This window comes from Pagrus major, chromosome 23 (assembly GCF_040436345.1).
Source record: "Pagrus major chromosome 23, Pma_NU_1.0".
Taxonomy (NCBI): domain Eukaryota; kingdom Metazoa; phylum Chordata; class Actinopteri; order Spariformes; family Sparidae; genus Pagrus; species Pagrus major.
Window position 1 is genome coordinate 3,429,918 of NC_133237.1, and position 118,002 is coordinate 3,547,919.

General features: G+C 41.0%; 1 protein-coding gene and 1 pseudogene across 2 annotated transcripts; one reads left to right on the plus strand and one right to left on the minus strand.

Annotated features, from left to right (window-relative positions):
• The window catches only part of LOC141019751 (pyruvate dehydrogenase (acetyl-transferring) kinase isozyme 2, mitochondrial-like), a 7,870-nt pseudogene extending 1,880 nt beyond the window's left edge, over nucleotides 1–5,990 (plus strand).
• A 29,126-nt stretch (nucleotides 5,991–35,116) lies between these two features.
• LOC141019714 (voltage-gated potassium channel KCNC1-like) lies at nucleotides 35,117–108,653 on the minus strand. 2 transcript variants are annotated; one of them, XM_073494703.1, is made up of 5 exons: nucleotides 108,111–108,653; nucleotides 65,790–65,921; nucleotides 63,472–64,333; nucleotides 59,097–59,309; nucleotides 35,117–35,268 (listed from the first exon to the last, which is right to left on the minus strand). In XM_073494703.1, the coding sequence occupies exons 1-5, from the start codon at nucleotides 108,651–108,653 to the stop codon at nucleotides 35,117–35,119; spliced, it is 1,902 nt and encodes a 633-aa protein (XP_073350804.1). The 2 variants fall into 2 exon arrangements, with proteins under 2 accessions (XP_073350804.1, XP_073350805.1); XM_073494704.1 differs by lacking the exon at nucleotides 35,117–35,268 and adding an exon at nucleotides 56,307–56,425.
• Between the last annotated feature and the right edge of the window lie 9,349 nt (nucleotides 108,654–118,002).

The following is a 118,002-nucleotide window of genomic DNA, read 5'->3' on the forward strand; positions in this document are numbered from 1 at the left end:
CTGTTTGAGAACGGACTGTAATCTTCAGACTTGTGAAAAACTTTCAAAACTCTCTCACAGCCTTCATTTGTTCATACAGTTGTTCCACATTTTTAAGAGTTGCAATGTTATTAATCCAACTGCTATAAATAGCAGGCCAACACTGCACTGTTGGTGCCCATATAATCACAGATTACATTACAGAGCATGAGGGCGGTTGAGGGGAGGGGGGGTGGCTGAACTTTGTCCCAGTTCCTCCTCCAGCCTCCCCGCCTTTCTTCCTCTTTTCCTTCGCCCTGCCTGCTTGTTGTTGCAGCTGAAGGGAACAGCACGTTCAGAACTCAGAGCCTCACTGCTGATTCATAATCAATGTCACACTTATGAACGGAAGCGATCGTGCAATAATAAATGTGCTGTATGTAAGAATTTTAGTTTAAAACCTTCATAAATTCACTAAAATCCTGAACAGAATGTGAAGACATAACAGTGGAGACAGTGCTTTGGGTAAATGTAATACATGGGAGGTGCAAAGTGAGGCTTTACAGACTGTATTTTGTTCATAGTGGTCCTGAAGAATAAGCTTGTTGACATCTTGATTTTAAGCTGTAAGGAGCTATAGCTGACTAGCTATCTTTTTAGCTAAGTAAATAGTTGAAATATGGCTAATTAACTATCTCACCTCCAAACTATGTGACTGTAGCGGTGCACTTTTTTTGTATGCTGATGCAAGTGGCAACAGCTGTTAACATGAAGCCAAAGAGTAGTTGTTCCTCTATGGTTCTGACCTTGTTTTTATTTAATAGAATCAGTATGTTATAGAACATGAGGTGTACAGAGCAGATCCATGTGCCGTTGTATTGTAAAGAAAAAAGCAACTGAATGAACATTAGTCTGTGTTAAAAAGCAGCTGCTGCTCGTGATTTGCTGGGAGATGGGTCGTCACAGGACAGATGATGGGTGGTGCTGTTTACATCCTCCTCTCCTCTCCGCCCGCTCCTCCCCTCCTCTCTCTGTTTTTCAGCCTCTGTTGCTCGCCGCCCTGTGGAATGTACTGTAGCAGCATTGATGTGTGTCCCTGTGTGTCTATCTGCCAAGCTGTAGCTATAACTATCTCCTGCGTTTGTGTTCTCTCAGGTACATCCAGAGCCTAATGGAGATCCTGGACTTCTTGGACAAGAACCCAGATGACCAGAGTGTCCTCGAGACGTGAGTGTAACACATAAAGAAAAAACGAATGTAGAACTGGACAGGATGATGTTGATTTCACTTTCTTCTTTTGCTCTAACCTAACCGTGTGCATCTGTCCGTCCTGTCCTCCCTTGTTCTTACTGTTGCCCTCCTCCGCCCACCGACCCCAGGTTTGTGGAGGTCTTAGAGTCCATCAGGAACCGACACAATGAGGTGGTCCCCACCATGGCTCAGGGAGTGATTGAGTACAAAGATTCCTATGGCCAGTATGACGGCGTTACTGACCACAACATCCAGTACTTCCTGGACCGCTTCTACACCAGCCGCATCTCCATCCGCATGCTCATCAACCAGCACAGTGAGCAACCGAACACACACTTTTAGAGCCGGATCAGTGAAGTTTAGATTGCATCAACCTGTTATACTCAGACATGACCAAAAATAACAATGTTTCTTCTTTCTTGCAGCCCTCGTCTTCAAAGGCAACATAAAACCCTGCTCACCCCTACACCATTGGCTGCATTGACTCCATATGTGATGTGACAGAAGTTGCAAGAGGTAAGAGGAAAGAGGGGGGAGAGAGGCTGTCACAGGTCGTTTTTTATCAGCTGACACCTGCTCTTTATTCTATTATGTTTTTATCACAATCATCGTCATCATTTTCATCCATTTACAATGTCAACATGGTATGCTAGTTAAATGTAGTACATTATTATACAGTTATCGACGGTGTATAACACAGGAGAACAACTGGAATACTCATAGAATGGAAAAGGAAATCTTTTATATGTGGTTTAGTTGGTAGTTCTGAGGGGACAGCTTGACACAAGGCTGGATTACCCACTAGACAAGGTGTGCAAATGTCTTAGAGCGTCCAGATTCACCCCGGCCCTGATTCCTGAAAGCCCCCGATTTAGTGCATGTTGTAATTACGATCCATTTTCCATACTGTTGCCTCAAACCAACTGTCGCAAAGTGTATTTTATTGAAAGTGTATTTGAATTCTGGTAATATTATTTAATTAAACCTTTAATTTGGTATTTGGAGGTTAACAGTCACATATAACATACACGGAATGGAAAACAATGGGACCAGGCTGCCTGTCAGATCAGTGCAGTGCTTTTAAAAACCACAAAAAGCAAGGACTTAATTTTCCCACTACAAGTCCATCTGTATTTTCACAGTAAATGAACTAGTTCAGGTATCATCAGGCTTCTCTGATAGAGTAACTAAACCTCTCACATCATCAAATGAATGAGGTCGATAACTGGGACAGGGCTGGCAGCCTGCTCATCCAGTTTGGGCCAGTTTCAGTGTTTGAAGAGAAAGAGTCAGAGCAGCTGGTTGTGATTCAACACACTTATCAGCCATAATGTTTATACTGATGATAACCTTGCATTTATCATATCTGTCTATCTTTATGTCAGTTTTTATTATTGTGCATATGGGGCAAAGAATACAGTTGATTTCTTCTCTCTCTAGATGCCTATGAGAGTGCTAAGATGCTGTGTGAGCAGTATTACCTGGGAGCACCAGAGCTGGAGCTGAGGGAAATGAACGGTGAGACAAACACATACACAGTAAACAGTACACACGCTCACACTTTGTGTGCATCAAGCGTTGACTGTTGTTCTGTTCCCTCCCCTAGCCAACAACATCAAAGAGCCCATCCAGATCTCATACATCCCATCTCACCTGTATCACATGCTCTTTGAACTATTCAAGGTAATAAATAACACTGCATCTAAAAACCAGAAATACATTAAAAATGCTGTCGGATGTATGTGTACTATAAACAATATTACAGAAGCCTCCTTGATATCTTAAAGGGCCAGTTCGGGGACTTCGAAGAAACAGATTATTAAAAATAAATCGTAATCTTATCATCAAGAAGTAAATGTTGACCGCCAAATGTAATGGCTATAGTGTAATCAGCGTTCAGATTGATTTCTTATTAACCTTGCTTTCACTATGCTATCTTCTGTCTGCCTACTGGGCAAAAAAATCCTCTGGGAAAATGGAGACTGACTGGTGATCCAGTCAAGCTGGCAACCTGGCACCATTTCTATCTGCTTTCATGTCAGCATTTTAGACTGAATGAATGAATAAACTCACATTAAGTCCTGTGTTGCTGGTAGCTGCTGCGCTGTGGAAAAAGGAAACAATCCATTAGTAGACGCTAAGGGAGCGGAAGTTGTGTTTCCTCTAGTAGTCGTGTTCACCCTGGTGTGACATCATTACGACAGAATTCAAGATTATTGATTACGCCACAGAAGACATTTTCATCTTCACAGGCTGAGTTGTCCTGACTGTCATGAGTCTGTAATGAATCTTATATGTAAAAATGCACCACCAGCAATACTTCACCCACCCAGGCAGATTCCCATTGTTGATTGTCACCGTAGGATCCAAATATTGCATCGTATTTGCTAAATTGATCCCAAATGAATTCATATTGACGTGAATTTATTTACATAATAGAATATGTTCTGACACCGCCCCACTGGCAGCCCAACAGCTGATAACGCTCCCTGTTTCCTCTTTGCAGAACGCCATGAGAGCAACCATTGAGACCCACGAGGCCAGCAGGACCCTCCCACCCATCAAAGTCATGATCGCCCTTGGTGGAGAGGACCTGTCAATCAAGGTGAGTGACTGCTTTGTCACAGGTTAGCAGCCCAGTCTCAGCCTCCGCGTTAAGTAAAGCTGTTTTTGAAGTGAGAGTTTGACTGATGGCCATTTTATAGACATGAGCACATGATTTGTGCTTATGGTGTGTTGCATTGACATGGCCTACTGCAGCAGAATCCACTTCAACAAACCAGAAAGGGAGGGAAGATGGAAGGGCAACATGTCGTCATGAAAGAGCTCTGTCTTATGGAAAGTCGAGGAAAAGAGGGGAGGGGAAAAGACCATATTCAAACCTCTGATATCACACTACTGTGTTCCAGGTTGCAGTCGTTTGAATGTAGAGAATCTGACAAGTTATCATTTCACCACTTCATCACAGTGACAATCCAGAGGGACATTAAATGCCATATTCCTGGGTAAAACAACACATTTGATAATTGATTAGCTGCCGTTAGACAGCAGCTAAGCTTTGCATTTAACCGCTTCCTCACACTACCGTTTGATAGTGTTACATCCTACAACAGGAGGCGTTGAAAGCAGTGGCTATAAAACCCCAGAATGCATTAGTGAACATCCACACAAAGTTAAATCATTTTTCTTGTCACAAGTTGAAGGAAAAACAAAGGTTGTCTTTAGCCAAGAATAGAAACAAGAGTTAGCTCAGCTAAAACTTCTTTAGTCCAAAAAAAGAAAAAAAAAACAGTAATCCTCTCACTACTAAAGCTTCACTGAAGTATGTTACACTTACATTATGTGTACAGTAAGGTGATTGTGTGATGATGGTGAGTAGAACAAATGCTTTCTTTTTCACCCCGTTCTGAAGTAATGTGTTTTCACTCATTGCCCTGCTGTTCTAATTACCCTGACTCACCTCCGTTCAGCTGCTTAATCAGTTTACATAAACCCCATAAACCCTCAGTATCATCAAAGAAACGTAACCCACCCAGATTTAGAGCCCGTTCACTGACATCACTGGCTCCTGGCACAGCATGCCCTCATATTTAAAGAGGATTATGCTGTTACAGAAATATTGTTTCACGCCTGTAACCTTTGACTGCCACGGACAACTGAATGTGGTCATTAAGGGTGGAGTTTCACACGTACACACGCTCGTAAACACACTTAAAACAGCTCATCCTGTCTCTGTTTTATGCTAGCATGATAACAAAGTTGAGGGTGCTCTCTTGATCTCACCCAGGGTTTGAGCTAAAATCTCTGAAATAACTAACCCTAACCCTGACCTACAATAGTGGTGGAGATAGATTAATAAGTAATAGCTGAACAGGTCAGGAGTCTGGTGACTTTCTCCATGGAAGACAAGAAGCAGCCTATATTATCATATACAGATCTCACCCTTTCATGTTGACTAAAGACAGTTTGTTTCGTGTTGGCTTGACTCCATCATGGCTGCTGAGCCTTCACTGCTGTGTTAACCTCTCCATAATGTCTGTGTCTCCCTAGATGAGCGACAGAGGAGGTGGCGTTCCCTTCAGGAAGACAGAGCGCCTGTTCAGCTACATGTACTCCACAGCACCCAGACCCTCCTTTGGAGACAAACACAGAGCCCCACTGGTGAGCAATTCACACACAAACACACACGTTCGAACATGATATCAATACATGGGAAGAGCTAACGTGTGTTTGGGTGTGTGTCTGTGCAGGCAGGGTTTGGCTATGGTCTGCCTATCTCTCGTCTCTACGCTCGCTATTTCCAGGGAGACTTACAGCTCTACTCTATGGAGGGTACTGGCACCGATGCTGTTATACACCTGAAGGTAATACACGTGTGCAGCAACATGTGTTGCTTGATATATGAAGGATAAGATCAGGCCCCCATTGTCTCAGTGTGACTTAACTAATACAAAACATGTTGGGCCTAGAGTCAGCACATATGCAAACAAAAAAACAAGCTGTAAATGGTCCCTGCATTAAAGTTCTCTGTCTGTCTCCAGGCGTTGTCTACAGACTCAGTGGAGAGGCTCCCAGTTTTTAACAAGACTGCTTTGCGACACTACAAGCTCAGTTTGGAGGCAGATGATTGGTGCGTTCCCTCCAAGGAGCCGCTGGATCTGGCTGTCTACCGCGTTGCCAAGTGATCCTGTCGTAACCTGACATCATTTCTGACACAAACACTTGACCATAAAATGACCTTTGAGGTCAGGGCATTGTGGGACCAGAACTATTCCCGTGGTGGATGATAGCCCAAGTGACCAAAAGTGGCCGAAGCGATCAAAGAGAGGACAGAGCGACATCCGATTGTCAGGGAACTTCCTTTACTGGAGCGAGCTTCTTCTCCCTGTATGGCCTCCTGCCGTCTGTACATGTGTGCTGTAAATATAGGAAGAGAGGTTGACATTCTGGCATTTTCTAACCGATATCGGGGATATGATTTAGAAACCAGCAATCAAAAGTGGGTTCATAGGAGCTGAACAGTTGTCTATTTATCTGAGAAACTGTTGGCAAGTGACATCTAACAGTGTTTTATTGATAAAGAACGGACAGTTCTTCTTGATTTGAGCCGGTCAAATGTAAATGCTATGTTAAAATCACAGGTCTCATGATAAGAAAATCGCTGTCTTTCAATTTGTGATTTTGACTTGACTGTAACAGGCAAACCTTTTGTAAATGTTCCTACCATTCGCCAACATTTGGTTGGAAGCTGTTTCTTTTGAAAGACAACTATCAAAGAAACTCGAGTTCAAGCTAACGAGTTAGCACACAAAGACGTTCAGATGACAGAAAGAGGTTGAGGAATTTTTGGAGGGTTTTGTTAAGTCTTTATTACTTTTATTCCAACCATAACCTCACACAGAAAAACACATTTGCTTTTTCAACATTTTCTCAGGGTACAGGTGACTTTTACTTCAGATTTCAACATACCAGCAAGAGGTGTTCCTCAGAAACAATAAGTGCTTGTGTGCATTGACTGACATGTTTGTTTATTATTTTTTCCACGAGAAACAGAACATTTCCTCTTCCTTTTTATGCCTGACCTGCTGTTTGAGTGTATCAATCAGTGGGAATGCAATGTCAACATGTTTTGTGTGACTTTTTGTGTATCTACTCTTTTAAATTCCTGTTTTGTGGCCTTGTGCTTATATAAGTTGCAGAACAAACAGATGTTAAGCTGCTCAGTTACTGATGGCCAACAAGGATTAATGATTATTGGGTTAGAGCATAGCAGGCACTGTGACACTGTCAAACAGTTATGTAACTTGTCTTCCACTGACAGTTTTGGTTATCCATTAAATAGCCTGGCTTAAACTGTGGAAGCTTTTTGTTGAACACCTGTAATGGCCCAAACTTTTGTGTGGATTGAGTGTGTGCTGCCTGTTATACAGTATATTGTGATTCACTATGTGTAGTCACACCATGTGACCCAGACACAGTGTTATTGTGTCATTTGAAGTACCCATATTCTCTTGTATATTTGAAGTGAACTGTTTGTATTGAATTAATTTTATTTTTTTATAAGGAATCTTTCGGAAATAAATCATCCTGAAATGAATGTGTTTTACGTCCTCATTATTATTATTATTATCATCATCATTATTATTATTATTGTGTGTGTGTGTGTGTGTGTGTGTGTGTGTGTGTGTGTTTGCTCTTCAGAGGTTGTTTCGATTCAGTTCTGCTGATTCAGGGTTTGTTGCAGCAGTTAAGTGGACATCCTACTGTCAGTCTGTTCTTGTCTCACAATCCATGAACTGTGCAGGGGAAAGTGACAGACCTGAATACCGACCAATCAGAGACTGAGTTATATAATGAGGATGTGTGTGTGTGTGTGTGTGTGTGTTCGGGTGTTTCTTTGTGTAGGGACCTTGAGTAGTTCACTACAGCACCAGGGTCAATATAAGGACTTCGACCGCCATGCAGGGTGTGTTTGTTGGGACTTCAACTATCACGCAGTGTGTGTGGGTGGGTCTGTCTGTCTGAACTTGAGAGATCAACCTGCTCTTGTTGAATTAAGAGTGAAAGTGTAAGGTCATCAGTGAAGCAATGGAGTAACACTTGGTTTGTAGCTATGGTGCGTTTTAACACAAGTGAAGGTGTAAATGTAACATCTACCGTAATAAACTCAAGCCTCCACCTCGGCTGTGTTAATGTAGAGTAAGTCTGGTCTTCTTCTATTGTTGAACAATTCCATGAAAAGACCAAAACTAACAATTTGTAAGTTATCCCTAACATTTAGGTTCCTTAGTAGGAATCAGTAGACATATTCCTACTGAAGAACCAGAAAGCACCTGTGCTTCACCTGCACCCCATCCCCTCATCAGTTTAATCTGTATTAAAGTTGAATTATTAGTTTAGTCTTTTTTGAGTTGTCTGTTCATTTTACCTGTTCCTGATGCTATTTTTTGAAAGAAGTTCTGCCATTGATCCTCCCGCTTGCTGTCTCCTGCATTTGGATCCACTTCTCTGCTCTCAGTGTGACATTCCCATCAGGCCACTGAATTGGAACAAGACGATCCATGTTGTTCACCTTACCTGTTGGTGGTTTTAATGTTGTGGCTGATCACTGCATACAATACTTGTGTATTAATATTTATTAATGATGTACTGAATGCAAGTGGAGTGCATGTATTTGATCACTGAGGTGCTCTATCAGGGTTCCAGACAAACTTTTTTCTCCACTTTCCTAAAACCAAAAAAACAATTTTAACTGTTCCAACAATGAATGTAAAAAGTCCCAAAATTAAAATGTTTTTTTATTTTGTTGTTATCATAATATCATTTAATAATAGCTATTAGCTATAATTAACTAAAACAGCTATTTGCTATTTGGTCCTTTAGCCAAACACCTGCCTTGCTGCCCTACTGCCAATTTCAACAGGATTTCTGGTTCACAATGTAGGCCGAGCATTATCAGGGAAAACATATGGTGCATCTCCCATGTACAGTCAGCAGCCAGCCCGTGAGCCCGGAATAGTAACTTTAGTTAGAGCATGAGAAAACGTGCTCTGTTGTAATTTGTGCTGGGTTTAGCTTATCATTTGCTAAGCAGTAGTTTCAATGTTAAGTACATGAAAGACATTCAAAAATCCCTTTTCATCCCAGAGTCATCCTGGGGATGATCTCTATGTGTCTCAAACTCATTTTTTTGTCCTCACGACGATAAGACTGCATTGTCTCAAGCCCTGTGCTCTACCCGGATAAAAATGTATTTAGCAAACTTCTTTTTTTGTAAATGTCAGTCCAAATGTCCTATGAGACAAAACTGGATGTCAACCATGAAAGAGATTCTAACCTGCACAAGCCAGATACAAGATACATGACACGTACACGACAGCAGGAAAGTGGTATTGACCTCAGTATGATATAACTTCTGTAGACAGACAGAGAGACAGACTGACACACAGACACAAATACAAATGTACCCAGAGGCAGGTTCATGGCAGTCCATTCCAGTTGTATAATGATGGAACAAGCCAAAACCAGCCCCAGTTACAGCAGAACATGGTTCATGCTTACCCTGCTCTCCATCTTTATTAATCATTGTTAAGTGTTTTGTTCAACCCTGACGTTGTGTCTCGGGGTCCTTCAGACCCGGGCCCTCTTTAACAACTCAGAACCTTACAGACACATTGTTTTGACTTGATACTTGGTGACTGATTACATTTCCTGATTTTAAACAACTGTTTATAAATACATTTTTCTAGTATGACACATTTTATAAGTGTGCTACAGAAAACGTTGCATCACACTGTAAAACCTGCTTTATCTAATGGATTTTCCAGTGATTGGTGTAAACAGGACTGTTTACACATTGCTCTACTTCCCAAATGCCAAAAAGGTCTGTTTGAATTTCTATTATTGGAGTTTTGCAATAGTTTGCTTGAAAGAGTTTTAACCTCTCTGGGGTCTGGCTGACCTTAAACACCCGTAACACAACTTTATCTGTTGGCTAACATTATTTACACATACAGCAGTGGGTCTGGAGGATCCCAATAAATGTCCTCAAATATCCTCGAATATGATGGAGATAAGATCATATTTAAGCTCAACAGTGTGTGAGTCTGCAGTAAACCGGCCTCACCATGCTGACCCAGCTGTCATGCATAGCTGAAGTGTCCTTGATAACCTGAAGGGTTGTCAGAGGCTGTCCCAGGTTATTAATTCATAAGTTGTTTTCCCCTGCAGTTTGTGTGATTACTGGCTGAGCAGTGACCCCTTGTGGTGAGGTTTACAAATTATAACAGCAATCGTATTTAGTAGATTTATCTTACATTCCTACTGTATCAGCTGAACAATGACATAATATTACATTCTTAGTGGCCAAACATCAAAAATCAAAAGACATATTAGTAATTAATATTGTAATCATATTGGATATTGTTTTTAGTTTTCTGTTTTACTCGCCTGTTGTTTCTGTCTTTTATTTTTATCAATTTTTCTCTACAAGCCTCTTGTATAAACTAGTGGAAGCTGGTAAGGGAGGCCGACTCTGTGGTGGGCTGAGAGCTGGATAGTCTGCAGACTGGACTTGCAGGGAGGAGGATGACACCTCTTATCTGCTCCATGATGACCTGCTGCAAATCAGCAGCTCATGATAACCTGGCTACTATTCTGATTTGAGATACATTTATAGCATTCATTTTTTTCTCCTAAAAGCTGTAGGTTGCTTAATTATTTCCAACATTTCTTATATCATTCCCATCATTCTTTGCTTTATTGGATTTATTTACACCTGCTTTTCCAACTGTCACATCAAAATGTGGTGTGAAAAAGACCTGGCCTTTGAAAGTTGGCGCATGAGTTACCATGAAGCTCTCTTCGTTCAGCTGACAGCACCGAGTTCCACCTTTCCAACATCTCATCACATACAGCACCCATCCATGCATTGCTTTTATATCTGGTGCTGCTGATTGCAATATATTGTTGGTTTCCTTTTTGTTCTTTTATCATTGCTGACTCACATTTGTCTACTTTTCCAAAACAGTTAATCAGAACTTTACTGTGCATACCCAGTTACACTCTGTGTAGAGAAATGTGTGTTTACAGTTGTTAAAAACTGATGAATATTTTCAGTTTCTTCAGCAAAAATTGTCAAATGAAAACCATTAATCTCAAACACTGTGTGCAATTCTCAAATCTACAGAGGATTTTTCTCAACAATATTGCATTTCTTGTCGCCATCACACAAACTTTAAATGTAGGGGAGACCAGGGGTGGCTGTGACACCTTTTGTCTCGGCACCAGTGACTTGCTGAAAATGTTGTGAAATGTTGTACCCTCATTTGTCGACTACAAACAGCAGTGTTTGCGACTGCTCCAGCTATATCATTACATTCATTAAGGGACAGTGTTAGGGACAGTTCCATTGTTACAACCTGCCCAACAACCTGGGGTAACAGTTGTAACAGCAAGAGTGACACATTAAAAATTGAGACCAAATCACAAAATATGGATCTGAAGAAGTTTATTTCCCTTCTTGTGAAGCCATGAACAGTTCAGTACCTACCATGCCGTTTCAATTTCATGAATGGGTATGTTTGATGTTGTATTCAGCTGTAGGTTCCTCATCTAAAAGAAGGTTAAAACAGTATCTATAAAAACTTACTCGAAGCACTTCCTCCTTAGGTCTCAGTTGCTAACCTTACCTGCCAGATGCCTAGTACTGTGTCCAACACACAGTCTGCTGCCTCAGCCAAGTAACCAGTCAGGACATATCCTCTTGCTGTGCACTGAGGACTGTCTGACTGCTGTGAAGCCCACACAGGCCAGCTGTCTCGATCCTCGTTCTCTGAGGTTTTGTAATTTCTTGCAGTATCTGCTCAATATCACATAACGGGTATTTTTTTGTATTCTTTGGCAACATGTCAGTGTGTATTCACACTCAACTTTCAGTCAACTTCTCTCACCCACTGACTTGGCGTGTTAAAGAAACAGGAGTACGATAGAGAAAATGTGTTTAGTTGTCATTACTTTTAGTTGGAACATTTAAAAATAAATAAATAAATAAAATGTCGGCCACTGTTGATCTAGCTGTAGCAGCATAGTGGTTTATAATTAGCATATATTGAGGTTTGATTTGGTCCACCAGATGTTTCGAGCAAAGACAAAAATGATGAAAAGACAATGAACCACTGTTTGTGCTGTTTTATTGTTTGTCAGGTAAAATACTCTTTAAAATAGACCTATGTAGGATCCCTCATTTATTTATTTATTGTTTATGATCTGAGCACAGTGGACAGAGTTACAAACTGTGCAGGAAGTCAGATGATTTAAGGGAACTTTGGATTCCTGAGAGGTAAGTAAAAAAAAGGAACTCAGGAAGATTATCCTATGCTTGACATTTTTTCACCTGTTTTTAGTAATAAAGACAGGAGCAAAAACTATATAGACCATATACTGTAGAAGCAACAGGTGTTTGTTTCTGGCCCACGGACCACCAGTAGTTTGGGTTCCCTTGGCATAGATGAAATGCCTCACATTTTCCCTGAGAGACTCCTCTCTCATCCAACACAAGTTACATCATTCTGACTTCAGCAGCATCTGTTCTAATCAGTACTAAAAGTTACTCTTAAGTTACCAGAAAATCAGTGTTTGCCCTTTTTTCCCACTGTTTTCATATTTCATACTGTTCCCAGTTTCCATCAGTGTGATGAACTGAGACATTTGTGTTTCACTTTCAATTATTATATTATCTGTCTGAAGTCAATGCTACAAGGTGTGAATGGGAAACTTACAGAAAGATAAACATTGATAATGAGAAACCTGTGAGCAGGCTGTTGAAACTGGTGTTTGTATGACCTGTGAAATGTCACACTATACTAACACACTTCCACTTGTCTTCTTTTAAACAATGACAAAGGGGAATGTCATGTTGGTGGCGCGTGTTGACGAATTTACTGAGCGAGTTTTGAGTGAATGACAGTCCGTTGTGTTTTCCTCCTCAGTATAAAATGATGTGGTGCTTGCTCTTGATATTTGGAGACCTGCAACAGTGTGTTAGAAAATGTGCTCAGAAACAGATAAAAACTGGAACAAAACGAGCAGCGACCAAAAAAACGACACAGGACACAAATGGGAAATTTTGCATTAGCTTTTAATGTTTTTATGAAGTTTTGAGTTTTCTCTTTAAACTGAATTTGTTTGCGTTTTCCCAGTAGTTCTGTGATTTTTTTTTCATTATTATTCATCTGTTTTTTTATTTTTTCATTTATCCTATCAGTAAAGGAGAAGAGTTGCTCAGGTAAATCAGCATTCACAGTCAAACCTTCATATGTTTTAACAACAGAACTGTTTTTTAGAAGTCTCTTTTGCACAAATGCTGTTGAACTATTACAGTTTCACCTTTTTTGTTCTTTACATGTTTAAAAAATAGAAAAGGTAAATAATAAACATTCCATTGAAATATATTTTATACAGCTCTTGATTCTTTTATTTTTTCTCTCTCAGTGTAGAGACCATAAAATTAGATCCAGCATCAGTCTTTATAGAATAAACCCCGTTCACTGGTGGAGGGAAGCCTCTCGTTTCTCTGTCTCTGTCATCCTTCTTTTTTTCTCTGCCTCTTTTCAGTGGACACATACCATCAACCAACCAGCTGATCAACTGACTACTCAATCATTCAGTCAACGGTGCTATGAAATCCAAAATCCAACAGAGTGAACAGCTGCATCTGGACTTATGGCATGATGTATTCTTCTGATTAGGAAAATCTGCAGCATAAGAAGATGAACAAGAGGAGGGACAGCGAAGATGAAAACAACAACAAAAACAATGGAAAGAGTCGACCTGGACAGACAGGTAGAGAGACAGGTGATGGTAGGCAGCTTGTCCGACAATGAAAGGTTTTCCATGACCTCAGCATCCATGATTCAGAACAAAAATTGTGAACGTGGTGTCAAAATTATAGCAAAAGATGCCCCAAAAATATTCTTGGGATATGTTCTCAAAGGGTGACACACAAGGAAAATAGAATTACTCCACTTGATTTCGCAAACAAGCACCAAACACTCGACAACGGTGCTGGGAACCTTCTTGAAAACCATGATTGGACTCATGAAACTGAGCCTGTTTTGCCTCCAGAGCGTGATCATATCAAGTGACGGTGAAAAATGCCCATGCCTTAGTATTAAAAGAAGCACACGAAAAAAACAGTTAATGAATGATTAGGGAAAAAACTTGAAGAGAATCAAAGAGAAATGGTAATAATCCAACACTACATCTTCTGACCTGACAGAGAAAGGAAGAGGAGAAGACGAGACCTTTGCTCTTTTTTTCCTTGGAGGAGAGGCTTCCCTTCACATGGCCATTCACAATTAGGTCATCATTTTAAAGTTTCCCACGCATGCATTTAGAATTTATCTCCAAAAAACAGGATAGAAAAACACAAGAACAAGGGATGCAAAAAGAAGCTTCTTCCTCAAAATAACTGAAGGAGGAGGAGGGGAAGGAGGAAGAGGGGGGGAAAGGACGGAAAGAGATGAGAGGGTGAGGAGCGTGGGATGGAGAGGGCGCTGCAAGAAGTGCAGACTGAAGTTTTTGGAGCCTGACATGCTAGCTATGAACTGACATCAGACATCATCTGGGTTGAGCTTTTCGCTTTTGACTGCACCCAAATTAAAGATGTGATATCAGATGTTTTTCCTCCACTGGGACGTAACAGATTTGGGTGTGGCTAGACATATTACACATGGAGCTGTGAAGCAACCGTTTCTGCTGCTTTGACCAATCAGATTTGTCTTGGCTTCTTGTCTGAAGACACTTACAACTCTCATCAGCATTAAAGAAAGCATGTCCTGATATGTATGGTCGCCGTTTAGGTTCAAGTAGAGCTGCACTATTGGTTAGCTCAGCTGTCAGTCTCCTCACAGGGGTGTGACTTAGCTCAGTCTGTGCAGCGAAGCTCAAATGCTAGGAAGATGTTATGCTGCTGTGTTCCAGGCATGTTGGATAAATGTTGGAAAACTGACAAATGATCGTTAAACTGCTTCAAACACGACCAGCAACTGAAAAGATGATAGATAGATAGTGAAACTCTGGAGGGACATCGGGCCACATTTCAGAGTGAAACAACCCATTAGCTGTCGTTAGCATTCCGCCACTTCATAGCTGACATTATCACTTGATCCATCCATTGCGTGTTACTGCCAGGCTTAAATAAATGTGTGTTCATATTGAATAATTAATTTATATATACATATATCGTATAACACTATCAAAAATAACATTAGCTAGGAAGTAGTCGAATGCTAACGGTAGCTAATACGTGATCAAACATGTTGTTTTACCTTGAAATATATTGCTCTCCAAATGTTCCCTCTCAATCACCTTTGCAGTCGCTGATCAGTCTGGAAGTGGTGAAATGATAGAGACTTGTCAGTTTTCCCATGTTTCTACGACTTGCACCCTGGAACACAGCGGCGTGACTTTTGAGCGTTCCACCCTGCGCGTGATGTTGGAAAATGGAAGAAATGCCATGAGAATATGGTCTATGCGTCCTCTCTTAAACACATCATTTATGCAGACAAACACACACATTTTTGCACACACTTGTAAGCACACAAAAACTTCCCTAAAAACTAGCTAGCTTGTACCGTTATTGCTCTGTCCCCGCTACACTGCAGTGGAAAAATCATGGTCTCTGTCTGTCTTCGACTGTGCAGCCATCATTACCTCTTTGTCTCCTACTGCTTTATAAGTCTCTGTTAGTCTAATTTAGGTTGGTCTCTGAGGCTACATGCCTTAGGAAATGTATGGAGGGAGAGGGGTGGGTGTGGGGAGTTGTGATGCGGTGGTGCGATACAGGGCTGTACCCATATCCCATGAACCCTTGAGGCATTTCTTTTTCTTACATTTGCACTGTAAGCACCAACAACTTTGTTTGCTCTGATAGCTAAGTGTGCTAAACTGAGCATGTTACAAAGGTCATTCCTGTGGGACACCAAAGGACTGAAGATGAAAAATGACGTCAATCTTCCAATGTCAATGATCTATTTTGTACTTGTGTGCTTTTTTTTTTTATTTGATGAGAACTTCAAAAATTTCACATAGGCTGCAAGTAAAAGACTTCAGGGTTTCTGGTCTTAACCAATCAACCAAATTTTGATCTTCATCACTGGACAACAAACCAAAATGTTTCGTCAGTGACTGCTGTCATTTGAACCTTCGTATCAAAATGCTGGCGTGGAGTGTGAAAGATGTTGGAGTCTACCGGACAGCGAGGGTCTGATGCTGCAACACATTGCAAGTCAGAAGTCAATATTTCCAAAGTTGGTATTCCTGACTTCCAGTCTAAATGCGTCCTAGTGCATTTGCTCATGAAATGCATTTATATGGCAAGCCTGTGAACTTCACAAGCAACTACAGCAGCTGATTTAACAGATTAGCACACTTAATAAAAGACAGGAGAAGAAGGCTTTAAATCAACTAAATGGACATGGAAAATACAAATTTGTTGTAACAGGACATTTCATGACACAACATAAAACAAAAAGAGACGAAAAGTTAAAAAGTAACTGTTCACTGTGTGTGGCACCACACTGCTGTTATGTCGTGTGTGTTTGTCAGTCTTGGTGGTTCTTGCCTGAGTTTACAACTTGGAATTCTGACTTGGATGACTGTTCCGAGTTCAATGAAATGCAGCATAATGACAGACACAGTCAAGTTGCATTATGGGATTTGTAGAATGCTTGACTCATGCTAGAGGCCTCATATGCTTCAATTTTGGCCTTGTTTTTGAAATCTGTCTCTCAGACTCCTGATCTTATGAACCATCAGAGCACGGGTTGCTACATTACATTTGTTTCTGTAAAACCCCTCGTTTGCACAGCCTTTAGGTACACAGCACGACTTTATCGGCAATTTTGATTTGCAATAGTGTCTATCAAAATTGTTGGCTCAATCACACACGGATTTATTGCTAGACTTAGGGTTTAGGGTTAGGGTTTACATCCACAGTGAGGGGTTAGGGCCATAGTAGATGTCCCAGTATAATCATTTTGCAGTGTGTGGCCAGGTTACAAGTCTGTAACAAAAAAACTCTTCTGCCTCTGATATCTACAATAGCCGCATCTGGCTTCCTGACTAAACCCCCTCCAAAGACGATCTGAGACTCATGACCAATTGTTCTCCAAGAGCACAATGACATAAAGCCTGTAACTGGTGCGTGCATAGGCTCTCTTTATGGTCACTGCATGCTTGAATACAAAAGCATTTATCAATGCATTGTTATCTTCATGATCACAATTCATCACAATTGCACATGTTAAAATATGCAAAATATATGATATGTAAACCTACAGTTTTAGCAAAAAAAGAAATGCAGAAAACAATATAAACGAACAGAACGAATGACACTGACAGAGTTGTGTTCACCTTGGTATAGCTACAGTACAGTACATGGAAGGCTATTATTCATTTTTGACATTTTCTGAAGCTCTACTTTAAACTTTTAGGAAGACAAGTGATATAAAATATCTGAACTGATCCCTAATATCATCACATACAGTACCACAGAAAAAGAACACCCTGGAAGCAATGAGGCTTAGTGCGGTGCGGAGGGACAGCGGGACACATTGTTTTTTACACCAAAATGACCAAAAGAAAAATCTACTTCCAGGCTTCAAGTAGCATTGTAGGGACACAGATTTACTCACTGGACTGATCATAATGTTCCTTTGAAACTATTATTTGAAACTTCACACTTTCCTGAAAAGACAAACTGCAGCATCATAACACGTCAACATTCCACCTCTCAGTTTTGATACAGTGTATTCCTGAGATAAGTCCTGTTTTTCTAATTGATTTTTGGCTCCCTGCTATTTAAGACTCCCCCAGAATGGTACAGAGAAAAGTGTCTCGAAGATTTAAATGAAAAACAAATGAAAGAGAAAAAAAAAACATTGTAAGACCCATTATTTCGGCTGTGGGGTGTGATGACATACAGTCATTTTAAACAGAGTATGGATGCCAAATTGTGATCTTTTTGGTTCCCCTAATACACACATTGTTGTCCAAATTAAAAACTTGACATGTAAGCAGCTAGGGGATCTGTTCTGTCAGCCATGGCCCTTGAAGTTATCAGATTCAGTCAGCACGGATGCATACACTGTAAATGACAGGACTTACACTGTTAATTAAGTCTGCTTTTCATACATTGCACGACCCTAGACACAATAAAATAATTAAAAGCAGCTTGACTCTGAAATATGAAAAAAAAAAAAAAAAAAAAGTGAGCTGAAACCACTTTGTCTTGTTCTGTAGGAAACAGAAGGGCTTTCCAGTGAGCTACCAGACCTTGGTTGAATCCAGATTTCGAGACTTCCCTCACTTACAGATACAACATACTCAAGAGTCTGCTCTCAAGAGTCTCTGAGATGTGACCGCGACTGTTCAAATCCTCAGTTCATCAAGTGTGCAAAGGGCCTTTTCTGTAGACTTCTCCAGATTATACAATAATAATATGAAAATAATCACAGTTAAAAGAAAGTGTACTGTGCATATCCAACAAAACCTGTCTTAACTAAACAGCAGACTGGGCACATCTTGCATAAATTGCCAATCTCAACATTAAGAACCATTTAGAAAAATAATGAGGGCTGGGGTACAGGGTCAAGAATTCCTATCAACACAGAAAATGTAGGTCTTAATGTCTTTCTTGTAGAACATGGGATAATGGTTGAAGCTTCACACTACAAATGATAAAACTTTAAGGGATCCAATCCACAAATCCTCAGGGTAGACACTTGGATTTAGACCCTCTGAGCGAGCACATCTGTCTGTTTATCAGCCAGGACATAGCAATGGTTTGCCAGAATAAAATATTTTAGCTCAATAGCCCTTATCAAAAAGCATGTGCAGCTCATGATCTTGCAGATTTGTCTGCAAATAGCTGGACAGTTTTCATCAAATGCTTGTTTTCTGTCATCTGCTCTTTCTGTGAGTGTGAGTTTGTTTTAACAGGGAAGAAGCTATGAAGATGAATATTTTGGTTTGATGTTTGTCATAGCCCTACTGTATGTCAGCCACAGAATGAAAAACCTACACACATGAATGGATTTTTTAGACAATGGGCCCCTGGGCTTAGACATGTAAAAAGCCTCCCACCCTTCCTACAAAGGAGCAAAAGACTGAAGCAGTTTTGCTTCTCTTTGTAGTCATTTGATTGGCCAGAAGGCTCCTAAAGCCTTGGGCCTGTGTCCAGTGGGCCCATTGGCACACTTTTGGACTTACCATCAATAATAAATGGTAAAGTTAGTTAATTAAACATTTGTTAATAGTTATTTCACTGTTAACAAACAATGGAATGCTTTTTAAAACTATTTTTTAAGCAATTGTAACGGTTAATAAACATCAATTGCAACAGTGCAGTTGCTTAATAAATGGTTTCTAAAGCATTTCATTGTTTGTTAACAGTAAAAAATAATCAGACTAACTAAAGTTTAATTAAATATAAAGTGGTGTGGTGTGGCCACATCATCTCACAAACCAAAATGCCAATAAACACAGAGTGATTCAAATAAATAAAACAGCATCAAGTGAACATTAGTGCTCACATGAGATGCATTATAAAGACATGAGAAGACAAATAATGAGAAGTACCAGCACAATCCAAATCCAGATAATATAGATTCTAACAATTTACATTTTTTTGTAACACATCTGTCCAGAACTGCTAGCTTTCTGTCCAATCAAAGTGCTTCTACCATCTTTAAAGGCATTTCCATCTTTCTGTGTAATTCACTCGTTTCATCTAACTCTATCCACAGATTCTGAGAAGACAGTGTTTTTCCTGCAGCCCAGCAGGGCGTCCTCACTTCTGCCTGTTCTTACTTGGCCAACCCTGTTTGAACACATAGAGCCAAGATGGCTGCCTCTCACCCTGGGGGAACCACCACCAGCACTCAGGAGCTGATGCTCATCCACTGATGCTGGTGCGACTAATGAGCTGTATACCATGCACCTGTCTTTTATGTCCTCTCAACAAGGGAATGATGCTCGGCTCCTTTCAGGTTTCAGTGTTAAAGCACCCTGTTGTAGCAGTTTGACCACAGTGTTTAAATGAGAAATGCGTATTACATCACGAAACAATTTCTAAAGTCTTTCAAATCGCATCACTTTAGTAATCTGGAAAGCCTCCACTCTACAGGCTAAACCTTTGGCTGTCTTTGCTCAGTTTTCACCCCCTTTATTCATTGGCTTATGGTATAGTTACTACATGTTTTAACTGGGCTTGTCAAATATTGTTTTCAGAACAAGCTAGACTAAAACTGTTATCATTTGGCATGTCAGCAGGACCATACATGTTCTGGGACAGTTTTACAGAATCTGAAATAGTTTGGCTTTGATGATTACTTTTACCCATAATGATCGTCATGTTTTAAGTGGTTATAACTTATTTCTCAACTTCATTCATTAAAAAAATACTTTGTAAAAGAAGCTACACTTTTAAGTAACACCAGGAACACCATGAAGCAAGTGATTATTTTCCTGAGCTATTTTGAATACAGAAGCATCAAAACTGAACAATACGGGAGCTTTAAGTGAGTAATATCGTGGCTACATTCAAGCTAACTCAAGTAAGGGTAGTAAATCACAAATCCCACTTAGCACGCAAGTCGCAAGACAACATTCAAGATGAAGTAGGAAATCTTACAAGGAGTGCTATTCAGTATGAGATTGTGTGATTTAAAGGGCATTTGGCAAAGCTACACCATGAAAAAGCTACTGGAGAAATTATTTGCAGATGACATCCTTTTGTTAGTTTGTGTCTTCTGCCTTTCAATCCACATACTGTACATACAAATTCTCTTTCCTTGTGTTTGTCAGGGACAAACTCAATGTGGAGTTTTCTACAGTTACACTTGCTGGGTTTTTAAAGGCTGATTCTTTGATTTTTCGTCTATCATTTTTTCGGCGAAAAACTAAATATGTTAAATGGAAATAAAGGAGATTTATTATCAAAAACCTGATACTAGATCATGATGAGGGGGCATTTGATTAAATATAATTTAAAAGTTAAACTAATTAATCAAATGTGGGAGTTGTCTCTCTTTTAGAATGCTTAGAAAGTCTCACAGAATTTATTGGTGGCCTCTGAGGGAAATTGGATTTCTGAAATGCTGGTTGTGGTCATGTATTAGTTCATAGTTCAAGTGTTGATACAGCATGAATTAATAATTAAAAACATGCATTAATTCTAACTCCTAACCCCATAAAGCAGAAATTATTTTTTTATCCCAACCCTAAATAACAACACTATAGGAAAAACAAATTTCTGCTCAGAAAAGAAACATTACATTCTCATCAGACATCAATCTAACATAGTGGAATAACAGCCCTGGATGATGAGGCAGCCATCTTATACCCTCTCACCTGAGGAAGTAAAGAGTCCTTCCTGGATCACCATGCAGGTAAGTAAACCCACCTAGATGACATTTCTAACCTCGAAGGTGTGATTTTGCCGTGGATAATCAAGGTCAAGAAAAGGTCCCGAGAAAAGGGACAATAGACATTTTCAATTCAAACACACAGGATCAATGACATCTCAGAGTGGACAGCACAGTTCAGTTCAACATCAGTTTGATAGTCCTGGGTCCAGATGGGGACACAGACACACACAGCTGCCATTGGAGAGAGTAACATATAAGGGTTCTGGTAAAAGGCTACAAGAGGAGGAAGAGGAGGAAGAAGAAGCAGAGTAGCAGCCAGGTGAGAAGTATTAGTAGTAGTAGACGAAGTTGTAGTAGCAGAATAAATACTTGCAGACGTTGGGAGGAGTCTTCTGGGATTTTAAAAGGGTCGGGGGATCTCCTAAGATTTCTTAAAGAAACAAAACAGGGTACTTGTTGCAACCCCTTTTTTCCTAAATGGTGTTTTGTCATTAAAAACAAAATTGAGAAAATCTTTTTTTTAAATGTAATCCTACTTTTTTTTTTAATTTGTTGCATATAAGATAATTTCTTTTAAATTTTAATCGTTAAATTCTCAATTTCTAGCCCTGTTATTCATGGGGGAGATCAGAATGGCTTGCAGAAGTCATGCAGAATATTCATGCTGGTAAACAATGTCATAAAAATGCATTTCTAATTTGCAATCATTGCCATTTTTTTTTGTCCCTAGAATAGTTTCTCAAAGATGTACTCCCACTCTTGCTGAATACCTGCTTTCTTTCAAAAAGCTTCTATCTTCTCGCCCCACATCCCCAGAGGTATAGAGTGTATGGTCTGCAGAATCTCCTCCCCCCCTTCCTCTGTCCCTCAGAGGGGGAGGGAGCTCCTCCTCATCCATCATGCCTTCTGAGAGAGCAGTCTGCTGCAGAAGATGCTGTTTTGCACATTTTAGCAGCCAGTTTTGAGGGTTGTAAAGGAGCTTGAACGACGATGATGATGATGATGATGACTTTGCATTGACATTGCTGGGTGAAAAAAAAAAAATCTCTGGTCTCTCTCCCCCTTTCTCATGGACTCCGTCCTTTCTTTCTCCCCATATTTTATTAAATCCATCCATTGTGTCTTTGACTGTCTTTCTCCGGGTTTTAATTGGTTTCATTCATGCCATGCAGTTTTGTTAAAGAGGAGGAGCAGCAGCGATGCTGAGATGCAGGGAAGGGGGTGGTCAAGATACGGTAAAGACTCGAGAGGGAAAGAGAGAGTGAGAGAAAGAGAGAAAGAAGCTCAATCGCATCTTTATTTTCAGTGACACCTCCTTTTTTCTTTGCAGATGCTGGGACACTTCCGCGTCCTTCACTCCAAATGATAGATATGTCCATCCACGTGTCTGTCTTTGGGTTAATTCCATCACAAGGTGGATTTAAACTGGCTCTTTGATCAGTTGAACTTGAAGTCCCAAGATGTCAACTGTCTCAGATGATATATCATGTCAAATATAAATGTGATATGGCTGATGTTTTCTGATATGTATGAGTAGATTTCAGCCAGAGGTCCTGTAGCTCAGCAGAGATTACCAGGGCGGCTCGGCCTGTGCAGCCCAGCAGCAACGCTGGATCAGACTCTGCCGGAGCTGTTAGACATCAAGATGGACCACCTCTCACCTTGCATAGTGCTTTGAGTGCCAAAATAACGGAACATCCACTGGAAATCAACAGTTGTGAATGCAGCTTCTTTGAAAATAAAACGAGTGATCAGTAAAGCAATAACACAGCAAAATGACAAAGACATAGAGGGCATCCTTGTCACATGGTTTCCAAATCCAAGTCTGTCAGAGGCCCTCTGGCTGCTACGCTGGGAGCATCCATGCTGTGGTCTGCTCTGAAAAATCAGTTCAAAAGACAAGGAAATGGGTGGTTTCCCATCTCGAAATGGCTTACATGTGATCATAAGCATTTTTCTTCACTGGGATCATCAGCGAGCTTGCATATGAATGTGTCATACAGATGATGAAACGTTCAGGTCAGTGTCAGTGACTGTGATGATTTCTACCTCTCATCTTCTTTTGTCTCTTTCTCTCTTTCTCCCTCCCGTTTTCTACAGTGAATCCTGTTGGAGGAGATGGAGGAGCAGCGGTTTAAAGTTTATGTTTTTCCTCTTCTTGTAGGGAAAGGGGGGAGGGGGGGTTTAGAAACTCAGCACTGAAAGGGAAGCAGAAAAGAGAGTTTAGTGAGGACTTGAAGTGAATAAATTATGACTGCTGACCCTCAGACACCAGACCATGGCATAGAGTTTGATCGCACCCCGATAAAGGCTGAATTTGTTGTACTACTCATTGATTGAAAGCACTTTATAATAGGTGATAAAGACTTTAGATATTCCAGATTTGGTAATCATTTGTTTTAACTCTATACCAATCAGTTCTTTTGTTTGAATTATAAGCAGATATAGGAACATCCAGGTCTGGTGCAGATCAAGGTCAAAGTCCATATTTACATACTGTTAGTCAGTGGAATGATGCTGGTGGGTAAATTAATGTCTTCTTCGATTTCATAAGAATGGCATCTGCTCTCATACATGGTCCTGCAATAATAATCTTTTCTCCAATAAGCGGTTGATAATTTCTTCAATACATTTCCAGGAAACTTCCAACTGGTTTCTGCTTAATTTCTGCTGATAATGCCAATTTTAATTTTCAACTGGTTTCTGTCTGACTTCCTTTCAGCAGGCCACTAAATTAAAGTGAGCTGTTGCAGCTGATTTCCATCTAGTTTCTGTCCAGCCTCTGCAGGTCAGTAAACTGAAGTATGTTTTTTAACCATTTACAATTCCACCAGTTTCACATCAGCAGATCAGTCCAACATTGGAACAATTTTCCTAAATGTCTACTTTAATAGTTAGCCACCGTAATGCTGGTTTAATTCCTTAACCTATTAACAATTAAAAAAATGGCAATTATTTTACCCACCATCACAGAAAAATCAAATTTCAGCATTCATTCAGTTGTTCTGATTTCCATTCCCTCTGCTGAGGTTAACATAGATTTCTGAGGTTCAGTGTGGAACCACATTAGGCATTGACCTGTTTCCCAAAAGCATCAAGACTGGGTAAAATCACTTGTTTGTATATATTGTTTTGGATGCAATAGACCAAAATCCATTAAGTTTCTTTTTCTGAAGCTTTCAACCACATGTCACAGCCTTCATCAGCAGGTGAAGTTGTCACAGAGTTGCAATCATCCTAAATGCAATACTAAGCATAGTTCTGAGGTATTGTACTTCACTTGAGTGTCATTTCACGCTACTGTATACAGTACATTTCTTACTCCATTAATAAAATTATTTTCCCTCAAAACTATTCAGATGGTTTATTTAAATAATCGTTCAAGGCTTTTTCAGAGTATTTTTACTTTGTGTTATTCGTACTTTAACTCAATAAAAAGGTTTGACTACTTCCACTGACACGTGATGGTGACTAAGCAAACTCCATCTGCTGTTGAAGACAGTGAGCTGCGGTTGAAAGCTCCCAAAAATAAGTTGAGTTTCGATTTTTTGAAGAATGTTCCGAGCTGAAACATTTATTTCTGTCTAATTTATAACACAAATAATATAATAGCATGATATTGTAAAATTGACCCTATACAAAAAGTCAAGTGCTCTGACTACGTTCTTTTGTCTTTTAACTTCCTGTCTACACAGGCCAACGGGGCTGTGTTGCACTGTGCAGATTAACATCTGCTGCTTGTGATCACTAATTGGATCAGCTGGTCATGCTTCTGTTATAATAGTCACAGTGACTGGTCAGTGTGTGTTTACAGCATATGATATTCTAACACTAGTTGTCTGATTGTGGCCATTTACACTTGTGGTCACACGATATTTCTATATCCAAAACAGAGTCACACAGGAGACTCATCTGGTTAGCTTTCCATGACATGGCTTATTATTGTATAACTAGCTCATTATTCAAAATTATAATCAATGCATATACTGTATATCATATTACACAGTTGTAAGCTGGTTAACAGCGGAAAATAACATGACATTATTTATCTGGGATTGCCTACACCTAACTAGACCATAAGCACAGTGTTGTCAGATTGAAAACCTACAGAAATGTAAAGTTTCAACATATCCATGGTTAGAAGAAATCTACATATTGCTAACATTTATTCTAATGATTGGACTGCTGTGGTGGATGTGGTGTTGTGAGGTCATGTGACCTCTCTAACTTTGACAAATGTGTAGTTGGTTCTGTGATCAGCACTGTGACTTTTAACTTGTATTTACTTTAGCCAGCAAAGGTAACCAGAAGTTTCAAGACAAAACAGGAAGTGGAACAAGTGAAAAATGGGCAGGTCTCAAAAGACCAATATTAATACACTAAATGTTGACAACTGGTTTGTCCAGTGCTATAATGTCAACACACTGAATCCCAGAGATGCTGTTGGCAAAGAGGCAGTGGGAGTTGATTAATGTTCTACATGAGATTGATAGTGTTAGCCATTGTAGAAACCCTTCTTTCTTTAATACTGGTGCACAACTTTCCAAACAGAAGAATGTAGAAAATATCAAAGACTTCTACAATGGCAGACTGAGTGTTCCTAGTCTACTGTGTAGTTTCCAGTGGTGCTCAGTGCGAAAAAGTTGTTGGTACTAATGGAAACTGCAGCACCATTATACTTTACACTAAGGCAAGGAAATGACAGGCCAAACACACCACTGAAGCAAAGAAAAGACACGTCACTATAAAGCTTGCCCGGCCCAGCTGACATGCAAGTACACCAAGAACACAGAGTTTGAATGTGACACACACTAGCATTTCTCTCTGTCTCTGAATCTCACACACACAGACAACCTGCAGAAGTCCTTGGGGGGCTGCTCAGTCCTCTGATATAACCAATCTTTGGACACTAATTAAAGTAGCTGATGAGACCAAGAGACATCGAGGTCATGGAATGAAATCGAAAGATGTCAGAGGTCAAAGTTCAAACCAGAGGACTGCAACCAACCAGGACTGGGCGAACGTCCAGACCAAGAGCTGAGAGTGGAACATCTCAGTTGGTGTGTCCTGCACATGTACAGACCAGACCTTGGCCAAATAACAACGCTTTAGCTTTTTGATTGATCCCACTTCCATCAGACGGGCACAGCTTGCTGCATCAGGTCATTTCATTTTCTTTTTTTTTTTTTTTTTTATACCCTCGTGCAGTTTGCGTTTGCCCGAATGACAAACTACACATTCTCCTGCACGCGTGTGGGATAAAACAAGCCGTAGTTAGCTTTTGTACAGGCTGTTTGACCCAGGTGTGGTGCACACAAAGGCTACACAAAAGAAAAAGGTAAGGAAACAGAGTGCGGCACACAACACGAAAAACACATAGAACGTAAAACAAAATGTCACACCAACACAGAACCACACACAGGTGAGGAAACACAACACAAGGAGCAAAACGGTGCACGGGAACAACAGTGAGATACACATTCTTACATGGAGAAGTGATTTTGCTTCTTTCTGTCTTTCCTCCTCCTCCTCATCATCATCACCACACTTTTCTGTCTTCCCCAAACTTTTTCCTCCTCCATCTCCTCCCTCTGATGCTGCTTGGCTGACAATCCACTCGGAACACATCGTTCCACTCAGAGCATTTTTCCCCTCCTCCCCATCTACATCATATAGTCTTTTTCATTCATTTAAATGTCCAGTTCCTGTCTTTCTCCTTGGTGAAATCCAGTGTTTAGCCAATCGTTTTATTTTCGTGTGCGAAGGTGCTCCAATTTCAGTCAATTCCTTTTTTGGTTTTTGCTGTCAGAGACTTCAGTATGAGGGCATGGATGGTGTTGGGGGGTTCAAAGTCTCACAGAAAGAGGGACACAGTTATTGGGAGAGCGTGGAGAGACGAGGGACGCCACAAGGAGAAGACAGGAAACAGTTGGACAAGAAAAGCAAAATAGCATTTTGAAGGAGGGGCGCAAGAGCCACAAAACAGAGCACAGAACAGAGGAAAAGCATGACTTTTTTTCTTATCTTTCCATTTTTCAGACATACAATACATATTTGAGGGAACATGGGTGAACAGGAATATTGGGGTGGGGGTGGGGTGCAAAAGAGAGATTGAGAAAGAGATACCTGAGTTGTGAAAGGATGGAAAGGAGAGCGATGCTGGCAACAAGGGGAAGAAGCTAAAGAACCAGCAGAAATTTCAATTAAAAACTTTGACTTTGGGGTCCCTCTGCAGTGTGGTTCCTTATTAAACGCAACCTCCTCAAAGACCTGTCCAGATCAACTGTAGAAAAATAATACATCAGATCATTTAAATCATTTAGCTGGTACGAGGCTCATTCATGAGGCAAAAGATTTAAGTCCTAATTTTTGGACGGTACCACACACTTTCTATAGAGACTAGTGCAGACTCTCCAAAATTTTGAACTTAAGTCATTATGGCCAAATTAGGGTGGTGCTCCTGTCATGAATTAGCTCAATCCCAGTCAAGCTGGATTAACAAACGGGCAAAGATGGCAACTACCCCAGACCCTCAGGGACCCGAAGGCACCAGATTCAACTGTGTTGTAATTATTTTGTGATGATTTGATTGATTGCAAATTTTTGGAGTAACAAACCCGACTGAAGCACAATCAAGCCTGTGACCAGAGAAGAACATGGTCATATTGGAGGATTCTGTGAAACCTTCAATGAAATAGACATGACATTTTTTTTTGTCTTTTCCATTCAATGCCAATGTTTTTAAAATGGTTGCTTTCTATAGTGTCTACACATGGCAAGTATGATATGGTTAAGGTCAGGCAAAGATCATGTTGATGGCAAATAACTGCCAAGGTTAAAGTATGGCAACCAAAACACGTTGGTACAGTAAAGATGGCTGACTGTTAATAACAATTGAACAATTATTGCACGTCTCTAGAGAGAAACAGACCACCCTGACCTCCACACTCTGACTCCCACCTTGGTACAACAAGGTCACACATCATTTCTAGAGATACTGGGCTGAAATGGCGAGGACCTTAAGTTCTCAGCATTGTCCCTGCGGAAACGCACGTGCCATGTCCTCTGTACATTAAACAAAGGTTCCTCAAGTCTATTCAGTGACTTCATCAGCAAAAATAATGTTTTGGAAGCCCAGTTATTAGGCTCCAGGGTCCAACTGTTTTGGACGCCCATTTTCATTGGTCACACCAGTGCACATGATTTTCAGCAGGTCAGATTTTGTAAAATTCTTGTGCGTGTACTTGGATTTAAATGAAGGAAAACATTTATCTGCACCTTAATTTCTGTTAACAATCATTACAAAATGTGTTAAGAAATGAAAACATTTTATTGGGTGCACCTAAATTGGTGCTGGTGCACCTGGATGAAAGGTTAGGCGCACCACTGCAACTAGTGTAAACTCACTGGAGAATAGTGACAAGTGGAAAGGGTTTGTGTCCTCTGATGTCATTACAGAAAAAAATGGACTTCCTGGTGTCACTGGATTTCATGATGCTGTGATTGATATACAAGCCACACAAACGTGGGATTTACATTTATCCTTGATTGAAGCATTACATGTTTACCATTGCAAAGGATGGGCATTCTCTTCTTCTTGGACGAATATGTGTTTCGTACCTTCAAAAATGGTGTCTGAAAATGGGGAGCTGACTTATAATCACGGTCATTTATATCAGACCAATACTGCATCGTGCTTAAATGGGTATTCTTAAATACATTTGCATTCAATCAAGGTTCGATCAAACACACATGGAGAACCAAAGGAGGGTGGGGTTGCTCAAAAGAGGTCTGCAGTTCAGTTTTGGCGGAGGCCCCCTGGCAGATTAATCTGGCCCTGATCCTTGTCCTTTGTGGGAGGTTGCATTGAATAATTGCATTCTCACACTGAAGAGGTATCCTTCTTCTGAACTCACTGCAGTTTAACTGCGAGTGAAGATAACAGGACTGGACAGAAGGGAATGGAACGAGACATGGACAGGGTGGAGTAAGAAACATAATGAAAAGCAGATGAACAAAACAATGGACAGGGAAATTTTGGTAAGGAGGTATCTTGGGAGGAGAATGGTCTCTTCTCTCTCTTGCAGAAGAGGAGTTGAGACAATGATGGAAGAAGCTGGATTTTTTTTCATGTCCTAGCATTAGTTCACAGTTACTGCTTCTTTTTGCATATATCTGATAAGCGCAGGGCTTTCAGAACAGTTCTCTGTGAAAAGAGAGGCAAAAGAAAGGAGAAGAAAATCATAAGCTACGATTGTTAAATGTTTATCTTATCATAAGTCTCTCAAGATCGATAAGAAAGCAGCTATACAAGACCTACTAGAAACATTACCCCTCCCCATCCTGCAAAAATAAACTTTCCCACCCCCACCCGGCCCCATTACAGTACCTAACTTGGTCTCTTTCGACCAATAGCATCATAGCATTTTGGCATGCATAATTTCAGCCCGTCCCACCTCTTGCATTCAAAGAGGTGAAGATTTTTTGTCCTGCATGCTTTGTTAGTGCATACGTTTGCGTCTAAACACACACATCCATACACACTCTTAGTAGTCTAAATATTATATACACATTCATTAAGCTTGAGACTAAAATCTTATCAAACCTCCTCACATCATAAGTCATATCAGTTTCCTTATTGCTTGCGATGGGAACCCATGCAGATTCATCTACGACACAAACTTTACATATGTACATCATCATGACAAAAGCGACCAATCCGCAGTGGCCTCGGGGAAAAGTGACAGACACACTCCAAACAAGTGGACGTTGGGGAGGGAGAGGAGGGTACGTGAAAATGAAATGGTGAGAAACAACAGACAGGTTCAGTAGAGAGAGTGGAGTGTGTGTTTACATCTATGTATGTGTGTGTGTGCGTGTGTGTGTCTAAAAAAAAATAAAATAGGAGTTTCATCCTGAATTCCTACTAGATTAAAACCTCGCAATCATTCATTCATACGTTCATTAGTATTAGGTTGGACTTCGACGACAAAGGAAACAGGAAACGGTTAACCCTATATGACCCCAAATCAGGGTCACTTAAGGTTAAAAGAAAAGCTTGATATTTTGGGAAAATTTCTAATTCAATTTCTTTCGGAGAGTGAGATATGGAATCAGTATAAATCTCATGCCTGTGTCGTACATATCCAGAGCCAGGAGGCATTTAAAGACTGGAAGCAGGGGAAGCAGCTAGCCTGGGCCTCAACAGTAAACTTACTAACACCTCTGAAACTAATTGACATATTGTACCTCTTTTGTTTAATCTGTACACACAAATAATTGTGAACATGACAGGTTGTGGTTTTAGGTTGTTTTTTTTTCAATATTGTGAGATTGTTCAAAAATATACTTTGGGTTGAAACTACGTAAAGTCTCGTTATGTGACGCTGTACGTGATGTCACTACGTCACTCTCGTAATGTAAGTGACACAAGTAACCCTCATTTATGTACGTTAGCTTACTTCAGTGACATACATTAAAAACAAATCACTCTTGCCTCTTGGTCACCGAGGTGATGCGAGCCCTGCCCTCCAGAGGGACCTGACCAACCCACTATTCTGACTTTTCTCGCTCTTTAAACGACTACACTGGAGGGGCTCTTGAAAGGTGATGCTAGCGGGGTTACTACAGCCTCAAACTTAGAAGTGTAGGTCCACTGACCAGGCTGCTGTATTTGATATATTGGGAGTGAGGACAGGCTGCACACAGACGTGAAATTGATAGAGATTATCTCATCTGACTCGCAGCAAGAAAGGGAGTGAGTGTTTTTTCCCAGAATGTTAAACTAATTCTTTAAATACACAATTATCAGCTCATCATACAAGTCATACAGTGATCTCACCTCCCAAAACTGAAACAGCTTTTTCCTCTTAAAAAAGGAATATCCTCAGCTCATTTTTTTTTTTTGGCAAGAACCAAGAGACAAACAGAGCTTAATAAACTTCCTCTGCACATTTAAGTGGCTCTTGTTCAAGAGTATTCCTGACTCAGCAGAGTCTACTGTATGTTCGCTGAGTAGTTAGTAAGTTTTTTTTTCTTTTGGGAATCCAAATCAAATCAAAAGGAATGATAAAGCTCTGTTTCTTTCTGATGGGAGGTGAGAGCGACAGATGAGGACAAGGGATTACAGCAGATATGAAACCTAACCAACAGACACATGAATACTGTCTACAACAATAAAAAAAATAGGACACTAGTTGAGAAAATCAAATAATCTCTCATCAGCTTAAAACAAAAAGTAAACAACATTTATATTTAAGAGCAAAGAAACTGTTGGAAACAAAAGTACACTCGCTGACACATTATCATGTGATCACACAGGTTGTTATTAATAAACATCCAAACTAAAATTAAGTGATCATTTCTCCCTGTCTTTCTTGCAGAGGCAAAGGATAATTTATATTTCCAAGTTGACATTTGTGCATCTTATTACAGAGGTAGATGCAGGTTTGGGCACACACACACACAAACACATGCACACACAAACAACCATGTGCACACTTGTCATGTGTGCTGCAGATATGACATATCTGAACAGAAACGCACAGATCCAACCACCACTGTCTCATATATCTACATTGCATATTTCTATGTCTGTATGCTGTCTCTTTTGTCGTGTTCCCTCTCTTCTTCCCATGCGGCGTTTTTGTCGTCCGCTCTTCCTCTACCACGGGCTGTCGCTCCAGTAGCCGTTCACGGTGCCTCCTACTGAGTGGCCGCAGCCAAAACAAAGAAGAGATGGACGGACAGAAGAGGAGGGAAGGGGGAAAGGAGCATTTGGGGGGTTCAAGAGGGGCAAAAACAGGGAAAGAAAGAGAAGCCAAAAAGGGAGAAAACTAAAAATATTGCCACTGGCTGCTGAGTCACACTGGAGTCAGTGCAAGTAGAAACGCTGTTGGCGGTGATGGTGGTGGTGGTGGTGGTGATGATGGTGGCGGGATGAACTCAGACTTGAGGGAAACCGCACTTCTCACACTGAGGCTGAGCTGCCATGTCCGAAACATTTTCCAGATAAAGAGAAAGCCAATCACCCCGCCACCTTAAAGGAATAGTTTGACATTTCTGGAAGTTTGCCAATTTGCCTTCGTTGTGAGAAGATTAATATCAGTCTCAGCTGGAGTCGGGAGGTGGTTAGCCTAGCTTAGCATAAGACTTGAATCAGGGGGAAAGAGCTAGCCCAGCTCTGTTTGTTTGCTCTGTAAAGGTATGATGGTAAGAAAACCTGGCAAGGCCCTGGAATGTGTTCACAGTTTCAGCGCTTTAACAGCATCAAGCCAGATTTCAAGCCAGATTAACTGTTTCCCCCAGCTTCTAGTCTTTATACTGAGCTAGGCTAACTAAGTTTGGAGTCTAGCAATATACTTAAAATGAGAGTACAGACGTAAGAGGGGTATCAATTGTCTCATCTCACCTTTGGAAAGAAAGCAAGTAAGCTTCTTTTGCACCGTTCCCTTAAACCTTGGCTAATGACTGAATGAAAGCACGACAAAGAAAACAGAAGTGATCATCCCTTTCTTCTGGCTGTGCAGCGCAGCCTTCTGCTGAGAGCCCAGGTGAGAACGCATGGAGAGCCGGTGAGGAGTGATGGTGTGGTAAAGATCAGACCCTTTTACTACAGTGTCTATGACTTTTTTTCATTTTCCTATAGCTGCTCTTGTCTATTCATTCTATAAAATATGTTTCATGCCCCAGCTTTGTACAGTGTTAATCAAGTTACAGCTCAGCCAATAGCAACTCTGCTTTTATCCCTCCATTACAGCATCCTCTATCCCCTTTGACAGTGATTCCCTTTTCAGCACGTAGAAAGGTTGGGGGGTGGTTCAGATACTGACTTAGTTTTCTAACATCCTGATCACTGGCCTGTCTTCTATAATAGCAATGAAATAAAGGCCTGCTCTTAATATTTCCATTATACCATATTTTACACATAGTTTTCCATTGTTTGAGCTTTGACTGGAGCTCTTTATAAGGGGGAATTCCAGTATTTTTACACCTGGGCCCTATATTCACATGTTTTGGTGCGTAAATGATCCATACTTACCAAATGTTTTTGAATCCGTTCAGTATTTCATCTGAGCTGACACCCGCAACACAGTTGCAGTGGCTGCAATGTAATCTGTTGGGGCAACTCCGACTGTCAAATGCCCACTGAAAGTGCTTGTTTTTGTAACTGACAGGCTAAGGTTGTTATTCTAAGTGTCTGACAAGATTGTGGAGACAAATCTCTTTGGAGACAGACCTTTTGTGAGTGAGTAAGATCCTTTTTGTGGCCAGAAACACAAGTCTTGCTCTGAACTCTTGCAGGAAATGAGCTGGTGCAGGAAGACGACAGTGGAAATGTAAGCCGGAGTTTGAGAGAGGAGTTGCTAGAGGGACTACTGGCAAGAGTTTATTGCCAAAGTCATGGCTGAATCTTTGACTAATTTTGAGACTCTAGATGGGGCAACAACTGACCTTGGGCGATTTCAGAGTGACACTTCTTGCGCAAGACTTGGACCGATCCTAAAACTTTTGGTACGTATCAATCATTTACACACAAAAATATGTAAACGTAGGGCCCAGGTTTAAAAGTAACATAATTCCCCTTCAATTACATCATCTCATTGTGCCAGACCAAGCACCTGACGTATAATAATTCACATTTTATTTTGCAGATATAAATTAAGCCCACCATCTGAGAATGTACAGTATGCCTCTGTAAGTAGAGTTAGTATGATTGCTTTAGTTGAAACATTAAGGGGCCTGGAAAGGCTAAATTATAGAATCATTTGTGAACAGAAGTCAAAGATACAAAATCACAATTTTTTTTTTTCTAAATACATGTTATCTAATTTCATATCATTTAAATCATCTCTCTGCTGCATTAGGTTTATCTGGCAGCTCCTGATTGGGAACCACTGTCCTATGACCTGCATCCCACCCTGACAGAGACATCCACGCTTCTTCACACCTGTTCCCCCGCTGTTCACGGTATAAAAAATAATTTGTCATCCAGTCCTCCCCGCAGTACATCCTGTGAGTGTTGTAGCAGAGCGTTTAGGGTCTGAGCAGAGTCTGAAGCCTGAGGAGGAAGCAGGAGAAAGGAGGAGGAGGAGGGGATGCCGCTGCTTTGAGAAGTTGCTCATGGAGGTAATGAACTCCCTCTCTCCTGTCTCCCTGTACTAAAGGTTTTCACTGAGAACAAACCATGTGTCCGTGTGTTGATACACGTGCATGTTTGCACATGTGTGTAAGAGGGGTTGTTTTACATTAATGTAACACGAAGAACTGAACATCTACAGCCGATATGGCTTTTTTCAAAGGTGCAGAGGTGCTACAGTTTGGGGTATTTCTTTTTTTAGAGATATAAAATGTCTTTGTTTTTTCAATCTACTGGTAAGTATAGTGTATGTTCTTATTCTGGAGATTCTTATGAGTAAAAACATGCATGCTGCAGTAATATTTCTGTGTGTGAATGTGTGCATTCAGAGGCTTATATTAGAAAAGTCTCTTATTCATAGCTACTCTTAAGTATCAGTTTTTAAAGCATTGAAGTGCAAGTGCAGTCAAGATACAGGCAAGAAGTAGCACAGGGAGGTAAACTAACTCAACTATCATATCAGTCTAAACTAACCTAGACTCTATCCCTGTTAGTAAGGCATGTGTGTTAGTGTGTGTTTGTGTATTTTAAAATACATTTGCTTAAGCATCTATCTCATCTTAATCAGTAAGATTTAGCTATTCTGTGGATTTAAAATAGGACCCTCTAGTGCCTAGAAGAACTCTAAATTATCGTTGTTTCTATCAAGACAAAGACATGTGAGTAATGGTGATGAAAGAGCAGCAAGGATGAATCAAATGTCCATGAAACACTCCTTTCATGTTTGTTTCTTTCACATGTTCCCCAGAAAAAAATAAAATAACAAATAAAAAAATTGAACATTTTTTTGTTGTTGCTGTTGTTGTTGACATTTTGTTGTGTCTCCCTGTCGGCTATGCTACAAGATGGAGGGAATGGGGGAGTGACATCGCCTGAGGCCAGGCGGCTCGAAGGGCTCAAAGGTGGAGTTGGTGATGGGGGTGAGGCGCAGCGGGGCGCCCGTCATCCCGGAGATATTATTGAGGCTGCGTGACTTCTCATAACCCGTGGCTACATGAAGATGACAAGCAGAGGTGAGAGGTCAGAGGTTAGAGTGGGGGTTATGAAGGGTCAGCATTAATGTTTTCATGATATGGTCAAGAGACAAGAGGTGAGGAATGTGTGTTATTGGATTGGAAATGCACATTTTTTATGACAGTAGGTAATGTCATGATATATTCATTTATGTTATGACAGCATTGCACATCAGAAATAGCAAATATAAACCATTTGTTACAGTTACAAGCATTTGTAAATGAAACAAAGTTGGAAAAAAAAGGTAAAGAACTCAAGACAAAAACCAGCCCAAATCAAGTAAAATATTTTAGACCAAAGGAGGAAGTTAGAAAAAGACAGACAGACGGACAGACAGATGGACGGAGGGACAAACAGATGGACAGACAGACAGGGACAGGACAAAACAGGAATATTGGTTACGAAAATCAGCTATCAGTTGCCACAATATCCCTTAGACACCTAGGGGTGGCACTCTGCAGCACCAACATCAACTGTTAAGGGGAGGGAGGATGCACTAGTCCAATGGACATACAGAGACACTTTTCATCTGCATCTCATTATATTTCTGTTCTTGTATGTCCACTGGACTACCTGCTCTGAGATTCCCAAGAGCACAACAGTGCTTCGTTCAGAAACAAGAAACACAGCCAGCCTCTGTGATTTAATGATTTTGGGAAACTCAGAGCAACTCAAGTGGGTAAATCATCTGGAGCTGAGCACAGTTAGAAATATACACAATCCTGCATGTTAACACTCAATCTGTAAAAAAAAAAGAAAAAGAAAAGTTCCCTTCATCAGGGAATATTTTGATCTCAGAATCCAGGTGTTTTAGCCAGTAGGAACAGGCTGCCGTTAACAGGGAACAGTCAGTTAGACAGAAAGACAGACAGACAGACTGACCGAAGAGAAAACCCTCTCTAAGGTGAGTGTCAGGTAGGCTGTGTGCTTCTCCTTATTGAGAGGCTAAAGTCCACATCCATGCTGAGCAGCTCTGTAAGGCTGCATTTGGCCAAAGGAGTGTGTGGAGCTAAATGCTAACATGATATTGAGCAGGTGTAACGTTTACCATTTTCACCAGCTTAGTTTAGTGTGTTAGCATTCTAACATGTGGAAATTAGCACTGAGGACAAACACAGCTGAGGCTGGATTTTGGTTGAAATAGCAAGAAGTGCAAGAGTAAGGAGACCTTCAACATGTAGGGTCGATTATATTTGTGTAAAAAAGGTGGTTTATACTTTACATATGTCATTTACACCTGGCTGACAACTGGTCGCAACATTTGTTTCCCAACATATGAAGAAAAAAACCCCTGTGTATAAACTGGAATACTTTGACATGACTACTAAATCTGACTATGTAGCTGGATGTTTTAGGCCAAGAAGACATTTGTGATGTGTGAGTTTGCAGGATATCAGCTGACAGTTTTTTTTTTACATGAACGATTCATGAACAAACATTTTTTTAAATGTTTTATTTAACAGGGTACTCCAGGTCTCTAGTGGAAGAACGATTTCATGAAAACATGGTTTTGAAATTACCATATACACATCTTCATGGTACGCCAATTTGTTGATATATCTACAAGAAGCTAATATAAGGGGAGAGACACAGAGAGCTGCAGGGATGATGTGTTTTGTAGACTAATGTAAGAGTTAGCATTGCCCTGGTTCCCTGAACAAAAAGCCTAGTGCATTTTTCTTTTGGATTTTGGATTATTGTAGAAAATAACTGAATACAAGCTTATAATACTCACACATTTTGCTCAGTGAGATAATCTTCACCAATGAACACCACTATTATTAAATTATCTTATTAAATTAAATCGCCAGAAGTAATAAAAAATAACATTAGGCTACATCATGGTCATATGACCTCAAGGTCACCACCACTGAGCTTCTTACTTACTATACTACACTATACTATACTATACTATTCACACTTTACTATAAAACTGATCAATGTACAAGTTGTAAAGTCAGAGTTAGAATAGTTTGTAACTAAAGTCAGCCTGTAAAGACGGACTAGTGAGTAGACGAGTCTCCGTGTTCGCTGTGATGACGTTTAATGTCCCCGACAACCTCTGCAGTCTCATTTAGATACTTGTTAGCAACCGCCATTTTTAACACACGGAAGAACTTAGTGGGGTATTTACTGATGTATTTTAATATCGTAATCGTAATCTCTCAAGCTTGCCCACAGACCCTATTTCAGGCATTTAACCTAAAACCCATTAAAAAAAACCATTGATGTAGAGATGAACCTGAAGTGCTAAAATGTTAACTTGTATAGTTTTTTTACTCATTCCTGTGGCACTCTATTGGTCCGACTGATTTATTATTGCAGCTTGAGAATTAGGCCTATATATGTTTTTTTTTCTCATGAGACAAAAACATAAACGTACAAAACAAAAAATCCCAACATAAATGTGCTGTAGGGGGCGCTGTACTGTGATAGGTTAAAAAGCCTAAAAAACATTTCTATTCAGAAGGATCTGTTTTATTTAATGGGGAACATTTAGCGAATATATAATAATCTCCCTCGAAACTTTTTTGTGTGAAATATTAGAGAACCAACTTACATACAATAAAAAGAAAAAAATAGATAAATAAACAAACATTTGCCATTATTAGTCATACATATGAGATCTGGAAGTCTCAGTTATGAGAGACTGGCACCATTTATTTTACTTTATTCTTTCATTCAACTGGTTTTCTAAAGTAAACTCGAACTGTTGCCCCTGTGTCTCCACCTGCCTCTGGGTTTACTTCCACTGATTTTATTTCTGTCTCGCCAGTGCAACTGACTGAAGTTAGGAAGTCAGACAGAGCTGTATTTCCTAAAACAACTTCAGCATTGAGATGTTTTTGATTTTCTGGTTTACAGTGGGGTCGATATGTAGAACAACTTTGGCGAGTTTTATTTCACGGTATAATGTTCTCCCAGTTTCAATGGAAGCTGCCTGATGCTGAGTGTGCAGTGCCTGAGGTGCTTCCAGGCAAGCCAGCAACACAAAAACAATCCAGACACAATGAAATCAATTAATCGGTGTCTTAAAAATAGGGGCTGCTATTAAAGAGCCCTAATGTGTTTAGTTTACAAAGGTATAGATTAACTTCACTGTAGTCCTACTTTGAGAGAGTTATTGAACAGTAAGAGGAGAGGTAACACTAAAGGCTGGGTCATTGTACAACATACACTATACAAACATCTCCAACATGACATACAGTTAGAGGTAAGGCTATGTTCAGACAGACATCAACACAACCTTCTTATTCTTGTCAATGAGAGCACAGTTGTGCCACAGTGGGGTTGTCTTAGCAAAGGCTTATAAGACACAACAGGGTAATCCAGTTAAGAAGTTGAACATGGGCCTCATTTTTGCAGCACTGCAATGCACTGCACTGGCCAATCATATATGCACTACTACAGCACATTTCACTTATAATATGAATGGGGTAGTTGACTGTTCAATAACAGCGGCAGCCCCCCAACCAGCAAATGTCCAATCAAAGCTCAGCAACTGTGATAAGGCCCGGCAGGCCAGTCGAAGTTAAGATTTCTCCACCTGCCATAACACTGTGCACGGGGCTATGGTAAGAGCAATATTCATTATCATATAGTGGTGTCTTATAGCCATTACAAAACTACAGCAAGTTGGCTAACTAGCTTATTTTACATCTGTAACATGTAAGGGCCAGTAGAGATGGTGTTTGCAACAGGGTCACATTGAAGTATTAGGATTAGCTAATGAAATCTGCTATTGCACCAGTCATCTTTTCAGAAAGCAAAATTTCAAGTTACTGGCTAGAAAGGAGAAGCTGTTTTTGTCTATCTGTGCATGATCCAGGACTTACTGTTTTTATTGTCACATAGCAAATATGATAACGGTGGCAGATTAACAATAAAAAAAATCATTGTGAATTGTTTATTTATCTGCCAGCGTTATCATATTTGCTTTGTGACGATGGAAATCTTGATCTGAGTATGAACAGTAATAAAGTGGGCAGGGCTTTAAAAAAGGTCATTTTGCACCTCTTACAGTTGTACAAAGCGGCAGTCACTTTTCAAAAAACATTTTGTTTGAATGACTGAGAACTGACACAATATGTTTGAATAAATTTGGTCATAACCCGCTTACCCAACTGACATTGTTTTGTTCTCCTCCGTTGCCTCCCTTGTGTGACAAGTGCGGTGACATCATATTTTTTGTCACCAACAGGCAGCTCTATTTTAGTCCAATTTAGTTAAGTTAGCAAACAGCCTCACCTTAATCAATAATTATTCTGTCATATCTAAAATACTCCAGCATTTTATGTCTCAGATGTGTTGTGATTAACACCTGAATACACACTAGAAAACACTGGTTTGCTCAAAACTTCAGTTATCAGGCATACATTTCCTTTGGAACTGCATCATGGTCTATTGAGGCCATAGTCTGCCTGTACCTTAACAGATTTCCCTATCTGTGGTTGGACATCGCCACAAAATGCTGTTTTATCAGTTGTGTCATTCCAACAAACACCTGACATTTAAGAAGTGACAAGTGTGGTGATGTCGGAGCTGACGTGTTGTGATTGGTGCTTTTAGCAATCTATGCATCAAACTCATGTCGTCCTTGGACAAGTCGAGGGAAGCGCTGACAGTAAAGTACTAAAGGGCATCTCTTCCTTGCACCCTCATCACAAAAGCTACAACAATAAACAACTACAAATCAATACCCACATAACCCACCAGCACATGATACACAAGAGTTTTTAATTACTCATCAACACCTCTCAGGAAGGGTTTGCCCTTGTGAGGTTAGTCTGCGATCAGTTTCAACTCTTTGGAAACATAAGATGGATGTGGAAGTGAGGCACTGATCTGAGACCAGCATGCAAGGTCAAACTCAGAAATAGAACTTTGTAAAATTGCTTTATAAGAGAGATGTTATTGTTTTACTGGCTTCCTTGAACAGGATTGGTTAATTTAGAGAGTTTGCCATTTTGCTTTTACTGTTGACCTTGGGAAGCCTTTAAGCCATGCTTCTCCAAAATCTCTTAAAGTAAAAAACAGACAATCTTTCCTCCCCTAGTGTTTTAAGTGGTATTATTGTTGGTGAAGCCATTGTGGAGACAATCGGATCGAACAATTCCTCACAGCAAAGGAAAACATGTGAGTTTATTCATTCGTTTAGTCTCTAAGGAGATGTGAAAGCAGATAGATGTGATGCAAGGCTTCCAGCCTGACTGTATTACCAGTGATCCTTCACTTTCCCGGGAGATTTTGTGCCCAGAGGCAGACGAAAAAGCACAGTCAAAGCAAATTGAAATCTATCATTATTCATTGCATTATTACATTGTGCAATCAACATTTAAGTCATAATGATATGTTCAAGTAAAAAGCTTGTCTATTGCCAGTTTAAGTATCAAATCTCACGTCCTATAGGCCTGAAATATCTTCGTAACAGAGGTTCATGGAGAATCATTTCATCTGTAATTATTGTTTTGAGCATTCAACAACTTTTCCAGTGTTTTATTCCTCCTGTACTAATTTGTTAGAAAAGTGTTGCTGCTCTCAAATTTACAATAAGCATATAATTACAAAAATCTATAAGATTGATGAGGTAAAACATTACATATATTGTCTTTGTACTGTTTTCAATTGAATCTGTGTAATTATCACGTTGTTTTATTTATGTTTGCACAGGGTCACAACATTTTTGGAATCAGGGCTGCACTATAGTATTATGGTACAGTATATAGGATACTAGGTATAAAGTCTGTGGAGCTATCTTTCACTTAATGGGCAATGGGAAGCTCTCTTAAACCTCAGGAGGCATTCTGGGTACCGGGTACCACAGCGACAGATCTGGGTCACCATGTTCTAAGGACCTGGCTATTCAATGCACTGTGTGTGTGTGTGTGTGTGTGTGTGTGTCACATGTCGGTTAAAATGCATGAATATTAAAGTCTTTTACATTAGGACATTAGGCCTCATATCTGAGAACAGTAAATACTGAAACCATATCATTTTCTTCGTGTGTAAGGAGTCAGCATGTGATATGATTGTAGAATATCATTCTGAAATGAACGACCAATGTCATGTCGGCTTCAGATATGCTTTGCGTGTGTGTGCTTGTGTATTTGAGCATGTTTACTGTGTAACAGCAACACATTCTACTCTGTTTAAATAGCTGTGTTAGCAATGCCAAGTCCTGTAACCACAGGAATAAATCAGCAGCACTGCAGCTCTAAGTTGATTGGAATACACACATGCACACACGCACACACACACACAGAACGGTGGCAGTGTTAGAATGATTGGAATCAATAACCTTCAGTTTCTAACAGGCAGCAGCAACTTAAAGACTTTGGTATAATCCCTGATCAGGACTGCTCTCATCAGAGATGTTGTGATTATGATTCTGATTATAAACACAGATCTGCCCGACCAACATTTACTACTAATAGATGAACAAAGGCAAAACACATTATTGATCTGCACTTATATGTCTCAGTGCTTTAAAGATTTAAATGCAGCGAATGCTTCTAGTGTGGCTCTCAGTGTACACAAAGTCAAGCAGAAAGGTGCTTAGCATCTATAATGAGAGCCTCTCTGCAGTTTGCTCTGCAGCACACGCAGCATCAGGCGGCTTCAGCTCTGATCTGACACTTACTGCGCCTGGTGTCGAGCTTGTGGCCTTTGAAGCTACTTCATCTTGTTTTTTCCTGCTGCTTCAACTGACGTAATGTCTTCACTGGCTTTAATCGTTTACTGCACAAGGTAGTAATGCATTACGGATAACTGTTTTACAGTAATGTGATTACTTTTGTAATAGTGTCAGGGATGATACTTTGTCAGTTGCAGCAGCTCTTCTTTGTAAAGTGTTTAGTACAGAATGTGTAGATCATATCAGTAGACCCCACTGGGGTCTCTCCAGTTGCCTACAACTGGAAGCGCACACATCTGGTACTATGATTAATATCTCTGTATTGGATTTGTGTAGGGATTTACTCTGAAAAAAAAAAACTGTCTTGCCTGCAGCAAACTGTCTTGCTGTCACAATTGTAAATCTTCCAGTGCCTTTGTAATCCATCATGGAAACTGGTGCAGCTTTCCGACAAAAAATACATTTGACAAATCTGTGTTTTGTGCCCTTATACATCTATTATTTACAGTAAAGTGGTTTAGTCTTTTGATTCTTTCTCTACCAATCATAAGCAGTGTTAGTGAACCATGAGAGCTGAGCCAATGAGGATCACAAAATGGCGGATTGCCAATTTACAAACATGACTTGAGAGGTCTGTGCTATAGCATTTAGAAATTTAGATGAAATAATCTGCAAAGACAGTAATCTGAAAACTGGGCACTTGGAGTGCATTGTAGTGTGTACAAATTATGCATACTGTGAAACACGTGTTTTACTATTCGGTGTTTTGGTGCGATTGCAAGTGTGATGTGACAAAAAGTGAAAAAACAAGTGCACTCGTTATAATAATCATGAATATGTAAACAGCTCTGCATGTGCGCAATACAGACATCTTTTGTTGTTTGTTTCTTTGTTTGTTTGTTTGTTTGTTGCCTGAGACCTCGGGCTTCACGGGTGGACACTCAAAACACTTGTACATAGAAATTAGAAATTATAATATTTATATTTTATTTATTATTTCAAATGATGTATTATTTAACACATTTTTCAGTTGAAAGCTATTATATTTATATTTTCTAATTATTTTCAATCATAATTTCTCATGTCGCTTTAGAGAAACGTACAAATTCAAATAGCCATCGCTTGTGCTGAACCTCACTTGTATCTTACAGTACTGAATTTATAGGAGTCTTTAAATAGCAAGAGACTCGAGGTACCAGTGTACTGAAAGAATTCCCCAATACAAGATGTCTGATAGATGCTATGATGTTAGGACATGATGTAAAAAATTTAAACAGGCCAATAAATAAATGGCATAAGTTCCCAAGCTCACAACACTTTTTGGATTTTGTTTTAAAGGCGACATCCTCTGCTCATGTTCAGGTTCATAATTTTATTATGGGTTACTATTAGAATAGGTTTACATGCTCTAATGCTCAAAAATTGTATCAGTTTTCTCAGCACCATATCCATATTGTAAGGTTGGTGAGAGTCAGATACACTTTTGACAGGCACTGATCTGGATGAGTAGAGTAAAATTAAAGAAAAACAAATAAAATATGAAAACTGGTGGGAAAGGGCAAGATAAGAGGAAGGTAAAATACCCACTTAGTGTGTTTGATACTGTTTTAAATAGTGCAATCACATCATGATCCCACTTATGTTAAGCCAGTTGTTCAACAGTTATTATGCTAAAGTAGTTTGCTTACGTCAACCAATGAGATTATTTCTGGCCCCGGAACAGTTCTGTGTTTTCAAAAGTAAAACTGTGATTTCCGATTGATTCTCCTCAAAGCCAAAGCAAGAAGCTAAGCGAGCGCTCACAGTTTAGCAGCATCTGTTAGCTGTGCTGTGGCGGTGATTTGTTGTACATACCTCCACTCAGTCAGACTTTAGTAACACAACGCAGGGGGAGAGACTGAGGAGGATAGCCTGAGGATGGGATGGATACACCAGTGTTAGAATGGGATGGTGAGACATGAGGGAGGGGGGGAAGGGGAAGGAAAGGAGGGAGGTGCAAGGGATGATGGGGAAAGGAGGAAGAGGGAAAGAGGAGGTAGAAGCAGAGAGGGAACAGGATGGAGTGAGCTTGTTTTTGTTCACACAACAAGTGACTTGGGAACTACTATCTCTGGACAGGAAGTAAATTACTGTACAGTACTAAAATATAATTGCTAATTTTATATAACTTACCAGAATTTTATTTTGTGAGTGGACATTTAATCTAAAATGGCTAAAATAAATCTATTGTTTGGGATGTTGTGGTAACACCGTACTGCATGTAATGTGGAGGTGATCGCCTTACTGATTATCTTACAATAATCAAACTTCTCACCAAGTACAAATGAAGTAATACAATATAAAGAAATAGAACTGGCTCACGTACCATCAATACAGTATGTTGTGATGAAACTATACATACTGTATGTTCAACTCTATTATTAACTAGAGTTATCAAATTTAAAGGACCTGTCAGCACCGCTATGTCATTTATATATAGAGATCTAACAACTCTGTATGACAAATTGAACTTAACTTTGTTAAAGCAAAAGGCTGGTGTTATTGTATATTGTTTTACTGTCAACAAATCTCATGAAAAGACCAAAATCAATAAGTCTGTTTTTTGATACTTTATGTCCATGGCCGCCTGCTCCAAGCCCATTTGTTCCTGTTTAAGATAAATCTTACTGTAGTCTTGCTGACCTTGCTGACTGGACTTACAATTGCATTTATGTAAATTTTCTGGCACAGTACAATACATCTTCCAACTTAACATTACATTTGCACACCTCACTGCAATCATGCATATTCATATGCATGTATGCCCTTTTTTTACTTCTAAGAACTTGTGTTTGACATTTGTTTTTGCACTATTACTGTTTGAAGTGGTTGCACGGTGTACTGATTCTGTGAAGTTAAGTCTTATATCAAATCCACGGTTAGTGCTCGAGTGAGTATTTAGGGCAGCAGGGTGGTGTGTGTGTGTGTGTGTGATTGAGTCAAAATAAACTGCAGTGTGTGTGTCCATGATAATAAAGGAACATGTCATCCAATGCAACATTGTGGCTCAATGGAGTGTTTGAAATAGTTTATGGAGCTCTATAGGACAGAGAAATGATCAGGCTGTGTTGCATATAACACCTGTTGCATAGTTTGGTCTTGAAATGGAAAAAATATAGAATATCACCAGACTTACTATTTAAAATCAACACTTACTGTATATAGACTATCTAAAGGCTGCTGATAAAGCTGATAAGTTATATATATATATATATATATATATATATATATATATATATATATATATATATATATATATATATACAATCTGTGATCACTGTAATGGTTGCATGAGATTCCTGCAGTGAAAGGGAGAATAGAGGGACATGTGAAAAGAAAGAGCAGTGCAGGGAGGTCAAGGAAAGAGGTGGAAAAGGGGGAGGGCAGGAGGAAGTTAGGGAAGGGGAAGGTCTTGAGGGTGAGGAAGTGTACACAGAAGTGAACAACCACGGCAAATACTATTCCAACAACAATCTGCATGCAAAGAAATATATCAACACGTGTTTCAGTTTACAGCAAAAAGCTCATTATTTTTAGCTATTTGGAATACTACAAAAACTTTTTTCATATGCTCACACAGATACTGTATGATCACCTCAAATTGAAATTATCACTTGAAACCACATGTGGATTTGAGATTGTCAAGAAATAATATTTGCATCAAATACTGACACATGAAAATGCAATATGACATCACCAACACATCAAACTCTAGGTTAAAACGTACGTACATACATACATTCATATAACATGTATGTATGTGACATAGCTGATACACAACTAAGATAAGAAAAGGATAGAGAGACAACGACGAAAAGGACACACAAACACAAACAGAACACAGTAAAGAAAACATATACAGTCTCAGTGTTATGTCATATAAACGCAGAGACATACATTAAAGATACCACAGATGAATACATTAACCATGAAAAACACCATGGTTTATGCATAGAGAGATGCACATGCAGAACACTTATAAGGATGACACATGCAGCAGAATCTGCACAAATAATACCATGGTTATACTGTATAAATGTATTATTAAAATCTGTTTACCTGAGCAAACAAAATAATTCTTAGCACAATATTATTAATGGATGAAAAATATGGTCAAAGTTATGACATTATTCAGATGTGGGGGGGGGGGACAGAAAGTGAAAGAGAGTATAAGTAGCCTACTATATAAGCCTACATCTTTTATTACTAATTAACTTTGTTTGATTTTGCATGTTGAAGTTGTATTGAGATGCTTAAAGGTGTAATATAGGCCTAAGAATTGGCCACCTGTCAAATTCATACTCCAAGGAAATATGGGGCAGCGTATCACCAGAATAACCGCTAACTGCTGCTAAATGTAGCTGCCATTGGCTAGTTAGCTCAGTTGGCAGCCAGGAGTCTAACTAGCTGATTCTGCCTAATTTTTAGATTAGACTATCGCCTCTTGAGGAACAGTGTGGTAGACAAGACAAGACAGGACGGGCCACGGCTAGCTGGTTAGCATGCTAACTTCGGTGGACATCTTTGCAACACAGCACACAGACACTTTTGCCACAACGTCAAAACACTGTTATTTCTTCACATTCTTTTATTTTAGTTTTTGGAATGTTTTAAAATAAAAGTCTTACATATTGAACCTTTAAGAGACTAATACAGTTAATAAGTGCAGAAGTCTACAGTGGCTGAGAGAGCTCAAAAGACCTAGCATGAGCACATACACAAAGTAGAAGTGCATGAAGAAAACATCCCCATTCAGTTACACTGCATTTAGAAAAAAATATATATAAATGATTCAAATCTATCTTCATTTGAATGATCTGATACTGATTCATAAAATCCCAAGATCGATCCGTCAATATGTGCTTTTTCCGTGGATGTGAGACAGGGCTCAAAATTAACACCCACCAAGCATCAAATGTAGGTGGATTTTCCATTTGGCGAGTAAACCTCTGAGGGCTGATGGGTATCAAAACAGTCATGTATGAAAACTATGCTGAGAATCTCCCACATTTGGGACTTCATGGTGCATTCAAGTGCATCTCATAAACTCATGAATCTATATTCAAATGGCTACAATGTTTTTATAAAAAAGGAAAGTTTCTATTTTTTTCCTATTTTCCTTTGGTGAAATACGTAGGCCTACAGCTGCCATCACTCTTTTGTTCTAAGTCTTCAGCATTTTTAAAATTTTAAATCATAACAATATCCCGGTCATTTCCCTTTAGGCTGATTTCTAAACACAAATTTCATTTCTTACTGTAAACATTATTATTTAAAATAATGTGCCAGATTAGGGGGTTCCTGTACAATTTACAGCATTAGTTCAGTCAGATTCTCATTCATATTCAAGTTAAACCAGTATTGTAACTGTAATGTCCCTTACCAAATCGATATTGAACAGAATCGGAAATCAAATCGAAATCAGAATTGAATTTATTAGGGCGGTTGGGGACGATACACAGCTCTATTAATAAACAGTATAGTCACATTAAATAGGGCAATAATTCTCTGGTTACCCCTGACGAAAGCAGAGCCTTGTTTACATGGTTATACATTCACAATTTCTGCTCTCTATATATAATCCATATTATTAAAATGTTTAGTTTCCTCGGTCAACATCGACTCTCCTCCTGACACCATTGTGGCTCAACTGTAGCACTCAGGAAATAAAATAATGTGAGTGCAACTGAATAGGCCTCAGGGGATTCGGATCACCAATAATGATTAAATACCAGCCTAAAGGCCATCGATCATTGGCTGGAGAAGAGGAGAGAGAAGTAAAAACAAACTGTGTGTGAGATAAAATGAGTGAAATCTGATGAAAAGAGAGAATATATTAAAGTGGTATAAATTGTGTGTCGGTGGCAAAATTCAAGGGAGAGGAAGTGAAAGAGAGACTGTTGTGGCGCAGCATATCTCCTTACACCAATGAGACTCTAAGCAAGACTCAAGAGTCAGTTCAGGCCAATGGTATCTGTCTGTCAATGAAGAGAATCGATACAATTTCTACTGAGAACAGGAGGGGGAGGGCAGGGTGGGAAAGACAGGGAGAAAGAGAATTATGGGAAGAAAAAAAACAAGGAGAGACAGGACGGCAGTCAGAGAGAGCATGAAATACAAAGCGAGGGAGTGATTAATGCAACATTTCATTCCTTTATTCGACCTCCACCCACTCACTGATTAGGTCTCCCAATGAAAGGGGAGACAGACGTGTACAGTATCATAATGCAGAGTGTGTCTGCTGCCTTTGAAACTCATGCAGTCAGGATGAGAGTGTAATGTGTAGTCTTGGCCTGTGGGGGCACTAGTGGCATTGCACCAACATTCACTCCAAAGCTACCTCTCTGCAGGTTTTTTTTTTTTTTTTTTTTTTTTTTTTAATTTTCTGAAGGAGAGCAGGCAGCATTCTCCTCTTTGCCTTCTAGCGGTCAGAGTACTCTACCTGATCATTTGTCCTGTTTTGTACTGAGACAGCAAAAAGACCTTAACAAGGTGCAGAGTCACAGAAAAACACAGTTGTGGTGGATTTTTTTTTTTTTTTTGGAACAGCAGGACATTAATGTGAATAAAGGCCTTAGTCCAACCACATCTAAAGACAAAGGTTTGCAACTGTTCTAAATGACTACAGGCAAAGGCCAACCCTACTGCCAGACAATAATGTTGATATTGAGTCATTCTGCAAAGAACCAGATTACATTCATTGACTGTTTTTTTGGCAATGCTGTCAAAATTATAGCTTTCTGTAGTAATGGAGAAATCGTGGCTAAAGCAAGTAAACCCTGCTTGAAATCTGGTCATAAACTGCGGCTAAAGCTACAAAACGATTGTGCTTATGGTGAATAACAGATAGATGTTGCAGGTCTATCATTGGGTTCAAACTCAAAGTTTTCTACACAATCGTCCGACAAGTTACATGCCTATCCAACCCAACCCTTACTGGATCTCTGTGTGTTAACTGGGGTGACTGTTGACTATCATTGATTCAAAGGTCCATTCTTAACCATCAGTGAAGATTACGTTCAGTGTCCTAATGTCCCTGTACTGTGAGGAAGCTGTAATACACAGACTTTCATTCAGGAAACCACTGTTCATGTCCCATCTGAAACTAGAAGTCAACTGTGATAACATAGTGAAGTAACATCACATGAATAAGGTAAAGTAAATAACTGTTGTAATGTAGGTACATTTGTAACGGAAGTTACAGAGTACGTCTTTTGACCCGAGCCATTATATTTTCCTAAACTTAACCAAGTAGTTCATGTGCCTAAACCTCACCAAACTGTGAGCGTACGACGTAGGTCCAGCAGGTCTGTGGCATGTTGTTTGGGGAATGGTAATATAAGTCGTTTTTAGAGACAATCAACCTATTCAGTCATTTACTTTTGAGGATTTGTTGGGAGAAATTGCATCTAAATGTGCATCATTTGTTGCTGCTGTAGCATTTATAGTTTTCAAGTTGCTTTACTTACATATCTGGACAGGCAACTTGTTATTATGCTTGATCCATTTTCACTTGTCCTAACTAGAAAAGTTTACAGGCAGCTCTGAACCTGGCATGCATTTTAATTACTATGTAGTCAAACTGCTGACTCTAAGATTACACAGCAATTTGGTTTGTGTATGATTTCTTATCTCTAAGGTAGTATTTGCATGTTTAACCTTCACAAGAGCCTGAACTAACTGTCTGGCATGTTTGAAGAGAAATCTGCAAACATGGAGCTGCTGATTATTCAGAGGCTTCTGAGGCTACGCAAAAACAACATTTTAACCAATTATATGACATTGTGTCGCCTAAAACTGGACTGAATCGTTTTAGTTGTTGTTGACTAAAATGTGTGACTAATGTCCAACTAAAACTAGAAAGCATTTTCGTCCACAGACTGAGACAACATCTTCCATACAAATTTTTACAAATTTGTTGCCCAGTTAAAAGCAAAAAGTGCTTGCCTCTCTTTGTGAATGAAGAAATGAATGAGTATCAGTCGAGATTACTGGTTTACTGGGTACTTTATTAAAACAGCCCTCTACAGTTTATTTGCTTATAGGCTTGGCTATCCAAGTATGGACAACAACATCTGTCTCCTGAAACCACAAAGTGTTGTTTGGCACTTTTTTGTTCCTTTTTTCACATCCTAACATGTTGTACAGTGGCATCATTCACCGCACAAAGGTTTGATTCGTCTCACCATTTGTTTCCCCTTGGCTTTACTGGATGGGTAGTGAATTGCAGCCCACTGTATCGATATGAATCAATAATGCAATCAAACACCGAGCCCTGACCCAAAATGCTTTGCTGCGCCAAGTCCCAGAATTCCCCTGTCCACTGTTTCCGTAGCAACAGCAGGGAGATGAGGAGAAAGTGAGACAGTGAAAAGAAAAAGAGAGAGAGAGAGAGAGAGAGAGAGAGAGAGAGAGAGTGGAGGGTGGCGGTGATGATCAAAGGATGGGAAGGTAAGACAGAATGAATGGGACTGATCAAATAAAGATGACATACAATATCAAAATATAACAAAAATAATTTAAAACAAATCAGCACATTTCCAACAGATGGATAGATAGATAGATAGATAGATAGATAGATAGATAGATAGATAGATAGATAGATAGATAGATAGATAGATAGATAGATCAAGGCAAAGGGGTGTTGTCTTTAGCCTCAGAGGGACCAATCATCAGACAAGCTGACAAAGAGAGAAAGAAAGTGAGAGTGAGAAAGATGAAAGATCCTCTCAATTGTTTGACCTCCTGTGACTTGTGCCCTTGAGCCAGGATCACCAAAAGGTCAAAGCGTTGCATTTCATATCATAAAACCATGACCAAGCTACAAACCACAGGAATCCCTCTGGCAGGGGCGAAGCAAAGGTGGCTGTTAAAGAGTTTTGCATCGATAGGGACTTTTAACAGTGCTTCTATTGTTTTAATCCGTCCTAATTCGGTCTTTCAGAACCAGAAGTAGTAGCTTGCGCCCCTGCCCTGCTACTTGCTCATACAAAGGAACGAGAGCCGGGAAAAAAGCAGAAGAAAACGAGGACAAAAACGTTGCACAGAAGGGCAAAGGAGCGTTACAATGCTATGCCGACCTTTTCAGAATGCCTCCAAAATGCTCAAGTCTTTCGTTCTTCCCGCCCGTCGCAGCCACAGATCAAATAGTGTCGGATTACAGCGACGGCACTGACATTGAGATGTGCAATTAATCCCATCCAAGTACAGCACTATCTGTGATAATATCAGCGAGAGGGAGGAAAGAAGGAAAGAGAAGTGTCAAAGAGGGACTGGAAGAGAGCCCTGGTGGTACATTTGAAGCAAAAGCCTGGCGACCATTTAGAAAGCATGACTGTCAAGTCTTGAGGTGTGCTTGATTTATCTTGTCGAGAAATTTGACCAGTTGTGAGCAGATAACTTCAGAAAAGATAAATAAGCAAACATGTTTGGTTTTTTTTCCCCAGAGGCAGGCAGCTGATAGTTTTTCCAGTGGATTTAAAGCTTTAAAGTGCAGACAGAGAAAGTTAGGAGGCCATCACAGCACAGCAAACAGTGCCACTGCTATGCTTTACACTACAGCCCTTCGAAAGTTGATCTAATACTTACCTGGATGTGTGTGTGTGTGTCTGTTTGGCATTAGAGTTTTGTCTGTCTCTCTTTCTCCCTGCCTGCTGGTCGTTAAAGAACCTGAATCTTGTATGCTTTTGTACTTGAAAAAAATAAATAAAAAATATGTAGACCTTCGAAGCATTTACAGTGGTCAGTGTTCCAGCCCAGCCTGACAGAGAGTCAGACACAGCTCAGCTACAAAAAAATGTTGTTTTCATTTAAAGTGCAATGGGAACTTCTAAAAACCTTTTTGTAAATTAGTTGTACAAAATAGTTCCCTGAGAGATCCAATCAGCTCAATCCCATAATGCAGTGATTGAAGCCAAGTCTGCTGTGAAACAGAACAGTGCTCTCTGTGGGCTGCGCTGTAAAAACTGACCTGAGCTCAGTTCCAGAGGAGAGGACAGAGGAAAACCTACCAACCAACCAATCAGCAACCAACTCTCACTAGTCTGGCAGGGCAATGAGCCAACCAGTGCACAGCAGCCGCTTTCACTCTGGCACCCTTCCCAAAACAGGATTCATTGAATCCTCATTTATTCCTTTATTTTTTTCAGTTTTTAAATTGTTTTGTCACATTTTTGTGCAAAATACTTTTCATTTTGATTTTGATTTGTAAAATCTGCAAACAAAATCTGTTGTATCATAAAGTTTTGTCCACACATGAAGCAAAGTTTGTGAAGACCAGGCACAATCTCCCCAAAAGCAGTCTTTGAGTAAGACCTCACTGGTCCATTTGGAACCAGGCTGACTGCGAGCTAAGATGCTTTCAGGGTGGGAAACGGGATGGTGAGCGTTTGGTTTTTGGCGCCCCCTTATCTGTAAGTACCAGAGTGAGAAGAGACCGGGTGAGAGGAGGAGAAGGAGGAGGAAGAGGAGGAGCAGGAGGAGGGGAAGACAGCTACACACACATATACAGACACACACAGAAAAGGACAGACATACGGACAGAAACAAACAAAGAAAAAATAGAGAAACAGACAGACAAACAGACAGATGGATAGTGTGACACAGACCAACAAGAGCCAACGTACAAACGCATGACCTGACACAACCTGGGGAAGGAGACAGTAACACAACAACATAACAACAACAACAGCAACAGCACGCATCAGACATGGACCCGCAATGTGAACTTTAACCTTTCGCCCACTTTGACCCCGTGACCTGTTCTCCCTGGTGGTTACAACATACTGTAGGTGTAAAGAGGGAAGGCATATCTCTCACACCAACACACAGACAGGCTAATACACCGCACACAAAGTCACAGAGTCATGCTCGCAGACTCACACTGTGTTCATTTGGTTAAGTGGTGGGAGGATGTGTGCGTCTATGTGTGTGTATGTGTGTGTGTGTGTGTGTGTGTGTGTGTACAACTGTGAGCTAAGTTTTTTGGCCTATTAATGTACAATTAATCTAATTTATACCACGCAAAAAACGTATATTGTGCCTTTACATAAAATATAATGTATGGTATTGTATTTATGTGACAATTTTGAGCATGAAATGGAACATAAGCACAGAATAATTTGATCATTTACATTTTATAGAGAAATTGTTTAATTTCGGTGCTAATGAATGTATCTGGATGTGTATTTTTTTCTTTCAATTTCCCTGTGCTGTGCTCTGTCAAGCTTCCTTGCAAGCTTGCTCAACCTGTGTGTTCTGGTGTGTCATTGCTTTAGTACTGGTAACACACACGCACACTGTAATCTCAGGATTTGTGGTCAGGGAGGTAACTTCAAGGGTTAACTCTGGATTTTCGGTGTTATGACAGCGGTTCACTTCCTGCCGGGATACATCTCGATGGTTAGCACTCCTAACCTGCTCCGAAGCAGGATATGTTCCCGATAATAGATGAACACATATAAAAGCAGCGCCCTCAGACCGGTTAATGCTCTGAAAAATGGCATCATCATTCATAGACGATCCAGCAGTTGTACTCCTGTGGAGGAAGGCCCCCTCTTGTCTTCATTTCATTTTATTTCCTGTTGGCGACAGGCAATGTCAAAGCCATTTTATATTGTGCTTCTTTGGTTATTATCTTACAACAGATGCAGATTGAAGCACTTAAGCCTTGCACTTGTTCGACATATGAAAGTACCACTTTGAATAATTTTTTAATGTTTATTCTTTATTTGCTTCCAGGTTGTTTGACACCGTGGGGCTCGCAGCTGAATGAAATGTTGTCTAACACACTTTAAGAATTCTTTAAAGTGACATTAATAATTTAATGAAATACAAAAAATTTAATTATCGTCAGATCTACTTATGCCCTTGTGATGGGCATATTTTAATCTTATATTAATGTACACATTCACACAGTATGTGATTTTTTTGTCAACTGTCCTTCCTTGTTGTTGTGTTATAGTACTATAATGTTACAGTTTGCTCTTCTTTTGTATATTCTGCTCTGCTGACAGTAGACCTGTCCATGTTTGTGATTGGTCAACTCTCCTTTAATGCAAATGTGCTCGTGGCTAGATGGGGAAAACCTGGGTTGATTTATCGAGTTGATTAACAACCTTTGTGTGACTGCTTAGTGTGATCGCAGTTGTTCTGGCTAGTGAAGCCAGATGAATGAAACACCCTGGGCATGTTGAACTGGCTTTGTAGTACAGGTCTCTGGTCACAACAGAAGGTGGCACAGCAGGATTTAACCATGTGAAATATTTGGTTCCTGACGCTTGATGGCGACTTGCACGGCTGGAAGGGGAAATGTAGCTGCCGTGCTAACTGCTAACCCGGTTGTCAGCCAAGACGTGTTATAACTAGTCAGTCATAATAGCTCTCTGAGCTCCTTTATATTTTATACTGTTCCAAAAGGTCACCAGTGTAACTGTGAGTGAATCCACTATGTGCTGCAATTCTCTCAACTGAAGCGATGTTGCTGAGAAGGTGACTGGACAGAGCAGGTATATTATCAACCTTTGTAAATTATAATTATGTGACGATAATGTTAAGAAGTGAACATAATATCGCTACAAAAATAACTTATGTGCTTGCTATTTTATCTCTCATGTTCGAAACGTCCCATTGTGTCACAAAATTGAGGCACAAATATAACTCCATATGTTTCTGCATAGATATATCAGTGTCAGTATCATATGTCAGTTGTTTTTTCTGTGCCAAAGGATTGTAGGCTACACTGCAGTAAATGCTGGGGAGCTAACCTGCTTGTAATTAGCTTTATGCTACATCTATTGGACAAAACTAGCAGTAATGAGATATGTCATTGTTATTATTGGTTATATTGAATTATATGAATCCTGACAAGTGAATGCTCTGGTCGAGTCTTTTGTAGTGTAGGAACAAAACACACGCTCACACCATGCATATGCCCCCACCCTACACACCACTACTATCCACAATATGATGCTTAACCACACTTAAAGCTTTACAGTAACAAGCAACCTGCATGCGCCTCTGTACATTTAACCTTTGAGTGTGTGTGTGAGTCGTTAAGATATAAAAAGTCTGTCACTTGGTGTGTGTGTGTGTGTGTGTGTGTGTGTGTGTGTGTGTGTGTGTATGTGTGTGTGTGTGTGTGTGTGGCTGATTTAAGAGAATGGGAAGGTGCATCCTTTCAAAGAAACAACTACTGACCTTGATGTTGTTTTGGGGGTTGGAACTCTTTCCTGATTTTTGGTGTCTCACTCACTGTAATGCTGTAAGATGTGCTGTCTGCTCTATTCTTTTCTGTCAACTTTTCAACTGTTATTGTCCTCTGTTTACTGTTTTGCTGTAATCTGATAATGCACATTTCCATATTGAATCAAATCAATTTTCATTCCATATATACAATACAGCTATAATACAATAATCTAATCTAGTTTAGTCTAATTGAATCTGGTCCAATCTATTCTCATTTTATATAGTCGAATACAATGTTATCTACTCTAGTGCAGTCTAGTATAAGCAAATTGAATCTGACCTAGTCTAGTGTAGTCTATTCAAATCCAATTTATTCTAATCTATCAAGTGTGATCTAGTACGATCTAGCCCAATCTCATCTATGTAAACTCTTCTAGATTAGTCTGTTCTAGAATCTGCCTTAATCTACTCTAAATTAGAGCTGAACCAATATATCAGTTGGCTGATTTTATCAGCTGATATTGGTTTATCACAGATATATATCGGATTCGGTGTATATGCTGTCTGATATGAAAGCTTCTTTTTAGAGATTATAATGGAGAAAAATATGCATGGTATAATGATATACATTTCTGGTTAAGTTTACAGTTTCAGTGCCCAGTGAGCATTTTGACAGCAATTTTTTTTGCATTTTATAGAGTAAAAAAAACAATCCATTAATCGTGAAAGTAATCGGCAGATTAATTGATAATAAAACTAATTGTTATTTGTAGCCCTAGTCACAAGTGTTTGATACCTACACATTTGAGGGATCATTGCAAAAAATCTGTCTGTACCCAATATATTGATATTTGCTCTGTAATATTGGTTTCGATGTCAGCCACATAAAACAAGCATCAGTAGAGCTCTAATCTGAATTATCTATTCTAATCTAGTTTACTGTAGTCCTGTACAGTCTATTTTGTTCTATTCTAGTCTAGTAGGTTTGATCCTGTCTTGTCTAATTTAATCAGGTCTCATCTAATATAGTCTAATCTTTTGTATACAGACAGTTTGTCAGGTCAGTAAAGTTTCCCAGTGAGTTGAGGTTGTATTATTGATGTAGAAATGCTTTTCGCTGCTTTGTGCGCTGTGTGGAAGTGTTACCTCTGTGTTTCTACGGTTTGATCCAGGAGGTGGTGGAGTTAACACTGAGCTCCTGCTGTAGCAGAGGCCCCTCCGGCTTGAACCAGTCCTCTCCCAGGGAGGATGCCACACTGCTGGACTCTGAGCCGTCTACACGTGGGTGTGTGTTTTAGAGTGTGTTTTTTTGTTTGTGTTTGTGTGTGTGAGTCAGGGGATTGAGCATGTGGAAGGTGTATAGGGGTGTTAAAGGTTAAAGGTCAGGGGTTATATTTCAAAACAAAAATAATTATTTTACTGTTATCAGGTCAAGGTGGTGGTAAGCAAGATGGCAGCATGGAAATGGGGAGGAAAAATGAATGGAAGAGGAGGGGAAACATTAGATAAGACAGACATCGAGCAGGGAGATGAGAATGAAACAGGAGAATAAGGTAAATGGAAAGTCAATGGAGGAGGTGGGAGAGAAATGAGAGAGAGTAGAGTGGGGGGAGGAGAGAGAAAGAAACAATGAAGAGTTAATGAATTACAGCGTGGAAAAATGTGAAAAATAAAACTATTCTGACAGCAGAATGATGAAGAAGCCTGATGTGATGACTGAGACACTCATCTGATCTGCCTGTTCGGACGGATCAGATTCAAAATACTGCACAATTACACATGAAGAGTTTCATTTCAAAACAAGACAAAGACGCACTCAAAGATTTGCAACACTAAAATACTGCAAGAAAGTAGTAGTTGCACGATGTTACTTTAAAGAATGAGGCAAATAACGTGTTGTATTTGTTTTACAGTCAACAAATCCCATGAAAAGAAAGTATCCTGTTAAGTATTGTGTGAGTATCAAAGCCTGATTTATCCTCTCCCCCAGTGATACAGAGCTCTACTGTATATACATCAATGAGCCGCAAAGTGACATAGGGAATGTCATTAGTTTTTAGGGACATATACCAAAGTATTTGACCTGATGATGGCACCAGAAGACAAGTGACATGAATGTGTCACCAAATATGACCAGTACCAGTACCTGGAATCGGGGACTGGTACCCAATGGTACAATTTTTTTGGTACTTTACTCTCTCGGTAATAAAACAAATATCACTTCAGTGATCATCAACATTGCTACAAAGAAGGAAGATGATAAAAGACCCGGAAGCAGCTGGAGAAACTGTGCACTTCACTCAACCTGGATACTGATGGAATATCAGCACAGTATTGGACTATATATATATATATATATATAAAGATAAACATAACTGTCAAAAGGAACATTAATAACAAAATGTAGAGAGCAGCAATACGCCATTGCAGCATCTGTCTGCCTGATCCAACGAAGAAGAGGAAACATCAGTATTTTCTATTAAGTTGTTCTTGCATACTGTAATATTTCCCCATAAATATCATGCAGTTCACGTAGTATTGATTTCATACCAAGGTTTCAGACATACTGAAAAACCTGACATACTGTTTCAGCATACAAAAGCGCACGTTGACAAGGAATAGCCAGGGGCTGCACCCAGCACACAATATGCAGCTGGTTGGCACAGGAAACCAACCTGGGTAGCACAACCAAACTCTACAGCCCAGGTACAGCACTCTACAGCGCACTATTTCCTCTGGTTGGTGCAGCTGGCCTGGCACAGGATAGGTTGTGTCTATCTTGGCCATTCTTTTGAATTATTTGGCACCCCATAACGTTCAAGACGGACAAACCTTATAATTCACAGGGGCACTAGATGTCCATGTGTGATTTACTGACACTAGTCTTTTTTGTCTTTACATGGGATTTGTTGATGATAAAGACAATTAAAAAATAAGTCATCTGTATCATAACATTTGTCTCAAAAATTGCAGGTAACACTTTAATCCAAATAAAGGCCTGTTGTGAAATGAAACTTCATGTACACAGTTAAACACAAAGAGCTGTATCAGCTGTGAAGAACAGAGAATACAGCGCACACAGAAGACCAATGTTATCCTGCATGTAGTGTTGCTGAGTGACTGCTGACTCACCTCAGTAAGAAATCTGCAGAATGTGAATATTTGACCACAATTCACACAAAAAAAGCCACCATGAATACTTTTGTGTAACAGTGGTGTAAATCAAGTCACTTCAACATCAGCACAGATGGCAGTGCTGCAGCAGCCTCTGCAGTACCTCTGCAGTACAGATGCAGGAGCGATGCATGAAGGGGGATTCTTCTACTACAGCTGTAGTTTGAAGATGTGAGTGAGAGGAATCACTGGATCAAATATCAATGCCGCTGACTGGACATTGATATGTTATTTGTACCACAGGACAGAGCTGTTCATGTTGAGAGGTCTGAGGAAGTGATGCTGAGGTGTCACCCAGAATGATGGAGGGGAGTGAGGGGGGGGTGGGTGTCATAAGTTGTGTGTTTGTGGGGTTTGTCTTAGGTTTTGCTTTGCATAAAGGCTTTTTGAGCACGCTGTTTATTGCTTGTGTTGTCTGTACGGTGTGTGTGTGTGTGCTTTTGCATATACTTTGTATGTGTGTCTGTGTATGTAACGCATTCTGTAGGTGCAGAGGGCGGACACAATACCACCTGTGAACACCTGTAAAATGCATTTTGATTCTGTTAGGACTGTATGTACAGTATGTGTGTGCTTGGAACATGTGTCTGAATGTTATGTGTGTGTTTATGTTTTTGCACACTACACACACTGTCAGCACATATCAATCAGGACCATGCATCGAGCGACAGCCCACTGCTGTCACTCAAGTACCGCCCTCCTCCCGCTCCTCCTCCTCCTCCTCCTCCACCGCCCCCCTCAATCCTCCTCCTTCCCATCTCCGCCCTCCTACCTTTCCGAACGTTTCCGTCCGTCGTGCGCTGGAACTCTCCTGCGCTCAGCAGGAAGCAGGCCCGGTCATGCGGGTAGCGCTCACGGCTGGTGGTGGAGCCGAGGCCCCCGGTGGCCGGGCTACGCTCGTCCCCGAGGACCTGATCGATGGTGGGGCAGTCCTCGTTGGCCAGGGCCGCCGCATTGGCCGCCGCATCACCATTCTGCTTGGAGTCTGGGGGGGGGTGGGGGGAAGAGAGATTGGAGTGTGAGGGTGTGGGGGGAGAGAAAAAATAGTGGTGGAAATGAAAGGGAAAATAACAAGGTTGAGCCCAGCAGTGAAAGAAGAGAAGGAGGGAAATGGATATAGTGTGCAGGGAGAGAGGAAGTAAAATTTGCAAGTGAGAGGGTAAACATAAAGAGGATAGGAGAGAAAAAAAAAAGAAACAGTTGAGATGGGAGGAGGAAAATGTAGGGGCAGAGGAGCACCGAGGAGAAAAGAGGAAAGGAAAGGAGATGGGAGAAAAGGAAGAGGAGAGGGGAGGGGGAGTTGAGAGAGAGTGAGGAGGAGGGGAGGTAAAGGAATAGAAGATTAATGGTGGCAAGAGAGCAGGAGGAGTATGGAGGAGGAGGAGGGGGATCCATTGAGAGAAACAGGGACGGTAAGAGCATGAAAGTAATAAAAATGGAAAAGGGAGATAAGACCGCAGGTGTTGAGGAGCGGCTCAGAGGAGGACAAGGAGAAGGGATTTGGAGATGAGAAACAGAAGGCGAAAAACGGGAGATGAAAGAGAAGCAGCAAGAGAAAAACATGGAGAAGGTAAAAATAAAATGAAAGAGGGTAAAGAGAGGATGGATAGATGATAGGAGAGAGAGGGAGAGAGGAAAGATGAGGGAGGGAGGGGGGGGGTGTAGAGGAACGTTAGTGCCTTGTGATAGCTATCCTGATCACATGACCAACACACTGCAGCAGAGCTGGCTGTAGACACACACACACACACACACACACACACACACACACACACACACGAGCACACACACTTGTGTGTTCTCACACGCAGCATTTAACAGCACTGAATGAGAGCGGCTGAACAAAGGAGTGCGAGAAGGAGAGAGAGAAAATATTTAATGTGCTACGTATGTACACACACACACACACACACACACATGAGGTGATGGCTACAGAGGAAGCAGTGTTTGTAGCCTTCATCGCAGCTGTCAAATCTAATCTGATATGATTTACTGCTCAACACTTACAGATACAGGCCAGAGGGGTGGACACACACACACACACACACACACATGCAAAGAGAGAGAGCAAAAGTTGGCATGCACAAAAGTTTTGTTGATGCTCTGAGGCCAGTCGCCATCGAGTATGAATATTGTTTAGACATGGGGATAATGCATGGATTTGAAATACAACTAGATATAGTGAACACAAAGATGGCGCCTATTCAGTCCAATCTGAATTGCTCGCCTGGCGCATGTGCCAAGACACTTTTCTAGCTTCCAGGTTTACTTCCTGATTCGCGGATGACACAGTGGTGATTGGCCTGATCTCCAACAACATGGAGACGGCTTACTTGGAAGAGGTGGAGTTGCTGACATCATGGTGCAAGACCAACAACCTGGACCTGAACGTCACCAGCTACACCACTACAGATCTACGGGACCCCGGTGGAGAAGGTGTCCAGCTATAGGTACATCGGAGTTCATATCTCTGAGGACCTAACATGGACAACCCACATCATCTCACTGGTGAAGAAGGCTAGGCAGCGCCTGTATCACCTCAGACGGCTGAGGAAATTTAAGATCTCCACAGGTCTGCAGAAAACCTTCTTCTCTGCCGCCATCCAGTCTGTCATTTCTGTAAGCATCACCGCCTGGTATGGCAACTGCTGCGCCCAGGACCGGAAATCTCTGCATACAGTGATCCGATATGCTGAGCGCATCACTGGAACTGCATTGCCCTGCCTTCAGGACATTTACACCATGCGGTGCAGGTCCAGAGCAACCAGGATCATGATGGACATTCACCACCCCGACCATGAACTGTTTGTGAAGCTGCCTTCTGGTAAGCGCTTATGCAGTGTCATGGCCAGGACTGAGCGTCTGAGGAGGAGCTTCTTCCCTCAGGCCATTCAGACAATTAACTCTCATAAACCAACATAACACACACTCAGCACACACCATATATCACACACATGCATACACACCCTGCTACTTTGCACACAGTTCTTTCTGTAAATACTTTTGTCTTTTTGGTTATAATATGTATATATATATATATAATATGTTTTCTATTTAAATTTAAGTCTTTTATTTTATTCTCTTTTCAGTTTTATTTTCTTATTTGAATTTTATTTACTGGTTGCACTTTTTTTGCACAGCAAACAGAGTGGTTGCAATTTCATTTCACTGCTGCTGTACTTGTACAACTGCATGTGACGAATAAATCTTTGAATCTTGATTGTGCTGCCCACTGAAACTTTACATTGTGATGATGCAACAGATTATAAATTGCTTCACTTGGTTCAAGGACAAATAAAAAACCTCTATGAATCAAAATTTCATAATAGAAGGAGTCATAATCGCCCTCGTTTGGGGTTTGAGGTGTCCTGTCAGCAGTTTTACAGACATGTCAGGGGGATTTCCTGCTGCAGCACCGCGAGTGGCCAGTGGGCAAAATAGGAAGCAAGGCTGAATGGTGCAGTTGAATCCAGATTTATAATACATTCATGGGATAATGTAGCACGTTTTCAGAAAAACAGCTCGGATAAAGGGACGGACCCAGGAATGCTTTCTCATTTTCTTTAACATTTTGGTTCATTTCTCAGAGATTAATGCATGGACCGTGATGAAAAAACAGGTGTATTTAGGTTTGCTGGTATTCATGAGTACAATTCGATGGTGGTTTTAAATTTTAAATTTGGAGTGAGACAGTGCTATAGAGTTTGATATTGGATTAGACTTGATTGAATTAAAGGGGACGGTGGGGCCTTGGCAGAGGTATGCACTCTACTGAGTGCCTTTGTAGTTCAGTCTTTTGTTGACCTGGACTTTACATCTTGATATACAGCAGACAAGTATTGCCAATTACAAATTATGCGCAGAACCAGATGGAAGACACACATGGTATGCAACAATGTGTGTGCAAATTTTTGGTTTAAAGGAAATACTTAAGCTCTCGAACACATATGCACACACACACACACTGATTATATGTCAGTTTGCTGTCCAACACTGGTGGCAAGCCAATCTCAAGAGTACTCATAGTTATAAACCCTAAATCCTGTAAAGGCACACACTGCTACTCCACCACAAGCACACGCCCACACACATACACACACACACACACACATTTGTGTATCAGTGCAGATGATGGACATGTCCATTAAAGGAGCAGAGCAGAGCACAGATGAGATGAGATGGCTTGGATCAATGTCTCGACAGGCATAAAATACTGTATATCTATATAGAACCCAATCCAGGATTATCTGAACATGTCAGCCTTGGTGGTACAGCATCTGGCTGTGAGAGGGAGGAGATGGATTTGTCCAGAGAAAGTAATACATTTTTTTGCAGCCTTCACGTCCCATCGTAAATTAAAATCTATTTTAGTGTACTCCACTCTTGGAAGAACGAGGACATCAGCAAGTTATTTACAGCTTCAAAACCTGTTAGATACACACTTCTTCTCACATCAGTACAGAGTTGGAAATCTGACCTCTGGTCATCAGTTTGATGAGAAAGTGAGAAACTTGGACAGTTTTATGTAATCATTTTTGTTGATGCCGCTCCAGTGATTAACAATATAATTTGGAACTCTGTAAGTTGTAAAGTGAAGAAAACGAGATGACACATCCAATACAAAAACAAATCCTTTCTCCACCATGTCTAAGCACGTTCAAAACAACCTCCAAGTCCATACATACTGGAGAAGAAACATGTCCCATGACCTCCACTGCCCTCCCACAACCACGTCCAATGGGGTGGAATGTGATGTTGGTTCAAATCAGATCCATAACTCAGAGGCCTCTGTTTTCAGAATTGTGTTGGAGCACTTCATTAACTTATTAGTAAAATGAAAGGAGGAGACTATCTTGACAACTGATTGTTCGTTCATCAATTATCAAGCAAAAATATCAAGCTTTTTCTGTTTCCAGTCTCTGAGGATTTGCCTCTTTTCTCTTATTCATTTCATTGTTATTTGAATACATTTTAGTTGGAGCTGTTGGTGAGGCAAAACAAGTTAATTGAAAAAGTCAGCTTGGGCTGAAAGTGATGATGATTTGAATGGTGAACTGGAATACAAAAAAAACTTTCAAGACCAGTGTTTACCATCCACACATAACACACATGTACACACATGGTCTAATTCCTGTTAGATCACTCACCTGCCCTGTTGATCTCGATGATCTCCTCCTGTGCCAGTGGGCAGTCTCCAGTACCCATCATACTGCCAGATCCCACCATGCCAGGCCCGAGTACGTTGCCCATCAGCCTGTGCGGTGAGGCGGTTGCCATGGCCAAGGCGTCCGGCTTGCAGTAGTTGGGGCTGCCTGGCTGTGGTGCTCGGGGAATGTGCTTGTTCCTCTTCTTAGGGAGCTTCTGCTTGGCCATGGCCAGGGAGTAGTACATGCCGAAGTTGTTGACAATGACGGGCACAGGCATGGCGATGGTCAGCACACCGGCCAAGGCACAGAGGGCACCCACCAGCATTCCTGACCATGTCTCCGGGTACATATCCCCATAACCCAGCGTGGTCATGGTCACCACAGCCCACCAGAAACCGATGGGGATGTTCTTGAAGTTGGTATGGGCCGCAGCTGTCGGATCGTCAGGATCGGCACCAATGCGCTCGGCGTAGTAGATCATGGTAGCAAAGATGAGGACGCCCAGCGCCAGGAAGATGATGAGCAGCAGGAACTCGTTGGTGCTCGCCCGCAGAGTGTGGCCCAGGACCCGTAGACCGACAAAGTGGCGGGTCAGCTTGAATATACGCAGGATACGAACAAAGCGCACCACGCGCAGGAAGCTCAGCACGTCTTTGGCTGTTTTGGAGGAGAGGCCACTCAGCGCCACCTCCAGGTAAAAGGGCACGATGGCCACAAAGTCAATGATGTTAAGGGCGCTGCGGAAGAACTCTGCCTTGTCAGGGCAGAAGATGACGCGCAGCATCACCTCAATGGTGAACCAAATGACGCAGACACCCTCCACATATGTCAGCCAGCCATCTGTGACTACCTCATACACTATCTGCAGGGTCAGAAGAAAAATATTAAGGGTTAGTGTTTTTTATCAAGCCTTTACTCCTCATTCATTAAGAGGTATATGCCCAGAGGTACAACAACATGTTCCCCAGGGAATATTGATCCATCGTCTAATTGTCGTATGGATCATTCCAAACATACTCAACTAAGCCCGCCCCGCTCATGTCATGGATCTCCTTGAAACAATTTATGAATAAACTTTATAGGACCCTCAGCTGTACTCCAAATACTTTGGAGCTGAATGTCATCATTTTTGTGAGTCTTTGCTTGTGTACTCTACACCTCACCAACCAGAATGTTTTACAGTAGTCACATTAACAACAATTAATCATTTTTCACCTGTACGAAAAAACTTTCATTTTAAAAAATCCATATCTCCACTAGTTTTTGCTTTGTTGCGAATACAGTTTTGCCACAGATCTTAGCAAATATAGCTTTGAAAGTAAAAGATACTTTGACTTTATATTTTCCCAAGAACTGTATCAATTTCCTTGAAACTTTTTAATGTGAAACTAAAACTGAAATATTAATGTGTGCTGTCATGAACTGGAAAAAGTTCAAAATTTTTGGCATGGAATGACGCATATGCATTTGTGCTTTATAGTCCCACTCTGATATCATTTGGTCAATAATTAATTTCTTGAGCAATTCCTCTTGAACTATACACATGGGTGTAAAACCAAAAGACATAACTCATATGAGGGAATAACGACCTAACTTCTAGCAAACCCCTTCTGTCACAGATAACATTTTGCACTTCTTCTGTATCATTTAGCTAATTAGCACTAGCAACAACTCAGTTCAACCCCATATGCCAAAACCGTGAAAAAACCTTCTTAACGCAGTTCATGAGGTCTTTAATACAGGGTTTATAATCCAAGAGACTCCTCATGTTATTCATCCTGCACAGCTGCATTGCCTAATCAGGTACTAGACACTTCAGTTCACAACTTAAATATCTACTACAACACCACACTCACCTTCTCCATCACCTGAGTGACCTTCGAACGACCAAAGTATCTAATTATGTCTCATTAAAGAGGCAATTCACCGATTTTCAGTTACTAATTATGAGCAGTACTGTGGCCTGTTTAATGACTTCTGCTGATCTGGAGGTGCTTTGTCAGGTCTGATTAAAGGTTTTATCTTGGCATGGGCTTGGAGACAACACAATTTAGAGACATGGGCTTTTACCTTGCTGGGAGGGTCTGACAAAAGGATGGCACAGGGCGCATGATGAGAAATGTAGTATTGTGCAATTTTTTTGGTGGTTGAATCAAATCCGAAAAATCAGACTAATTTTGCCTCTGCTGCTTCATGTTTTGGTCATTTTTAATCAGTCTCAGAAATCTCCCAGCTTTATAGAAAAGCAATAGTGTCCTTCAACACTCACATTGCCATATCTAAAACTAAAATGACAATTCACTAAAACGTCACCGTACCTCCTCATGTGTCGTGTTGCCAACAGTGACGATCTCCGTTTTGTTGTAGATGGTGTTGAAGGCTTCGTGGGTCTCCAGGCAGAAAGTGGAGATGGAGAGGAGGATAAAGAAGAGTGAGCCAAATGCCACATACTGCAGAGAGAGAGAGAGAGAGAGAGAGACGGGGAGAGAAGTGTTACAAGTTGCACATCAAAGATACATCATGTGTTTTCACTCAAGCAACATTACAGGAAACTGTAACACCATCACATACATTTGTTTGGCCAGTTTCAGTCTCTGTCATTAATATTTGGTGTTCATGTGATTGCTGGTGGAGGAGGAGGGGGTTTGGGCCATTGCAGTAAGTGGAGAGCAGTGGTTGTGCCAACACACTTTAGATAGGGGGCGCCAGTAACTCACTGAGGAGTGAGAGTGCAGGAATGCTGGTAATTCAGTGCAAATGTCCTGACTGCTGCAATCCCATTGATAACAGCACAGTCAGAGAGATAGAGGGAGGGAGGGGGAGGGAGGTAAGGATGATGGATCGAGAGTGGAAAAGTAATGAGGTACACAGGGTATCTCTCTGTGTGTGTGTGTGTGTGTGTGTGTGTGTGTGTGTGTGTGTGTGTGCGTGTGCATGTGTGTGTGTGTAAAAATAGATACACAGTGTATAGAAAGAGAAAATAAGACAATGGAGACAGAACAACGGAGGAATAATAAGATGTATGCATTAATGTGAGCAGCATAATGAAAACATGCGTCATGTATCAGAGAACTTAAACACGTGTGTGTGTTTGTGCGTGTAGGGGGAGCAGTATTGTTTTCTAGCAGAGTAGGATCAATGATCACACCCTATCTACCTTGCAACTGGAAAATCATTAATACATTTTATGTACTGTAAAATCAGTCTTTTTTTTGTGCAGTGCTCATGTGTATATAATAATATTTCCTTTCCTCTACCCCCACTAGCAATTGTCTATCTAAATTCTGGGATAGCTCTTAGTGTCAATTTACACATATAAAAAGGACGTCGGACATCATTTAGGCTCTTTTTCTAAACCAGTTTCCTTGTGTGTAACCCTGATGTTTGTTCTCAACAATGTCCTGCCTTGCAATCATGCTGACACTGAGCTGACCAGGTGGTGACCAGGTCACTGTGTTTCAAATTTGGCAACAACTGACACTTTGGAGGAAATGTTGAACAGATACCACATGCTGTGAGTAGGATTGTGCCAGCTGATGCCATCGTCTGTCGCTGATGGCTGACAGTCTTCAACTACTGAGCCCTGTACCATCCTATCACAGTTACAGAACATTTGAACAGTTCAGAGTTTCATGTCCCATTCATTATTACCTCCACCAAGGAGGTTATGTTTTCACCTGTGCTTTGGTTTGTCAGCAGGATTACACAAAAACTACTGAGCGAATTTCCATGAAACTTGGATGGAGGATGGGTCTCTCGGCCCAGAACAGATCCTACTCTTTTTAAACCTGCCCAGTTAGGTGAATCCAAGATGCTCAGTTACATTATTGGAAGTGGTGCTTCTTTTGTGAAGAAGGCTTCATCTGGCACAGGGATTTATGTTTGACTCTGGACTCATGAGAAAAAATCTAGCTCTTTAGCTGCTAAATTGTTGTCTACGTTCGCCACCACGTGGCTAACTTTGTCTGTCTGTCTGAAGGGTACAGTGGGTTTAGCTGGTACATCGGAAAATGCTCTATAGAGCTTCGAGGAACTGCAAAGTTGAAAACTTTCTGTGGGCTTTTCACACATGTGACCTATTTCACAATCTACATGTTATATATAATTTTATCTATTTTTGTTAAAAGTTAAAATTCACAGGAAATATGATCACTAAACATCTCATAAACAAGTTTTAGGCCAAGTTTTAGGGTTAGAAGGTCAGCTCACCCAAATTACACATGTGACATGCTTATTGCACAAAAAATGCACACAGTTGCTGTAAGATCAGAACACAGGGTCATGAACATTAACATGATCTGGTTTCCTGTACATGTCTGCAGGAAGCAGAGTTTCTAAGGGTGAGAGGGGCAACACCCACAGAGTGGTTACAGCGGGATGTCCGAAGCAAGCGATATATGTCACCCATGTGATCTTTGTCATTGCATCAGTGTGTCTGTTTCATTAGCATCAAAGCTAGCCAAAAGGCTTTGGCTCATAGACAATAATTTAACATTCAAAACATATCCACACATGGCTATGTTCCTCTTTAATTCAGGATTCCCTTAAAGGGTTTAAATTAGTCACGTGTAGACTGAGATGTAATAACAGTAGGATCCAGTTTCGATCCTTCAGGCGAGAAGCTTCCAAGTCCAACCTAAATCATCTATCGGGTCCTACTAAGCAGGTTTACGTTTTGGGAACTAGTCTTATTATTTCTTGCTGAGATTTAGATGAGAAGATTGATATCACTCTTATATCTGTACAGTAAGTATAAAGCTACAGTCAGCAGCTGGTTGCTTAGTTTCATATAAAGACAGACTGGTAAAAGAAACCTCTGAAGCTCACTAATTACCATGTTATAACTTGCTTGTTGTTGTACTATTTATAGGCTGAGACTTTTATTATTCAGCTGGACCCAACCAAGGTTAAGTCAAAATCTGGCACACTGATAGGCATTAAAAATAATAATAATAAATATATAGTAATAACCAACCTCCTTGTTGATGGTCATGCTTGCTGTGTAGATTAAATAGAGGTTAAATTGACATTGAGACTGTTTCATAACCACTTAGAAGCAGAAAAAAATAAATATATTAACTACACGAGACAACCTGAAACCATTTAACAGCAAGATTAAAAAGATAAGTCTTCGGACTAAACACAAGTTGCACATTGAATATTAATGTAAAGGCTGTTCCATAAGAATAAAAGAGAGGGCTGCCTCTCCATATTTCTTTGTCTTAACCATTGGTACATTTAAAGCTGTATTGTTCGATGACCTAAGGCTGCAGCTAGGTAGTAGAGGGAGTCATTGTGAAGATGTTCCCTGTGTTCCCTTTTTCTTATTTTGATCAAAAGTATGTTCAGGCGCAAGACTTGGTCAAACTATTACTATATTTCTTAGTTGGTAAACCGCTGTCATATTGATCATTGATCACTGTGCTTTCTTAAATTGATCTCATGATCTGTAAGGAAACCCATCCTTTTTGGCTGAACCTGTTTTGCAAGTTTTAACAGTCTGTTAAACAATGTCTACTGTTTGGGTCATTGGGTGCTACAAATAATTACAATTGTGCATCGTCTGCATAGCTACGAAATGTCATACAATTAATGAGTGGGATTATGCACAGTGAGAATAGACCTGATAAATTGGACATTTTGAAAAGCATAGTTGTAACCAGTAACATCAACAATGGTTCTGTTAAATCACTAATATTATAATGAGACCTTAGCTACAGTACACTGCACTAACCCAAACCCAGAGACTCAATTAGATCTAAAACCCTGTTAAAACCACTTCCTGTTTGAGTGTGTGTGTGTGTGTGTGTGTGTGTGTGTGTGTGGTCTGTGATGAAGGTCGACTTTCCACTGTGTGAGTGTGTCTCTGCTAACATGCACATACCGTACATTTGTCCTTGTGTGTTCAAGTGCATATGTATTACACGCTCGAGTACGTGTGTATGCCTATTCTAAACTGCTGTATATGCTTGCTTAAGTATATACTGCACTTGCGTAAGTATGCTTTTAAGTATTTGTCATGTTTGTGCGTATGTGTGTGTGTGTGTGTGTGTGTGTGTGTGTGTCAGGTCAGTGATGAAGACAGACAGTTGAAGTCTTCTTCTAATCCTCAGGGAGCACATCAAGTCCCACAGCTTATTATCATGGTCTAATTTAACACTGCTATCTAGAGCTGCCCTGGATACACACACACACTCACACACACACACACACACACACACACACACACATTCTTGAGCATTTTGAGGGAGTTGGAGAGTTATTAAAAGAAGATATCGGAGGATACACAGCACAAACATCCCCTCATTTAATTTTACAACTTGCCTTGGCGCATGGATGCTGAACCTCTTTCAAACATCTCAATCCATTTTAGGTCAGTATCAAAATGAGTCTACACTGATCTTGCTGCAGTATCACACCCCCTCTGAGTTATTTTATTACCAGTCACAACAGTGTGGCTGAGACCAAAATGAAGGCTGAGTTCGAATATGGTCTTGATCTGAACCATGACTGCTGAGTTCCATGGGTTGTCAGATGCAGTAATCAGACAGGGCCTGTATTTTGTTAATCTAGTAAAGTAAATACCTGTCAAATTATTGCAAAAAGTTTATTCTCGATAGGGCTGCTTATTAAAACGTTGACAAAAAAATTGTGAGATTAATTTTGTTTCAAGCTCAAATAATGTTAGACCAAACCCTCAAAAGGAGTCCACCTTGAAGGTGAACAACAGAAGGGGTTAGGGGGTTAAAGTTTGTCAAAATTAATTTCTATGTGCATTCAGTCTTACTTTTATTTTCAAGAAAGTTATCATGCTATTCTAATTTATTTGGGATATAGCCTTATATCCTATCTGTATCTATGCAAGACTCCTTTTATTTGTTTGATTAGAGCACCCTCATGTGGCAGTGGTGGTAATTATAGATACCCAAGGTCGTCAGCTCATCCCTTTGGATATAGATGATCTGAACTACCGTACTTATTGAAAACAGCTCCTTGATTTATTTCAAATACTAAGCTATAAAAGTAACTTAAATTAAAGTGTATAATAAATGCATGAATAGTCTTGTGTTCTGTTTCTATATTGTTCTTTTGAATTAAGTTTGTTTGCTAAGTCTGCTAGCTTATGCAGCAGCTAGCTGCTTTGCCTCGTGTACTCGTGTTAAGAGAAGTACTGCACAGCTAGTGTAAATATAGTGTAATATATTTTCTGTATGGAACAATGCCGTAGTTAACTAGTTTTAATGAGCACTAAAAAAGTCTTTGCATAGAATGTCAAATATTTTTCATGTAAACATAAAAAATGGTAGTTTCTGTGATGAGATGTTTATGTTATAAGATGAGATGGCGAAGCAGAGTGTGCATTTGTATTAGTAGACTTTTATTTTGTAATACAAATGTGTTTTTATTTGTTCAACAGAAATTATTCAATCACATTATAAAGGAGTTGTAAGGTACCCCGTTTTGGTTACTGACGATCTGAACTACAGGGCTGGAGCTGTACTGTATGTTTCACCATCACCACCAACCACAATGTGTTTGTCTAACAGCTTTGCAGGCAACGAGAGAAGTTGTCGCATGATCTCTTCACTCTGCTTAGATGAGAAAGATGGGGTTACACAAGCATTTGTACAACAGATGTAATATGATCAAATTCTGAAAGTTGACTGAAAGTTTCAGGTTGGACTCCGTCACCCTATTTACACCTGGTATGTGATCTGGATGTGTTGGATGGATCTGCCTGACCAAACCTGAAGATGGGTCTTTGGTAGATGTAAATGTGATCTATTCAATGTGCTGGCATCCATAAAGAACATGACATTGATACAGATATTTGGTTTTAGCTAAAAAAGGGGTTGCTGTTCAAGGTTAGAGAGCATGTAAGCGAGAAGGCTGAAAGAGACACGCCTCTGATTACAGATTATATGCCTATTCCATCTAACAGAACTGTGAAAAATGAAAGCAATATGGGTGGAAATGAATGATATACAGTGAGAATGTGATGCTGTGTGTTGTGCTCATTTGTGCAGTTGATCTGCTGTTAACAAGGCATATAATTCATCTAGTCACAGAGAAGACTACACATCAGTGCTGCAACACACTGGGATATACTGACTTAATATTTTCTATACAAAGAAAGAGATAAAAATCTGTTTATTTCACATGGTTTGTATTTTTTACCCTTACACTACAACACACGAAACTCAGATTTTAAGTCTGACGCTGATTTGCCAAGGATAACATATTATTTTATTTGAATATTGGGTGTAAATGGGGTCTACGAGGCTGACCAAGCAGACTTTTTGTGTCACCTCCTTTTTTTTCATTTTCTGCAACCGTTTATTTTGTCTTTGAACGTGGCATAAAGACCTAGATACTGTAGGTGTTTTCAGTGACATACGGCACAATGGATTTCTATTTCTGTTGACAGCCGACAGTCTGGATTAGATCATGTATACGAGATCTTTCAGTGGGAAACACCTCCTACCAGCCAAATGCTGCCCAAATGTGTCTGGCAGGTGAGTCTGTCTGCTTTGCCAGACACTTTGGCAGGTAACCAGCCATCTTTTGGCATCATAGTCGGCTGATAAAATAATATGATTGTCTGACTGGTTGATAAGAGGACTTTGGCTACCATCGTGGTCTGCTGAGGGTTAAAAAGAAAAACTTTTTGATTTAATTGTTTTGACTTTCATATGAGGACTGATGCACACATGGATTTTCTCAGTGAAGATGGTGCAGCAATAGTACTATTTTACAACCAGCATCACACAACCATGAGAATATCAATTAGGGGCCTTTATCACAAGCCAAGATGGGTGACCTAGCCAGGTATCTTTTAGGCTGAAGACTGAAGCTGGTTCCTTTGTAACTGGGGTGAATTACCTTGCTTACCTGTGCTCCAGGGCAGGTTAGCTGTGTAGCACTTTTTTATAGATCATTTTGCTTTCTTTGTTATTTACGTGAAAGATTAAGACATATTTTTGCAAAATCATTTTTCTACCGTGAGGTTTTTCGTGGAACTAAACTCCATTTTTAATACTATTGATGGTCAGCATCTTCTCAACAAGAGCCATTCAATGCATTTACGTTCAGTGATTACCTCATCTCTTGGCGTTGAGGAATTGACAGGAAAATATAATGTAATGTTACTGTTTGTTGTATGTTCTCATTCATATCAGCCACACTTGCTGTTCACTCTACAGCCCCATCAGAGCTGGAATATATTAACTAATTAAGTAAATTAATAACCTATGACTATAACCTCACCTAACATTTCCTACTGCTGCTTCATATTAGGAGCATATAAGGTGCATTCTACTGGAGATTTATAGCGCAGCAGTCACAGGAAAGTCATCGTATTTGTTGCTGCTGTTAGCACCAACAGTAATCGTTATCAATCTAAATAACATATCAATACATTATTAATAAATGTGAGTTTGTTGGGCTGCACTGTAAGAGACACCAGCTGTTCTTTTTTTATATATTTCTGACAAAGATGCTGCTCACAGTGTTTCATATTGAACCATAGCTGCTGCTACTATGCTGTTAAGCACAATGCTGAAGATTAAGCTTGATGTTATATGTTGATGAAGGTTCTCAGTCATCCAGGTCATGGTAATTCTAAGTGCTGTATCGTAGGCGACTGGACGTGTTTCAGTTTCTTGTAGACGTTCCACCTCTCATCCTGCTTCTTCAGTTCTAACTAACTGGCTGCAGGGTTTTAAACTCTGTGTGGGAGTGTCCTGACAGAGTCGTTGTGTGAGCTCTGAGTTTCAGAGTCGTTAGGGCCACTTTTGGGTCAAGTGGCCCTAACGACATTTTATAATGTATGTTTATATAATTTTATGCAACCCACAATATCTACGTATATTCTTTTAGGCTCTTTTTTTCCTAGCTTCAATTGCTGCTGGAAGATTTTAAGAAAACAACCAGAACAAGAAAAACATCAAACAAACAAAAGTAGGCCTATACTTTTTTAAAAAAATGGACTAAAGACTCTTCACATGTTCCAGGCCTACATGCTATTTAGCCTACAAGTCACAATCAACACTAGAGTTCACCCTGCTCTTTCTCTTCATCTCTACTTACCTTCAAACATCCCTGCTTCTTCCTCTCCATGTCATTCCCTCGCTCCTGCCAGTCATACAGAATGACCTAAATCTCTTCCAGTACCTCCTCCCCCGGACAATCTCTACTCTTTCTTTAGCTTTCTCTCTTTATCTTCTTCATCACTGACTACCTTTTCTCCCTCCTGTCTCTGCTATTTTCTCCTCTATTTCTGTCACTCTTTTTATACCTTTCACCTTCATTTGTGTTCTTCCCTTTCTGTCATCTCTTGGTATCATTAGATCTCTCCTTGTTTTTGTTCCCTTCTCACTTTCTTCCTGTCTTTTCTTTCTTTATATAGTAATGGAAAGCGGTCGCTAGTAGTGACAAGTAGTTAGCCACCTTTAGCTTTTTGTTCGGTTGTGCATCTCACAACCATTTCTATCCTCCCAAGGCCGCTATTTTCAGCATAAAAGCACCAAACGCTGGACAGACAAAGTTGCTTGAACTTACTTTCATCAGGAACAAAAACAGAACAGAAACATGACTCACAATGAATGCTAATGTCGCTCTCTGTCTGCTGGATGTGTGAAGGCAATTACAGTTCTTGTGAAAACCTTCACCAAAACAAGTTTGAGATGTGTGAGATATATGATGAAGCAAAAAAATCAATTATTTTAAGCTTCAATGTATAGCCTATCCAAATTCAATGCATTATCTTCCTAGCACAAAACAGTAGACAGACAAAGTAACTCTAGCTGGTGAGTAAGGTTGAAAGAAGATAGTACCAGATATTTTTCCTTCAGGTGTTGGTAAAGCTAAAAGTGTGAAAACTGGACTTAGAGAGCAGAGATAAACCAATTAAAGCATTTCAAATTGAATAAGTCCGTAACACCAAAGATGGTAGTTGTCTGACACATATCTCCCTAAGGCCAATCATCTGCTTTATCACATATTAACCGGAACACATATCAGCCAATCACGTTGTTGCACTGAGGTGAGATCACAATTGAGATTCAGGACAGTTTCAACCGATTCGGTGCGGCTCACGATTGACTTCTAATAAGTACACTGTAGAAGAGGAGAAAATCATGCTCATGATTACCCAGAAGTTATCCTATATAACTTCTGGGCAGTTATTCAAAGATTAGACCTTAAATCTGGCACTCTGTACTGAGCTGTAAAAGAAGGTGGTCACATGAAACTGTGTGCCTGGAGTGGATTCACAGGTAGGCCTGGATGTGCACAGGCATCCAATCAGATACATGAAAATAATAACATGATTGAATGAATTAATACATAAATAAATAAATGTGCACCGTTAGCTAGCAGCCCGATGGAACTATGGCTAAACAGCTATCTTTGAGCCACTTTCCAAAAAAGCCACGTCTAGAGAATGAAGCCCGTTTGGACCAGGTCATGCCTAAGGAGAGTCCGCACTGCTGAACATGCTGTATTCATCCAGCACATCAGACGGAAAATATATCGGGAGAAACTTCCCCACATTAATGGATGTACTGGACAGCTGCCCTGCCGATGTTTTTCCCAATATGAATAGTTTGTTAAGGGCCATCATAACACTCCCACGTCCTGCAGCGCTGAGAGGCTTTTCTCCGCAACAAACAGGATCCAAATGCGCCTGAGATCATCCGTGCTGACTGGACGCCTGGACAACACTTTTGTCTTTTGAAAGAGAACTTATTGAGTGTTTGTGTGTACATATATATATATATATATATATATATATATATATATATATATATATATATATATATATACATATATATATATATATATATATATATATATATATATACATATATATATATATACACACACACACACACACACATATATATATATATATATATATATATATAAGCTTTAAAAAAACTGAGGCCTATCCAGATATTCCCAGGATTACCAACTAATGACATTCTGTATCTGCCACAGCTGTGTGCATGCGAGGTAGAAGTATAACTAAGTATCTTATTTTGGGGCAAAATCACAGAACTTTTTAAGCATTTTTTTTAAATCAGATTTGACTGGTGATTCTATACATGTAGTTTTCATGTCCAGGTGACTACTGAAAGTAAAGTTCTGGCTCTGTCCCAGGACTTGCCTAAAAGGATTATGACAGAATCACGACTCAAAATTATTGCTCATGCTTCTCTGTGTGAGTTGGATGTGTGGCCTAAATAGAAAATTGCAGTTAGCAGCTAACAAGAGTCTGTCAGCTTTTCTGCCCCCTAGTGACTAAAAGTCAATGAATAAAGCTATAATACTAATACATTTTGCTGAGATGTAACTAGCCAGCTATTAGCTGACGTCTTCAAATGAGAGCACAGACTGACCAAAAACTACAAGCTTGTCAAAAGCATTTAAGTGCTCTTACACAGGTTTGCTTGTGTTAGCATATCAGAAGGAACAACATTAAAACTTCTTCCGGTGACTCAGAAAATACTCATTACCTAAGTACTTGGCCAAAAATATCAATACTGAGAGAGAAGGGAAGTGATGGAGGAGGGAGGGTGAAGACAAACAGCAAAAAGCAAGTGCACAAGTCAGCATAGGAGAGGGAGGATAGAGGAGACGAAAGAAGATAAGACAATTGCGAGAAGGGGATGGAGCAATAAAAAAACTGCTCCCAGCTTGGGACGGAGGATCAAAAGCTTCTAATTAGAGTCATTTAGCCTGGCCAGGCTTGAGATCTGTGCCCCAACTCATCACACTGATCCCACACTGACCTATATGTCAGTGGAGAAAGATAGCAGGAGTAGGAAGGCTACTAACAAAACTACAGAAATAGAGAGCTGTGGTACACTGATTGTAAGCTGTGACCTCCAGCTGATGGATATACTGTGAGGCAACCTACCATGAGTGGAAGCAAAAAAGACTGAAGGACTGGTTGAAGAGGACATGCTCATGTGCCCTGTCTCCTACAAAATGAGTTTATATACGACAAATTGGTGTTGCCAAATACATTTTGTAGGAGAACGGAACTGCTGTCTGTTTGATGTTCGATGGCAACTATTTAGAGCAAAGAAAATGCACCATTGATTTAGCACATGGGATTCATGGGTGGCGCAGAGCACAACAGAAGGGGGTTAATATCCTGCGTTGGTTCTGGGTAATGGAAGGACTGAAGTAAAGGTTAGGGAAATACCAATGTTTTGCTCAAATCTTAAATAAACTTGTTAAGCCTTGAACGTTTCTCCACTTCATAATATCACATCGGTGGGCATAGTTTTTGATGAATGGGTCAACATTTTGGGAAATACGCTTGTGCACCATTTTGCCGAGAATTAGATGAGAAGATGGATAGCGCTTTCATATCTGTATGAAAAACTGAAGCTACAGTCAGCCAGATTTGTTTATCTGTACAGAAACTGAAGTGTGAAATACTTCTCGTCACAGTAAGGTTGCCAGGCAACAAGCTAAGACTCCAGGAAGTGGCTACGCCCGGCCAGTGACTTGAAGCAGAGGACAGGACAAGTTAATTACCAGCCGCGATAGCACTGTATTGTTTTCACCTTGTGAGTCTGTCTGTGTGTGTGTGTGTGTGTGTGTGTGTGTGTGTGTGTGTGTGTGTGTGTGTGTGTGTGTGTGTGTGTGTGTGTGTGTGTGTGTGTGTGTGTGTGTGTGTGTGTGTATGTGTGGCAAACTGTGGTCCTGGAGACACCTACTGTAGTGGGAACTACCATTTTCACCAGGTGTTTATATATCTGTCTGTCTGTTGACATATTTTTCTCAATACGTTAGCATCAAAAGAGATCAAAATTAAGTCGAGTTCGAATGATGAGTGTTGTCCAAACCATGAGTACTCATGTAATGTAATGACCACAGATTAAACTGGGGTGTATAATGTGGATTGTCAACATCCAATGGTCAAGAATATTATTACCAACCAAACGCGTATCGAATATGATTTATTTTGACGTTAGAATTGAATAATAGAAAAATGCTGCAGTCACACAACTTGAAAATTATCACAGGTACTTTTTGACCTGTACATGACACTCACTCTGATTTTGAGGTCAGCAACAAATGACTGGAAAAGTTATGAAATGCTCAAAAAATATTTCATTGTAACCATGACAGTAGAAGAACACTTCAAGTGTGTATGTTGCTGTGAAGAAGCTACAATGTGTACATTTCTTAACCCAGCAGCACAGAAGATCACGACAATCAGCACAGTTTCAAGACGGAAAGCCAAGATCAGTGTCACCAATTCAGTATCTGACTAAATGTGAAATATGGTCACAATCTCCCTTCTGTTATAATATACAAGTCCTCACTTCATCATTTCATCCTATTCAGCATTTATTTGAAATTCTATCATAATTTTCATGATTATGGCCAAAAACATGCATTGTGAGGTCAGAGTGACCTTGAACTTTGACCTCTGACAACCAAAATCTTATTAGTTCGTCCTTGACATCCAAGTGCACGGTTGTGCTAAATCTGAAGAAATGCCCACCTCCCCCATTGCATTAACGAGAATGGGATGGACGAGCCGACGTCCACGTGTCTGTCCATTCTATTCTCGTGAACACAATATGGGAGGTGGGAATTTCGGACAGACGGACAACCTGATAACATTATGACTTCAGCCATGGCAGACATAAATGTAAACTGATACTTCATGAACTACATCACATTTTGTCTCCTGTAGCAGTGACGCAGCAGTTGGGATGTCCTCTGTTACATTGCAGAAAAGACACACACACACACAAACACACACACACACACACAGTGTCCCTTGTAAAGGTGACTTCACTACAAATAGCCTGGCTGAAGTTTTGCATATTTTCTACTCCCCAGGAGGAGGATACAGCAGTATACTGGCTGGGATCCCTCTGCATGCGCACACACATTTGAAGTGTGACTTCTGCCAAGTCAGTAAGAACTGGACAGGCTGTGTGAATGTGTGTGTCTATGTGAGGCAGTGAGAGATGAAAGCAGCAGAGGCTCAGGTGAGAGACAGCCTGTAGCCTGTCTTGTAGCTGTGTGTTGTTGCAGACAGTAGGAAGTGGTGCAGTGCATTAGTTCTCACTTCTCAGTGCGCTACAGTGGCGGCTGGGACGTCACAGCAAACCTCCCACTGTGGATTTCCCTCTCTTCGCATTTTGTTCCACTTCATTTTCCCTGTTTATACTCATCTAGTCGTCTGCCTGGCTGCCTTCATCCACACTGCAGCTCATCGTTTTCTGCATCCCTCAACCTGTTTGCTGTCTCATTTCTCTAGCTCACCCTCACTCCCTGTTGCTGACAGATGGCGACATGCAGGAGGTGTCAAAGATCAACTTCGACATGAGCAAGCACAGAGGTCTGACAATATTGTAATGGATAAAATGAAAGGAGCCTTGAAACCAGCAGTAATGGATTTTTTAGGTCTTTAGTTGATCTGAAAGTTTGTGTTTGTGAACTTCTCTCTTAAGCTATTGTTAGACAGACATGCACAAGCTTCTTGGAGAGAGATCAAGGTGGCAGGTGGCTAGCCAGGAGGAGGCTAGGACTGCAGGGTTTTCACCCTGTTTTGAGGGTGGCCACCGGGGACAGTGTGTAAACACTTAAGCCTGTAGATGGGCTGGACAACAACTTGTGCAAACTCATTTATTTCAAGTAAACTGAATTGGGCTGCAACTCCCTCAATCAATCATAGAAGTTAAAACAGCACATTGAATTGGTTCAATTGGTTGGTTGGTTTGTCAGCAGGATTACACAAAAACCACAGAGGGGATTTCTACAAAACTTGGATGGAGGATGGATCTTGGACCAGAATAGAACCCATTAACTTTTGGTGCAGATCCAGATAAAGGGATGGATCCAGGAAAGTGTTTAAGTATTTAGGTGGCTGGTATCTATGAGTGAGTACAATTTGATGCAGATCTAAATAAAAATCTGGATATAGTGGATTTAAACATGTTTTATTTGATATTAGATTAGGCTTGATTGAATTAAAGGGGACTGTCGGACCTTGCCGGGGATATGCGCTCTACTGATTGCCATTCTGCCAATGTCTTTGGGGATATGCACAAATAAAGCACTTAGCAGTAGCAGTAGAAGCATTATAACCTTTGTCATTTTTTACTTATCTTCTTTGTCGGACTGCACAATATATAGTTTCAGCATCGACATCTTAATGTAGCCATGCGCAATAGTCACATTGCAGAAAATGCAGTGTCAAGTAAGGTAGTCTTGGCCATTTTACATGACAACACGGTAAAGGGTTGACATCAAGCAGCCAGTCTAAAAACACGACTTACTTAACTTGAAGTGAAATACTTAACTTTTTTAATTCTTCTCTGGGCACCGGGACAAGGAGCTTCTGAATACAGCGATACACACACTCAAAGGCCGTCTCTTTCAGCTTTTTCAAAATAAATGTTATTTTCTATGCAGATGCACTCCTCTAGATAATGATTCTTCTACTTCTTCATATCACAGTATATAATCACAGAAAAACAATTTCACAATGTCAGTATTTTTATATTATATTATTATTATTATATTTTTACATTATATATACATATATATATACATATATATATATATATATATATATATATATATATATATATATATATATATACATATATACATATATATATATATATTATCTCTAGTTAAGTGTATTCAGAAACTTTTGTACTGCAGATCGGCTCTAAGTTAACCAATGTAACGACCACACATACACATGCACCATGATGCATTTGCACTGTGATACGGTGCATCCAAAAATTGCCCCCCTACCTCTGTGACTCCTTCTCTTAATGTCCTCTCTTCCCTCCCTTCTCCACTCTCTCCCTTCCAGCCTTTCCTCAGAGAGATGGACAGTGCAGCCTACTAGAGCCAACCAGACTCAGCCTTGCATAAACCTCCCAAAGCACTCTGATAGTAATTGCCGTCCGGCCTTCACCAGACGTATGCGTAAGCAAAGCTGCGGCGCACTGAATCAGCAAGGAGGGGGGGAGGTGGCAGTGGAGGGAAAGAGGATCGATGGGACTGTTTTGGATGGAAAACAAAAGAGCCTGGATGTCTTTTCATTATAAATCGATATATTAAATCCCATCAATCACAACGCATCTCCATAAGTCTTAAATACAGCCAGTCTGACGGAGTTTGGATCTGGTTTTGCCCTGTGCTGCAGTATGCCCAGGTGGTGTACACTAGAAGAATAACTAGCCATACTCAGAGCTCATTAAGGGGGGGAAAGACATATTTTCCTGGCTAATTTCATCTGCTAAGCAAAGCAGTTTGTGCTTGAAAAGATTGGGCAGAGGGAGAGGGAACAGGACCAATGGAGGGAGAGCAGACAAGTTACAAGCTAATGTAATGCCTAGAGCTCCCTACTGCGCTATAATGACACGGACCACCGGATACCCAAGGTAGAACATTAAGACAGGACGGCAAGAGGAGGAGGAGTGGTGCTGTCACAAAGCAACGGGGCTCTGGCACTGAGAGAGCCGCCCATCCATACACTGGCTGCAGTACTAAAACAGCCCCGAGCCACACTGCAAAACCTGCTGCGTCTAAGTGTGTGCGTGCGCATCTACGCTGCCTTCACTTGGTTGGTTTAATAAGCAAAAAAAGGGCTGCATTGGAGAATATTTTTAACTGTGTGCCTTTATGACAGAGAAAAAGGACACTCTGAGAACAGGAATCAAAAGAAAAGTCAGTACTCTCAATCAAACAACTCAAACTAAATGATTAAACAAGCAGGAAACTGTGGACAGAAACCTGATAAATGTGACCAGTATGTGAATGCCTTCCTCCTCCCTCTCTTCCTCTGCTGTAGCGCCGCAGGCCACAGATTGCTGCAGTGCTTTGCTCGGTGCAGAGCTAGCTCCAATACACTAAGTAGAAAGGACTGAGCTCTGCCAAATAGTGCCCCAGGCTGCCAAGGCTCAGAGTGAGGGTCAAGAGTAGCTGCTGCCAGAAAGTGAATACCGCATGTACCTGGGGGATAGAGCAGACCAGTAGGGGCGCTGTCTGACACTTCCTGCTACCGTGGTGGCCATACAGACCCCCACTAACACAACACCACAGTTTATGGTTCTTAATTACTGCTTCACAATTATGATAACCAGTGTAGTTTCTAATCACAAACATCTTTTATCCTCTACCACATCACTAGTACTGGCAGCAGAGTCAGTGGCCATATAGCCATGTGGCAGAGCAGGACAGTGGACAACTTCCTGCTGGGTCATAACAAGCTGGAGAGGACTGGAACTTTATTTAAAAACTGTATTCATACAGAACCTTTCTTTACAAAGTCCTTGACAGGAAATAAAACTAGACAATGCAGATAAAATAATAAGAAAAATTAAGAACAATATCAATGAAAGCATATATTTAACATTTCCAAAAAAAAAAGCTTGTACAAGGAGAGCGAGATTTGAAAGAGGTGAGGGACTCAGTGAGTTTGAGTTCAGTAAGCAGAGAGTTCCATAGTTTGGGGGCTCTAATAGCAAAAACCCAACCGCCCTTTCTTACTAACAGTGACCTGGGAGTAACCAGCAGGGCTCCATCCAAAGAAGGTACATACCAGGTTGATAAATCATCATTTAATGACCTAAAAAGTGAAGAATAAGATTTTAAAATCAATTTGAAATCTATCAGGGAGTAGGGAAGCAAGCACATGGGAGATGTGATCACAGCTCTTCGTCCTGGTAATGAGTTAGGCAGCAGCATTTTGGACTAACTGGAGACATTGGAGGGAGTCGTGGCAGACACCTGTGTACAGTGCATTGCAATGGTCAAGCTGGGAATAGATAAAAGCATGTATAACATTCTGTAAATCGGACAATTATAAAAATGACCTAATCTTTGGGATTATTTTAGCTGGATAAAAACAAGCTTGTACAACATTTCTGACTGGCATCAAATATTACTTCAAGACTCCTAGCAGCGTGTTTAGCAGGCCTATTATTTGAAAGTCTGCAAAGATTAGCATTAACGTAGCTGATGGAACTAGGCGGATTGGACAGAATGACGTCAAACTTCTCCTCAATAAAATTTAAGGAAATTTTAAGACATCCAGGGTTTAATATCAGGGAGGCAAGAAATGAGTTTTGCTACAGTAGGCTGCTGGGATCACTGGGTTTTAAGTGTCATCTGAATACAAATGGTAGGGCAAGAGGAAGCATTTATGTGGAAAAAACAGAAGGGGGCCAAGAACAGAATCTTGAGGGACAACACAACACAGCTGGGTCATCAAGGAACGCGGAGCAGGAATTACCCAGAGAAACAGAAAAAGTTCTGTCACAGAGGTATGATTTTAATAAGCTAAGAGCCGAGCCCTAGAATCCTACCCAGATCTCTAAGCAATGATACTATGGCCGACTGTATCAAAGGAAGTACTTAAATCTAAAAGAACTAAAATCAAGTAATCACCAAAGGCCAAAAAGTAAATGAGTGACAGAATAAATGAACACAGTTGACTTTGTGAGGCACAGTCAGTATTGCTTTGAGCTGAAAGACAATGCTAACATGCTGATGTTAAGCAGGTATTCGTGAGTTTCCTGGGGAGGTCCCTGGTGAGGTTTCTGGGGAAATGATTATGGGTGATATTTACAGTGGAAGTAGCAGCAGTAAGAAAATTACTGACAATCAGACATAATAACTGATGCACTGGTGGCACAAACAAGGCTTTAGAAGTGTTAGCTAAGGGTGCTCAGCAATGATAATAGTGTCAGTAATATTCACTCGATAAAATTGCTAACTCAGATCTTTATGACTGATACATGTACCAATCGCTAAAGGAAAGAGGATTAGCATCCTGTTACCATGGAAAATTCTGGTTCCGATCACATGACTGGACGTGCCAGAAGTCACGCCAATAATTTGCGCAAGGTATCATGGGGGCTAGTAATAAGGTGGATACATGCAATGTGTACTATCTTGACCATGCTAGCATGCTTAAATGTGCTATTCATAAGAAAAGTTGATTTTTGAGTCTCATTCCCAACACTGACGCATTGGGATTGTATGTCGAGCCGGCCGCCATCCCAAAGCACCAAAAATCAACTTTTCTTATGAATAGGAGCTTTAAGTAAGACTTTTGATAATCAACCCTAAATACAGCTAAACTTAAGTATTGGATCACTAAAATGTGTCCTGATGATGGAGCTAAATGAAAAGTTAAGGCATAAGCAAAGTTATGACAAATCATCCTAAGGGGGAACATGAGTGTCTGAACCAAACCAATATCTGGGAAGATATTTCGGTCTGGACCAAAGTGGTGCACTGACCATCCCTAGAGCCACAGTGCTAGTGTGGCTAAAACCACAGAGATGTGGACTCGAGTCATTGTGACTTGGACTAAGGTTGACTCAAGTCACTGTTTTGATGACTTGCAACTTGACATGACAACAAATTAATGACTTGAGACTGGTGACTTGACTTGACTTAAGACTTGATGACTCCAATAACCTGTCTGGGTTCATTTTATTTGTTTTCAGTTTAGTTTTCTAAATTTTCTTTCTGACAGCATTTTCACTTTTTTGCAATTAACATTTAAATAAGCTTTTATAAAGTTATCTGTTGTATTACATTTATTTCACTGGATATCAATAATTATAACATTTGGTTCCCCAGTGAGTATTTGTATGTACAGTTGCTGCAGTGGAAACTTCTGCCAGTGTCTTAATCTATTTGAGAAGTCTTTCTGTTGCAATTTTCATATTTAGTTGCATTGCCTTTAAGGAGAGGATCATCCATAGAAATACTGGACAGACTGAGCATAGCTGCATGAAAGGAGACGGGATGAAGCCTCCCACTACTGTCCACTGTAATGATTGACAGCCTGGCCCCGCCTTCCTGGCCCATATTGATGTTTTAACTGGCTGGTTTGATGAGGTCATCAACTGAGGAGAGCACTCTGCTAAGGTCATATATTGATCTCCTATCTTTCTACGTGTGTTTGTGTGTGATTGTATATTGGTGTGGGCGGTCTTAACTCGTGAAAAACAGAAGCAGTCAAATTACCAATAGGGCAGTGACATAAGTGAGATCCCTGCAGATTTAAGCACAAATATACAGTAGTTGTGTGTGTATGTATATGTGGCTGATAGTGATATAATTACTATGACAAGAAGTTTCTTTTGTTTTGAAGCTCCACAACAGCATAAAGAGAACTGGCACAGGTACAAGACTGGGGATGTAGCTTAACTGTCAACCCACTGACCCATCCAAACACACAGACACACACACACACAAAATACCGCAGAGCCCCAGAGACCAAGCAGCTGGTTGTGTTCCTAGGCTGAATGGACACGCGATGGATGGAAGAAGACTTTAATATCCAGCAAACTGGGATCGACCTCAGTGGTATGTCGTATGTTGACAAGGGCCCCTTATGGTCATTCAGAAAATGACTGCCGTTTCACAGAGGCAGTGGTGTAAGAAGCGCGACAAAACCTCTAATGCCTCCGTCACACTAAACTGCCTACCTTTGAGCCTAACCTAACTAATAGCAGACTACACAACATTGGCCCTGGCAGATCCTACATAGTGTGTCATCGAGGAATTCGACAGCTGATGCACCATCAAGATTGGACAACATTTACAACATGTTGAAGTGAAGCACAGCCCACCGTTTGCAAACAACTGTACTGTTGCATTAAGTCAGCATGAGTGCTGATGCAAAAGGATCCGGCATAAAAGTTTAACCTTGCTCATCTTTTGGCACAATCCAGTGTCATCAGGTCATCACAGCGTTAATTAAATATGTGCCTAGTCCTGATTCTGTGAACATCATAAATCTGCTGTTTACCCTGTGATCCTCATGTAAGATAAACTGACTGCAGTGCAAACTAGAATGGCACTCAGTAGAGTGCATACCTTCACCAAGGCTTAACGGTCCCCTTTAATTCAACCAAGCCTAATTTGATATCAAATAACATATTTAAATCTGCTAGACTGGATTTTTATTTGGAAAAAGATTCCTGGATCCGTCCGTTTTATCAGGATCCAAACCAAAAGTTAAGATTTGGGTCTACTCTGGGCTGAGACCCCATCCTCCACACAAGTTTTGTGGAAATCTGTTCAGTAGTTTTTGTGTAATCCTGCTAACAAACCAACCTCCTTGGCAGAGGAATCAAGAATTTTAAACTTAGAGGAACAAAAACCATAACCAAAGAGGTGGCAGTGCCCAAGTGAATATTTTTTATTGTAGTTATTTGTAATCATTTTGACAGACACCAACAAACAGTGACGCACTGGCAAATCAGGGGCCATTTCAGAAAATTGCTCCTTTGGGGAGTTTTTGAAAGACTAAGAGGCTGGTTTGATTTGAAGGACTTAAATCAATGATGTTTATATAGTCGAAATCAATGAATACATTGGCTCGACCACATTTTTACTTGGTCCACCGATCAGGACTTCCGGGGCCGATCACTTTCATCTCTGACAGTAGTTTGGTTAAAATTATGTTAAATGTCTCCAGCTCCAAACTTAAAGTACTTTTACCTTAAAAACTCTACTCAGCTGAAGTACTTCAGTACACATATTTACTGTAAACTTGTGTTGTCACATTCAACTGCAGTTCACTGTTTAACACTTCATGTTCCTGTGAACAGAAACTCTCTGTCCTGCAGTGTGTTTAGCTCAACTGTAAGCTATTAGCTGGAGGCTATTAGCTCCATTAGCCAAATTCCAGTCTCAAAAACCTAGTATCAGTTGAGGCATAAAAGAGTTATTTTCAGGGGGGGTTAAAACAGACTGAGACGCTGAGGTAGTAACAGAAACATTGGTCGGTCATTGCCAGTAACAAATTAGGTGCATGTATGTCTCAAATCATGGTTAATGTAATACAGACTAATGCTGTACTGTTATTGCTTCGTCATGCTGTAGTATATTTATGACTTTGTTCCGTTTAATTGTCATTTTTCAGCGTCTTCCGTTCTAAAAGGACAGTTTGACAAGGTGACTTTTTCAGAGCTGTGCAGAAGGAAAACCTTCCTCACCGCTCTGATGAAGTCACCTGCACCTGCAATATGACGGTTACTTCTGTATTTCATCAGCTAAACCAAGACGCATCAGGGAATATGCTCGGGTGTTTGTGTGTTAGTTCACATCTTTCATTTCTCTCCATCACCTCATCTATTTATTAAATTTCACATTTTACTTCTGTTTTTCTTGTCTTTCTCTTATTCTTGTTAGTGTGAAACGTCCTCTGTCCTCAGTCTCATCGTGGGCTTCACTGCATCTAGCCCCATTTCAGTTTGCACACCCACAACATGTGAAGAGGCAAAAGACTGCCAGAAGCTGCTCTGTCATTTTTAGATTGTGAAGTGACCTCTTGACAGTTATTATTGGAGAAAAAAGACATCTATTGATACTTTATGTCGATCAACTCAATGCGAATCTTTAACCTCTGTTTTAATGACTTCAAGGAACAGTTCACCCCCAAAAATACAATCCAGTCCTCATCTCCTCCCCCCATGCTGATGGAAAGTCAGGTGAAGTTTCATAGTCCACAAAACATTTCTGGAGCTTCGCAGCAAAACAGCGTTCCAGCGCTCTCCTGCTACGCTTTTAGCTTAGTAGCTACAGTGAAGATTTCCACCTAAAGGGGTGTAAATAACGTCTTTTCAAATCAATTTGGCATCTTGGAGCTTTCAGAGACTTGTTTTACACTAGACAAGCTCTTTTACGAAGCATTTTTTCCCTCCTTTTTTCATTTTAAAATAGTCCCCTGCTACTTCAGTTGTTATACCAGAAATGCTGCAGCGCTGCACACTGTTTTGCTGTGAAGCTCCTAGAATGTTTTGTGGACTACAAAAAACTTCGCAGACTTTCCATCAGCATGGGGGGAGGAGATAAGGACTGAATTTTCATCCTTGGTTGAACTGTTCCTTTAACAAAACCTTGAACAGCTTTGTTTTTGCCATCAATGAACATTATAATGAAGGTCTCTGCCTCATTGTAATTGTGATTCTAGTTGATATCAGTGCTTGCTTAGTGTGTGAATGACAATGTTCACAGGTTCTAGCAGCCAGAGTTTTGTGTTTGACCTTTTTGCAATGTAAAGCACTGCAAATTTCACCTCAATGGTTCTTTATCCATTGGAAATGAGTACCTAGAGTGCAGAGACTTAATTGAGACTCCTCCTTAAAAATTAAGGTAAAGTTCCTACAAAGATTCCAGGGTTTTAAAAAAGTCCCTGCAATACAAAAAGGGGCATCTCATTAGAATTACACCAGTAATGTCTGACGTATTGTGTGTGAACAAACCAATGGGGGTTGATCAGCATTTTTTTCCCACAGATCCATGGATATGTAGAAAATCTTCAAAAAACTTTTTTTTTTAAAAGTCCTTCATTTCCCCTTCTGGAAACACAAACTCACATGAGCCAGAAATACTCTCAGAAAGTAAATAATGGAGGGAAAGTAGTTCCTTGTTTCGCCCCACGGTCACGACCGATCCTCTACAAATGGAGTTTGTAGTCAGTTGGCTGCCACAGCATCAAAAAGCAAACTGCTCTGAGCTTTCTGGAGGACACAGGTGATTTACATTAGTGAAAGAAGAGGAAGTGAATTGCACAGCTTTTTGTACAAAAATCTTCCTGGTACACTTAGCCTTTCCAACGCAGCACATTACAACTGCATCCTGCACTGATGTAAAGAAATGCCTGCAGGTACATTAACTAGCTGGCTTCCTGTCCTGACTTGGTCTGGCTGCTTCCTCCCTCCCTCCCTCCCTCCCTTCCTTCCTTCCTTCCTTCCTTCCTTCCTCATTCCTTCCCTTTCTTCATTTCTTATCCGTCTTTCTTCATTGTATTTTGATCTTTTTTTCCTTTCTTTCCATCCTCTATCCCTTCCTTTTCTTTTTTCTGTCTTTATTGCTTATCTTTCTTTCTTTTTTTCATTATATTTAATTATTTTGTCCTTTGGTTCCTTTCTCCTTTCCTTCAGCCTTCATTCCTTTTTCATTTTTTGTCTCGAGTCTTCATCTTTCTTTCTTTTTTTCTTTCTTTCTTTCTTTCTTTCTTTCTTTCTTTCTTTCTTTCTTTCTTTCTCAACTTTCTTTCGTTCTTTCTTTCGTTCTTTCTTTCATTCTTTTGTACTTCCCTTTCACCATTTCTTCCTTCCTTCCTTTTCTTTTTTATGTCTTCGTTCCTTATTTTTCTCCTTTTTTCATTTGTTTTCAAACACATGATGAAATCGCGAACACGCAAAGAACATGGTAGAATCAAAAAGAGGGTGTAGTGTTGTGTGTGTGCGTGTGTGTGTGGTGCAGCTATAAGTCCCTTGAGTGATTTAAGAACAGCACAAGACCTTCGGGACAACGAGAATGAGAGCAGGATAATGGAATATGATATTATGCGGAGGGACGAGGGAAAGAAAAAAATGTTCTGTTCTGTTATGTCTGACACTCTTATGACTACATACACTTCTCCTTTACATTTCTGTCGCTCAGCAATGCTTACCGGTACTGCTCGGTCTCATCTCGTCTCCCTGGTGCACACACACACACACACACCTTCACCCACACAGCTCACTGAGGTGAAGCAGGCAAACAGAAGGTAGTGCACTTTTTCTGCTTAGTTCTCCTGTTCTCCCTGACCGCTGCAGTGCTCAACAATGCCATTCACATTTGTCCTTGCAAAATAAATGTCCCCAACCTCTGCTGTATCCCCTCCTCTGCTCCCCTTTCCTCCTTGTAATAAATAGAATTTCCTACAGCAACGGTACCTTGAAGGCATCAGTAGAGATGTTGCAATACATGAAGGTACGTGACGTTTATCGAGAAACCAGGAAGAACAGGTGTTTTTACGTTTTGACAACGTGTGCTGAGCAGTTCAATAAATGCTGCTGAGTGTTCAGAACTTTTCGAGTTGTTCTTCATCTTAGTTAAACGTCAAGCAGACATTACACTCCTAAAATAAAAGTACTTTTTCCTCAGTCACAACTTTGACGATTCAACAGATATCAACCAATCTCAAACCCTGCATGAGTCCGTTTCCAGCTGAAAGACCAAAAAAACAGACCAAACCGAGTTCACGGTTTGTGAACATATTAGAACTTCTAGCAAGCTAAAGACATTTTTTCTCAAGAACTGAGAGCCAAAACAGAGCTAAGAGAAGGAGTCATCCGTCAGGTCTTCTGCAGTGAAACACATATTTTTGTGAGAGTGAGATGACTTTAACATTCTACTGTTTCGGATGTTAAAATCCATCCTTGTCGGTACTTTTAGGTTGATCGTCCTGCTGTACTGTCCTAAAATAAGGGCGACGAGTCCCAGACTGCTCATCCAACATATACATATATAAATATGAACGACCTTAAACACCCTTAGAGCTGAAAGTCAGCACTTTAACCTCAGAGTCAATGTTTCATTTGGAGACTGTCCTCACCAGCACAAGAGTCTACAGCCATGCTTGTGGCTCTGTGAGGCTGTACGACCTCACTGGAAATGACATGTTATGTGACATTTCAAAATCCTGTAGCTGTACACCAAATACTCTTTTTAGTTAAGGATTTTTGAAGTTCTAAATTTCATCATTTGTGTCATCTTTTAATTCTAAGCCTCATCAATCACTTATTTTCCACTGGACTGGGTTCACATTTGTCCTGAGCATCCAAGAAACCCAAAGGATAATTTTCAACATGTGTTTTATTGAAATAGTTGTTGCAAAAATGTTGAGAGTAGTGAAATGAATAACAATAAAACATTTTTCACCCAAAATAAAAATCTTTTATATATCCTCAAGGTATTTGGTCCTGCATAACAATTTTGTTGAGAAAGCAGCTGAAAAACCCACACGTTATATTACTCCATCATTTATTGTATTTTTTAAAATGGCTATGTTTTCGTACTTTTCGCTGGCTGTAATATTACATTCAGTGTTTTTTTTTTATTTCAACATAATGAAAGCTAGTGGAGATATGCATTTTGGAAATGAAAAGATTGTTCGTCTGGGTAAAAAATGAATTATTGTTGTTCATTTAATTACTGTAAACATTCTGCAATAACTATTTAAATGAATGCATGTTGCAAATCATCTTTAGGCTTCTTTTTTTATATTCAGGACCATTTTCAGCCCAATCCTGTGCCCAATTATAAAATTTAACTCTCAAGGCCAAACTTCAAACACCCAGATCTTAAAAAGTATCATGACTACAGCTACAGGATTATGCAAGGTGCCATGAATTTAGTAGAACTTTTTTTTTTTTTTCTTTTGTTTGCATGGAATAACCCTCCCAGTTCTCAGGCAGTACTGGTGATACTCCCCACCCCAGAGGTTACTGTGGCAAAGTTGGAAATGTTGGTTCATTTTCTTTTTCAGGTATCCTTTACTGATTTCTATATTTGCTGTTGTTGTGAAATACCCCTATCTTTTTAAAGATGAAGATAAAAATGTAAATAACAATTGTCAGGGCATAAAACCAAGTATCAACCAATGTTGATCTTTACAAATCCAGCAGTCTAACAATGGCAAAGCTGGTGATGATGGTCCAGTTGTCAAAGCACCTCTGTGTCTAACCCCCTGTTACCACCAGGCACGTCATGGCCACGTTGTGGCCGCGATACGGTCACCAAGGCTGATCGCAGCCGTTCTAGACAATGCTTGCATTTCCATCAGCTGCACCACGGCACGTTTCAGCAGCGTCCCAGAAGCAGTTTTCCACTCTGCTCCACGGAGAATACACACCAGGTCTATTTTCGATGGAGGCGGAATGCAACCACGTCAATCTCCACAGAGCAGATCGAGCCAGACAGGAGGTCAGACAGTAGGAACAGCATAGAGTATCCGGTCAATTTTCAAAATGAAACAGCCTGTGCCGACTGGGGCTCTACAGCACAACAAAGTCGGGAATATTAACAATAAACACACTTAAAACAGACAAATAACTAAATGCTTTAACTATGGAGCCTACTCAACCACAGCAGAAGCACAAACATCAAGGAGAAATGATGAAATAAACAGAATCTGAGCAAGTCAACAACACCAGGCAGGCATGACGCTCCACTTCTGAAACGTTCCCAGTGGGATATGAAGTCTTGAAGGAAGGAACAAAACAGCGGCACACACGCCGGGTAACAAAGACTTGCCCAGTGAAATCAAGGGGTAAGTAAAGCCTCCCACAGCTGCTAGCATGGCTGAAAACTCTCTTTGTCCACGCTAAAATGTAAAACACATACACACATACTGTGCATTCACAGAGCAGCTGAGCACAATCTGATTATGCGTGTGTTTTGCAAAGCGGCGGTCAGCAACCAAATAACCCACATCTACAAACATCTGCAGAGATTTCTCAGCATACAAGTGGAAACATTAAAGCAGATGAATGTATAGAGGGCAAAATGGAACATCCCAGGATAGGAAGAGGGAAGAGAGGAAGAAACCATGGGAATGTAAATTGTAAAAATGGAAGTGGAAAAAAAAGGAAAAAGGGAGTGATTCCTTCACCTCCTTTCCCTGACAGAATTCCCAGTCGGTACTTCTCCCTCCTTCTTCATTTCTCAAGACATAATCCTTCCTTAACCTCCCCCCCTCATCGCCTACTCCTCTTCATAGTCATCTACTCATCCCCCAGTTTCCTCTCCTCTGTATCTTTATGTCACTTTCTGAACGGTGGGCTGCAGCATCACACTGCTGTCATCCTCAGATTCTCCTCTTCTTCGCTCACATGTCGTCCCGCAGTATGCAGATATGTACACACACACACGCACAAACACACGTAAAGCAATCAATCAAGAGCGCGGCGAGAGAGGCTCGAACGCAGCAAACACACAGGAAGGCTTAACAGAAATCATCGTATTATCGATGCAGAGCATGAAGACTGAAGGAGAGGTTTATGGCGGGTGTGTGTTTTCGTGTGTGCAGGAGCGAGAGCGAGAAACAGCCGACTTTGCAGTAATGTTAAGAGACAGGCGGTAAAACGGACTAAAATGGACCTTCTTTCTGTCTTGCCCTCCTTTCCTCTCTCCTCCCATTGCTTTATGTGCTTTTTCTTGTCATGGAAGAAGGAGCCAGTTTGTGGTTTAAATATACCGACTAAACAGCACTTGCTCCTTTCTCTTAAAGGACAAGTTCACCCAAAAATGAAAATTCAGTCATTACAATGTCCTCACCCTCGTGCCAATGGAAAGTTAGGTGAAGCTCCATAGACCACAAAAAATGTCTGGAGCTTTACAGAAAAAGAGCGTTGCAGCATTCTCTTAAACAACTGAAGCAGCTGGGAGCATAAAATGGCTCCACACAGCTCGTCTGGCATAATTCAAGTCTCCAAAAGCCCTGAGATCCCTAACTGATTTGAAAAGACGTCATTTGGACCAATGCGTGCTACACTTTTAGCTTGGCATCCACAGTGAGGATTTTGGCTGAAAAAAAGAATGTAAATAACGTCTTTCTGGATCTCTGGGCTTTCAGAGACTTGGGATTACGCTGGACAAGCTGTTTGGAGCCATTTTATGTTTCTTTTAGTTTTAGTTTTTTTTATGTTTTAAAACAAGCCCCCATCTACTTCAGTTGTTTAGGAGAACGCTGCGATGCTGAATTTTCTTTGTTGGGTGATGTTCCTTTAAATCCGATGTATGTCACTGTGCCCACTGAGGTGCTTCATGAATTAAGGGAAATGAAAATTCCCACATATCATGGAATTGAATTATTCTTCAGTGATTTGTCGTGCTTTTTATTCTTCCCTCCGTTTGTTGGTTGGTTGCTCTTTTTTTCTCTCCAATATTGTTTTTAAATCATATGTAAACAAGTAAAACATTTTAGGTAATACATTTAATCAACATCTTGCCAATAGTAAGATGAAAGGATCGATAGCCTAGCTTAGCACAAGACTGGGGAAACAGCTAGCCTGGCTCTGTCCAAATGCAACAAAGCCACCTATTAGCATTTTTAAAGCTCGCTCACATCTTATGTGTCGCTTGTTTATTCCATACCAAAAATCAGGGTCGGGGTCTTTGTGGTCACCACCATGCAGTCGCAGTAACAGTCTAGAAAGTGACTGTCCATGACCAAGAAATAGTCAGTGCTGTTTTGAATAGAGTTCAGTCCCACTGTGGGTTCATCTCATTAACAAACAGGAAATCTGTTTACAAAGGTAATATTCTTGGGGCAAAGATCACCAGCTAAACAGTCATTATGTCTCCAGGACCAAATTGATCAAAGGCCAGTGGATTCCCCTCCAGGCTGCATTCAATAGACCTCTCTATAGAAGCAGGGGGGACAGAGGAGGACGACTGTGCTCTGCAGTAAGGCTGATTTGTTCCACTTATATTTTGATTTGTAGCCATGCTTGCATCTCTGTAAGGCCGTACTCAGGCACGGTGGTGGTGCTTTGATCTCCATGCAAACATTAGCATGCTAACATGCTCACAATGACCTTTTGTGTCGCAGCAACAGTCTTTACTATGTTCACTATCTTAGTTTCGCAGGTTGGACGAAATTTTGACCTGATGATGGTAGAATCTATATTTTTTTCTGTTTTTTTATTTTTTTTTATTAATTGATTATTCTAACAAAATTAGGGGAAAAGGGGGAAAAAAATTGTGTAAGTGCACCACTTGCCTGTAACTAATTAAGTCGGTTAACTTATCTCAAATGAAATAAAGCTAATTACGGACACCTACTTAAATTTTAAAGCTACAATAATATTTGTTGTTTGTACATGTCCTACATATTAACATTTCATTAAAACATGTCACATCACATTCACTGTGCATGTTTATTGCCTGTTATTCATATTGGGAGATGGATGGGGTGGGGTCGGAGTGAAAGGCTGGAAGGCCAGTCGCTGCAGGATCGAAAACCTGACGGGAAGTTGACGGGACAATTCTTGTTTTTCTCCTGTGGTTATGTGTGACCAAAGCAGAACATGATCTAACACTAACCAAGTGTAGCTAAACCTAACCAGACCAGCACTGTCACAACAAAAAAACTGGAAAACTGAACCTCCAGAAGTTGCAACATATATATGTGCAGAAGCATACAAACATTTATTCTGTCAACTGGGTTGGGGGACAAAACTCCAGAAGAAGAAAAAGTACTCATGCGCATTCAGGAGACACATTAGCAGCATTGGCATTCTTGTGAAGTTGTGACGTGTCCACCTGATGAAAATCAGCTCAATATTTACTCTCTGGTTTGGCCTCCACCAACTCCTGAGAAACACATCTGGTTTGTACTAAAATGATAAATATTGCAGTGATGAGTCCCTTGTTTTATAAATTAGATTAATTACATATATATATATATATATATATATATATATATATATATATATATATATATATATATATATATATATATATATATATATATATCACCTATAATACAATACAGTTTTGAACTGGCTCTGAAAACCCAGAGGCCCTGACAGCTCCTGTATGCCTGCTGTTTGCTACAGCGCCCCCCGCAGAGCGCCTCCATGAACACTGCCGCAGGGTGTTCCTCCTCATGCAAAGAGGCAATGTGTTTGTGTGTGTGAGACTGCACCAGGGGCTCGACTCCATGAGCTTGCATCAGAGGCGCTGTAACACCTCCTAGCCCACTGGGGGGACGAGGTGTGTGTGTTGGAAATGACAGAATGAAAGAAGTCTATATTTAGAGGGGAAGAAAGAAGTGGAGGAGGAGGGATGGGAGGGATGGGAGGGAGAAAGAGATCTTCTAATGGGTTTTTGGCTACTTGAAGAAAAAAAGCTATGGGTTCATTTCAGTTTAGTGTATTTTGGAGGTTGTACATTCATGTAGCCAGCGTAAAAGCCTCCTCACAGGCTGTGGCACTACTGCTTTTCCCAATCCCCCTAAGGAGGAATTGTTTGGAAAATCCTAAGATTACTCCAATTAAATTCAGCTTACACAGCTTCTCGTGGCGACTCTATTTGTATCTGAATATCAAAAAAATGTGTTTTCTGTGCCTGGCCAGAAATCAGTGCCAGATGGCTCCGAGTCAATCCATCACTTATCATTGATAATGAAAATGCTTTTAATGGCACCCACAGAATGACTGTGGATTGAAGTGGGAACTGTAATTCTGAGATGTGGTGTGTGTGGCCGAAGGCTTGGTCGTGAGTGTTAAAGCGATACTGTTGGTTTGGTCAAACGACTATGAAAGGCTTCCTCGGGTCAATACATCCCTTGAGAAAGCTCTTCAAATGTCATGTTTGTCATGAATAAATAAAGTCACACTGACCGCAATCTATATGTGTGTGTGTGTGAGTTGATACATGAGCACAGCTTAGCCTGTAATGTGAACGTGTGTTTATGTGAAATTTTGTATTACACCTTTTTAACTACTGCTTTCAGTTCAGCCCTGTCGTACAGCGGATGTTTACCACAGTGCTTTCTTATTCCAAGTTGCTCACAGCTTTCGAGTTATGCACTTAATCCTTTGCCTCTCAGTACACAGATGACACTACACCTGCCTGCAAGAGACAGGTGAGGAATAGGTTTACTCTTTCACTGGAATTAGATTTCTGGGGGGGGGGGTTAAAAAAGGGAAAAACAAGTGGTGTGCGTGTTGTTTTCAACTAATACCACGAGGCAACTTCCAGTGCTGCAAAATGAAGCAAACACAGAAGTCCCAAAAACTGCAGTTCATCAAATGGCCACTTGAAGTTGGCTCCAAAAGTTAGTCAGTCCTCATAAGAGCCCACGTCCAACTTAACAGCAGAAGTAAACATGATGACAGCCTGGTAGAAAAAGAACACGGAATTGGTCTTGATAGCTAATTTATTCCTTCATGAAAACTGTACGTGGGGATGGGTACCCAAACCTGGTATTAAACGGGCCCCGGGCTGAATTTAGAAAGACCGTAGTGTCAATAAGCTCCGATGTCATCAGTTCTGCTAACAGTATTGGAAAAATTAGGGCCTTTGTCTATGATGGATTTTTACTATTCCAATCCTGAACAGAGATCTGTGTGGGAGCCTGTCCTGTGCAGTGGGTGTGGCGGGCTCTCACCACCGCCAATTTTTTTTTTCATTTTCGACAGCCTAGCTCGTAGTTCCTCTCCATTTCCCCATCTACCTCAGGTATGTTATGTTAGCAGGAGCACACGCAGAGTTATATAAATTATACAGACATGGGTTGATGACAATAATATATAAATATGTACCAACAATACTGTACCATGACGTGACACGTGGTAAATCGGTTAGGGTACTGGTTCTGCACCTTTTTTGAGCCATGACTCTCCCTTCAGATTGCATACTGTCCATGAGTTGTGAGCATCATCCAACAATTGTGTTTTAGGAGTATCTAGAAACAGTCCACATTTAAGTTGTCAAATGAAAGAATAAAAGTCACATATGTCTGGTTTTGATAGAGGTTGATAGAGCCCCCCCCCCCCCCCCTACAAGACAGGGGCACAAGATTAATGTAGAACCACCCTCATCATTTCAGTTCATACTTTGCTTTTTACAGGCATAGTATAAAACAAAGTTACAATAAATCATATTATCACAAACTAATCACAACATGGTGAAACTGTGCCCAAAAGACCTTGGAACTCCGGTGATCCAGCCTTGGACAAGGCAAAGTCCACATCATCACAGTGATGTGACTTGAGTTAGTTAGGTTGGATGACAGTGCTGAAGCATTTCATCCTGCTCCTTTCAACTGGCGGCATTTAATTTCAGAGAGGATCTCAAACCTGTAGTGAAACTGCCGTCTGTACACTATTTCAGCACTTAAGCGCTGGACAACTTCTGCTTCAGCAGCTGCCTCACCATCTGAATGTGCCAACAAACAATTGCCAGTAAAACAAGCGCTCCCAAATTAAAACTGCATTCTGAAGTTGATTCAGCACTTCTTCACCTCCAGCAGTGCTTCTATTTTCATGTCACTACTTGGTGCCAGCGACCCACATTAGCCACTTCAGCTGGATAGCACCCGGGGGAACAAACAGCACATGTAAAGCTTTTCATTTTTCATAGGACAGCTCTGTTAGCTGAAACCTACACCCTCTATCAGCTCTCTCAGCAGTGGATAGCTCATTGGCTCAGCACTGACAGGATTCATGCACTGTGAGCAGTCTAACAGTCAGGCATCCATCCAGGATCCTCTGACACCCATCAAACACCATTACACAGAACAAACCCTATCTAGTGCGTACTTGACGAATTTCAATAGAACATTATCAAGGTGCCGTCACAATCTGAGGAACATTTTCTTCAACTACTTACAAGATAAACACTAAAATATTACAATTTTGTCTAAGATGCTCTTCAGGATGTCTTCAATTACTGTATGTTGTGATTATGTTGCATTCTGGGGAATCCCCCATTGACACTTGGGTGTATTTGTGCAGTTCTGTTCATGTGTACATTGACGATGAAAATGTTAATGGTAAACCGCATGTTGGTATAATGTTTACCATGGCCACATCTTACTTTAGTGTGTTAGCATGCTAACATTTTCTAATTAGCCATAAACGCAAAGTAAAACTAAAGGTTATGTGAATGTCATTAGTTAGGCAGTTATTTGACCATAATCCAAAAAATGTGACAAACATAGAGGCGATCTTGTGATGGATTCCAAGCAGCAATGCCAAACTGGTGTGAATGGTGCGATGGAACACATGACATGAGAGAAGAGAGAGGACCAAACAGGCAAACTGTGCCAGATTTATTCAATATTATTTTATTCAACTTTTAACCTATGTCAATATTGACATATGTGTCGTTAACATATATGTGTTTTGCCAAAATATTTGATCGTTTGATGCAAGGAATGTACAGCATTAAGCACGGCACAGTTCAACTGTTCCGCCAAACTCACTTCTGTCATGTCATGAGTTCCACTGCAACATACACTGACTGAGTTCAGTGGTCCCATCGCAAGATCGTTTTTTTATGTGATGTCTAATGTTTGACCTAATTGTCTAATAGAGTGGACAGGAATGATTGAAACAGGTACAGTGAACCGGAACTTAAAAAAGAATGTGGGCCGGGGGCGTAAAGTGGGAGGACCAATGGCCCCATCCCTACTTTCTACCCTGTACTTCCAGCGCCCTTGCTATGACCACACCTGTCCTCAAACTCCGCCTTCATTTTGCCGCAAGAGATCATTAGAGAGATCACGCAAGAATCCAGCCTTGATTTGCTACGTAGCCTGAGTTAAATGCTGTTTATACCAGAGACACTGTTGAGGTGGAAACAACAATGCAAAATTTCTACCTATGGACACATTTCTACTGTGGCACTATATAACGTCATATCACCCGACCCTAAAGCATACTGAGGCATTACGCCATTATTTTGACTTGCTAGCATAAGAACGCTTCCATTCTTTTTGTTCCACTTATTCTGCTATGCATGCGATCCTTCATGTCACCATCCCAAAGCGTCAGTACTTGACGAGTAGAGAGTAGAGTGGGAGGAAATGAGACTCAAAAATCTACTTTCTTACAAAGTGGACCTTTAAGATACCAGCTGATATATGTGTGTTCACAGTTGAAGGAGCCAATAACTGTCCTGTATTTCATCCTACAGGTTACCGAATAGTGAATATGAACAAGAGGATTACTTTCGGTTCCTCCAGGCTCAATGTCACAGAGCTGATGTTAAGGGCTTCTGTTGTAAGTAGCAGGTCCATTCTGCTTGAGAGCATTAAGCACCTGCTCAGCCATGACAAATGAATGTGTATGAGCGTATTTGTCCAGATACGTGTGTGTGACTTATGTGTTGCTCAGAGTTGTTGTTATTTGCTAACAGTAGAGCATATGGTGTTATTAGCTGTTATAGGGCTACGAGGAGACAGCTTAGCAAACAGAACAGCTGCTGAGCCAACAGCATCTTCTCTTTAAAGTGCTTCTATAGACAGTTGCAAACAAAGTGACAAGAGGGAGACTCCTGTTTGATATCATTTCAGTCTATTTTAGTCCTGGAAGAGAGATGCTGATGAAGGAGACGGAACAAATCAAACAAGTTTGAAGATTTGACAAGTACAAACTCAACCTCACCAGAAAAACAACAGCGTCTGGAGTTTGTTCAAATGCTCGGTTTTTACTTTTACCTGGTGGTCATGTGAAGAATTAGTCTCCTTACACATATACTGTGGAAAGCATAACGTTAATAATAATAATTAATAATAACAATAATAACATTGGCATGGGTGTAACTGCAGGTTTTGCAGAATCATCCAGAAAATAGTTTTGCTCCAGCGATAGGGTTGCTTACGTCATGTCAACCCCAACCAATACTTAATCTCAAACTACAGAGGTCTATTATCTTCGCTTGCTTTCTCGCAGTGACAAGATGTGAAAAACGTTCATCACATAAACACGGTGATGAATTAAGTGAAGTGTTAATGACAAAATGCTCTCAGGACGCTTTCTTGTTGCAATCTCAGTCGCTCCTTCTGGTTTTCTTAAAGCCCTATCTGCTCTTTATAGTGTAAATACAGGCACCAAACAGTGACGGAGTAACGTTGCTCAAATCCAGCCAGTGAAGAAGAAGCAGATCAGCTGCAGCAGCAGATCAGCCCCCTTTCTCTCTCTCTCTCTTTCAAACACACACACACACACACACACACACACTGCACAGCGCGTCGCAGCAGATCATTCTGCAGTAATCTGCTGCATGTGTGAGTGTATTCGGCTGTGCGAGGCTAGAGGCTTACTGCACATGCTATTTTCTATGCTCAATTAGCACTTTTGCATGAATGTGTGTGTCTCTAGATTAAACCAGTATATGTGTGTGTGTGTGTGTGTGTGTGTGTGCATGTGTGTGTGTGTGTGTGTGTGATCGTTGACTGCATTATTGACCCCTGCAAGGCGAGAGGACAGTAGAGATCACTCAGAGGTTAAACGCTTTATTTCTTGACATGTCATCAACTATAGTACGGTGTCCCTCTTTCTCTCTCTGCAGCCTCTCTTCTTACATTCGCACCTCTCTCTCTTTCTCTCTCTCTTTCTCTTTCTCTCTCTCTCCTGCGATGGGCGACACACAGAGAAAGAAAGCTCTGTCGCAGCATTATCCTGAAAAGCACAGAGGGGGAAGGGGGACCCTTCCTAGGTATATTGCTTATAACGCAGCAACACCACTAGGAGGGAGGGGGGGAGAGAGAGAGCGGCGGCAAAGGTTTTAAAAACAGGAGGAAAGACAGAGAAAAAATGTCAAGAGAGAAAAAGACAGGACGGTTTTGAAAACAGCTTAAGTGCGTGTGATTACATTTCATCATCTGGTTGTTATTATTTTTGCTGCAGTGGAATCGAGTTCTCGCGGTGACGTTACCATCTAGTGTCGTGCTCCCTACTGAAGGTCAGCAGCAATGTACCTGCTCCATAAATAACGCTGGCTAACTCTTTGTTTTTGGGTGAATCAGTTAATGAGTAGAGCCAGTTCACACCCACTGACCATCTGTCTCACCTTAGCTCTTAAAGGAATAGTTCAACATGTCGGGTATTTGACCTCGCTTTGCTGCTTTTTTTTTCAAAATTGCGATGGAAATGAGGATATTCATCTTCAGTCATGAAATGGTTAGCCTAGCTTAGCATAAAGACTGGAAGGTGGAATATAGTACTGCAGTGGTTCCCAGCCTGTTCTGGCTGCTATACCCCCACAGCCTGCTGAGCTCGAGTCATCCATCATGTTCTCAATGTTCATTTCATTTTAAAAGAGGATGTTATCTAACACTGTTAATTATCTCTGCATAGGAGGTAATATTTTCGCCCGTGTGTTTTTTGTTTTTTGGTTGGTGTGTCAGCAGAATTACACAAAAACTACAGAACGGATTTCCATGAAACTTGGATGGTGGTATCAACCCAGACCCCATTAACTTTTAACATTATGAGATAGACATTTTGGTTAATTTCTCAGGGAATAATGCATGGATCTAAATGAAAAATAAATCTGTCGTATTTGCTATTTATGAGTGTGTACAACTTGACATGGATCCAAATAAAAATCTGGATGTAGCGGAATTAAATACGTTTTATTTGATATTGGATTAGGCTTGAGTGAACTAAAGGGGACACTTGCGCCCTGGCAGAGGTAAGTGGATATTGTTGTTGTGTTTTCATATTTTCAATAATTGAATTGGTCAGAGCTTTTCAAATAACCCCTGGCTATCTCCAACCACGACGAGCAAGTAAGACAGGATGCAAATAAATGAAGGGGACGGTCTTGTTCTGAGTTGAGTGACATTTGGAAGCATATTTTTTGCTTCATCCATTTTCAGCAGCAGACTGAGCCAAGCGGAGGACATGAGCGAGCGCAGGGGCGAGTGACACATGTCAGGCAGGGTCGTTTGTGCGTGCTCACCTCTGCCTCCGAGTGGGTTGCCAGCTGCAGAGACACAACCCCAAACTGAGGCACTCCCTTTTGATTTTTGCGAGGAAGCTGGATTTGCAAGATCATGTGAGCTTGTGAATCCATGTTGCCAGGCTTAAGCTTGGCCTGAATAGACGGGCATTGAACCAATCAGCGCCATGCGACGAGCTGATAGGTAGAGAGCAGCAGCAGCTACGGGCATGACGAATCAGAGAGACTGCTCGTTTCAAAACAATAATGGCGGCTCCTCAAGAGGTTAGCGTTGCTGCTTTAGCATCAGTGATATCACAACTGGAGAGTGTATTTCAATGAAAGAATAGCAGCGAGCACTGAAGGCTTTTCTTAATGGAAAAGATGTTGTCGCTCTTCTCAGGACTGAATTTGGTAAGATGATTTACCGACTGGCTCCACTGGTGCTCTCCTACTTTCGACCAATCACCTTCCCCGTTTTTTTTTTTAAGTGCCTGCCCTTTTTCAAACAGTTTCTACTGCTCCTTTCAAAAAAACATGCGGTGCGTCGAGTTACCAGTCGAGAGCAAAGCATGAGCATGAGCAAGGGTTACAAATAGGCAGATCCTGCAAAAATCAGTAGTGTTGAGAAGTATGTATCTATGATTGCCGCATTTCAAATGCTTTCACTCATAAATATCTTTGATATTAATCAAAAGGAATTTTGAATTTTCCTCTTGGTTTGGTTTGTTGGTTGATTTCTAGTTAGAATCCGATCATGTGAAACCAGCACAGCGCCCAGTATTGATGTAGCTTTATGCTAACAGGACCGAGCTTAGCTTGCCAGTATGGTGGCTCTTAGAGGACACCACAGTCTAATAATAATAGTGAACCCAAATAGCTCACATTTGTAACCAAGCCTCTGAAAATGAGGTCAAAATGACATTAACGCGGCCACAATTGCTGTGTGTGGCGGTACAGTAAGTGTGTGTAAGGGTTGGTGTGTGTGTGTGTGTGTGTGTGTGCGTTGCCACTGTGATGGTATTTGTTTCTCTCCTTGAGGGAATGGGAAGTGCCTTCACACCCCGCTGTGTACAAGGCTGGAGAGAGGGAGCAAGCAGGGATGAGTGTGTGGGAAGGTTTTGCTTACAAAGGAGCACCATTCAGCTGAGACGTCCACCTGAATGAGGCGAGCTGAGACGTACTGCCTGATCAATAAACGGATACGAGTGCCCCAGCCTGCCGAGCTCAGCAGAAAAGGAAAAAAAAGAAAAGAAGGGCAGCGGGAATGGAAAAAAGAGGGGGTGTTGAATGTGACCCCCATCTTGTTCTTCTTCTGCGTCTACTGCTTCTTACTGTGAATTAATTTCATCGCCACCCTCAACAAAAACACCTCCCGTCCTGTCACCCCCCTCCCCTCTCTCTGTGTCTCTCTCCCTCCTTCTCTGCAGCAGACTAGAGCGCAGTCAGCTACTACGGGGACTGCAGTGTTACGCTATAGCACAAGCAGAGAGCTGTAGAGAATGAGAGGAGGGGGGGGAGTAGAGGAGGGAGATGGAGGGAGAGAACGTGGAGGGGGTTGGGGGGCTGAATAGCGATAATAAGCAATCCAGCACTCAGCTCTGGAATCGCGGTAATAAAGCAGCTCGAGCTGTCAGTAGTGAGGACGGGGAGAAAAAGGAACGGTGGGAGGACAAGACCGTAGAGGAGAAGACAGGAAGACGGGAGGAAAAAGAGAGAAATGGAAAACCCTGCTATCTTTGAAAGGATGTTGCATTTACTTAATGGACAGATGTATGAATTAAACCAGCGATCCAGTCATTCATTTTCCATCACTGTCTTCCAGCGTCCGACATCTCCGGCTCCTTCAGCCGGGACGTTGGCAGGAAGGAGCAGCTTCGCCCTCGTCGTTCTCCAACAAGCTAATCAGCTAAAAACGAGCCGGCCGCCTGACCTCAGCCCACCTGAGCAATGCTGCTGCGCTGGCCGCCCACCTCCACCCCTTCCAACCTATCTTTATGTCACCGAGCTGGCACCAAAACTATTGACTGCAACACTTTCAAAGTCACCTCAGCTGTCATACTGATGCTCCCCAGACCCCCACCCCCCCACTATGATACCAACCCAGCATTCAATTTATCTTTTTTGACTGTCAACCCCCCTTCCGTTCTTCGATCGCTTGTTTGGCTGCCATTCAGTTTTTCTGACTGAAGTTTTATGCATGAACAAGCTGCTTAAGGCTAGATTTTTTGGTCCAAAACATCCGTCTTAATGAGCTCAATATGAGACGCACTTGCGACAAAGAAAGTTCCCAACCCAATCCACACTCACTATGATCTTCCCTTTCTCTTATTCCACTGGTGTCATTTGGTATAGACCAGTGGTTCTCTGCCTGTTTTCAGTACCGCGTCACTTATGATGAGTGCTGACATACACACAGACCAACTAGCAACTACAGACATCCCCAGCTGCACATTTGTAACTCCACCTGTAAATGAAAAGTACATGTGACACACTCAAGTACTTTAGCCTGCATGTCAAAACAGAACCTGTGCCGGCAGTCAGTTGCGGTTCTTCTCTTTGCTGTACGACAGAGAAAACATTCAGACATCCAGACGCCAGACTGAAGATCACACACTGTTCTCCACAAACTTTGTTCTCTGACAGATGTATTTTGGTAAGAGGCATTTTTAAGCAAACAGAGACAAAAGGAACAAAAGTGCTGAAAGGTACAGGCTGCTTGAGGATGCACTGTTTGAAAAATTGCTCACAGTGCACCTTGGAAGTGGAGTAGCTGTATCTCATGGACATCCAGTTCTTAGGCATGTGTCTCAGGGCAGGACAACCCTGCTGAAGAACACTGAAATGTTTTTAACGTTTCTACAATATGTGGATGTAGTAACTACAGTCGGCCTGTTCTCACTCCGACCCTGGTCAGTGGCCCTACGCCTCTAAGTCTGACACTGTAGGTACCTCAGCATCACCTCGTGAAGTGCCATTTGAGTGCAGAAGCATAAAAAGCAAAGGAGAAGAGTCTTTCGGCTGTCATATCCACGCTTAAATGTTGTGTCCCAGTGTCTTATGTAGGGAATGCTAGAAACATATTCTGCATCTTTTGCAATCTAGAAAATCAAACAAAGAAAAAATCAAGATGCACAGATATTTATTTCCAAATGTTACACAGACTCACAGAAGTCGCAAGAAGTCTATGGACCATTGTGTGCATGTGCATGCCTGTGTGTGTTTGAGATACAGTGACTTATCAATTCGTTTTGGACCATAAAATGAATCGCCTACTATATTGATAATCAATTAGAGTAATTTTTTAAAGAAAGAAGAGTCGTAATTCTCCTCTATGACAGTGAACTGAATACCTTTGACAAACAAGAAATTTGAGGACGATCAACTGTGCAACATTTATTTTTTACTGTTTTCTGACCGAACATAAAATGGATTCATCGAGAAATGAATCAACAGATTAATTGATGATAAAGATAATCGTTAGTTGCCGCCCTAATGTGTGTAGGTGTGTATGTGTGTGTGTGTGTAGCATGTGATTGCATGTCTCCATCCTAAGTCACTCAGAGCAGCTAAGTCAATATGCTGTTTCTGTGCATATGGCATAGTCCACAGAAAATACACCTCAGCTCCAGGTCAGCACTTGCCTCTGGCTCTGCAAATGGCCATAGATTTTTTAGAGACAATTAAGCAAAGGAAGGCAGAGGGAGACACGGGTGAGAGGTGGAGGACTGACCGACCGCACAAGAGAGGAAAGGGATGAAACTGAGGAGAGGAAAAGAGAAAAGAGAGAAAGATTGAGATCACAGGTAGAGATGAGAGAAATGGAGCAAAATAGAACAAAAACGACGCACTCAAGAGAGGAAAACATGACTGCAGCAGGATGGTGGGAAGCAGAGGGAGACTGTATATAGAAATATATATACAGCACTTATTATTCTTAGAGCGATAGTGAGAGTATTTTTCCAACTTTGCACATATTGTTTGACATAAAACTAACTTGCACGTGTCTCCTCAACTGGGACGATACAGCCAAGACTTGTTTCCACGTAGCTCCGTGTCTGTGTGGCAGTCCATTCATTCACGGTCTCATTCATGATGTGTGTGCAGAACTTATACATCCCATCTTTTCCAGACCGCAATATGCCTCGGGTACGTCGAACGTTTTTGTATAAAATGTTGCAGCAGATTTCAGACAGACCGTGCGCACTGTGTGCCACAGGAGGTTAGTGTAAAAACACATCGGCTAACTTACTGATGAATGTATAGCTCAGTTTATACACTTTTTTTGAAAGTGCAAAGTTTGACGGCATATTTAGCTGACACTGGTAGCATGTCCATCCTTTGTCAGTAGAGGCTGGGTGTAAAATAATATTGTGATATTTTTTGGGCTGTATCTCAATACACAATATCCTAATATTTTTGAATCTCCTCAAAACCACTTCATAAATGCTAGGACTGAGTGACAAAATCAAATATCACACTATTCTTGACCAAATACCTCAATATTGATACTGCCAGAATATTGTAGAGATGACACAATGAGATTTTTGATCAATAACCATCAGTAATGCGGATACTAAGTGGGTAAAGACAACTATAATTAGTTCAGAAAATGACATCACTTTACTGTAATGAGCCTTTAAAACCAGGAACAACTCTTATGTCATATCATGATATAACGATATCCAAAATCTCAGACGGTTTACATCCTCATATCACAATAACAATATATACTGTACTGTATATATTGCCCAGCCCTACTTGTCACCCATACCACCCAGATTCTGCGTTGCCAAGCCTCACAAACCTCGCCCCCCACTCCCCGCATCACATGTTATTCTGGGAGAAACCCGGCAGAAATCGAGGCTGTACATACCAACATTTAACTGTTGGTCTGACAGAGGACACAAACTCCAGTCTCCCATATGAAAGCCCGTATGACCACACAGGTCGACTATCAAGCAACTTATTACCACCCATATTCCTGCTTCTTGTTGGGCAGCGACCTCTAGCAGCTGTGGTGGTTGTTACAGCTGCAAAGGAGGAAGGTAGGAGAAGTAGTATAACGAGTGAGAAGCTCGTAGAGAGAGGAGGTTGAGGATGAATGGTCAGGTTAAACAATATCCAGTGTTCGTATCCGATGTGGAAACAGAAGTCGACGGTGATTTATTTTAGCTTAGTAATGTAGAGAAGTCATGCCTGGTGCCTGAACCTAACCAAACTGAGACCGTAGAATGAAGGTCAGGTTCGCATGTCGCTGGTATGCTGCGACGGTGACCATGTGTTGCAAAGCTGGATGCCCTGAACTCCTCATCAGATCCTTCAAGATATTCCTCAGAAAAGCTTTATATCATGATGCCATCGGGATACTGCTGCCTTGTGCTTTTAATGAGCCATAAAGAATTCACCTCTGTGCTGCAAAGATGTTTCACACTAAATTCAGAAACCTGCTATTAGCTAGGACATGTAGAGGTAAACAATGATAGAAAGAACAGCAGTGTTTTATAATACACACACGCACACACACACTCAAATCACCTGCCAGCACACCTAAAGTACACACTGATGAGTAAACAGTATTTCATTCATGTGCATTCATGAATCCATGTTCATCTACACACACAAACATGCACAAACCCGTCAACCTATTGGATGAAGTGTGAGGAGGCTGCTGCTCACAGGATTTTAGTTCTGTGCTGTCAGTTACAGCTCAGAGAAGATGAGACCAGGCAGGACTACTCACTAACCTTTAGATTTTACTTTCAGCTTCCTGGTGATTAAGTTCATTATTGGACCCGCAGAACAATTTACACCAAACGCGGACTGATAATGAAGAGAGAGAACTGGATCCCAAATTAGGGGAATTCCTAATTGAGTCATGTATTTAAAGTGCACACATAGAGACACCAGAGAGAGAAGGCTGGACTGATGCGCACAGACAAATGGGCATCAGCAGTGGAAGAATCTTTGCGTAATCATATCAATGAGAGAGATTCAAAGGAAAGAGCAGCAGCACGGTGGTTACGTGGAGGAGAGAAGCAAAGTGAGGAGCAGAATGTCATGCATAAAGATGAGCAGAGAAAAAAAGAAGGTGCGGAAGAGAGGATCTATCCATCTATCTATCTGTCTATCCATCTATCTATCTATCTATCTATCTATCTATCTATCTATCTATTTGGGGTCTCCTTGTTGAAAAACACTGCAGTGAATTTGACATCCTCACATTCCTTCACAACAACTTAGGGTAACTTTACGCGCAACAATGCGCAGTGGCCAAAACAGTGCCAAACCTGGGTATGTGAGCGCGCGCCACAATAGCATAGCATAGAACAGAATAGAATAGAACAGAACAGAATAGAATAGACAGATGTCCGGCCACTCACTCGGGCGTATTTGGAGGAGTAGGGGTCCTCGAACAGCGCCCACATATTGGGCTGCCACACCTCCCACCACGTCGCCCTGCGGCCGTCCTCCTGCATGCACAGCCGCTTAAGGTCGCCGTCCGCCCCGCCGGTGAGCGCCGGGTCATCCTCAGGTGCGTCCGGCTCGGGCTGCTCGAAGCTGTCCAGGGCTTCCTCGGCGTCGCGATGCTGCCGGTAGTTCATCCAGCAGCACGCCTCCACGTCCGTCTCGTCGATGCCCCAGAAGGCGAGCTCCTCTTCGAAGAGCGGCCCGCACACATCGTTGGGGCAGTGGAGCTTGCCGGTGCGGTAGTAGTTGAGGATGAAGGCGAAGGTGGCCGGGTGACGGTCGAAGAAGAACTCGTCGGACTTGGGGTCGTAGTCGAAGTTGCTGTAGGCGTCGGGCTCGGTCAGCCAAGACAAGCGTGTTCCCGGCAGCGTCTTCAGGGTGCTCCGGTAGGTCTCGTGTCGGATCCCGCCGCAGTTGATCACGATCTTCTCGCTATCTGACGCCGAGCAAGTCATGGCTGCGCTGGAGCATGCTTCGGTCGATGCGCCCGACTGCTGCTGCTGCTGCTGCGGCTACTACCCTTCCCCATCCACCACCAGTCCCCGCTCTGTAGGCTACTGTTATACCGTCCCGGCAAGGAGTCACAGGGGCAACTGAGAGGAGGAGGAGAGAGGAGGAGAGGAAGGAGGAGTTTGTGCGCGCGTGTGTGTGTGTATGTGTGAGCGAGAGAGAAAGAGTGCGTCTGCAAGTGTGTGTGTGTGTGTGTGTGTGTGTGTGTGTGTGTGTGTGTGTGTGTGTAGAGAGAGAAGATGTAGGATGCGGATTTTATGAATCAATACATTTGAATGACTGACTGCCTGATTGACGGACTGAAGGCATATTATTGGATCATTTGACGTTATTAAGGCAAATCTGCCGTTTCTGCTGAACAGATCTCTTTACAGTCGGCTCCTCTGGCTTCTCTGCTACACACCAGTTTGCTGCATCCTTGGACGGAACTGCAAAAAAAAAAAAAAAAAAAAAAAAAAGATTCATTGAACTGCGAGGCAGCGAGAGACAGAAACGAGATGCTGCTTTTTTTCCCACTGCAACAGCTCAAATGTTGAGATGCCGCTGAACCACATTCCCGGAAAAATATGAACACCTGAACGTCACACCTATGACAGCCTTCACTCTGGTGCTTTTAGTCTTTGCAGCAGTTGGACCTGCTGCAGAGATTTTTACTCCCACAGCATCAGTGAGCTCCAGCTGATGATGGTGATGAGCTCTGGCTCCCCAGTCCGTGCTCCAGCCATCCCAGCGGGATTAGGGTCGATGTCAGCACTGTGTTACCATCTTCTTTATGGACCACACTGTGAATTGGGGCATCGTCGTGTTAAAACAGGAAAGGGACAAACAAAGTGTTTGAACCAAGTCTGAAGCAGAGGTCGAGTGATGGTGGGATTCGGGAAGTTCCGATATAATAAGGACAGTTTGGAGCAGAAAAAGGCTGATATCTCCACCATCACACACACACACACACACACACACACACGCACGCAGATTGTAATTGAACATTTAAGTTACAGTACTAAATAAATAGATCTGGAAGGGTACATCGAACTACCCATAAGAAATCTAGGTGGGAGCCATATTTATTCTTTGAACTATTATGTTCCCTCAGAATCAGTGGGCTAATTGAGAAACCGGATCAAAATGGAGGAAACAGAGCTGGTCCAGGCGAACGGCTCCTCTAGCAGGAACAGCACTATTGTCGAAAATATCTTTGTATGATGGAGCTTTGTGATTTCCCTTTGTTAAAAGTAAGGAGCACAATCTACCAAAATAAAATTAACAAATAAATATTAATATCAATATCAACTCAAATCTTGTATCTATAATGTGATGTGGGGCCCTCCTCCAAAACAGGGGCACAGTCCCTTGGGACCAGTGTTGGGCAAGTTCCTTTCAAAATGCAATGTATTACATATTACTAGTTACCTTCATTATAAAGCAATATATCACGTTACAATATTACTGCCAACGTAGAGTAATAAATAACGTATTATACTACTTTTTAGTTACTGTAAAAAAGTAAGGGTAACCTGTACAGAACAATGAAATAGCCGAGATCTTTTTAAATAAATGAATGTCCTTGGACACAGGGATGAGCAGGCAGACAGAGGATCATAGTCTGATGTATTATGAGACAGGAATAAATATCTTTAATTGTAGGCTCAGTCACATGAAACACAATATATCTATACCTATATCTTCTATAATGTAGCCTTTAATGACATGACAAGACAAAAATCTCTTTTTCTATGTCTTTATATGTTAGTCCACAGAACAGGGAATGCATGGACATATGTGATTCAAGAATGTAAATTAAAGTGTGCTCGGAGGATCAGACTTCATCATTAGGCTCATTTCAGTCACACAGAGACTGAACAAAGAACTAATAGGCTGGGCTGTATTAAACACACAGAGCCTATATTAATATGGTCATGTTGGTGTGGAGGGGTTCTGAAAAAAACAACAATAAGCTTTGGTCAGTAACGTGGATTGTAACGTGTTACATGACATAACTGTAGTGATATATTAATGAAATATTATTAGTAAGGTGTTATATTACTCCATTACCGCTAAAAGTAATATATTACTGTAAAGCGTTACTTTTGTAATGCGTTACCCCCAACACTGCTTGTGTCTCCTGGTGTATTGTGCCAAACAAATTTGCGATTAGTCAAAATGTCACATATAAGTGATAAGTGATTGCTGGTTTGATCATTATCAGTATTTTTATTGATCGCTAAAATTGGTTTTGCTGTGTTTTTTGTGTACTTTATAGAAATGTAATGATATACCGAATTTCACAATATCGTCTTGATACCCTCTTGGGACTGTGACGATATCTACCAACATATCACATGGTTATTTTGCTCGTAAAGTTCATGACTCGATCAAGCGAAATCAGTATAAATGCATTCTACTACTAAAAGGATATATAGCGCTTTTCCAGTCTACTGACCACTCAGAGCGCTTTACAATACTTGTCTCATTCACCCATTTGCACACACATTCATACACTGATGGCAGAGGCTGCCATGCAAGGTGCCAACTGCTCATCAGGAGCAATTTGGGGTTCAGTATCTTGCTCAAGGATACTTAGACATGCAGCTGGAGGAGCCGAGGATTCGAACCAGCGGCCTTCTGATTACTAGACGACACAATACTACTGTATTATTTTGTTTGAACAGCAGAGGGTGTAATCATACTGCTCATGAAGACAGACGGTTGTTGTGGGTCCTACCTGCTCCGCCTCTGGTTGGTTGGCTTTGTCAGTTACGTTCTCAATGCCTGACTATAACTGTTAACTCACACAGTAGCTCTGGTAAAGTCTGTTTTCGGCAATGTTTGAGTTGTAGTAACACTCCGACCTCTTTGGCCTCTCTCCCGGTCTTCTGCTGCTTCCGTCGGGGTCACTCCTCCTCCAGGGTCGCTCTTCGCTGCAAGCGCGTGTCTGGACTTGTCAGGTGGAGCAAAACAGGCTGGCTGTCCACAAGGCAGGCTGCACTTGTGCTGCTTTGCCACCTGGCCTGTCTGCTTCACCTAACAAGCCCAGAGACACTGCAGCCGCGACAGCCAGTCGCTGGTGTGTTTACCTGCAGGGAAACTACAGCTCACAATCCATTGCATCAGCTGTTTTTACAAACCAACTGCGAGAAAAACACGTCAACCCATTAACACCAGACAACCACTGAACGTACAGTTAGGAAATAGTCACGTGTCAGTAATGCTAACAGAGTTTTTCGTGGCCCTGGTTGTCTGCTGGTCAACAAGAGGGAGGGAGATCAGTGGGATCTGCAGCCGAGTGCCTGTTCTCAGCTGTCCTGTGTCAAACCCCCCTGGGTCCCCTGGTAGTCCTGCTGTACAACCAGAAGTTGTACGTAGTTCAGTCATTCATTGCCAAAAACAAATCAGTTTGTGCATGCTTAGGTCATGGTCGACTACTTTTATTTTACTATGAAAGGAAAGCAGAAGCACCTCAAGTAAAAAGTAAAAACACATTTTAGAATATTTCATTGAAAAAAGAACAAAGAACAACACTGGAGGCTTTTCTTGATGGAAAAGATTTGTTCTGTCATCTTGACTGGTTTCAGTAAGAGTTAACTGGCTCCTCGGGGTGGTAGCACTCTCCTTCTACTTCTAGCTGGTGATCAATGGTGATGGCTTGTCCAATCACCTGCCAGGTATCTTTTGAAAGTGCCTGCTCCGGTTCAAACCATCTTGCGCGTCAGGTTACCTTTGCGTGTATTTTTGACACAGATTAACTACACCTGTAAGTGATCCACAATGTTTGACAGTTGAGGCGACTGTGGTGGTGATGGGCCGGTGGCGTGGCTGGAGGGTAACTGTCAGTACACGTCTTGACATGAGATATGAAAAGAGAGAGCTGAGAGAGGAGTTGAAACCTTCACACACCTGGACAGTCACTATTTAAAGTAGGATCGTAAGAATTGTCCGTTTTGTAACATAAAGCCTTGCGGTTCCTCCGTCAGAGAGACTGTTTCGGATGTTGTCAAACAGTATATCCAGAGCTTAGTCTGAAGCGTAGAGGCCTTTGGAGGTCTACTTTGTCGGAGCCGGAAAATAATGAAAGATCTACTCTTTACTCTTCGAGGATTAGTTTTTATAGCAATAACTGGCTCACATGTTGATGTCACACAAATAAATATATATAATTGTCAGAATCTCTTCCTTTGTCCATAAAACTACTGCAGTAATAAATGTGAATATTGCAACCTGAACAATTAAAGATTATTTTCATTATTGATGAATCCACTGATTACGTTCCCATTTAACTGCTTAGTCTATAAAATGTTAAAAAATAGTTTTGCTCAAAAATTGAGACCTAATCATTTCAGCTTTAGTCTGAATGATGGCATCCTTACATAACTAGAAGAGAGACAGATGTAAATTTAATTTTCACACCACTCTTGGTAAAATAGCCACTTCAAATCGAGAACATACCTGATAAAAAGTTGCAATGGCAAGGCAAAGAGGCGGAGGTGAAAAATAAGGACAAACCACACTAAATGGGTAAAAGCATTTCTCTTCTCGTGCACTTACCTGAACAGCCAATCAGAGTGCGTCTGACTCTTAGTTCTGCCGGCGATTCAAAGTGATTAGTCGATAAAAAAAACTATGGACCAAGGCCGACAAGTGACAATGATGTGGGACACACTGCAACAACTAGGGCCCCAGACAGTCGCAGACAACCCCGACATTGGTAATATTTACACCCACTAACTGCTGAGTGTCACTGATGTGTTTACCTGACGTGCCAGGTGGTTTATTACACAAAATAATCCGAAAAGGAGCCACTAGAAACTTTTTCCAGGCCCTTTCCTCAAGATAGGCCCTTCCAAAAAATATTTGGAAGTTGATTAGATGAACCATCTGTCTATCACAGTCTGTAACAGGCAAACTTCAACTAATTACACCAACAGTAGGAGAACGCTGCCACCAGTGGAGCCAGTTGGTAAAGTAAAATCCACCTTATTCCTCGGCCCGATGATACTTGCGCGAATTATGGGCACAACTTCTGGCACGTCCTGTCACTTAACCAAAACTGGCATTTAATGGTAACAGGACACTAATCTTCGTTCTAAGAGCAATTGGTACGTTGTATCATTCATTCACGAGGATCGACCTTTGTGGAGTGAAAACTACGAATACTTGTATCATTGCATAGCGTACTTAGCTAACGCTTCCATGTTACTTGTGCTAGTTCCGCAGTGCAGTAGAAGTATCCCCCATAATCGTATCCCCAGTAACCTTCCAAGGAAACTCGTGGATACTCTCCGGTTGTGATACAAATAATGCAACAGCAGCCACACTAACCCCTTGAGGAGCCGTCATTGTTGTTCTCAAATCAACAGTCACCTCTCCCGCTGGTCATCACACCTAAACCACACCCATAGCTGTTCCTCAAAGGACGCTGATTGGTTCAGCCCCTGTGTGTTCAGCAAAAAGCACATCCAGCTGCCCTCGCGAGGTAGCTGCTGTGTAGCTAACTGGACCGAGTGACGTAGCTAACGTTAGCTTGCTCGCCTACTTTCTGAATTGTTCATGTTGCAACCAATTTTCCAGTAAATCACTGGTTTCAAGCTAGCTAGTAGTTACTAAGAACTTAGGAAGGACTATAATTACTTACATTCAAAGTAATGGACTTGGTGCATTAAGCATTAAGTGCATTAAAATGTACTTAATGCTGCTCATTCCGTAAAACGTTTCCTTTCTGAGGATTTAATTATTGATGTAATTATGTGTCAGCAGTCTTTTTAATGTTGCAGGTGATAAAAATATCCATCGCACATATGTAGTCAAGTAAAGCTCCATGTAAAAGTAACAGATTGAAATACCCTGAGTGCCACTACCTCAGCACTCTATTTAAGATTTGGTCCAGTGTCCTGCATGAAAATGAGTCTCCTTTACCAAAGCACTCATCTGTCCCCTCTCTCTCTCTCTCTCTCTCTCTCTCTCTCTCTCTGCTGCATCACTCCCTTCCTCCACACTGTCTTTCAATCTACTAAAACACTTGGCTCAATTAGAACAGAGCAGGAGGGATATGATAGAGTGTTTCACGCCCACCGCCCAGTCCCTCTCTCTCTCTCTCCTCCTTTCCAAGATAGTCCCTCCACCAGCAGCAAGAGGGGGGTTGGGGGGGTAAAGAGAGAGAGAGGGAGAGGGAGAGAGAGAGAGAGAGGGAGGGAGACCAGAAGCAGAACGAATATTTGCTGAGCTCCACAAAATGGGGAGAAAAGACTGCAGACCATCAGATCATTAGTGCTCTCCCATTTTCTCTCTCTTTCTCTCTTTTTCTCACACGGTATATTCTCTCCATTTCTCTCTCCACCTCTCCTTATCATCTCTGTAGTGTTCCTCTTCTCTCTCTCTCTCTCTCTCTCTCTCTCTCTCTCTCTCTTACAACAGCACAGAGCCAATGTGCTGTGTTGGTCTGTAGCAGTCTGCAGCACTGTGCTCTGCTGTGTAGGGTCCAATACATCGTCACTGGAACACACACACACACACACACACACACACTGTACTGTGGCCTCAGTCAGTGGAATACCCTAAACCGCTCACATGCAGCCAGACTCATGCATGGTCTGGGAGAAAGCTATGCACGCACAATCCAAGTCAGTGGGAGTAGAAGTAGTAGTAAGTGGGATTTCCATGTCTGTTGCATTATAAAGCAAGTCTAGGTGCTTCTGAAACGCTCAATCCACATAGAAATGAACACAGCACCTATTCATATACTGTGCCTTCCATAACATTGTGATGTCACAATTATACAGTCACAGCCCTAACCCACCCCCAGCAAAATCAATTAAAGTAAAATAACTACTACTACTGCTAACTAACAGTGAACAGCTACCGTCGATGTACTAAACTGAGAAGCATTAGCTGATGCTGCTGAGTGGAGGAAACGACTACACGTGAAAAGAGTCAGGAGGAGGATTTGTCTCTGGCTCAAAGCAGCACTTTACTTAAATAATGGAAAATAAATAGAATAAATGTGATATATTAGACACAAAATTCACATACTATGCAGTTGAAACACACTACATACTCAATTTGAGATCATAATTATTAAGAATAGTACGTCAGTATGGGATTCGAGGATAGCCTAAGACGATGTTTTCAGTGTGCATGCTAACGTTTGCTAATTAATGCTGCCGGAGAGAATGTCATTGGTTTTTCAAAAAACAAAGCAATGGACAAATGGAAATTTGGACCTGATGATGGTCAAGGATCACCACAGTTATTAGGGTTCATCATCTGGGAACCCTGAATGTGTGAACCAAATTTCATGACAGTTCATCCATTAGTTGTTCAGATCTGACATTGAGTTAACATTACACATTGCGGTCTTAAGAAGGGCTGAGTGCCAGAAGCAATCACTCACTGTACTATCTGTTGGTAAACTGACAACCTCACAGGGATGACAAGGGCCGCGGTCGTACAGTCTCTTTTGCTTACTTTTACCTTTGCTTGCTTTTGCTAAGTTGTTAAGCCATGGTAACTGTTCCAGTTCTCTAAATGCAAAGGAAATGAGCTTCATTGCTTCTTTTTGTACCTCTTTGATAAGGTACACTGTACAATCCTTTTACCAAAGGGAAAGGGACAGTGCCGTCCCATGATTCCTTCTGGCAGAAACATTTAAAGCAGCATAACATTCAACTGTTCACGAAAACAGACCATCAGCATGTCACATACATATCCACAGCCTGTAACGTCAAAGTACAATCAAGTCCACACCTTAAGGTGTTTACTGACTTGTGTGGTGGTTCTTAAGCTAGTATGCGCATAAGCTTATAATCAGATCATCATCGGCATATGAACATAACACAGAAGTCTGTCTTTTAAGAAAAAGCAATATGAGACATTCTTAGCCAGATGATGTTTTGAAAGTCAACATGGTTGAAACTTGAGCAAACTGAAGAAGGCTAAATTCTGGATCCATGTTCTTGTCAACCTTTACAGAGGAGCAACAGAAAGTGCCCTGACTGGAAACATCACAAACTGGAAAACATAGGTGTAAGTAGAATGGCGGTCAGTAGAGCGCATACCTCCACCAAGGTCCAACAGTCAAACTGTCATGGTTCATCACGGCCCAGGACAGGAAGGCTCTACAGCAGGTGATTAAAACCACCAGAACATCACTGGTACCATCTACAGAGCATCAGTGAGGTGTCTGCACAGAGCCCAAAGATACTAAAAGACAACACCCACCCAGCCACAGTCTGTTCATCCTGCTGCCATCTGGCTCCACCGTGAGAACTAGTATTTTGTTCTTGTATAGAACAAAGGAACTATAGACTATCTTACAATTCATTAAACCAGGCTGTGTTGTACAATGTCAATTAAATGAGCCTTTGTACCTTTGTACAGTAGTAGATTTGCAAATAGTAGATAAATAATACAAAATAAATTCAGATCCTATGAAATAAATGTAACAATTTATTTCATACAGTCACTTTAGAACACAGTCCACTACAGCAGACAGCAAAGTCAACCACCAACATACTGTTTGTCAGAGCAGGCGCACCAACTATAAAGTCAACGTCACGGGACTAATGCATGAGAAGTGCAAGGAGATGGAGAGGGAGAGACAGCCCCGGGACACGAGCTAGAGATGTGACCCATGACCAATTCATTATAGTTTAATGCAGCGCAGTGAGGATACAGATGTGTCATAGCGGGGTGAGCGAATCGTAAACCAGGATCCATCTATCTGTTTGTCGCTGTTAACAGAGACTCCAGTCTGCAGTGTATGACTTCACTGATTAACCACACAACTGAGTAACACGAGGCTTCATGACCAAAAAATGTTTTATATCGCGTCAATACTTAATAATGATATTCCCCTCCCTCCTCTCCATGTCACCACACTTGCACAACTCCTTTCTTTTTTTCAACGCAGCTCTCTTTGCCCTTTTCTTTTCTGTTTGGTAGCTTTCCCTGTTCCACCATTGCTGCTGTTGGAACCAGAACAGGAGGATCCTGCCCACGAGCAGACAGGACCGCCCCTTTATGGAGTTCTCTGGCCTGATTGGTGGGCGAGGATACCAGAACGTCACATAATGTCACATAATGATGCAGCCTAGTGTTGGATTCTCTAAGGACCATGGCTGTCCTATGAATTCTCCTTCATACCTTTCCTTGACCTCCTCAAAGATTTCCTTGCCTCACAGCCAGAAGGTCCTGGGTTCGAGACCCAGCTGGGGCAGAGCCTTTCTGTGTGGAGTTTGCATGTTCTCCCCGTGTCTGCGTGGGTTTTTCTCAGGGTTATCTGTTTTCCTCCCACAGTCCAAA

Excerpts from the sequence above, each read along its gene's own strand:
- LOC141019714 (XM_073494703.1), bottom strand. The coding sequence starts at position 108,653 with ATGACTTGCTCGGCGTCAGATAGCGAGAAGATCGTGATCAACTGCGGC. Across the intron at positions 64,334-65,789 it reads GCAACACGACACATGAGGAG|ATAGTGTATGAGGTAGTCAC; the intron begins GTACGGTGACGT and ends CTGACCCTGCAG. Across the intron at positions 35,269-59,096 it reads GGACGGAAACGTTCGGAAAG|CCACGGGTTATGAGAAGTCA; the intron begins GTAGGAGGGCGG and ends ATCTTCATGTAG.